General features: G+C 44.7%; 3 protein-coding genes across 3 annotated transcripts; 1 reads left to right on the forward strand and 2 right to left on the reverse strand.

Moving 5' to 3' along the window:
- Positions 1-9609: 9609 nt before the first annotated feature.
- On the reverse strand, positions 9610-66519 carry PFKFB2 (6-phosphofructo-2-kinase/fructose-2,6-biphosphatase 2). The gene is made up of 17 exons (XM_073666894.1): positions 66171-66519; positions 65015-65149; positions 63796-63921; positions 61628-61724; positions 52930-52996; positions 51550-51624; positions 43623-43679; positions 39769-39893; positions 28341-28548; positions 28046-28192; positions 25158-25262; positions 24513-24642; positions 23920-23982; positions 16638-16702; positions 15588-15767; positions 14351-14373; positions 9610-12867 (listed from the first exon to the last, which is right to left on the reverse strand). Exons 1-17 carry the CDS (start codon positions 66310-66312, stop codon positions 12810-12812), a joined length of 1803 nt encoding a protein of 600 aa, XP_073522995.1. The 5' UTR covers positions 66313-66519; the 3' UTR covers positions 9610-12809.
- Positions 66520-70499: 3980 nt separating this feature from the next.
- Positions 70500-111336, reverse strand: LOC141224289 (microtubule-associated serine/threonine-protein kinase 3-like). The gene is made up of 17 exons (XM_073666900.1): positions 111046-111336; positions 101219-101487; positions 85071-85172; positions 76739-76832; positions 76244-76311; positions 75369-75454; positions 74855-75063; positions 74578-74716; positions 74346-74478; positions 74034-74199; positions 72814-72915; positions 72444-72566; positions 72176-72288; positions 72000-72088; positions 71558-71655; positions 70927-71010; positions 70500-70738 (listed from the first exon to the last, which is right to left on the reverse strand). Exons 2-17 carry the CDS (start codon positions 101258-101260, stop codon positions 70590-70592), a joined length of 1797 nt encoding a protein of 598 aa, XP_073523001.1. The 5' UTR covers positions 101261-101487; positions 111046-111336; the 3' UTR covers positions 70500-70589.
- YOD1 (YOD1 deubiquitinase) lies at positions 110751-120144 on the forward strand. The gene is made up of 2 exons (XM_073666904.1): positions 110751-111214; positions 114309-120144. The coding sequence occupies exons 1-2, from the start codon at positions 111007-111009 to the stop codon at positions 115001-115003; spliced, it is 903 nt and encodes a 300-aa protein (XP_073523005.1). The 5' UTR covers positions 110751-111006; the 3' UTR covers positions 115004-120144.
- The last annotated feature ends 19116 nt before the right edge of the window (positions 120145-139260 follow it).

The following is a 139260-nucleotide window of genomic DNA, read 5'->3' on the forward strand; positions in this document are numbered from 1 at the left end:
TACATTGCTTGGATCAATAAGAATTCTGTGAAGTAACACATGGCTTTGAGTCTGGACCCCTGTGGCAACAACAGTAGACAGTGGAGATTGCATCAACAACAGGACATAGAATTGGAGCTGAGAACCAGTAGAGAAGAACAAGATGTGGTTTCCAATGGACAAGGCAGAAGCAGAGTCAGGATCTATATGTAGAACTATACGCTGAAATAAAGAGCATGGTCCGCACCTCCAAAAATCATACACTGATCTAATGCCTCTTGGCCAAAATATATAAAACTGAACATGAGGTTCGTAGTTTAACATTCTGACCAGACTGTATGGTGCCCACTGCCACGTCGCGGTGAACTTCTCAGTGGGTCCCTAACTTTTATTGTGTTAACGGAGCAATGTTGTGTGCTAACCACCGCCGCAGCGACAAGGCACCGGCAGGGCGGGTGGCCTTGTGCCTCACAGTACCCATGCTGCAAGACTGAGTAACCATGACTCCAGACTGCATCGCCCCACAAGCACAATGCTATAGCAAAACAATGGCCGTGATACAAAACCAACACCAAATGAAAGGAGCATAGTGACAATTAAAAATCACCTTTGCCAAATGTGAGGAGTGCACATTCAGAAAAAAAAAGGACAGATCATGCAATACGTGGAAAAGAAAATAGACAGCAACCTTCAAAAATATGCTGGTGCATTGTCGCTGCGACGGTGGTTTTCTTGCACGACGCCGCTCCGTTAAGGCAATAAAAGTTAGGACTCACTGAGAGGTTCGCCGTGACGTGGCAGTGGGCTTCATACAATCTGATCAGAATGTTAAACTAAGAACCTCATGTTCAGTCATATATATTTTTCCCCGAGAGGCATTAGATCAATGTATAATTTTTGGAGGTACTGTCCATTCTCTTTTTTCAGCGTATTTAGAACTATAGTTAGCAGCAGATAATCCAAAGGACTAGACAGAGTTAGAATTATACCCATGCAATCAAACAGGTTTATAGCTGACTAGAGGCACACACAGAACAGGACCAATGTTTCATGACAGCAGTTTCCCTGCAAAATTAAGCAATTGTGTTGAAGAGCAGTGACAAGAGCGCAGCGGCACATGGCTGCTGCAGTTTCCAGTTGCTACTTGAGAAGCAGACTTAGAAGCAGCCAATGGATTTAAACAGCACAAGCAACAAATATCAAAACAGGATGCCATTCAGTAAGGAAGGCTACAGGAGTACATGACATCCTGTCACTGACACCATCGGCACACACATCACTAAAAAAAAAATGGAAGTTCAGTGTTGGATAATGGGGTGATGAGCAACAGCACAATCAAAGCTGTTTGCAACAATAATTTCTATGGAATTGTTTCGGCTACTATACCATCCTATCCAACAAAATTAAGTACACCAATATACACCGGCCAAAGTATAAGGGCTTTTCTAGTAGGGTCTGGCAGCACTGATCCACCCTCTCCTATAAATGTATCTTGAACTCTATACCTCCAGTGATGAAGCTTCTGGCCTTTGCAAAGTTCTGTTATTTCATATATTTTTTTCCAACTGTTTGATGCTTTACACAAAACTGTATTTAATATATTTTCTTGTAAAATGTCAGAAATTGTTTCGTTATATACCTTTATACTGCCCCTCAAGAAACCAACAAGTGAAGTGTGCCTATAATGCAGCCTTGATGCTGTGAAATATTGGGAGACAGAATTCTAGTCACTCCTGCCATAATGTTGAAATATGATATCTGTATGTCTGGATTGACAGATTTTCCTTAAAAAAAAAAAAAAAAGTACACTGCTGCTCCATTTAGAGCTTAAAAGGACTGTTCAGACCAAGTACAAACGCTCAGTGCACCCTTGGCGTGGTTAAACATTCAAGAGCACTTTCTCACCTGCTTGGTTTCCATCCATCAGCGCCCCTTTGAAGCCAGAACTGTCAATCAAAGAAGAGGGGGAGGTGGAGATAGAGGGAAAATAAGCAGGGGGTGTTAGGCTCACTAGGTGAGGTGGATACTCCAAGTCCAAGGTCCGGGTTGGCACAAGGGCCACAAGTGTTGGTGCAGCAGCTACAGTAGTGTTCAAAATAATAGCAGTCCAATATGACTAACCAGATTAATCACAGTTTTTGGTATAAATTTTATAACCACATGTCAAACAATTCACCAGTTAGTACAGTAGATTCTAAGAAAACCAAGAGACTCCACATTCATGATCTGCATGTTTTTGAGTCTGTGTATTTGAATAATTAATTATATGGGGGTGAGTTCAAAATAATAGTGTGGAGTTCAATTAGTGAGGTCAATCATTCTGTTAAGAAACAGGTGTGAATCAGGTAGCCCTTACTTAAGGGTGAAGCCAGCACATGTTGTACATGCATTTCTCCTTGAAAGCCTGAGAAATATGGGTCATTCGAGATACTGTTCAGAAGAACAGCATACTTTGATTTAAAAAGTTGATTGGAGAGGGTAAAAAGAAGTGCATACAATGATAGGATGTTCAGCTAAATGATGTATGTTATGTATCTCCAATACTTTAAAATGAAAAGAAAACCAGAAAGATGTGGAAGAAAACAGAAGACTACCATTCAAATGAATTGAAGAATAGCCAGAATGGCAAAGGCTCAGCAAATGATCAGCTCCAGGATGAGCAAAACATAGTCTCAAGTTACCTGTGAGTACTGTGACAGTTAGAAGACGCCTGTGTGAAGCTAATCTCTCAGCAAGAAGTCCCTGCAAAGTCCCACAGTTAAAAAAAAACCAAAACACATGTACTGAAGCAGACACAATTTGCCAAAGAACACATCAACTGGCCTAAAGGGAAATGGAGAAACATTTTGTGGACTGATGAACGTAAAATTGTTCTTTTTGGGTCCAAGATCCGCAGACAGTTTGTCAGACGACCCCCAAACTCTGCATTCAAGCCACAGTACACTCTGAAGACCGTGAAGCATGGTGGTGCAAGCATCATGATATGGGCATGTTTCTCTTACGGTGCCGGACTTATTTACTACATACCAGGGATCATGGACCAGTTTGCATATTTTAAAATACTTGAAGAGGTCATGTTGCCTAACGCTGCAGAGGATATGCCCTTGAAAGAGATTAGTTACTTACCGGTAACGGAATTTCTCAGAGAGAAAATAACTAATCTCTTTATCGGTCGACCATGACAGCACCACGAGAGAATTGCAGAGATGAAGATTCTAGGGAGGGACCACCGCTTGGAGCACCCTTCTCCCAAATGTGAGGTCAGACGAAGCACCCAGATCTAGTCTCTAGTGCTTATAGAAGGTAGAGGGAGAAGACCAGGTAGCTGCCTTACATATGTCCTCCATCGAGACGCCAGACCTCTCTGCCCATGAGGTTGCCACCGCCCGGGTAGAGTGAGCTTTCAGGCCACGCGGTGCTTCCTTTCCGCCAGATACATAGGCTAGCGTAATGGCCTCCCTAATCCATCTAGCTATGGTGGATCTAGAGACCTTAAGCCCCTTCCTAACCCCCTGATAGGAGATAAATAAGGAACTCTCTCTCCTAAAGGGCTGAGTGACAGCAAGCTACCTAACCACACACCTTCTCACATCTAAAGCATGGAAATCTGCTTCTATCTGATTACTAGGGTTCGGACGAAAAGAGGGTAATATTACTTCCTGAAGTCTATGAAACCGGGAAGCTACCTTAGGCAAGTGTGCTGGATCTGCTCTAAGAATTATTCTGTCGTCCAGAACCTGGGTGAAGGGAGGGCCAGAGGACAGAGCCTGAATATCACCAATCCTCCTAGCAGATGTTAGGGCTACAAGAAGCGCTGTTTTGAGGGTAATAGATCTCAGGGATACAGAATCTATTGGTTCAAATGGTGCCCCAGCTAACGCTTTCAGAACCAGGTTTAGGTCCCATGGAACGACATTAGTTTTGGTAACCGGCCTGGACCTACCTACTACTTTTATAAAGCGGGAAATCCAATAGTTTTCTGCGAGGACACAGTTATAGAGGGCACCTAGTGCCGACACTTGGACCTTCAAGGTGCTCGTTGCTAACCCCAGCTCGAAGCCCCTTTGTAGGAACTCTAAAATCTTCCCAATTGGCGCTCCCTTATCCACTGAAGATTTAGAAAAAGATAAAAACTTGTTCCAAACTTTTGCATAAATTTTGGTAGTGACAGGCTTTCTACTACGTAATAAAGTAGATACTAGACTCTGGGAAAAACCTTTTAGTTCTACCAGGGACCTCTCAAATTCCACGCCGTCAAGTGGAGGCCCGGAGCTCGCGGATGGAGCACTGGACCCTGGCTGAGGAGATCCAGAACTTCGGGCAGGACTCAAGGGTCCGAGATGGACATGTTCCTCAGGCATGAGAACCAGGGTCTTTTGGGCCAAAAGGGGGCGATCAAGAGGACCCTTGCCTTGTCCTCTCTGATCTTTCTTAGCACAATAGGCAGAAGTTTTAATGGTGGAAGACATAGGCCAGACTGAAGTTCCAAGGGATTTGGAGAGCGTCTACTGTCAGGGGCCTTTCTCTCGGATCTAGGGAGCAAAAAACCTTAGTCTTCCGGTTTTGCTTTGTGGCGAAGAGATCCACCACCGGAAGACCCCATTTCCGGACTAATAGGGAAAAAATGTCCTGTTTTAGTTCCCATTCGCCTTGCCTTAAAAAATGACGGCTTAAGAAGTCTGCCTTTGAATTTTCTTTCCCTTTGATGTGGAGGGCTGTTAAAGAGAGGAGATGGTGTTCCGAGATCACTGTAGAGTCAATAGACTGGGGAGATAGGAACATCCGTCTCTCCAAGTGCCCATGTAACGAGACCTCATTCTGTAGGACGTCCCACTGTAAAACTCTGGAGTGGTATTGTGCCCACATTACCCCCGGCAGACAAGAAATCAGGGTACCAAGTAAGGACATTGCAGCCCTAAGGGACATGACCGGGTTCGCAAGAGCTCTTTCCACCAGCCTTTTGACCTTCTGTTTTTTGGCTTCTGGAAGGAAACACATCTGGAGGTCTGAGTCTAGCATGATACTCTCGAAGGGACTACCCTGGATTTCTCCAGATTTAGGATCCAGCCCAGGCCTTCCAGAATAGAGGAGACCAATTTAAGATGGGAGAGACATTGAGAGGCTGAGTCTCCAATGATCAAAAAATCATCTAAGTAAGGGATAATTAACACATTATGTTCCCGTACATGAGCCATCACCTCCGCTATCACCTTCGTAAATATAGGGGCTATAGCGAGACCGAATGGCAAGGCCGCAAATTGGAAATGTCTGATTTCATCCCCTATGACCAAGGCCACTCTAAGGTTTTTTTGGAAGCTTCCGTGTATAGGTATATGGTAATATGCGTCCTTTAGATCCAATACTACCATATAACAGCCTGAGAACAATAGTTTTATAGTAGACTTAATGGACTCCATTTTAAAGGTGGGAATTAACAAAAATTTATTCAGGGCCTTAAGGTTAACAATACACCTAAAGGATCCGTCAGGTTTAGTGACCAAAAACAACGGTGAGTAGAACCCCAGTCCCTTCTCTGCTATCGGGACCTCCACTAAGACGGCCTTATGGACCAGATTCAGGACCTCCACTTGTAGGGCCATCTGCTCCCGTGTTGAGGACCGGTTTGGGGTCAGGACGAACCTCCCACGAGGGACTCGCTGAAAGTCGAGTCTCAGGCCGAAACCTACCAGACCAAGGATCCAATTATTAGAAGAGATATTTGTCCAGGCAGGTAAGAAGCCCAATAACCTCCCCCCTACCTGGGCCGCGAGTCATTGGCTTGGTTTTCGGGGGCCTTGGCTAGCAGAAGAGGATCCGAACAGGAGCCCTCTACCTTTCGGTCTACGGTCTTCCCATTTATCCTGACCCTTCTGGCGCTTATTATGTAGAAGCCTTCTTTTTTGAAAAGGACGTTTGTACGTGGGGGCAGATAGGTTAGGAAAGCCCCTTTTTGTGTCACTTGCTCTATCCAGTAGCTCATCCAGTACCGACCCAAAGAGATGTCCCCCTTCACAAGGGATAGCGCAGAGTCTTGTCCTCGCATGAATGTCCCCCGGCCAACATTTTAGCCACAAGGCTCTCCGGGCCGAGTTAGACATGGCGGCCGACCTTGCTGCTAATCTGACGGAATCTGCTGATGCGTCCGCCAGAAAGGCTGCCGCCCCCTGAAGAAGAGACATGTCCGCCAAGATTTCCTTCGTGGGGGTATTGTTTTTAAGATGGGCTTCCAGCTGGTCCAGCCAGATCATTAGGGACCTGGCGGTACAAGTAGCTGCCACCGCGGGTTTTAGGGCTCCCGCCGAAGTCTCCTAGGTCCCTCTAAGGAAAGAATCAGCCTTTCTATCCAGGGGGTCTTTAAGAGCTCCCATATCATCAAACGGAAGGGAGGAACTCTTAGAGGCTTTGGAAATGGCCACATCAATCTTGGGGGCTTTTTCCCAGGAGGAAGAGGCCGATTCCTCAAAGGGGTACTTCCTTTTGAAGAATGGAGGTAGAGCGCCCATCCTTTCCGTTTTTTTCCATTCGCTAAGGATTAAGCCCTGGATTTTTTCTTTCAACGGAAAACTCCTTCTCTTCCTGTGACCCAGCCCCCCGAACATAACGTCCTGGACCGACTTCTCCTGCCTGGCCTCTGTGATGCCCATGGTGGACCGAACCATTTTAATCAATCTGTCCACTTCACCAAGGGGGAAGCAATTTTGTCCCACACCGCTATCAGAGGAGGAAGCAGAGGAAAAGTCTGCACTATCTGAATCTGACTCATAGGGAGAGGATAGGGGGTCATCCAAGACTAAGGGGATCGCACAGTCCGAGTTCATTTTCTCTTTAACTCTTGGAGAGGACCTTGTGAATCTGTTTTAACTAAGGTTTTTAAACCAGAAGTTAGAGCAGGACCCTCTTCTGCCAGTGTCTGGTTTATGCACAACTGACATAGCTTTTTAGGGTATCCGTCAGGAAGAAGAGACTTGCATAGCGCACACTGTATATGCTTTGCCTTGGCGGTACATTTCTTCTCCTGATAAAATATGGAAGGGGAGAAGGGATACCATATTACTAAGTGAACTTACTCGAAGATCACTTACCCAGGCGGCTCAGGAAGAAAAAACAGCTGGTACCGGATTGGAGGAAGGACCCTTCTCAGCCGGGGGACCTTCCCTAGAGGCTGCAGATTCGTCCGTTCTACCAGAGGTATGGTGACCATACCTAGACCCCGAGCTCCGTTTTCCTGAGGACCGGCTACCAGGACCACGTGCGCAATGCGTTTTTTGGGGCTCCCCAGACAGCCGCTGAGATGGTGAAGATGGCGGCTGCTCAACCTGCTGCAACTGCACACCTTCAGACTCCATAATGAAAGAATGAAGGTTTGGGAAGCACTGAGCCATGTTACCTGATAGGTTAAATAGGTACTGGCTCCTCTCCTCTAGCAGCGCCTCAGCACACTCCATTTTTTTTTTTTTTTGAATTTCGCGCTCTTTTGCACATGATCGCCGAGTCGCGGTGATGTCATCGGGCCGCGACTTACCGAAACCCGGAAGTACGCGCCGCACGAGCTTCGTGCGAGGACGCATGCTGTCAGCGCTTCCACAGGTAAGCCGCGCTTTCACGATGTACCGCGCTGCGTTCACCCAGGGCAGGGTGAGGGGACACAATCACCTTGGCCCTCATCCCCCCTCCCCATACTTACGGAGGGTGATGGTGGGCTGTCACCCCCACTTGGAATGCAGACCCCACCACACTTTTGGGGCTCAGCCAGGGCCTACACTCCCACGGGAGGCGCACCTGGCTGAGGCAGAAAAGGGGATGCCACCCCAGACAGGGGCGCAGCCCCACTGCAAAAAAAAAAAAAGAACCCCCAGTGCCTCAGGATGCTGTGCCTCTCCCATATAAGGGCGCACGAGCATCGGCCAACGCTGGAGCTGCCGTCCCCAGACAGGGGCGCAGGATCACAGCCGTCGCCATCCACGTTTTTCGCCTGCGACCGGCTTCCTCCATCAAGGACAGGAAACCAAACTGAGGCGAGAGGGAGGGCCGCCCCCTTTTAAGCCTGTAGGTTTCCTGTTCTTGGTGGGTGGATTCCCTCTCTCGTGGTGCTGTCATGGTCGACCGATAAATGGATGTTTCAACAAGACAACGACCCTAAACACACCAGTAAACAAGCAAACTCTTGGTTCCCATCCAACAAAATTGAGGTTATGGCGTGGCCAGCCCAATCCCTGGACCTTAATCCGATAGAACACTTGTGGGATGACATCAAAAATGCCATTTCTAAGGCAAAGCCAACAAATGCCGCAAAAAATTCATGGGCTGGAGTAACAGTTGACAGGTGCCAGAAGTTGGTTGACTCTATGCAACATAGATGTGAGGCAGTTCTAAAAAACTGTGGTTACACAACTAAATATTAGGTTAGTGATTCACAGTAATGCCAAATCCTTCTCAAAAAAAAAAAAAGTACACAATGTGAGTTTGTAATGACAAATGCAGACACTGCTATTTTTTTGAGCAGTCCAATGTTCATTTTTTGTTATTTTCTGTGAAGCAGATAAAATTATATACGGTACATTTCTCTTCATGTTTCAAATTAGAAAACTGTGTGCAATGTTCCCAATGCATGGAAATAAAAACTAGTATAAAGATTTTGTGCTTAACTCATGTTTTTGAACATACTGCTATTATTTTGAACACTACTGTAGGTGGGCCACATGGGACACGGACAGCCGACCACATATTGGATGTAGGAAACCACAAGCAGGAAGGAGGACGTCAGGAAACTGCAGGCAGGTAGGTGGAGTGCAGGAAATCACTGGCAAGCAGGTGGAATGCAGTAGAAACAGAGTGGCAAGCCAAGGTCCAGCAACACGGAAGTCTTAAAAGGGTATTCCCATCTCCAAGATCTTATCCCAATATGGAGTAGGTGTAATAATAATACGCTATGTCTCTTTCCTCATGTGCAGGCAATACAGGACCTTAGGTATCCACGGTTACGACCACTAGCAGCTAGCTAACTAACTGTCACTTGATCAGTGGACGTAACCATGGATACCTAAGGTCCTGTATTGCCTGCACATGAGGAAAGAGACAGAGCGAATCAAAAATACTATACTACATTTCTAATTGTAGGTATTTGCTATTATTATTACACCTACTAAATATTGGGATAGGATCTTGGAGATGGGAATACCCCTTTAATGCAATGCCAAGACACAAGGGTGGGTCTCAGTGAGCATTTAGGCCCGGACTGATGCTCACATGCGAGCACACAGGACCATCTGCAAAGCCCGACGTAGAGTACCACAGAGTTTAGCGGACCGCGGTGAGTGAAGCAAAGCACAGATTCAGGACAGGTGCGTAACAAGTGGGAAGGTGTATTTAAATGTTTGGCCACCCCAAGGTTGCAGCAAGCGCCTATACTTATTTTGAACAGTCATTCTGTGCTGACATAGTCCAATTTAAAAGACAAGAGAAAGCCAAGCTTATAGCTATCCTGTGTGAATAGATGATAATTTTTGATTATGTAAAAACCTCTTCATGGGCGTTTTACTGATATGTTTCAAGACATAGGATTTGGGATTCTAATTTTATTTAACCTGCTTAATGTAAAGAAAAGTGTTATAGGTACAGAAGTCGAAACCATTTCAGCTACACATTGTTTATTAAGGGAATTACATTGCAATGAATAGATGAATATATTAAAAAAAAGACTTCAATCTGTTAACTGTTTCAGTAGAGAAAACATTTTTTTTTTTTTAAAACAATTAATAGCAAAATCAGATTTCTGTTCTGTTTAGTATCACATGAGAGGCCAAAAAGCCATCATCTACTTGCTATAAACTGGGAAGGGGCGTTTTCCTTATTTTGATGCGTACAATACATCAAAATTTTCAACCATACTCTCATTAATGAGAGTATGACCCCCACAGATTCTCAGAAATTGTGCGTATGCAGCTATCAAATAAATACATGTTTCATCTCCTTTATCTCCTGCTCCATTACAGTGGAAAAGCAAAAAGCCCAGAGTTCTTATAGACCGGTCATTTTTTTTTTTTTTTTTCTTTTTTGTAGTTTTCATCAACTTTTTAGAGCAAACCTAAATTTTGCTTGTATAAAAAAAAGACCAAAAACACAAAACAAAAACCTGCACTATGTGACCAAGCCCTTCTACGGTTTTACAAATGTTTCCACCTCAATGCAGTCCAGATTAATTTTTTAAATGGTTTTCAACCACATTAACAGTGAAGCTCCATGGGCCCAGCGTATGTGCGTGCCAGTACCCACCTGCCGGACTGGCACAGCTCCACCATGCTCACCGCTGCCAGCCATCATCTGATGCTCCCCACCACATGTTGCTGCCACCAGACTGGCAGGGAACACAACTGTAAGAGCTGAAGAGTGTAGTTCATTCCGGAGGGTTTTATTATTTCGGAGCTCCACTGTTAATGTGGTGGACAACCCCTTTAACCGATATGACAGATGACAGTTTCCATAAGATAATGATTTAATAACTGTATAGTTCGGATGTTTATTGCAGCTTTCTGTCCTCTACATACATCTATACAATAATAGTTGTCAGCAATAACAGGTTACGGTGTTCTACAGCATGCAGGTACACACAGTGGAGGCAACAACGTTGAGGACAATATTTGTATCATTTCAATCATTCCATTATTCAACGAGCATCTGTCAAATATATGATCCCTAAATCTCCACCATAGTGGCATACAGACTAAAAATAGATTTTAATGATGTTGCTCTGTGAAATAGGCTTAGGAACATAAAGTAAAACATAATGTCAAAGTATTGAGCACCATCCTTAAAGAGTCCAGAAGGTGGTTCTATTGAGCGCTACGCTTAAAGAGTCAAGAGGGTGGTTGTGATCTTTTAAGAGTCAGGTAGTCGTGATATTACAGGTTAGATTTAGCAGCATTTGGCAAATGTGCACTGTAGCGGGGTGTACTCACTTCGGGTTTATCTGGGCATGGGACAGATGCCATTGGAACGCACTTGTAATGCCAGGACTGGATGACTTTGAAAGACACCTGAAGTGTTGTCTTGACTTTACAGGTATCTAGCATTATGTTTAAAACTTACAACATTATTACTATGCTATATAAGAGTATGACTGTGATTGAGGGATGTTATATTTGATACCAGGTTCCCTTTAAAGTGGCTTTATCACAGTAATTATAATAGGACTATTCAGTAATGATGGTTAGACACGTTGACCCATTGTCCAGAACGCTGATTTTTCAATTGAGTGCCGCTGGGCGCAACTGGTATAAAATTGGTAGGAAACAAGTGTACCTGGACAGTAAATGCAACAAAAACAGCAATAGACCATCTCACAGTATCTAAAAAGGAAAAAATTGTCGAATTGAAGAAGACAAAAAAAAAAAAAAAAAAAGAGAGAAATAGTCTTAGGACCAGCGGCATGACTTTTAGTACAAATACATAATGAATTACCAAATACACTCAATTCCCTTACACAAGTACTTGAGGTTTCCCAGCACCATATATTCATTCACATATACGCCTTTTTATCATCTTAAATACACAAATCGCATTAGATCACATGCCACTGGTCCATGTGAAATAGGAACATGGAAACTAGAGAGACTTCACCGTTACTGTAAGAACCTGTGTTATAGAGATTAAAGCAACGCTGTTACAATGTGCACAATTCTATTCAACATATATAGCAATTAAGTTACAAACGTTAGACAATATGAGGTTGTACATTTGTGTGGTAATGTTGTATTCTAATAACGCGTTTCTATATTCTAAAACGTATATATACACACACATTCTAAAAAAAAGAATGGCACTTCTTATATCAAGGCCACAAATTAACAAAGATTTAAAGAAAGGTTAACAGATGGAGAAGATCCACAAATCAAGACTGCAGGAATCTGCTACACAAGTATGGCAGAATGGGTAAAAAAAAAAATCTAGCCTGTGTAGCAATACATTTCCAATATAAGATGTGTATAATAAATTAAGAAACAAACAACAAAAAATGGCTTAAAATTGGCAATTTGTGGAATGAAAAGTCAAACGAAAAGGCAAATACACTTGTATCGTGTGCCCAAATTAACTTGACGCAGTAATAGAGAGAAGGAAACATTTAAAGGGGTTTTCCCACAAACAAAAGTTAATTTTAATCAATTGATCTTGGAATGATAATTTCCACAATTGGATGTGTTTAAATAAAATGTTCCTGTGCTGAGATAATCTTATAAATGTGCCCCTGCTGTGTACTGTGTAATGGCTGTGTCTGACTGTGCCGGAACATGGTCTGATCATACCACAGCTCCTGGGCTGGGAGGAAGTATACAGACAGGACAGCAGGGAGATCAGAAGTGATTCTTTCTTTGAAGTAAAACACAGATTAAAAATAGGCAGGGAAATGTTTTACCTCACAGAAGGAATCGGTTTTGACACATGCTGTCCTGTCTGTATACTCTTTTGCTTCCTCCCCTGCCCGGACACTATCAGTATTTATAATGTGATAAGACAACTGTGACTACACAAACCATAGGAGGTTTTCGGTCTAGAATAAAAAAAAAGAAAAAAACAACATGTTACACAATGCCATTCACCAGCTGGCCCCTGCCGATATATTCTAATTCCAGGTCCGAAAACGTCCGTCACAAGTCGTTCTTCAGTCTTCATACACTGCTAGATGACCACAGAGCGACAAGGACAAAACACAAGTAAAACCATTTTAAGCTTCTAAGAGGAAAGACGTGTAGTAGCTCTTCAACGGGAAGGAACATGGACCATGGAAATGACTAAAAGGATGAAACAGACGAATATTCTACAGACACTTCAGCCAATTACACAATAGCAGAGAGAGAATGAAAGGCATCACAACCATTGGCATCAGTTGGTCCCCTGCAATATAAAAAAAAGAAAATTACTACAATAAATATTTACATTACATATCGTTATATTCCCATTCAGACACAATGGAAAACAATTAACATAGGATCTCCTAAAAGTGGTAGTAGCTGTTAAAGAGAACCTTTCAACAGTTAAACTGACCATATCATGGAGTAGGGGTTGCAGCAGGGCTGTGGAGTCGGTAACCAAATCTCCGACTCCTCAGTTTCCATGACACCGACTCCAACTCCCTCATACATGGCTCATGTTTAAGTGATAAATTTACTGTAGCACAGATACATTTCAGCTAAAAGTCTAGACCCTTAGATCAGGAATAGGACAGACATTTACAGGACATTTCATAATTTTCCCAAATTCTTATGAAAAAAAAATATTCCCCACAAACTGCATTGAATTACTGCACCCAATTTATTATATATTTTATGAGTTAGAGTTGGTCCATTTATACCGACTCCACAGCCCTGGGTTGCAGAGCTGAATAAAAAGTATTTTTTATTTTTTAATTCCTCATCTCCGTTGCAGAGATATTAGCTACTAAAATTTGGGTTATAATTTATGTTAAGACTGAAGGGGTGTTAGCTGAAATTTTTCTTTGGGGGTGGATACTTTTTCCCCTGCATGATGTTGACGAATGATAAGCAGGTGGTGTCATGCAGGGGACAAAAAGAACACGTCCCCAGAGAAGGTCAAAACCTGCTGGCTCTGTGGTAAACCTGACACACTGCCCTGCTCTCCTCACTGATCTCCTACTGTGATTATAAGTGTGGAGGGGAGTAGAGAAGAGCTGTGTGTCATTACAAACACCTCTTGCACCTCCCCACAGCCCTGTCAGCTCTGTTCTGTCCCACGCTAAAATGAGAGCTGCAAGGTGTTTGTAGTGACACAGAGCTCTGCTCTACCCCATTCCTCACTTACAATCACAGTAGATACCAGTAGCAAAATCAGTGAGGAGAGCAGGGCAGTGAGTCATTACAAGTCTCACATAGAGACCTATCTCTGGGGACGTGTTCTTTTTTCCCCCGGCATAACGCCTCTTGCTTGTGATTCATCATCACGCCCCCTTGGCCTTTGTAAAAATTAAACCTAAACTTTACAAGCTTATACCTCCAAAAAAGAGAAAAGGAATTAAAAAATAAAAATGTTTTACTTAGCTCTGCAGCCACTGTTCCATGACGTGGCCGGTTTAACATGCTAAAAGTGGTGAAAGGTCCTTTTTAAAAGGTGGTTTCCCAGGTCAGAATATTGGCGGCCTATCCGTAAGGTAGGCCATCAATGTTAGATCACAGGAAAATCGATGTTGACAACCTCGCCAATAAGCTGCTTGAAGAATCTTCAGAGTTCTCAAACTCTATTTATCCGTTTATACATACTTTCTTCTTTTCTTCAGAAAAGAAAAGTTTCCTCACAAGTTTTTGACAATCTAATGAAATCTCTAAATAAAGCAATCATGATCTAATAATTAGATAATACTCACATGTAAGGGGTTTCCAGGGAACGCTGTAAGTTTGGGGAAAAAAATAAAGAAAAATACCCATTAGCCAAGATTGTAGATGACAAAGCTAGCCTAACCTGTAAGGATGTACATTTTGCAGTTTCAGATGAGATTCTCACTTGCCCACTGAAAAGATTTAGCTCTACAGTACATTACTAAATGTGCCTTATGCGATGAGATGAAATAAAACGATGATGATGATGGCTGTAAGTTGGATTCCACATATAGGATTATTGTGTTGCCCTTTGTCAGGCCAAAGCAATACATGCATAAATAATATTGGTATTTGATTAAAATGCCTTACATAGAAATGCCACTGTGGCTTCCAGAAAAGTGGACGTTTCCATTTACTGTCAATATTTTATTGATTTATATTGTCAGGATGAGAATTATTCTCCAGGCTAGAGGACTTTTGGCAAAAGTAAAATCATGAGTTTATGAGACCTCTGGGTTTGAAGGGAATCAGTCAGAAAGATCACCATCCCCCCAAAACGTATGTATGGCCATGCAGGTCTTTGAAATTTAAATCCATCAACTCTTTTATATCTTCTATCTGCTGCTGCATTCCCAATGAATTAGCATTTTAATATATATGCAAATTAGGTGCTAAGTGTGACAGAGCAGTTCATGAGCCTCAGCCTCCTGAGGTTGTTTCCCAGCCCAGCACCAGCCTCTTTAGCTTAGATGACAAGCTCACTGTCTGTATGATGTCAGGTACCATGCAAGTCAGACAGTGAACTATTAAATCAAGAGTCTGGTGCTGGGAGAAGAATCAATTTTTGGAGGTAAAGGCTCAGGAAGTGCTATGTCACGCCCAGAGCCCTTATTGCCTCATTTGCATATGTATGATAATACTAATTATTCAGGAATACAGCAACACATAGAAAATAAAAGAGTTAAAGGATTTACTTTCAAGGATCTGTATGCCCATATATACGATTTGGGGTTAGATTTTGTGGAATTAAAGAAGTTCTTCGAATTTCATTTTGGTGGTTTATCCTTAAGACAGATACCCTGGGTATCCCCACAAACACATTTAGAAGTATTTCCTCAAAAGAAAAAGTATGGGAAAGATGGTAGAAATCAGTTCCTAATTTTAACCAAAAATTGATTGTGCCCTTTTACAGCCCTCAGCTAAAATTATTGGTATGTGAAAATGGTCAGGAGTTTTGAAGCAATTATGATAATCATTTGACAGGCAACGCCAAAAAATACTGACTTGTTTCAGTGGGCGATCAGACCCATCCGGAGCCATTCTGAATCTATCCGCCCCTACTGGTTCAAGCGGGCGGCTCCCAACACTGTAGTTTCGTGGTCGCCTGACTGTGTCTGAACTGGACAGAGGAGTAAAACTGTTTCGCCTCATTCGCATAGGTGCATGGTTCACGTCAAAGGTGCCCTGAAAGAATTTAAAAAAATATATAAAAATACTCATTATAATAAAGAATATTGTAAAAGTACTGGCTAGCAAGTGACGAAAAGAAGCTACACCTTGGTTCCAATGTATATCGAATTCTCTATGATCCGAAAATTAATAACCAAAGCAGCCATTTCAACGGTAATGTAACAGAGTAATGATACGCACAAAGGTGCCATTCATTTAATGTGATAAGTGTGTTCTTTAGAGGTTGGTAATTTTTATTTTTTGACAAAATTGGGATTGGTTTAAAGAGAATCTAATCTGTCAGTAGGATCAACCCACTTAGCCGTGTATATGGGCATAGGAAGCTGAATAAAATTATATCTTGATATCTGAAGTCTTATTCCTGAGAAAGTCATGTTCTTCTTGTATGTAAATGAGCTGTTAAGATCTATGGGCCAGACACAGATCTGCATAAGAACCTGCCCCCAGGGCTTATTTTAAATTAAAGGGGGTGTTACCACTGTGAGACATGTAGATCAGGAAAGAGAACAGCCGTTACACGCCTCACACTGGTAATGCCCCCTTTTTTTATAAAACAAGCTCTGAAGGCAGATTCTCAGGGAGATCTATGTCCAGCCTATGGCTCATAACAGCTAATTTACATATTAAGAAAAACATGGATTTCTCTGGAATAAGACATTAGATAGCAGATATCAAAGTATCATATTATTCAGCTTCCTATGACCTACATGCCCATATAGATGGCTTAGAAGGGTTCATTCAACTGACAGCTGCTCTTTAAGGAAAACCTAAAACAGCATAGAAGCTTGTCTTTGTGTCTCTTTCCTACTAGATTACATGTCTAAAACATGGTCAAATCGTAATCAAACAGCATTTAAAACTTACCTCTGGTTTCTCTCGGTGCGTGTCCACTGCATCCACATTTAGCTTTATCGTTTCAACTTTACAGCCTTGAAAGAAAAACAGAATGGATGTGAAGCAGAGATAAGACTACAGGCAGGAGTTTGGACTAATACATGTTTTGATTTAAAAGGGTGGGAAGCAACATTTTTGCTTAAAGGGGTTGTCCACTACTATTGAAAATAGGCCAATGTATTTTTATGATGAAAAGACATAGTTACTTACCAGTAACAGGATTTCTCAGAGCCCATGACGGCACTACGGAGAGAGGGATCCGCTCTTCAAAAACAGGAAACCTACAGATAAAAGGGCGGCACCTCTCTCCCGTATCAGTTGTTTACAGAGCATGAGAGGACCACCAGGTTAGTAACACAAAATTTACATTTTAAGAACTTACCAGAAACACCACGTGGCTACAACAGGTAACTAATAAGTGTGTGCACCCACATGTGAAGGGAGGGAATGTACGGGTTCCTTTCATGGGCTCTGAGAAATCCAGTTACTGGTAAGTAACTACGTCTTTCTCCTCCCCCCATGACGGCACCATGGAGAGAATTACAGAGAAGTGACTCATCGTGGGGGGGGGACGGGGACCACAGCTTCCAGAACCCTTCTCCCGAAAGTAAGGTCTGAAGAAGAGGTTAACCCCTTAAGGACCAGAGCTTTTTCTGTTTTTGCATTTTCGTTTTTTGCTCCCCTTGTTCCCAGAGCCATAGCGTGGGAAAACGGGAAAAAAAAATTCAAAGTGCGGTAAAATTGCAAAAAAAGTGCAATACCACAGTTATTTTTTTTTTTTACCACATTCACTGAATGCTAAAACTGACCTGCCGTTCTTATTCTCCAGGTCATTACGAGTTCATAGACACCAAACATGTATAGATTCTTTTATATTTAAGTGGTGAAAAAAAATTCCAAAATTTGGTAAAAAAAAAAAATAGCGCCATTTTCCGAGACCTGTAGCGTCTCCATTTTTCGTGATCTGGGGCTGGGTGAGGGCTTATTTTTTGCGCGCCGGGCTGACGTTTTTATTGATAACATTTTGAGGTAGATCCGATATTTTGATCGCCCGTTATTGCATTTTATTGCAATTTTGCGGCGACCAAAAAACGTAATTCTGGCGTTTGGAATTTTTTTCTCGTTACGCCGTTTACCGATCGGATTAATTCTTTTTTTATATTGATAGATCGGGCGATTCTGAATGCGGCGATACCAAATATGTCTATGTAGTGTTTTTTTTTTATATATATTTTATTTTGAATGGGGCGAAAGGGGGGATTTAAACTTATATTTTTTTAATTTTTTTTATATTTTTGAAAACTTTTTTTTTTTCCACTTTTTGCTTGCTTCAATAGTCTCCATAGGAGACTAGAAGCAGCACTTGTTTGATTGGCTCTGCTACATACAGGGGACGAGCAGATCCCCTGCATGCAGCAGAAATGGTCCTGTGCTATGAGCGCCGACCACTAGGTGGCGCTCATAGCGACCAGATCATGACAACCACAGGCATCTGCTGCAGACCCTGGGTTGTCATGCCCACCCATCGGTGACCCGCGATCACATGACAGGGTCGCCGATGGGCGGGGCTTATGACGCGCTACCCGGAAGCGCGCGTTAAATGCCGCTGTCGGAGATTGACAGCGGCATTTAACATATTAACAGCCGCAGGTGGATCGCGATTCCACCCGGGGCACATGTCAGCTGTAAGAATCAGCTGACATGTGCTCGGTTCAGTGCGGGCTCAGTGCAGCAGCCCTCACTGAACGGGGGGATGCCAAATGTGTGTACTAATACGGCATGGGTTGCAAAGGGGTTAAGTCTAGCCGGTAATGATTGAAGAAGGTAAAGGGGGAAGACCACGTTGCCGCTCTACATATCTACTCTATTGTAGCACCGGTCTTCTCCGCCCAGGAGGCTGCCACTGCTCTTGTTGAGTGGGCCTTCAGTTTCTCCGGGGCAGCTTCCCCGCGTGAGGAGTACGATAGGATGATGGCCTCCCGTATCCACCTTGCCAGCGTGCCCTTGGAAGCTTTCTTTCCCTTACGAGGGCCCTGAAAGCAAACAAAGAGAACTATCCTCCCTACACTCTTGTGTCGCCTCTAGGTACCGGATTAGGCACCTTCTGACGTCTAGTGTATGCAAGACTCTCTCTTTCATGTTCCTAGGGTTGGGGCAGAAAGAAGGGAGGGTGATTTCCTGGGACCTGTGAAATCTTGACGCCACTTTTGGCAGGTAGGCAGGGTCAGTTTTTAGAGTAACCCTATCCTCCAAGATTTGTGTCAAGGGGAGCCTGCAGATAGGGCCTGAATATCACTAACCCTACGTGCGGATGTGAGAGCTACTACGAGCGCTGCTTTGAGGGACAGAATTTTTAGGGAAGCTTCCGACAGAGGTTCAAAAGGGGCCTCCGTTAAAACTGAAAGGACCAATTTTAAATCCCAAGGTGTAGTATTTCGAGATGGGATGGGTCGGGATCTGGATGATGCTTTAATGAACCTAGATACCAATTTATCCCTAGCCAGATCAAAATTGTAGAGCACTCCCAGGGCCGCAACTTGGACTTTTAAGGTACTTGTGGCCAGACCCTGTTCCAAACCCCTCTGTAAAAATTCCAGGATAGCTGTCAATGGAACCTCCCCTCCCAGCTTGGAGCCTGAGACTGAAAGGAATTTCTTCCAGGTTTTCCCGTACAGTTTGGTGGTCACTGGTATCCCACTTTGAAGTAGTATGGTGATAAGATTTGGGGAGAAACCTTTGTCCTTCAGAAGAGCCCTCAAATTCCAGGCTGTCAAGTGTAAGTTTGAAGCCCGAGGATGGAGAACCGGACCTTGAGAAAGAAGGTCCGGAAGCTCCAGAAGAACCCATGGGTCGGAGATTGATAACATCCTCAGCCACGAAAACCATGCCCTTTTTGGCCAAAAGGGGGCTATCAAGATTACTCTCACTTTCTCTTCCCTGATTTTCCTCAGAACAGCTGGAATCAAGGCGGTTGGAGGAAAAGCGTAAGCTAGAGGGTAACTCCATGGAATCATGAAGGCATCCACAGCTATGGGGTTTCCTTTGGGGTCTAGGGAGCAGAAAGTGTGTTTTCTTGTTTCGATTGTTGGCGAACAGATCTATGTACAACCTGACGAAAAACTGACTGATTTAACTCCCATTCGCCCTGCTTTAGCTGTGTCCGACTCAGGAAGTCTGCGGTGCGATTTTCTATCCCTCTTATGTGTAGGGCTGATAGGGATTGTAAGTTTTCCTCGGCTAAGCGAAAGATGACCTCTGTCGCCTGCATCAGGGAATGGGACCGAGTACCCCCCTGGTGGTTCAGGTACCCCACTACTACTCGGTTGTCTGAGAAGACCCTCACGTGGTGGCCTTGTAGTATGTGCATGAATTCCCGGAGTGCCCACTCTACTGCTAGAAGCTCCTTCATGTTTGAGGAAACTAGCTTTAGGCATTCTGTCCAGACCCCCTGAGCTACAAGGTTGTTGAGGTGAACCCCCCAGCCCTCGGGACTTGCATCTGTGGTCAGGATTTGAGGTGTAGGGATTGTCCAAGGAATACCCCGGGCTAGATTGTCTATGTCCCCCCACCACTCCAGGGAAAGTGTGGTTTCTGCAGATAACGTTAGACGCCCTTCTAAATGCCCTTTTAGGGATTTTTCAGCCTCTAGGTTTTCTCACAGTAGGATCCTGGTGTGTATCTGAGCCCATTGGACGGCCGGAAAACATGCTGTCAGGGAGCCTAGAAGGGACATGGCTTTCCATAGGGACATAGACGGGTGGGACTTTGCCCACGATATCTGGTCTATGATTTTGTGAATTTTCCCTGTGGGGAGACGACACTCCTGACCTTTTGAATCCAGCACGATACCTAGGTATTCCTGTATCTGGCACGGTTCGGTTTTGGATTTTCCAAGATTCAAAAGCCATTCTAAGTGCGTCAAAGAATCCATGACCTTTCCCAGATGGGTTTTGCAGTTTAGGAAGGAGCAGCCTATTACCAGGAAGTCGTCTAGGTATGGGACGACCAGGGTGTTCTGTTCCCTTAGATGAGCCATTACCTCCGCAATAATTTTGGTGAAAACCCTTGGGGCTATGGCGATGCCGAATGGGAGGGCCATATATTGATAGTGTTTGACCACTCCACCTATAGGAACTGCCGGTAATCTTTGTGTATCGGGACGTGATCATAAGCGTCTTTTAAATTCAGGAAGGCCATGAAACAATCGGGAAACAGCATTTTTACTAATGATTTTATTGTTTCCATTTTAAAGGCTTCCACCTTCAAAAGTTTGTTCAGATTTTTTAGGTTTACAATCGTCCTGTACGTCCCGTCTGTTTTTTTTCTTAGGAATAACGGAGAATAGAAGCCCTTGCCTTCCTCCCCCCACGGGACCTCCTGAAGGACTGCCTTCCCCACCAGTCCCCGGATTTCCTGCTCCAAGGCCAGCTGCTCCTCGTTTGAGGACCTTTTGGGGGTTACGACAAAGTTTGGCTGAGGGAATGTGAGGAACTGGAGTTTCAGGCCCGATTGTATTATACTCAGAATGCATGAGCTGTCCGATATTAATTCCAGGCCGGGAGAAAGCCTGATAGCCCCCCCAACCACCCCGGGGCAAATCCTCATTAGGAGGGCTTTCTGCCATCATTGGAGGTTTTGTTAAATAGGAACCCTTTGGTCTTTCTTCTCCTGTCTTCCCACCTATCCTGCTCTTTAGGAGAAAGGAAGCCCTTCCTCTCTGGTCTTTTCCACTCCTTCTTAATTAAAGAGTGAACTTGCTCATTTAGTGAAAAATATCTCCTCTTTTTTTGCTCTAGACCGCTGAACATTATGTCCTGGATAGACTTCTTGGGCCGGGGATCTGGTAGCCCCATGGTAGACCCGATGGCCTTAATGAGGCTGTTTCCTCGATAGAGGAGGACGGAGCTGTTTCCCTATCTGTAGACGAGGAAGAGGAAGATGAAGAGACGGAAGTGTCCGAATCTCTGCCATTCTCAGAACTGCTAGATCCGGACTCGGGGGGGGATATGTTTTTAGTTTTTTTTTACTTTTTACCCCCCCCCCCCCCCGAAAGGATTTAATGGCATCTTCGACCTCCGATTTAATTAGGTCTCTAAGTTCAGAGGCAAATTTGCTCAATGCAGGAGCTGCAGAGTCTCTTATCCCAAGTAGTGGGTAAGACTTCGGTGCATAGTGCACAGTGCACAGGTCCTATTCTTTGTTTTCCCCGTACTCTTTCTTCCCTAATAAGAGACAAAAAGAGAGAGAGGGGCCCCTAGTTACAAAGTGGACTTTCACAAAGATCACTTACCAACCAGACGGAAGAGGGGGTACAGGTTCAAGAGGCGGAGCCATCTTTGTAGACAGAGTCCTCCTGAAAGATGCTCAGGTGGAGTCTTTGCTGCGACGATCTACCGGAGCGCCCGCTTCCACTGTTACGGTCCTGGTGTCCCGACTCTTCCTGCTTCTTTTTGCTTTGGGTTGGCGGCGGTGGCAACTGAGGATGCAGCTCTTAGTCACTCGTGTATATTATATTATATTATATTATATTATATTATATTATATTATATTTATATATATATATATATATATATATATATATATATATATATATATATATATATATATATATATATATATATATATATATATATATATATATATATATATATATATATATATATATATATATATATATATATATATATATATATTTTTTTTTTTTTTCCCTTACTGACAGTGTGCCAGAGCTTTAAGAAGCAGTTTCCTGGCATCCTCCGCTGTCTCTCAAGGCACTGGGAGTCCCTCCCATAGTGCCTGCGGTCATCCGGCGCCCCCTCCTCCCCCGCACCTGCAGGAGGACGCTCGCGCCTGCACAGACTGGCTACCCAGTCATGCATTGCGGCGCCGTATCCTCAGGAGGCGCCCGGCGCGCTCGCGCATGGGCAGCAGACCCGGAAGTTCATAAGAACACCGCCAGGCAGCGTTGCGCTCCCACCTGCCGCAACCAGTGTGGTCCAGCACAGCACCTCAGCGGGCCCTGTCCTCTTCGTCTGGACCCCCACCCCACATACCCTAAAGGCCACTGACCCCAGCGGTGGAGCATCACGGCACCACACCAGCCGAGGCAGGGAACCCTTGCTGCCTGTATCGAACTGGCCGGGCCTGCATCCCACGAAGAAAGTCTTCAGGCACCCCGCAGTTATGCCTCCTTCCGGTACTGTAGGATCCCGTCAAGGACAGGAAACCAACTGATGCGGGAGAGAGGTACCGCCCTTTTATCTGTAGGTTTCCGGTCCTTGAAGGGCGGATCCCCTCTCTCCGTAGTGCAGTCATGGGGGAAGGAGAAATAAGTGCCTTTGTAAATACCTTGCGCTGGTGTTACTGCCTGTGAGCAGCGCTATTGCTGGCTGCTCACAGGCATCACGTGACCTCCCGGCTGCTGTCACGCCAAGTGAGGCGTGACATCAATGACGTGCTCCCTGTGGTGGATGCTGGGTTGTGGGTGGGGTTACCCCTCGCGTCACACCCAGCTTCCACCAATGAATGAGGAGAGGGAGAGCGCGCTGTGGATGCTGGGTGTGATGCGAGGGGTAACGCTGCCCACAGCCCATCACACACCGTGGAATGCAGAAGTAAGTCACCCCTGGCTGCAGTCGGAACTTGACGTGACATCAGCGGATGGCAGAGCCGTCTGCAGCTGGGGGTCACGTGATGCCTGTATGCGGTCAGCTATAGCACCGCTCACAGGCATTATCTGCAATGGAAGGTATTTACAAAGATACCTATTTTCCACATAAAAATACAGTACATTGGCCTATTTTCAATAGTAGTGGACAACCCCTTTAAAATGTGCCATTTTGTGCTCCTCTAAAAAAGGACAAGAGAAGTGGTAGGCGCTAAGTGAAAGGGGTCAAGTCTTAACTGGCCAACAGATTTACCATAACTCTTGTCAGAAACTGGAGCAAACTATGGCCTGAATCTCGGCCAGTTCATGTGTGAGTGCCTCTTAATAAATCTGGTGCATCTTACCCCAATGAACATTAGGCTAACTCTGGTGTCTTAGTAAATTCTCCCTTTATGAATTATAAAAAAATCTGATTAGAAGCCCCATGACAAGGATTGGCAGGGGCAAAGCCATACTGGGCGGGAAGGAAAGGAAGGAAATCCCTCAGTGTACAAGGTTTACACATTCATGGTTTATATAATGGAGTATTGTGCACAGAAAAACACAACATGCTTCCTGAATGAGATCTAATCAATGACCACTTACCATAAGCCACTGGGGTCAGCTTTAGTACTGTGTGCAGTGGACAACGAAGGTACGGCAGGTCATCTGGAATAAGAAAGGAATGCTTACAAAGTCATTTATGGTTGTTGTAACAATTGTTTGTCTGAGGACATCAACTACTGGTCTCCTCCTGGAGAAGAAACTCCACTCAAACATTGCTTATGTGCTCCACAAAGGAACTGTATGTGTTTGGCTGTTTGCATATTAAAAGGGGTTCTAAAAACATGGGTACTTTGTTCTAAAAACCCTGCCATGCTCATCCATTTGTGTTCTCTCAGGCACTGTAGTTCAGCTCTACTGAAATGAATGGAGTTGACTGCAATATCCTACACAACCTGTGGACAAGTGTGGTGCTGTTTTTTCTTATAATTTTTTATTATTAAGAATTCATGTCTTTGCAGTTGTGGACAACCCCACCTTTCCAACAGCTTGTTCACCGGTGTAGAGGGAGGGAAACAACTATCCTCTATGAAACAATGATAGAAATTTTCTGTTGGATATATCAGGACTGTGTGTCACTCATAGACCATTAACCCTTACGATAAAAGGATGGATACGGATTAATAGCTCGTTACCAGCATTTTTATCCAGGAAATAAGCCAAAAGGCACCTCATGACAGCCTGGTGGCAAATAACCAGAATGTTCCCTTGACGTTCCAGTTCCATGATGACAGGTTCCAGGCGCTGTACAAGATCTTGATAGGACTAGATAAAACATTACAATGTATTAGTAGGCTACCAAATCTAGGGAAGTATCAAGGCCACTGCACTAAAGGAGTTGTCCAGGACTTAGACATTGAGGACAGATTCTTAGTACAGGTCATCAAAATCAAATTGATGGGGGTCAGTCAAATCAATAGCGCCGTACACTATGTAGTGGTGATTCCCAGGTACTGCAGCTCAGCCACATATGAAGTGAATGGGAGCTGATCTGCAATACCTGGGAATAGCCACTACACAGTGTATGAAGCGGTGCTGTCCCAGATCCATACAACAAGCAGCATGAAGCAGGATATTCCGGGATGTCGGCATAGTCCTATAATAGCAGTAAGAATCTGTGATCGGAGATAACTCTGCCGCTAATTAGTTTTATCGTATAGATCGGATTCTCTATTTAGCAGCTACAAATTAAAGGGACACTGATGGAAATGACACACTTCGGATGTGCTTTACACGTCATTCTCTACCATATGCATGGCTTTGCCATGAAGCGCACTCACCTCTCCTCCAGGGTAGCGGTAGAGATATTTATCCTGATCTCTCAGTAAAAACTCTTCTGGAAATTTCTCCTCAATCTCTTGATAAGTCATTTCCTCACAGACTCCCTAAAAGGAGAGAGAAAGGAAAACCGTATTAAGGTTTCACCAGGAGAATAGATCGGCATCATGTCAGCACTTTTCGCCCATATTGGCACAACACACGCACACGATGTGCCACTTGTCAAATCTTGGTCTATGTACCACAACACATGCTCCACGTAGTGTACTCAGACAGGATTTCACCCTGTGCAGTCTACATGTAAAAATAACCATAGAATTCAGGATGCAGCCTTTTTTTTTAAATATTAATTTCACCGTCAATGTAGCCTGCACAATATATCGCTTGCCAAAAGGTTTGCTGCGGCAAAAGAAGCTGACCGCGAGACGCTACTCCCATCCTCCTTCCGTGAATACATTTGAACACCGTGGCACCGGGACTAGGGCAGCGCTCATCAGCCCTCGCCCCGATGTGCAGCATTCCATTCTTCCATAGCGGGACCACCATCACCGCACAATATTCAGCAGACAATGCCAAGACTGCCAATTTGACAGAATGATTTTTTCGTCTATGTATTAGAATAACTGTTACCAATATATTTGTCTATTATACATTTTATACATAATATATTTTGGTTCTTATGTGTATGCACCTAATCCTTGGCATTTTTATCCCGCATTCCAGTGCACAATAGGCACTAGGGGATTGAATGTTGCATATAGGTATTATGGAGGTCACATCTTGTATGTTAAGCATCCTAGAATTTATTTATTCATGGATTTAATTTTTCATGTGCATTTACGGTCAGCGTCACCAACCTTCATTCCAGTGTGCATGCAGCAATGTGATTGTACACTACAGGGATTGCATCTAAGCTATTATGAACATATAGCACATGCAGCCTAATAGACCTCACATGAAATCTAAAACCTGTGGACATACACCTTTGTCTACATACTATATATATATATATATTTTGACACTTGCACTTTAATCAGCCCCTAATTTCACCTTTTCTGGAAGTAATCCATCTGCCGCAGTGCAGTAGTGATTATATACGGTATATCCATTTAGTACTCACAGATCAGCACACACAACAGTTTTCTCTACCAGCAGCCATATATCCCCTAGTGAATTAGATGAAGCGCCAGTGTCTCATTCTACTTGTATACGTTTTTGTTATATATTATTATAGTAATGTAATATTTGTATAGCTTCATTTTAGATTTTTTTTAAACATAAAAGCACCTGACAAGTGGAAAGGGCTTTTTTTTAATTTTTAATATTTTTTGCTATTTTATTAAACTTTTTTACGTTAGCTCCACAAAGTGGCTTAAAGGGAATGTATCATAAAATATTAAATAAATTTAGAACATTTAAAGTATTAACTTTTTTTTATGGTATAAAATGTGGAAAATTTAAAAAGTTTTGAGATCTAAGGGGTAACGTTTCTCCTTGTGGAGAGTGGCACACCGGCTCTAGCATGGAGAATTGCATTGGCGAATAAGCCTCCTTACCTTGTCGTGCCAGAGCCGATGTGTCACTCTCCACAAGGAAAAATGCTACCCCTTAGACCTCAGTCCAGAGCCTCTCATCTAGCCAAATCAGATCTCATACTTTGCACTGACAAGGGCCATCATCCCGAAACACCGTGTCTGCAAATTGGGATTCTGATTTGGCTTTTATCCCAAGTCATATTGCACAACTCGTTAATGGGTAGATTGTGACTTGTAGGATTGCTGCTTCCAATAGGTGGCGCTATAGAGTTCAAGTCCTCTTCTTCTCTGAAGAGGCAATTTGCATATTAAAAAGTTTTGATATTTTCAATTTTTTTAAACACTAGGGGGAGCAGCTGCTGACATTTGCCATGAAAACTTTGTGTACTGCTAGCTCACATTATGACTGCAGTAAATGTTGGATCTGCTCCTCCCCTTCCGTGTTTCTATAAGGAAGGGGGGAGGGCGTGATAAAGTTTAGAATCACAGTATGGAGCCATTTTGTTGGTGACTGCAATGAGATACTGTCATGTGGACAGTATCGCACAGGACCACTGGCAGTGCCGACTCTGACTTTTCTTATAACTGAAAAAAGCAATTCCTCCATTTTTTAGGGGGTTTATTTACAATGTTCATTGTATGATAAAAATGTCCTGTCATCATGATTATTTTTCTGCTTATTGCATTTACTCAAAGAATTAATTAATTTTATATTTTGATAAACTGGAGTTTAATAAATGCGACAATAAAAAAAAAAAAAAAAATAATACACATTTTTGGTATTTGAATTTGTTAATTTTAAAAGGGGGAGAAAGGAGACAATACAAATATTTTATTTATTTTTTTTACTTAATTTTTTACTTTTTCTATTGCAAGCTCTGCACACTGACTCAGCTCTTCTTAATCAGTGTAAAGCCTCATTCAGATGTTCGTGATGCAAAAGAGATGACTTTGACTGGTTATTGCGCCCTGTACAACAAAGTTAAATGTGCAGAGAACTGTAGCCAGTGCCAAAGTCATCTTTTGGGATGCGCTTTTCAGATGCAACAGTAAAGCCTCATTCAGAAGTCCATGCATCACGGACGTCTGAATGAGGCTTTACACTGACTGAGCTCAGAACACTGTGGTGGTGAAAACACATTGGCAGTCTGGTATTGTACTAGTATTACTAAGCTCCTGAGCTGTTATCACTACTGGAATGATTTACCACCCCATCACTGCTTTCACGGCTCAGAGCAGGACTGTAGAGGTAACTTCTTCCAGCGGTGAGAACAAAGATTAAAACCAAGTTAGTAACGTGAAGGCAGTGCCAGTCCAGGTTATCAGACCCACATACTGTATGCCAGGAGACTTACTGCATCGATCTCATTGAGAATCTTCCACTGTTCATAAGCCACTCCAAGAGCCTCTGCTGTCTGAATCGTTCTCTTCAGCTGACTGGTCCAAACCTTGAGGTCCACAATTTCCTGCTCCTCGATAAACTCCTTTAGTTCCTTGGCATACTAAATGAAAACAATATACTTCAGCAATTACATTTCTACATGCAGTAGGCACTTTCATCAAAATGTTAGCCACATCAGCCTACTCTGGGAAGATGATATTGAAATAAAGATTTTCAGATCTCCATTTTACAATCGAAATTGTACATACTTGTTTTCCTCGTGCGGAGAGGCCCGAGTCCCCTCCAATCCTCCCGGCTAGATTACATTCGCTTTCACCGTGTCGGCACAGGTAGATGGTCCGTGGTTGGACGTGAATGTTCATGAGGTAGTAGACAATTTTACTCTGGATGTAGTCCTGTACCTTGTTTACCAAGAATCTCTGGCCAACATTGATAACTTTTATAAGAGAATGTTCCCTATAGAGAAAAAAAAAAGATAAGTAGGTTATACTTATTCATTCGGTCCCAAACAAAAAATAAAATGGTGGACAGCACTCACTAGGGGTTGAAAATATGGAAAAATTCATTAATTAATCCATGCACATAAAGCAACGCTTTGACTGTTCAGGTCTTTCTCAAGCTTATGTATGCAGTGGTGTGAAAAAGTGTTTGCCCCCTTCCTGATTTCTTATTCTTTTGCATATTTGTCACACGTAAATGTTTCAGATCACAAAACAAATGTAAATATTAGATAAAGATAACACAAGTAATCACAAAATGCAGTTTTTTAATTAAGGTCTTTATTATTAACCACTTCGCGCCAGAGCCTGTTTTTGCCTTCGTGACCGGGCCAATTTTTTCAATTCTGACCACTGTCACTTTATGAAGTAATTACTCTGGAACGCTTCAACGTATTCCCCTGATTCTGAGACTGTTTTTTCATGACATATTGTACTTCATGATAGTGGTAAAATTTCTTCCATATAACTTGCATTTATTTGTGAAAAAATCGGAAATTTGGCGAAAATTTAGAAAATTTTGCAATTTTCAAACTTTGAATTTTCATGCCCTTAAATCAGAGAGATATGTCACACAAAATAGTTAATAAATAACATTTCCCACATGTCTACTTTACATCAGCACAATTTTGGAACCAAAATTTTTTTTTGTTAGGGAGCTATAAGGGTTAAAAGTTGACCAGCGATTTCTCATTTTTCCAACAAAATTTACAAAAACATTTTTTTAGGGACCACATCATATTTGAAGTCACTTTGAGGGGTCTTTATGACAGAAAATACCCAAAAGTGACACCATTCTAAAAACTGCACCCCTCAAGGTGCTCAAAACCACATTCAAGAACTTTATTAACCCTTCAGGTGCTTCACAGGAATTTTTGGAATGTGGAAAAAAAAAATGAACATTTAACTTTTTTCACAAAAATGTTACTTTAGACCTAATTTTTTTTATTTTCACAGGGGTAACAGGAAAAAATGGACCCCAAATTTTTTTGTGCAATTTCTCTTGAGCGTGCTGATACCCCATATGTGGTGGAAAAACACTGTTTGGGTGCACTGCAGGGTTCGGAAGGGAAGGAGCGCCATTAGACTTTTTGAATGTAAAATTTGTCTGAATAATTAGCAGACGCCATGTTGCGTTTGGAGAGCTCCTGATGTGCCTAAACAGTGGAAACCCCCCACAAGTGACACCATTTTGGAAACTAGACCCCTTAGGGAACTTATCTAGATGTGTGGTGAGCACCTTGAACCCCAAGGTGCTTCACAGAAGTTTATAATATTGAGCTGTAAAAATAAAATTTTCACATTTTTCCCACAAAACCGTTTTTCATCCCTTAATTTTGCATTATCATAAGGGTAATAGGATAAATTGCACCATGAAATTTGTTGTGCAATTTCTCCTGAACACGCTGATACCCCATATGTGGAGGCAAATTACTGTTTGGGCGCATGGCAGGGTTTGAAAGGGAAGGAGCGCCATTTGACTTTTTGAATGTAAAATTTGTTTGAATAATTAGCAGACGCCATGTCGCATTTGGGGAGCCCCTAATGTGACTAAACAGTGGAAACCCCCCACAAGTGCCACCATTTTGGAAACTAGACCCCTTAGGGAACTTATCTAGATGTGTGGTGAGCACCTCGCACCCCCAGCTGCTTCACAGAAGTTTATAATATTGAGCCGTGAAAATAAAATTTTCACATTTTTCCCATAAAAAATGTTTTTCATCCCCTAATTTTGCATTATCATAAGGATAACCGGAGAAATTGCACCATGAAATTTGTTGTACAATTTCTCCTGAGTACGCCGATACCCCATATGTGGGGGAAAACCACTGCTTTGGTGTACGGCAGGGTTCGGAAGAGAAAGGAGCGCTATGTTGGCTGGGATAGGCAGCAGACACCATGTCACATTTGAAGAGTCGCTGACATGCCAAAACAGCAGAAACCCCCACAAGTGACCCCATTTTGTAAACTACACCTCTCAAGGAATTCATCTAGGGAAGTAGTGAGTATTTTTTAATTTTTAAATTTATACCATTGGGCAGTGAAAAAATCATAATTATATTTTTACCACAAAAAAATGTTTTACCCTCAGATTTTACATTTTCACACAGGGCAATGGGTAAAAATGGTGCCGAAATGTGTCACACAATTTCTTCTAAAAGTGTCAATACCCCATATGTGGCTGTATCGTACCGCTTAGCCATACGGCGAGATCTGGGAGGGACGGAGCGCTATTTGACAATTGGAGAACAAATTATTGTAGAATAGGCATTTGGATTTGGGAGCACAAAATTTTCTGAATTTCTTTTGGGGGGCAAGGGCCATTTCGCTTTTCCAGAGCCTTTCTGCTACCAGTAACTTGAAAGTCCCTTATATTTTTAACAGATGACAGACCTGAGTGGGGACTAGCTTTTTTTGAGGACTGAGTTGAAGCTTTTATTGGGAACATTTTACGTAACATTTATCCGGCGCTCTAGGCTGAGCACTTACATCGGGGTTTCCATCTAAATTTCCAAGTGATGTAATTCAGATGAAACCCCTGCGGGATCCATTCACTGTAATGAGGCAGCAGAGTTACTCTGGACACCGTCTGGCCTCTGTGTAGCGGTGTCCTTTTTTTCAGAAGTGCACAAAACTGTGGCCAACCGCACTTTTATGCACGCCTAAAACAAATGACACCGTGGGATCCCAGGCTAGACGGCGTCCACAGTGGCCTATATCTGTCTCATTACAGGGAATCTTCCGTCATGGGTTCCGGCTGAATCATGTATTTCAGAGATTTACACGGAAACTCTGGTGTAAGTGCTCAGCGCAGAGCACAGGATAAATGTGGGCAGAGCCTTACTGGGATCTTTGGGGACATAATAAACAAATCAGTAGCAGGTGAAGAATTGGTTTTATTTATTTTTTACGCCGTTCCTAGTGTGATATAACTGATTAGATTACTTTATTCTTCGGGTCGGTGCGATTACAGAGATACCAGATTGATATCGGGTTTTTATGACTGACAGCTGTCACACACTAAAAGACGCTTTTTTTGCAAAATCTAGTTTTTGCATCACCATATTTTGAGAGCTATAATTTTTCCATATTTCGGCCGACAGAGTCATGTGATGGCTTGTTTTTTGCGGGACGAGTTGACATTTTTATTGGTACCATTTTTGGGGACGTGACATTTTTTGATCGCTTTCTATTCCGTTTTTTGGGAGGTAAAATTAACAAAAACAAACAATTCAGGAATTGTTTTTTGAGTTTTTTTTTTATGCCGTTCTGCGTGTGGTAAAAGTGATCAGGCAGCGTTATTCTTCGGGTCAGTACATTTACAGCGATACTACACTTACTGTATTTTTTTTATGTTTTGGCGCTTTTACACAATAAAACTATTTTATAGAAAAAAATATTTTTTTTGCATTGCTTTATTCTGAGCGCTATAACTTTTTTATTTTTCGGCTGATGGAGCTGTATGGCGGCTTTTTTTTTGCGTAACAAGATGACGTTTTCAGTGGTACCATTTTTATTTCTATTTTGTTTTTTGATCGCATTTTTTTCCACTTTTTGTTTGGCAATATGATGAAAAAGCATATTTTTTTGCTCCGTTTTTTATTTATTTTTATTACGGTGTGCACAGAAGGAGTTAATTAGTGTGACAGTTTTATAGCTCGGGTTGTTTCGGACGCGGCGATACCAAATATGTGTACTTTTTTTGGTTTTGTAAAAATATACGGATTTATTGGTTTAATATTTTATTTATTTATTTTTATTTATTTTGTGATTTTTTTTATTAATAGTTTAAAAACTTTTTTTTTACTTTTTTTCACATTTTTTCTTAGTCCCTGTATGGGACATTAATTTTTATTTTTCTGATCTCTGATCTCATGTAATGTAATAGACATATATTACATTACATGAGATCTTCCCTGACTGTTTCAGTCAGAGTCTCCTGTCTGGCTACAGCTGCAGCTGAGCCAGACAGGACACCATATATGGCAGAGCTGGAGGCGGTCATGTGACCTCCAGCTGCCATAGCAACCCCAGGTCCTGGAAGGACTCGGAGGTCTTCGGAGAGGTAAGTTGACGACCCCCTCTCCTCCTGCTGTCTCCTATATGCCGCGATCACTATAGATCACAGCATATAGAAGACAGCTAAGGGTTAACATCACTGGGACCTGATCTAATCAGGTCCCGATGATGTTCCCTGTCAGAGCTAACGCTCTGCACCGGAATCGCAGCGCTTGCAGGACCCTGGGGGTCCTGAGCGCTGCGAGACCACCCACCGTTTTTAAACGTCGGCACTGCACAGAGCCCGGCAAGCGCCGACGTTTATCTACAGTGGGCGGTCGGGAACCGGTTCAGGAAAAAATAAATCCAAACCTACAGGGCCCTGTGTGAAAAAGTGGTTTCACCCCCCTTAAAACATAAATTAACTGGTTTATCACATCTTTGGGAAGCAGAGTTCAATTTCCCTAGCCATACACAGGCCTGATTACTGCCACACCTCTCCTCAATCAAGAAATCAATTAAATAGGACCAGCCTGACACAGTGAAGACGACCAAAAGATCCTCAAAAGCTAGACATCATGCTGCGATCCAAAGAAATTCAGGAACAAATGAGAAACAAAGTAATTGAGATCTATCAGTCTGGAAAAGGTTATAAAGCCATTTCTAATGCTTTGAGATTCCAGCAAACCACAGTGAGAGGCATAATCCACAAATGGCGAAAACATGGAACAATGGGGAACCTTCCCAGGAGTGGCCGCCGACCAAAATTACCCTAAGAGCGCCGCGACGACTCATCCAAGAGGTCACAAAAGACCCCACAACAACATCCAAAGAACTGCAGGGCTCACTTACCTCAGTTAAGGTCAGTGTTCATGACTCAACCATAAGAAAGACTGGGCAAAAATGGCATTCATGGCAGAGTTCCAAGAAGAAAACTACTGCTGAGCAAAAACAAAGGCTCGTCTCAGTTTTGCTAGAAAACATCTTGATGATCACCAAAACTTTTGGAAGAATACACAGTGAACTGACAAGACAAAAGTTAAACTTTTTGGAAGGTGTATATGTCTCATTACATCTGGCGTAGAAGTAACTCAGCATTTCAGAAGAGGAACATGATACCAACAGTAAAATATGGTGGTGATGGTCTGGGCCCGTTTTGCTGCTTCAGGACCTGGAAGACTTGATGTGGTAAATGTAACCATGAATTCTGCTGTCTACCAAAAAATCCTGAAGGAGAATGTCCGGCCAGCTGTTCATGACCTCATGCTGAAGCGCACTTGGGTTATGAAGCAGGACACCAGCACAACCTCTAAATGGCTTAAGAAAAAACACAATTAAGACTTTGGAGTGGCCTAGTCAAAGAACTGACCTTAATCCGACTGAGATGCTGTTGCATGATCTTAAAAAGGTGGTTCATGCTCGGAAATCCTCCAATGTGGCAGAATTACAACAGTTTTGAAAAGATGAGTGGGCCAAAATTTCTCCAGAGCGTTGTAAATTGTCAGTTATTGCAAACGCTTGATTGCAGTTGTTGCTGCTAAGGGCGGCCCAATCTGTTATTAGGTTTAGGGGGCAATCACTTTTTCACACAGAGCCCTGCAGGTTTGGATTTCTTTTTCCCTTAATAATAAAGACCTTCATTTAAAAACTGCATTTTGTGTTTACTTGTGTTATCTTTGTCTAATATTTACATTTGTTTTGTGATCTGAAACATAGGAAACCAGGATGGGGCAAAAACTTTTTCACACCACTTTATAAACGGTCGTAACGTTGCTTTATGTGCATGGAGCAATTGAGGAATTTTTCCATATTTTCTACCCCTGGCGAGTGCTGTCCATCAATTTTATTTTGGGAATATATGTGGATCAGAAGATTCTGGTCTTTCTTGTGGACTGTGCAACTTACAATTGAGAGTGTCCTACGGATAGATTTTCTTTTTTATATATATTTATTTAGTCAGAACACTAGTCTAATATATATAATTGTCTTATCCCGTCCGTCTGTCTGTCTGCCTGTCTGTCTAGGAAATCCCACGTCGCTGATTGGTCAGGCCGCGGCCAATCAGCGATGCGGGATTTGAGAACAAGATGTCGGCCGTTAGCGGCTTACCCTCACCCGCTCCGACGCTCGGACTCCGACGCTCGGACGCTCTGATGCTCGGACGCTCTGATGCTCGGACGCTCCCACGCTCACCCTGTGCTAGCCGGTCATCTCCCGGCTGCTTTCAGCAGAAGTACCCAGACCGGCGGCCTCGCTCCCAAAATTCATTAGGGGCCCCAGGGGGATACATTGGGGGGTTAATTTAAAGTAGTGCGCAACCCATTTAAAACACTGCTTTGCTGATTAGTTGCGCCCGGTCGGCCGCATACATATTCTAGAATACCCGATGCGTTAGAATCGGGCCACCATCTAGTAAAATATAATACAGAAGTAAAGGTGTCTGACAGTTAGCTACACACAACTGCAGGCCCATTGATGGAAGTTACCAGATTGATTGGATGCATATCAAATGGACTATATACAATTTACTTGTGGATGTCTTACAGGGCTGGAGTGCGTAGGTAACTACTTGCAGATATCAATTACACAATTGTCCATTTGTCACTGAACTGGTCTGCCACGTTTTTGGGAATGCCATACCGGAAGTAAATGGCTATAAATCCACGCTGCCAATGGTCCAGGATGTATTAGGAGACCAAAAAGGTGTGAATGTGGTTTTTATTCGTCAACGCGTTTCGAAGTACACACACTTCATCAGGACAAACCACAATAATAGTTTAATCGGCATGTCTGAAAGAAATACTTCCAGGACCAAACCAGACCAGAGTGAATCCATCGGCTTCAATTAAGTGAATGGCTGTCGTGGTTCCCGTTGGAATCCTGATTTTTGGGGAATCCGATATAAACCCTGATGTGTTGCTCAGCAGTAACATTTTATGAGTGTGAGCCTAGCCTTGTACAGCCAGAGGCAGACAGCCTGTACAGATCTCACACAGCTCTCAGCCGAGAAGTCATTACAATTGTACCTTCTAAGGTGGCTTCCTCATGCAGCACCACCAGATTCCTTAAGTGCTCTGTCATGCCCACAGCACTTAACGCATTTGCATGTAAATTAAAATGCCAATAACTTGGAAATGCAGTTACTGTTTGTAAAACCATCAACATCATTATATTTTCTTTTACAAGACCTGCATGCTCATATATGCGGTTTGGAGGTTGCTCTTAGGCCTCATTTAGACTTTCGTGTTGCACATACCTGTTCTACATACGTGTTCTGAGTGTTTTTCACGGCTACAACATGTACTTATTATAATCTATGGTGCTATTCACATGTCTGTTTTTTCACAGACCAAGGGCCCGTGCCAAATGCAGAGACGTCCTTTTTTCTCCGGTATCATGAATGAAAAGGGCCAATACAAGTCTATGGGTCCGTGAAAAACACGTACAGCACATGGATGGCATCAGTGTACAGTCAGTTTGCTGTCCGTATTTAATAAGTATAGAAGATTTGTCATTTATTTCTCTATTGATTCATCCATGAAAAACACTGATGACAGCCACACTGATGGTAAAAACGGACACACGGATCACACACTGATCCAAAACACTGACGACACGGGTACCATTGTTTCACGTATGTGCTTTAACACGGACGTGTAAACGAGGCCTTACTGACAGATTTTCTTTGAAATCGAAGGTAAATTACATGTTCACTAGTATAACAAATCCACTCAAAGAAATGAATGGATAATGGACAGACATGATGCAAATCAAACCCCTCCTAGGGGAAATAAACTATTTACATATCTCAGTATGAGGATTAATGTCTTGGTGAGTGGTTATGTTCTGGTTGTAATAACATAGATTTCACTTTAAGACCATAAAATATCCTCTTTAGCAAGAAAAAAAAAACTAAGAGTAAAAAAGTAATCTTGCAATTTTCACACTGGCCATAAAGGCTTTTTTAGACTTCATGTTTAAGGAAATCCACAATACATTAGCAGCAACAGGCAGACTGACCCTATAATTTGTATTGAGTGAGTGCAAAGGTGATTGTGAAGGGAGGGGGAGCAGGGTCAGCTGTGACATCACCTATGATTGGTGGATCCTGTGTTATCAGCTGTGTATAGAGGTGATACCTATCACTGTAACCCTGCCTCTGATGATAAGGAGCCTGCTGAAAACTATTCCTGAAAGGAAAATAAGTATGAGGCTAAAAAAGCCCTAGAAGCCAGTGTGAAAATTGCAAGTTATTTTAATATATCAAAAACCTGAATTAAACAATAGGTTATTTTCTGATAATACACGGTGGGCCATTTATATGGATACACCTAACTTAAATGGGAATGGTTGACGATATCAACTTCCTGTTTGTGGCACATTAGTATATGGGAGGGGGAAAACTTTTCCAGATGGGTGGTGACCTTGTCGGCCATTTTGAAGTTGGCCATTTTGGATCCAACTTAACTTTTTTTCAATGGGAAGAGGGTCATGTGACACATCAAACGTATTGAGAATTTCATAAGAAAAACAATGGTGTGCTTGGTTTTAATGTAAAAAACTCATGAAAGAATAAAGTTACAAGTTTATTACCACTTATAAAATGTGTTCAAAGTGCTGCCCATTGTGTTGGATTGTCAATACAACCCTCTTCTCCCACTCTTGACAAACTGATAGCAACACCAAAGAAGAAATGCTAGCACAGGCTTCCAGTATCCGTTGTTTTATAGCGCCATTTATTCCATGGTGCTTCACATGTGAAAAGGGGTATGCAAACACTCAGGGAGCAGAGATCACGGGGCAGACACCATCAGGTTTACGCTTTTAGTTTGTTTGCTTGGTTTTCAGTTAGGGAGAAATCTGGAAAGCATTTCAGGATCAGCATTTCAGCTTTTACACTAATATTTAACTTGCGATTACCCTTGTACCTGTTCCTAGGTAACATGCAAGTTATTTTACCGGAATACGAGCCTCTCTGTTTTTCACAGCCCAATACCTAGTAGAAGAAATGACCGGTATATGTGCATACCAAGTCTATTTCCCGAGATTCAGTATTTAGGTACAGTGCTTTGAATAAGTATTCATACCCCACAAACGTTTCCACATTTTCTAGTTACACCCACAAACAAATGTATTTTATTGGGCTTTTATGTGATATACCAACATAAAGTAGCAAGTATTTGTGAAGTGTAAAGGAAATGATAAATGGTTTTCAAACTATTTCAAAAATATTAAAACTGAAAATTGTGACGTGCCTTTGTATTCAGGCCGCTGAAGTCTGATAGCCCTAAATAAAATTCTGAGTGACCAATTGCCTCCATATGTCACACAATTAATAAATTAAGCCCACCTATGTGTAATTTATACTCGGTATAACTACAGCTGTTCTGTGAAGACCTCAGAGGTTTATTTGAGAACATTAGGAATCAAACAGCATTATGAAAAGCAAGGAACACACCAGACAGGTCAGGGATAAAGTTGTGGAGAAAAGGAAAGCAGGGTCAGGTTATAAAAATAAAAAAATAAAAAAAAAAAGTTGCTCAAGCTCTGAACATCTCACGGAGCACTGTTCAATCCATCATCCAACAATCGAAGGAGTATGGCACAACTGTAAACATACCAAGACATGGCCGCCCACCTAAACTGACATCCCAAGCAAGGAGACCACTAACTGGAGAAGCAGCCAATAGGCCCATGGTAACTATGGAGGAACTACAGAGATCCACAGCTCAGGTGGGAGAATCTGTCCACAGGATAACTACTAGGGTTCGCTCACACTGGCGTATAGTCTCATGTGAGAGAATCGGGCCGATTATGCTAATGACACTCAGCTTAAACTCTGTCCGTGTTTGAGCCTAGTGTCATCTGAGTGTTATTGGATTCTCTTGCATGAGAGAATTGCACCATAAGTGCAGAGAAGATGGAAAACTCAATTTCTCCATCTTCTCCAGTCTCTATGAACGTACATCAGACTGCACACGGATGACATCCAAGTGCAGTCCGATGTTTCATATGCACCCATAGACTTGATTAAGTGAGCGAGATCCGAATATCAGAGTCACTCTATTGTTTTCTCATACCAAATCGGTATGAGTAAAAAAAAAATAAAATAAAAAATATCGCAGCTCTGCACTGCCCATAGTATAACACTGGACTGAGTGCTATCCGATAAAACATCGCACTCAGCTGTGTTATACGGCAGTGTAAGCGAGTCCTTAGTAATATAATCCACAAATCTGGCCTTTATGGAAGAGTGGCAAGAAGAAAGCCATTTGTGAAAGCAAGCCATAAGAAGTCTCGTTTGCAGTTTGCAAAAAGCCAAGTAGAGGACACGCTAGCATGTGGAAGAATGAGATGAGACCAAAATAGCTTTTTGCATTTAGCCCAAAAAGTTCTATGTAAGGCGGAAAAACTGACACTGCACATCACCCGGAAAACACCATCCCCATCGTCAAACATGGTGATAGCAGCATCATACTGTGGGGATGCTTTTCTTAAGCATTGACCGGGAAGCTGGTCAGAGTTGATGGGAAGATGGATGGAGCAAAATACAAGGCAATCCTGGAGAAAAAACTGTTAGGGGATGAAAAAGAGGAGTCTGGGGTGTAGGTTCTCCTTCCAGCAACAACCCTAAACATACTGCCAGAGCTACAATAGAATGGTTTAGATCAAAGCATGTTCATGTGTGTGAATGGTCCAGTCACAGTCCAGACCTAAATCCCATTGTGAATCTGTGGCAAAACGTGAACATTGCTGTTCACAGACGCCTCCATCCAATCTCACTGAGCTAGAGCTAGTGTGCAAAGAAGAACGGGCAAAAATTTCAGCCTCTAGATGTGCAAAGCTGGTAGAGACAAACCCCAAAAGACTTGCAGCAGTAATTGCCGTGAAACGTGGCTGTACTGACTCAGGGAGGCTGAATACAAATGCATATCACAATTTTCAGATTTATATATACATCATTTCCTTTACACTTCACAAATACTTGCTACTTTGTGTTGGTATATTCTATAAAATCCCAATAAAATACATTTGTGGATGTAATGTGAAAAAATGTGGAGAATTTTATGGGGTATGAATACTTTTTCAAGCACTGTAAATCCTATATGCGATTATCAGTCTTTTATATTAGAGGCAATATAAATAGTGAGATGTACATCATGTATCTTTTCCCCCTTACTTGTCATAAGAATCTGGGTCCAGGGGCTCATAGGTAACTTTATAGCATTCAATCCTCTTCAGAAAGTCATCCATCACATTCTCTCGGTCTCTTTCAGGGTAATCGGGACTAGACACTTTCACCTCCTGTAATTACACCAAGCGTCCTGTTACTACACTCGTCAACAATGAAAATTCAACAATGAGAAGGAAAAGTTGTGGAATTGTGGACATCACAGGCCTGAGAGACATGTTAATGATATGCAAATGATAAAACAAAATTTTCAAAACATCTTGATTTATTTAATATCAAATATAAGCACCGCATGCAATCCTTGCACTTAACCTCATTGATGGAAGTGGTTATACGACAAATGTACTGCCACAGTGAATGCACTTGAGCATGCAGATCATCAAGAGCCACTGCTGGCAGCTCCCTTTACAAATGCCGACCAATGAAATCCTAGATGTGTTCGTCTAGAGACGCTGCAGGCCATGATAGGACTGTCAGCCCAGACACTCTTGCTACTCCGAGCAGCCTAACATGTGGCCTGGCGTTATGCTGAAAAATGGCTCCCGGGAAACTTTGGAGAAATGGCTGTACTACTGGTTCCATGACCAAATCAATTTAACTCCAAACTGTTAGTGTACCTGGAGTTATCCAAATAAAAGAACTGTGGTACCAATCAACCAAAAACACATGCTTAATTTATACCTTTCTGTGAGCTTGAATGGCAACTACAAGGAATCAAGGTGGTGCATTTGCTCAAATATATTGCATAAAGTCCAAATCAGTGTAACTTCAAACTGTTAATTCCAGGTACACTAAGACTAGAGGGGTCCAGCTTCCATACATTACGCCACCCCACATAATAATCCCAGGAGTAAAATCGGTGAGACATTCCCTACTGAAGGCCTCTTCATGACGTTGTCAAAGTGATCTCCATATGGAGACTAGGAGCTCTATCCTATTAAGCAATGGGTCCTGCTTTTTTCTTGAATGCAACGATAGCCAGACACTGTTATGGAGGCCACGTGGGCAACACCATGGAGAGCCCTTCACAAGGGAGTGTCACATTAGTCTTACTTACAAGATTGTGATGTGTGATGGCATAATCACATAGTCTATATTCCATGTACATAAACAGCTCGGCATTACATTTACAACCCCTGGCAAAAATTATGGAATCACCGGGCTCGGGGGATGTTCATTCAGTTGTTTAATGTTGTTGAAAGAAAGCAGATCACAGACATGGCACAAAACTAAAGTCATTTCAAATGGCAACTTTAGGGCTTTAAGAAACACTAAAAGAAATCAAGATAAAAAAATGTGGTACTCAGTAAGGATAATTTTTTCAGACCAAGCAGAGGGAAAAAATTATGGAATCACTCAATTCTGAGGAAAAATTATGGAATCATGAAAAAAAACACAAAAGAACACTCCAATACATCACTAGTATCTTGTTGCACCACCTCTGGCTTTAATAACAGCTTACAGTCTCTAAGACATGGACTTAATGAGTGACAAACAGTACTCTTCATCAATCTGGCTCCAACTTTCTCTGATTGCTGTTGCCAGATCAGCTTTGCAGGTTGGAGCCTTGTCATGGACCATTTTCTTCAACTTCCACCAAAGATTTTCAATTGGATTGAGATCCGGACTATTTGCAGGCCATGACATTGACCTTATGTGTCTTCTTTCAAGGAATGTTTTCACTGTTTTTGCTCTATGGCAGGATGCATTATCATCTTGAAAAATGATGTCATCATCCCCAAACATCCTTTCAATTGATGGGATAAGAAAACTGTCCAAAATATCAATGTAAACTTGGGCATTTATTGAAGATGTAATGACAGCCATCTCCCCAGTGTCTTTACCTGACATGCAGCCCGATATCATCAATGACTGTAGAAATTTGTATGTTCTCTTCATGCAATCATCTTTATAAATCTCATTGGAACGGCACCAAACAAAAGTTCCAGCATCATCACCTTGCCCAATGCAGATTCGCGATTCATCACTGAATATGACTTTCATCCAGTCATCCACAGTCCACGATTGCTTTTCCTTAGCCCATTGTAACCTTGTTTTTTTCTGTTTAGGTGTTATTGATGGCTTATGTTTAGCTTTTTTTGTATGTAAATCCCATTTCCTTTATGCGGTTTCTTACAGTTCGGTCACAGACATTGACTCCAGTTTCCTCCCATTCGTTCCTCATTTGTTTTGTTGTGCATTTCCTGTTTTGGAGACATATTGCTTTAAGTTTCAGGTCTTGACACTTTGATGTCTTCCTTGGTCTACCATTATGTTAGCCTTTAACAACCTTCCCATATTGTTTGTGTTTGGTCCAGATTTTAGACACAGCTGACTGAACAACCAACATCTTTCGCAACATTGCGTGATAATTTACCTTCTTTTAAGAGTTTGATAATCCTCTCCTTTGTTTCAATTGACATCTCTCCTGTTGGAGCCATGACTCCTGTCACTCCACTTGGTGCAACAGCTCTCCAAGGTGTGATCACTCCTTTTTAGATGCAGACTAACGAGCAGATCTAATTTGATGCAGGTGTTAGTTTTGGAAATGAAAATTTTACAGGGTGATTCCATAATTTTTTCCTCAGAATTGAGTGATTCCATAATTTTTTCCCTCTCCTTGGTCTGAAAAAAATTACCCTTACTGAGTACCACATTTTTAATCTTGATTTCTTTTAGTGTTTCTTAAAGCCCTAAAGTTGCCGTTTGAAATGACTTTAGTTTTGTGCCATGTCTGTGATCTGCTTTTTAACAACAACATTAAACAACGGAATGAATATCCTCCGAGCCCGGTGATTCCATAATTTTTGCCAGGGGTTGTATTTGGGCTTGGAACAGGGTTTGGCCATCTCTCCAAAGTGTCCCAGGAGCAGTTTTTCAACATTTTGCTGGTGCTACTGTTAGAAGTCTGCGTGGCCTGAACAGTCTCCGGACTAGTCTCTCATAAAGCAGTTCTGGGATGTCATTGGTCGGCAAATGCAAAGGGAGCCGCCACCAGTGGATCTTGAAGATTTGTGTACGCAACTGTATTCAGCGTGGCAGAGCAGGACTCAGACAACCATGTCCAAATGTGCAATGATGTCTAAAATGACCGATCATTAATTCTCCCCAAATCTGTGGTTGGTAGGAAGAGTCAGGGCATCTCTATACACATAGGACAGTCAACCAGTCCCACCAAAATTATTCAGGTAAGACAAATAAGGCACACTCACTGATATGTGCCCCATAACATGGCAGTAATGAGGGAATGGGACTGGGTAAGAGAGGTTCTCAGTACACAAAAGTTTGTTTCTCTCTAGATATACACAAACTTGCATTAAGTGTATTGATCTATATGTATTTCTAAGGGTTAGCGTGAATATCTGTGCTCATCTATAAATAGGTATATACAGAATAGACAAAGACAGTGTTACCCCTCGCCAGCACACACCAGCATTACAAATGACCCAAGTCATAGATACCTCACTACTAGGTCAACAATCTGCACTATAATCATGATGTCCCCAAAAACATTAATGTTACAGGGAAAGAAGTTTAATAATAATATTAATAATCATAATAAGTATATTATGATTAGTGATAATTATGATTAATAATAATAGCAATATTCACACAGACAGGTAGTCCATAACTACAAGGTTATTTTCAGTACTTTCCATTTACTTCAGTATCTCATTAGCAACTCAGAAAACTAGAAAGTGGCGGTCTCAGCTGCTTTGTTAGTGACGCCGCTCTTCCAGCAAGACTGACCTTCAGTGACAGGTTTGACAACATGCCTAGTGTGCCTGAAAACAATGACTAAACATCAGACAGCTTTCAGACAACCTACATTATTCACTTACCATGATATTAGCAGCAATTACTTCTGGATCATCACATTCAGACTCCACAAAAAACACCTTGTGCACAAAAGAAAAAAAGAATGGGAGAGATTCAGAACAGTCAGCATATACGGATATACAGATCTATATATAACATCGCTGCAGCTGAGGAGTCTCACAATTAGTTATATCAATGACTAGGTGTTTACAGGATTCTCCCAGCAAAATATTATATATGATTAACTGTCCTCAGTTTTCTCTGCAGCTTAAGAGGACCTGTCGTGGATCTAGAAAAAATTTAGAAAAATGCATAGTGCCTACAGTAAAACATGGTGGTAGCAGTGTCCTTATGTGGGGCTGCATGAGTGAGTGCTGCTGGTGTCGAGGAGCTACATTTCGTTGATGGTGTTATGAATTCACAGATGTACTGCTCTATATTGAAAGATAAGATGCTCCCATCACTTCGAGCCCTTGCTAGATGTGCACTTTTCCAATGATCCAAAACACACATTTGTTGCATTTCTGAAGAACAGGGTGAAAGTGATTCCGTGGCCAAGTAGGTCTCCTGATCTGAGCCCAACTGAACACCTATAGGGAATTCTGAAGAGAAAAGTGAAGCATTACTCTCCTTCCAGTTTCAAGGCCGTTCTTGCAGAATGGAAAGAGGTCCTTAAAAATCATGGAGGTCATACAGCATACTAGATGTAGCAGTTTGTGATGTTGGGTATATTCATTATTGCATCAAATAATATGAGTAAACCTGAAGATTTTGTAATAAAAGATATTCTTTAACTTTACTTTCATCCTATAGGTTAAAAAAAAGTCCTATGAAACTCAGTCTTATCAAAAGTTTGGAAATTAGATTTTAATGAATAGCTCACTGAATACAAGTTTTCAAAGGGGGTGTACTCATTTATGCTGAGCAAATGTAATGCAGGTGCCGGGATGCAACGCACAGAGACCCAAGGCGAGAACAGTCAGATGTTTGTAAACAGTTTTATACAACAGGTATACTGAAACAAGGGATTAGCAACAAGGGTAATGAACAATGGTTTGAAATATCAGAAAAATACGAAATTTCTCAAAGTAAGGCGCAGTCTCTTAAAAGTAAGGTGATGCCCTCAAGCATGAGAAGCACCACATAAGTTCTTTAACCGTGAATTTGGCCCTAGCGGGGGTCACCGGTTATTCCCGCTAGGCCGTGAGTCTCTTTCCGGATGAATTTAATTAAATCACGTTGTGCTACTTTAGCCCCAACCGTCCCCCTCCCAACCGGAGTACTTAAACCCAATTGTCCCCAGTACCGTGGGTGAGCAGTGGAAGTGACGGCCCTGCTCACGTATGCAGCTCCTCTCTGCCTGGCTGTTGGGGGCAGTCTCTCGAGCTAGGATAGGGGAGTCCAGGCCTAGTCTGTCGGTAGCCGACGTCGGGTTCCGCGAACTCGCTCAGCACCGCGATCAGGTTCCTAGTATCCTCAGCAGGCACAGCACTGGAGTCACAACTGTGAGGGATCCGGAGCTCTTTTACCGGTGCCGGGCTGGAGCACCTCTCAGGCCTCTGGATTTGGCCTGTCATGCGGGGGCTTTCTCAGGACGCACGTCTGCTCCTCTCTGCTGCTTGGCGCCAAAGACCCCTCAGGTTTGGCGCGCTGGCCTCTTATCTCTCTGAACTCCTTCCTGGAAGTCACCTGATCGGGTCCAGCCTCTGAATCTGCCCTCCCTGCAACTTCCTTTGTATATTTTGGTTCCGCTTGACTGTCTCTGGCCAGTAGATGGCAGTCTCGCTCCATCCTTGAAACGTCATGTTGAAGTTCTTTTATAAGCTTTTTTGCTCGTTCTACATTCCTCCCTCCTTTTTGCTCGCCAGTCCTCGGGCGAGTGGACTCCTCGCAGAATTGATGTCTCCTTCCAGGCAGTGCAAGCTCAGACAGGAGTTGGGCACACTCCTGCGTTTTCTGTTGGATTCGAGACCAGATAAACTCTTCCTGAGCGTACCGGTTAGGAGGAATTCCGGCATTAGCCCGCTCAGTTCTGCGGGGCTCTTTTTGCGGAGGAGACTCCGGGAGATCCAAGGAATCAACTACTGGGGATTGCAAATAATTTCCTGACTCATTCTGACTTCCACTCGGGAGTGGCACCAACGGTTCTGACGGGCCCAACTGCATTGTGGCCCACCCTTCTTCATCCCCCAAGGTTCCTGTATGTGGCACTTCAGCCAACATGTCTGAGGGCCCAGCCCTGTTACAGACTTCTGCTTCAGAGGAGCAAGGTCGCAACATATTACAGTGCAACACCCTGGATGTCGCGGCGTCATCCCCTTCGGGCCTAACCTCGTAGACTGGGTTGTCTGGGTGAACCTTCTTCACCACCCGATATGGTATTGCCTCCCAACGATGGTCCAGCTTACTCCCAAATCGTTTAGCCCTCACCAGCACTCGGTCTCCTGGCTGAAGCGATCCACCTGTGGTCGGGGGCCGAACTGCATGCTCTACTTCCTGAAACTTCTGATCAACCAGTCTTCTCACGGTATGGAGTCGACGCTGGTGTTCTCGAATGCAGGTACTTGGGCTACTGCCCGGACCAGGGTCTTCTGAGTCTAGCTCCAGTTCGGTGATTTCTCGGCCACTTCTTCCAAACAGCAACATGTAGGGGGTGTAGCCGGTGGTTGCATGAACTCAATTATTATACACCCACACCAGCTCGGACACGAATTCGGGCCACTTCATCTTTTTGTCCGCTTCCAGTGTTCGCAACAGGGTTCGGTTAAAGCGCTCGCATGCACCGTTCCCTTGCGGGTGGTAGGGCGTTGTCCGGGAACGGTCGATCCCATAGATGCGGTATAGCTCATCCATCACTCGTCCTTGGAAGCAGGCCCCCTGGTCAGAATGTATTCGCTTCGGGCACCCATAAATCCGGATGAAATCTTGACAGATAGCCTTGGCTGATGCTTCTGCCGTCTGATCTTTAGTGGGCGTCACTACTGCAAACTTGGTGAAGTGATCAGTCATGACTAAACAGTGTCCATAACCGTTGTATGAAGTTCCTACCATCAAGTAGTCAATCATCAAGACTTCCAAGGGGGCAGAAGTTCGGATGGTCTGAATGGGAGCTCTTTGCTCCGGGGGCTTGTTCAACTCACACTGGCGACATGTTCGGCAGACCCCCTCGACTTCTTGTCGCAGTTGAGGCCAATACACCAGCCGTTGCAACCACCGGAAGGTCTTTTCTACTCCGAAGTGAGCACCTCTTCTATGAGCTTCTTGGGCTAGCTGTGTTACGAGCGCTCCTGGAACTACCACTTGCCAGGTAACATCAAACTCTTGAGGCAGCTGGATTCTTCGGCATAGCAAGCCGTCCTTCTGGAGGAGCCTCTCCCACTGGCCTAGGATTTGTAGGGTAGTTGGAAGTGAAGCGGCTCTGGTTTCCTGGTCGGGTCTCTGAATAAGTGCGACCCATTCTCTCAACTTTGCTAGCTCCGGGTCGGATTGCTGCAGATGTATCCATTCGTCTCTTGAACGGCCCAGAATCTGAGTGGGCCTCGGCTCCCCTCTGGTCTCTTGGGCGTCGACCACAGCAGCGGCGAACTGGCTGAAATCCGGGATCTCGTCGCCTTCGAGCTCCTCATCTCTGTCCTTCTTCGGCCCCGCCTGAGTGACCCGGGACAGGGCATCTGCATGCGTGTTCAGGGGCTTGGACCGATAGGCGATTTTATACTGGAATTTGGACATCCTTGCAACCCACCGCTGTTCTAACGCGCCCAGTTTGGCGTTCTCCAAGTGGGCCAAAGGGTTGTTATCTGTCCGCACTTGCACTTCTGACCCTGACAGGTACTCAGCAAACTTCTCGGTCATGGCCCACACCAGTGCCAGTAGCTCCAGCTTAAACGAACTGTAGTTGTCCGGATTCTTCTCCGTATCTCGGAGTGACCTGCTGGCATACGCGATCACTCGCTCTTTCCCTCCTTGTACTTGAGCCAGCACTGCTCCCAGCCCATGCAAGCTTCCATCAGTGTACAACATGAACGGCTGCGAAAAGTCAGCGTAGGCCAGAATCGGGGCATCTGTTAGCGCCATTTTCAATGCTCGGAATGCCTCTTCTTGTCGTGGGCCCCACTGAATGGGCTGCCGCTTGGCTCCCCCGGCTGTTCCTCTCAGCAATTCATTGAGCGGGTTCGCAATCTTAGCGAAGTCTTTAATGAATCTGCGGTAGTATCCAGCGAGCCCCAGGAATGCCCTTAGTTCCCTTAGATTGGCGGGCGTGGGCCACTTCTGCACGGCAGCTACTTTCTCCGCAGTGGGGTGCACCCCTGCACTGGACACAGTGTGCCCCAGATATTCAATTTCTCGTTTGAAGAGACGACACTTACGAGGCTTAAATTTTCAGGCCGTGCCTTTGTAGCCGTTCTAACACTTGTTCCAATCGGCGGAGATGATCCTCAAACATTGCGGAATAGATAATTATATCGTCCAGATATATTAAAGTGGCTTCAAAGTTGAGGTCCCCCAAGCATCTCTCCATCAGCCGTTGGAAGGTTCCTGGCGCATTTGTTAGTCCGAACGGCATTCGATTGAACTCAAACAGGCCCATAGGGAGAACAAAAGCTGTCTTCGGACGATCCTTCTCAGCTACTGGGACCTGCCAATAGCCACTGGCCAGGTCGAGGGAGGAGAAGAATTTGGCGCTCCCTAGTGCAGATAGTGACTCTTCGATTCGGGGGAGTGGATAGGAGTCCCGTACTGTACAGGCATTCAGCTTCCGATAGTCTATGCAGAATCTCAGGGTACCATCCTTCTTCCGGACCAGCACGATCGGAGCCGCCCAGGGGCTCTGGCTTTCACGGATCACACCGTTCCGCAACATGTGGGCCAACAGCTCTTTCACCTCCTGGTACATTTGAGGCGGGATCTGCCGATATCTCTCTCGGATGGGAGCAGTATTTCCGGTGGGTATTTCGTGCTGAATGTCCCGAGTGTACCCGAAATCATCTTCATGCTGTGCAAACACTCCCTGATATCGCTGTAGAAGTTGTTCGATCTGCCTTACTTGTCCAGCAGAAAACTCAGTCAGGTTAGCTTCCATTTCTTCCAGGAGGTGGCGTCCAGCCAACGGTTCTCTTCCATGTTCCTGGCTATTGAGGGACACCTCTAGGGTCCATGGTTTTCCTTACACAGGTGCCAGCCCTATAGCGTCAGCTCTAGTAAGGGCCTCCGGCATTACGCACACTCGCGCCACCTCTTGTCGGGGCAACAACTGTAAACTGGTGCCACTTAAATTGATGCAGCGCACGGGTACTCGACCGTGCCGCACGGTGGCCAGAGTCCGAGCAATCAGGAGTCCAGAGGGCGCTTCTTCTCCCTCCATTGATTCAACTTGAATGCCCACGCCCTCTAACGACACATGTGCCAGCACCGGCAAAGTGAGTACAGTCTGTCCCACCGGCAGTGTCATTGTGGCTTCGGGCGGGATCGATACCTTACCAAGGTACTGGGAGGTAGTGGGCAACTTTTGAATCTGACTGACCCACACGAGGTGCTGGAACACTCTCTTGTTAGCTGGGTCTCGAGTGGCGCGGGTCCAGTTGTTTTTGCTACAGCCCTCAGCCAGGAACTGTCCGGCTTCTTTCAGCACATTCATGCCCAGGGTTACAATGGGCCCATCGCCTCCGGGCCCGGTGGTCAGTACAATCCCTTTTCGACCGAGGTCCTTTCCACATGCCCGCACGGACATCCATACTACTCCCGCTACTGGGATAGGCAGTTGATTAGCCGCCACCAGTTTGACAGTGGGTTCCCGGCAGGAACGAGCGACTTCAGGAAAGTGACTTTGGAAGTACGTCTCAGGCATAGTGGTCACTTGAGACCCGGTGTCCATCAAACAGCGGATCCGCTGCCCATTGAATTCAGCCCAGATAATGGGCCTCTCGGAGACAATGTCTTCAGAGCTCCCTCTTCTACTCTCTGAAGCTCGAGACCCCACGGTATGCTCCACAACCGTGGGGCATTTTAGTTTAACGGCTGTCCCCTCCTTCTAAAGGTGATGCCCTCAAGCATGAGAAGCACCACACAAGTTCTTTAACCGTGAATTTGGCCCTACCGGGGGTCACAGGTTGTTCCCGCTAGGCCGTGAGTCTCTTTCCGGATAAATTTAATTAAATCACGTTGTGCTACTTTAGCCCCAACCGTCCCCCTCCCAACCTGAGTACTTAAACCCAATTGTCCCCAGTACCGTGGGTGAGCAGTGGAAGTGACGGCCCTGCTCACGTATGCAGCTCCTCTCTGCTTGGCTGTTGGGGGCAGTCTCTCGAGCCTTGGATAGGGGTGTCCAGGCCTAGTCTGTCGGTGGCCGACGTCGGGTTCCACGAACTCACTCAGCACCGCGATCAGGTTCCTAGTATCCTCAGCAGGCACAGCACTCGAGTCACAACTGTGAGGGATCCGGAGCTCTTTTACCGGTGCCCGGCTGGAGCACCTCTCAGGCCTCTGGATTTGGCCTGTCACACGGGGGCTTTCTCAGGACGCACATCTGCTCCTCTCTGCTGCTTGGCGCCAAAGACCCCTCAGGTTTGGCGCGCTGGCCTCTTATCTCTCTGAACTCCTTCTTGGAAGTCACCTGATCGGGTCCAGCCTCTGAATCTGCCCTCCCTGCAACTTCCTTTGTATATTTTGGTTCCGCTTGACTGTCTCTGGCTAGTAGATGGCAGTCTCGCTCCATCCTTGAAACGTCATGTTGAAGTTCTTTTACAAGCTTTTTTGCTCGTTCTACACACTCTAGATATGTGGCATCCCAACATAATCAAGTACTAATTTACATGTTTACCTCAATAGAGTGGGATTTCATCATTGTACAGCTACTAGGATATCATTTTGCCATCACATTGTCCTTTTCCTAAACACCTTTGGGGACCACAAAAGTAGGCCGCTGAGCACGTTTTGGGCTGGATTATATAGTGTTTTCCCACATGTCGGTGCGGTTTTATTTTAGTAGTGCTGGTTTTCTGTGCTTATCTGTAATTTTTTTCTCTGAGTACAAATCGCATCAACACTCAGGATTTTTTTTTCACCCAAAAAACGGATCCATGATGAGCATTATTTTAATAGCCAGTGTATCAATTTCTGGTGTAAATTTTCACTGCGGATTTTTCCACTTTCAATATGAAATGGGCAGTAAAATTTTAAACAAATTCTGAATGTTACAGATGTATATATAAAAATCCACAGCACGTGGACACTGGTCTAAAAGTAGGAGATGCCTCTCCTTGCATAATCACAAAGGCCCCGATTTATCAAGATCAGCGATGTTCACACCAGGCTTGACAAGGGGCTATGCGGGATTCAGACATTCCCACATATTCCTCTTAATGAATCAGGCACATTTAACAAGTGGTATGTGCCTCCCCACAAATCTTATTCCAGTCATGGACTGGAGTCAGATTTCCTTCATACGGAAAGCCACAGTTTGCCATGAATGTGAGGAGCTGTGGTGTCAAGCTCCTGTCCCACCCATTTTGGCTGAGCTGGGGGAAACTAATGTGAAAATGGCAAAAGTCGCAAAAAAAATTTTCGCAACTCCGTTTTGTGTAAAAATTTTGCACCTATTCAAAGTGATTTAAGCCAGAATTTTGGCGTAATTGCATGCTACCTACTAATGATAGTTTTTTCAGCTTATCTTTCCAATATAGTGCCAAGATATTTCACAGCATATACAATCCCAATTAAGCAAATATTAGGTATTTCTAAATATTCTTAATGACAGACCTTGGAAACAGATTAGCAAACGTTCTCAAAATTGGGCCTCATTCATACAGCCTATAATGGGCCACGTGTTAGAGTTCTGGCTACGCTCAAGCTCACAATTTTTATATGGACACTTATAAGTGCGAATGAGATATACTGGTGATGACCCAAAGGAAAAAAATTCTCCAACCTTCAAAAACTTAGTAAAAAAATTACCTTGAAAGCATTTTCCTTGGCAAAGTCTAAAATAAGATCTCTTCTTTCCCGAGTTGTATTTGTGGCATCAAACACCTGTGTACAGGTAATTAAAATGTTATTCTATGTTTGCACCATGCTGCGTCAGATGCCATTTTTTTTCATTACTTATTCTCGCTTATTTTCTTTATTTAAAAGGGAATCTGTCAGCAGGTTTTGATATGTAATCTGACAGCAGCATGAGTTCAGGACAGAGACCCTGATTCCAGTGATATATCACTTAATATACTGGGTGCAGCAGTTACAATAGAGTCACAATTTTTTGGCTGCAGCTTGAGCAGAGCTCAGTTGTTGAGTTGTGTATAGCCCTGCCCACAGCACAGCTTTCTGTGTACATTGTATAGTGACAGAAAGCTGCTCATTAGTGCTGGGGCTATGGTTGGACTAGGAGGCACGAGGCCAGTTGTCCTCTTTTCATAATCTCCTGCTGAGAAAACAATGATTGTATTGAAACAGCAAAACACAGCCCAGTAAGTGACACATCGCTGTAATCAGGGTCTCCACTTCCACATTACGGTGGTCTCAGATTACATAGCAAAAAATGTGGCGGCATATTCCTTTTAAAAGGGTTGCCCATTTTGGACAACACTTCAAATATAAAAAGTCCAGAGGATCAGAAGATCATATGTTATAGCTGAACGAAGCATCAAGAAGTTGGCCAAGACGCTCAGATACTTTAAGGCCCCCCATGCACATGAAACTACTGTCGGCCGCACGTGTCAATATAGACGGGTTCAGACGATGATCTAATGGGTAGGGGGGCCCTGGACAACTCATGGTTGGAGGAAATGTTGATTGTGGATGTCTGATTTCAGACTGCTGATAGCTTTGTTCTCCCAGAAGTAAGCAGTACCAAAGTAGATTTTGTATTGATCGACCACAGCACCTTTATGCTACAAATACAACATTATTACATTTTCAGTGCTGATATTTTACATTCTGATGTGCAACCCCCTAGTCACCAAAGTCTACTCCAGAGACTCCTGGGCGCTGCAGTCCTAAACATAGCATGTGACCACCCCTGCCCATCAACCTCCTATGGTGAAAACAGCCAGTTCCCGCGCAGTGTTTTTCACTGGAGGACTCATACAGTATGCGGAAGAGGCTTTACCGACAAGGAAGCAACACGTCACAATGTAAAAGATCAGCTTTGGACTTTAATAGGTTTTATATTAGTAAACTGCATATTTTTTATGTGTTGAGGTTTTCCATCAGATAATGGCAAAAAAAAAAAAAAAGCAGGAACCCGATTATTATATTGTTTATATGTGATCCAATATGTGGCCTTGCATGTTATATAAAAAAAAATAATTGTGTGCAATGAATGTTTTCCGCCCTTACACCAATCTGGCCTCCTTCCTCTGTTAGATAAAACTTTACATCTTCCAAGGCGATCAGGGCACACTGCCTATAAGAAAAGTGAGGAGAGGTTAGTGAACAGCATCATACTTCCCAAAATGATCACAAATCATTCCACACGTATATTCCGCTCAGTTCACGTCCGTGCGGGGGATGCAGCTGTACTCCTCTGATGCTGCAGAGAGAAAGCTGCCTGTGCTTGAAGCATAGGGGAGAGCACAGTTAGGGCCGGTGGCACACCAATGCCGCTGGTCCATACGGTCATTCAAGAAAGAGTTCACTGCTCGATGGAAAGCAGGAAGCAGAGGAGACCCCTTAAATATCACTGCAACAGTTTGCCCTATTCCCAGTGTGTTCTTCATACATATAAATAGCAAACAACTTCTCTAACTACTCATTATAAAAAAAATGTAAAAGGTTGTCTGAGAGACTCCACCCTGCTCAAAAATAAGATGCAAAACCTCTGATGAAGCAATAGTGAACGCGCGTCGGGTGTGTCGTGGGTGAGCCTCTTCCTACTTTGTGCACTTTTTTTTCATGTACCTAATTTAACTTAATGTTTGGGAATTACTCTGTCTGGTACTCCACTCTTAATCTTTGTATGTGTAAACTGATATGATATAGCTATCTAAATATCTGTAGATCTCTATATATAGATATATATGTGAATGCCTCATTATTATATACCTTTTGTGCAGATTAAATTTATTAACGTTATTGGTGCCTTTTTATTATTGGGGTTCACCTATTGGCTCACCCACCAATTTGTTCTTTTGTCTGTTTTGTTGGTCATTTATACATGTCATTTTAATAAGCAATACTCAATAAAACCGATTTAACTAATAATAGTTATGATTTCAGTCCTGGAACATATATTTGTTTGCCTTTCCCTGCTGTGAAATAGCTTAGTAGAGAACGGGGGTTGCCTCAGTCGATCACAGCACACGATACAAAGAGCATATAGCCAATATCCATGAAAAGGGCGGCCTGTAAAAGGATGAGCGGCTGCTGTGGAGGGCGCCAGGTATGTTTAGTGACATTTCTACTGAGAACCATGTTTATATTACCCTGCTAGAATTTGTAGAGCATAAAGGAAATAAACTTGTTTCTGAGCAAAGAATACAGATAGAAGTAGTAAGCACGTTCATACTGCTGGAATACACAATAAGCCATGTGTCTGTGAAATCATTCAGATAAGTCTGCTGTGTTTATACCCACACACCACAACAGATGTATCCGGATCATACAGGACAGTGTCCTTATTAATACGAGGGCAACACTGAAAATTAAAGGAATGATGCACTGTTACTTGACCGCTGCACCAATCAGGTGATCACTTCCATACCGGCCAAGCACCTGATATGTATGGGGGCCTCCCGTCCCTTCCCTGATTGATGTCAGGGGACAGAAGGATCAGGCAGTTACAATTTCATCAGCAGATTCTGGTTTACAGGGATGATAAACCTCTGCTCAAGCTGACTCCTCTACCCCTGTTGAAACCATAAGAGCACTCGGCCAAACCTAGAGCTCATATGTATGGGAAAGTCAGGAGAAATAGCTGTCAAAATTAACATTCAGGAGACGGCTATCTCGAGTTTATGGCCAGCTTGACTGCCAAATGTTTGAAAAGTCACAAAAAAAAAAACCTTTAACCCCTTAATAACATCTGACGTACTAATACGCGTCTGTGCCCTGGGACTTAAGAGCCAGACCCGTATTAGTACGTCATCGCGATCGCGCGCGCACACAGGCTGTGCGGGCGCGATCGCCGCCGGGTGTCAGCTGATTGTCACAGCTGACACCCGGTACTATGTGCAGGGAGCGGTCACGCACCGCTCCCAGCACATTAACCCCCGCGATGCTGCGATCGAAGTCGATCGCGGCATTGCGGGGGCAAGGGGAGGTGATCGGCGATACTCACCTCCTCTTCCGGCTTCCAGCGCAGTCTGCAAAGGCTTCCCGGGTGTTGCCATGACGACCCGATGTCGTCATGACAACATCCGGGTCACCAGAGAGCAGGAAGATTGCTTGGACATGCGCAGTGCATCTCCAAGCAATCTTCACACTGTGCACTTCTGACAGCCTTCATGGCATAGGGATGGTGCTCCATTCCTGTGCCATGCAGGCGATCAGAAAAAAAAAGTGAAAGTCCCAGAGTGGGACAAAGTAATAAAGTGTATAAACTGTGTGAAAGTGGAAAAAAAAAAAAAAATGTGCAAAAATATTATAAAAAAATAAAAAAAATAATACACCAAAAATAAAAATATAATGTACCCATCAATAAATATTATAAAAAAAATAAAAAAAAAACAATAAAAGTACACATATTTGGTATCGCCGCGTCCGGAACAACCTGACCTATAAAACTGTCCCACTAGTTAACCCCTTCAGTGAACACGGTAAAAAAAAAAAAAAAAAAAAAAAAAAACAAGCAAAAAACAATGCTTTATCACCATACCGCCAAACAAAAAGTGGAATAACACGCGATCAAAAAGACGCATATAAATAAAAATGATACCGCTGAAAACGTCATCTCGTCCCGCAAAAAACAAGCCGCCATATAGCTCCATCAGCCGAAAAATAAAAAAGTTATAGCTCTCAGAATAAAGCGATACTAAAAAATATTTTTTTCTATAAAATAGCTTTTATTGTGTATAAGCGCCAAAACATAGAAAAATGATACAAATGTGGTACCGCTGTAAACATACTGACCCGAAGAGTAAAGCTGCCTCATCAATTTTACCACACGCGGAACAGAATAAAAAAAAAAAAAAAAAACAATTCCTGAATTGTTGGTTTTTGTTTATTCTGCCTCCCAAAAATCGGAATAGAAAGCGATCAAAAAATGTCACGTGCCTGAAAATGGCACCAATAACAACGTCAAGTCATCCCGCAAAAAACGAGCCGTCACATGACTGTCTGCCAAAATCTGGAAAAATTATAGCTCTCAAAATATGGCGATGCAAAAACTAGATTTTACAAAAAATGCGTCTTTTAGTGTGTGACAGCTGTCAGTCATAAAAACCCCATATGATTCTGGCATTGCTGTAATCACACCGACCCGAAGAATAAAGTCGTCTAATCACTTATACCGCACAAGGAACGGCGTCAAAAATAAACTCTTGGGTTAGGATTGGGCTAGGGTTAGGGCTGGGTTTGGGGCTAGGGCTGGGTTTGGGGCTAGGGTTGTGCTGGGGCTAGGGTTGTGCTAGGGCTAGGGTTGTGCTGGGGCTAGGGTTGGGATTTTTTTCAAAAGTAAGAAAAAAAGATGACGATATGGCGACTAGTGTTGAGAGCAAGTGCTCGCTACTTGAGTTTGCATCGGGTGCTCTGGTATGCATTGAGTATCGTGGGTATTTGAGTGACATGCTCGAGTCTCTGCCCCATATGCTTCGCGGCCAAAAAACTTTACGGGGATTGCCTGCCATGCACGAGCGATCCCCGCATGTTTTTTTTTGGGTGTCTAATAACCGTGAAACATGCGGAGCAGGGACTCGAGCATGTCACTCGAGCACACGCTGTACATGGTGCATATCTGAGTACCCGATGCAAACTCAAGTAGCGAGCACTTGCGCTCAAGAATAATGACAACTTATTCAATATGATGACCTAATGTAAACAAATAATGTGCCGTACCTCTGGGTTCAAAATGTTCACTATACACCTTAATAAAATCCTTGAGGGGTATAGTTTCCAAAATGGGGACACTTGTGGGGGAGCTCCACTGTTTAGGCACATCACGGGCTCTCCAAACGCGACATGGTGTCCGCTAACAAATTGAATGGAAAATCGGCTCAAATTGTTAGCGGACGCCATGTTGCGTTTGGAGAGCCCCTGTGTGCCCAAACATTGGAGCTCCCCCACAAGTGACCCCATTTTGGAAACTAGACCCCCCAAGGCACCTATCTAGATTCATAGTGAGCACTTGGAACCCCAGGTGCTTCACAAATTGATTCATAAAAATGAAAAAGTGTTTTATTTTCACTTTTTCATTATTACGAATCAATTTGTGAAGCACCTGGGGGTTCCAAGTGCTCACTATGCATCTAGAAAGGTGCCTTGGGGGGTCTAGTTTCCAAAATGGGGTCACTTGTGGGGGAGCTCCAAAGTTTGGGCACAGAGGGGCTCTCCAAACGCAATGTGGCGTCCGCTAACAATTTGAGCCGATTTTCCATTCAATTTGTTAGCGGATACCATGTTGCATTTAGAGAGTCCCTGTGTGCCCAAACATTGGAGCTCCCCCACAAGTGACCCCATTTTGGAAACTAGACCCCCCAAGGCACCTATCTAGATGCATAGTGAGCACTTAGAACCCCCAGGTGCTTCACAAATTGATTCGTAAAAATGAAAAAGTGTTTTTTTTTTTCACTTTTTCATGGTTACGAATCAATTTGTGAAGCACCTGGGGGTTCCAAGTGCTCACTATGCATCTAGAAAGGTGCCTTGGGGGGTCTAGTTTCCAAAATGTGGTCACTTGTGGGGGAGCTCCAAAGTTTGGGCACACATGGGCTCTCCAAACACAACATGGCATCCGCTAATTATTCAAGCAAATTTTACAATCAAAAAGTCAAATGGCGCTCCTTCCCTTCCGAGCCCTGCCGTGCGCCCAAACAGTATTTTTTCCCCAAATATTGGGTATCTGCGTGCCCAGGGGAAATTGCACAACAAATTTTGGGGTCCATTTTTTCTTGTTACCCCTGTGAAAATAAAAAAAATTGGGTCTAAAGTAACATTTTTGTGAAAAAAGTTAAATGTTCATTTTTTTCTTCCACATTCAAAAAATTCCTGTGAAGCACCTGAAGGGTTAATAAAGTTCTTGAATGTGGTTTTGAGCACCATGAGGGGTGCAGTTTTTAGAATGATGTCACTTTTGGGTATTTTCTGTCATAAAGACCTCTCAAAGTGACTTCAAATGTGATGTGGTCCCTAAAAAAATGGTTTTGTAAATTTTGTTGGAAAAATGAGAAATCGCTGGTCAACTTTTAACCCTTATAGCTCCCTAACAAAAAAAAATTTTGGTTCCAAAATTGTGCTGATGTAAAGTAGACATGTGGGAAATGTTATTTATTAACTATTTTGTGTGACATATCACTCTGATTTCAGGGCTTAAAAATTCAAATTTTGAAAATTGCAAAATTTTCTAAATTTTCGCCAAATTTCCATTTTTTTCACAAATAAACGCAAGTGATATCGAAGAAATTTTTCCACAATCATGAAGTACAATATGTCACGAAAAAACAAACTCAGAATCAGGGGGATCCCTTGAAGCGTTCCAGAGTAATTACCTCATAAAGTGACAGTGGTCAGAATTGTAAAAATTGGCCCGGTCATTAACGTGCAAACCACCCGCGGGGCTTAAGGGGTTAAGTTAAAGTGTTTGTCGCACAAACAAAGTTCATTTCAATCAATGGATCTTGGAATAATTATAATTTCCACAATTGGATGTGTTTAAATAAAATGTTCCTGTGCTGAGATAATCTTATTAATGTGCCCCTGCTGTGTACTGTGTAATGGCTGTGTCTGACAGTACAGGAACAAGGTCTGATCATACCACATCTCCTGGGCAGGGGAGGAAGCAAAAGAGTATACAGACATTACAGCAGGGGATCACAGCTGGATCTTTCTTTGAGGTAAAACATTTCTTAAATAAGCAGGGAAATGTTTTACCTCCCAAAAAGAATAATTTTCGATCCCATGCTGTAATGTCTGTACACTCGATACAAAAATGTTCACAGGACACAATTGATCCAGGTGAGGGAAAGAAATGTAAATTCCCCCTCACTACAGACACCTCCCCTTGAGAAAGCATTATGCGAAACGCGCATTGGGATTGCGGTAGTGAGCTCATCTGAATCCTCCCGCACTATGGGTAAGCACTACGATGTATATTGAATCACATATGACACTTTAGATGTTATTTTGTTGCTTCTACTTGTATATATAGCACTGCCTATCTTTTTATATGCTCTGATTGCTACTTGATCTATATGGTGCATCTTTATTATGGTTCATATGTATAGCTTTGGACTCTGTTTTCCCACCCTTTTTTCCTCCTTATTAGACCTCTGTTTGTATACCTCTGTGACAATTTTTAAATGTGATTAATAAAAGGAAAAAGTTTTCATCTATTCCTTTGTCTGGTGGTTTTGGTTGCTCCCATTTCTCACTGTTTTTTGTTTCTAATGTCTGTATACCATTTGGCTCCCTCCCCTGCCCAGGAGCTGTGGTATGATCAGACCATGTTCCTGCACGGTCAGACACAGCCATTACACAGTACACAGCAGGGGCACATTTATAAGATTATCTCAGCACAGGAACATTTTATTTAAACACATCCAATTGTGGAACTTATTTATATTCCAAGATCTATTAGTTAAAATGTCCTTTATTTGTGGGACAACCCCTTTAATTGTCAAATTCCTAGCTGCCACGCCAGCCGCTAATCACACATTTGAGCAGGAGATGCAACAGAGGGGAAAAATCCAGTTCCTGAAATATCCATATGCTTTTCAAAGTCACAATAGAGAGAATATGGTAACTGGACCTCCCTTACTCTGCATCTACTGACGCTGACTGCAGATTTAGGAAAGAGCTGCAGCTAGGAGTTTGTGACACTGCCAATTTATTCCCATTCATTCTGAAAGAAAGCAACCACTTGTCAGCAGTGAAGGCAGTTATCTGTATGCTGGAAAAACAAAAAAAGTAATACTACATTGGTAGGTTCCTTCCAAGAAAATGGTAAAACATTCAACATCTAAACTATGGAAGAGAGAAGTTTCCCTACAGATTTCTGTGTATACAGGTGCTTCTCACTAAATTAGAATATCATCAAAAAGTTAATTTATTTCAGTTCTTCAATACAAAAAGTGAAACTCATATTATATAGAGTCATTACATTCAGAGTGATCTATTTCAAGTGTTTATTTCTGTTAATGTTGATGATTATGGCTTACAGCCAATGAAAACACAAAAGTCATTATCTCAGTAAATTAGAATACTTTATAACAACAGCTTAAAAAATGTTTTTAAAATCCGAAATGTTGGCCTACTGAAATGTATATTCAGTAAATGTCCTCAATACATGGTCGGGGCGCCTTTTGCATCAATTACTGCATCAATGCGGCGTGGCATGGAGGCGATCAGCCTGTGGCACTGCTGAGGTGTTATGGAAGCCCAGGTTGCTTTGATAGCAGCCTTCAGCTCGTCTGCATTGTTGGGTCTGGTGTCTCTCATCTTCCTCTTGACAATACCCCATAGATTCTCTATGGTGTTAAGATCAGGTGAGTTTGCTGCCAATCAAGCACAGTGATACTGTTGTTTGTAAACCAGGTATTGGTACTTTTGGCAGTGTGGACAGGTGTCAAGTCCTGCTGGAGAATGAAATGTCCATCTCCAAAAAGCTTGTCGGCAGAGGGAAGCATGAAGTGCTCTAAAATTTCCTGGTAGACGACTGCGCTGACTTTGGTCTTGATAACACACAGTGGACCTACACCAGCAGATGACATGGCTCCCCAAACCATCACTGATTGTACAAACTTCACACTAGACCTCAAGCAGCTTGGATTGTGTGCCTCTCCACTCTTCCTCCAGACTCTGGGACCTTGATTTCCAAATGAAATGCAAAATTTACTTTAATCTGAAAACAACACCTTGGACCACTGAACAACAATCCAGGTCTTTTTCTCCTTGGCCCAGGTAAGAAGCTTCTGGCGTTGTCTATTGGTCATGAGTGGCTTGACACAAGGAATGCGACACTTGTAGCCCATGTGCTGGATATGTCTGTGTGTGGTGGCTCTTGAAGCAATGACTCCAGCAGCAGTCCACTCCTTGTGAATCTCCCCCAAATATTTGAATGGCCTTTTCTTAACAATCCTTTCAAGGCTGCGGTTATCCTGGTTGCTTGTGCACCTTTTCCTACCACACTTTTTCCTTCCACTCAACTATCCATTAATATAGCACTCTGAACAGCCAGCTTCTTTAGCAATGACCTTTTGTGGCATACCCTCCTTGTGGAGTGTGTCAATGACTGCCTTCTGGACATCTGTCAAGTCAGCAGTCTTCACCATGACTGTGGAGCCTACTGAAACAGGCTAAGGGACCTTTTTAAATGCTTAGGAAGCCTTTCCAGGTGTTTTTTGTTAATTGTTCTAATCTAATGAGATATTGACTCATGTGTTTTCATTGGCTGTAAGCCATAATCATTAACATTAACAAAAATAAACACTTGAACTAGATCACTCTGTTTGTAATGACTCTATATAATATATGAGTTTTACTTTTTGTATTGAAGAACTCAAATAAATTAACTTTTTCATGATATTCTAATTTAGTGAGAAGCACTTGTATATTATCAAATTTGGTAAACATATAAAACATCAGTAGCTAATAGTAAGTGATATTTCAGAATTTATTTATTTTACTTGCTTATATGGCGCCATGATATTCTATCACATCTTGGTGCTATTTTATCTGTGTCCCCATTGGGGCACAAAAATCTAGACTCCTTATCAGTATGTTTTAAGACTGTGGGAGGAAACCCACACAAATATGGGGAGAACATACAAACTCCTTGTAGATGTTGTCCTTCTTGGCATTTTAACCCAGGACTCCAGTGATGATATTATGGAAATGTTAGCGCATCCTGTGCAACTAATGGAAACTGAAGCCTCACATAACTTACTTGCGAATTCTCATGGCCTCTGCATTGTCATGACGAAAAAACTCATAAGACTTGTAGGATCTGACCACTTCACGACGATATGCTCCTAGATTAAATACTGGGAAAAGAAAAAAAAAAACAAAATGCAAGGGGATTATTGTGAATTAAACAATGGTGGAATATTCAGACATCAAAAGGATAAAAAGATACTGAAAGCAATCGAACGAGAATATGGAGAATAAATATTATGGCTGGAATTAAACTATTAGGAAAATAAAAAGAAGGAGTAGAAAACTTTTCTGTCACTAAGTTGTCACTGAAGTATATAATAAGCCCGTGCAAAGGTCACTGTGAATGGAGGAGAGGGGTGGGGGGTTGCAGGGTCCGCTGTGATATTGCCTATTATGATTGGTGGATCCTGTGTTATCAGCGGTGTATAGAGGAGCTACCCCTTAGTGTAATCCTTCCTCTGATGGTAAGGAGCCTGCTGAAAACTCTTCCTGAAAGGACAGGAAGTATGAGGCTAAAATAGCCCCAGTGGCCACTGTAAACATTGCAAGACTTTATTTTTAAATAAAGCTCGTAATATGAAAATAAATATTGCCAATAATTTTTAAACAGTGCAAGCAACACAAAAAGCTAAAAAATAGGTCATATTCTGATACTTTCCCTTTAAGGCTCTGTTCACACCACTATCACTGGCTCTGCTTGAAGACTAGCTTCAGCAGTAGTATTTGACTGGCTTTTTCTATGAAAGCTGTAAAAGTACCTAAATGCCTGACCTTCCTTTCTCCTAACATCTAGTGACAGTGTGGGTGTCAGGAGACCCCCTCCCCCATACACATTAGATAGTCTTCTGGTCCTAATCATATAACATGTATAGTCAGCCAGACATTTCAGTGTTATTTAGGTGCCAGAGGAACAAAATCTCAGACAATATTAGAATACAACATGTCTTTTTTTAACTTGCCTTTGGGGAACTATCACGTTGGCCTCATTACACAACAGTCAGGTCCTACTGAAGTCAGCAAGTTTGGGCAGACTTACCAAAATATAGAATATTAACTCAGAATACAGATCACTAGTGGTTAGAAGCCCTGCTGTAAAGTCAGGCAGACATGTGCTGCAGATTTCTCTATGGCTTATGGTATCAGGTATATAGACGAGATTTGACTTTTTCCCTGTACTGGTCTCAATAGCCACATGCCGTATATATAAGGTCACCCACTGCTTGTTGGCTACAGCGGCCTGGTAAGTGAAGCACCTGAAGTCATCCCTGCAGGGACATCGGGGACCATTGAAGAGGACGTGCTGGACAAGGGGAAGGGCTGAAGAGGAGACTATTGATTATTTTATTATTTTAAACACAACTCCTGTTCTGTTTTAATCCCGGACAGCCCCTTAAGTATTAAAGGGGTTGTTCACTACTTAATCCAATAAGGACCAAAATTAAAATAAAAACAGTGTATACTAACCTCCTGCAGCGATGTCGGCGTTGCTGTGCTCGAGGGCGACATGACATTGTGGCGTCACATGCTGGGTGCAGCCAATGGGTAGTCGCTCGTCAGCTGCAGCTCATCAATATTCCATCAGGGTTGAGGTCCACGTTAATTAAATCATAAAGGCTGCAGCTGATGTATGCTCACTTATTGGCTGCAGTCGGCATGTGACACTATAATGTCACATCACCCCCAGGAACAGTGGCGCGGACATTGTTGAAAGTGTGCCGCTGTGTAAGGAGAGTATATATTATTTTGTATTTTAATTCCAGCCCTGAATTGATTAAACTGGGGTTAGCCAGCAGTGGAAACCCCCTTAAGATCCATTTACATTGTAAGATAATTGTGAACAAGCTGGCTATGGAAAGCAAGCTCACGAAAATCTTTCAGTGTAAACAGGCTGACAATCACCTGACAAACAAGCAAAGAACTTGTTCTTCGGGTGAAAAGATCTTTTGGTTTGCAGAAAGATCATTGTTCTTGGCAGGACATCATTCAGTGTAAACAGGATCTGTGCTGCCGAGAACAATTACTAATTGTTCCATGTGTATTGTTAAGCATGGTCTGCTGTATACACAGGCTTTGAAACGACCCCCATTAGTAAATATTCAGTCGTTTGATGCTGACAGTCAGGTGATGTAAACCCTCCTAAAGTATCATACTGGCAAACTGGATGTTTACCCGACATACCTTTTGTGGGCACACCAATCCAGTTGAGGTATCGGGTCAACTTCTTAGACATGTACGTCTTCCCTCTAGCTGGCAAACCAGTCATAACAATCAAGGTTGGAGAGTTTGTCATATATGAAGCCCAGGCTGTGGAATAAAGGGAGAGCTCAGGTTTTGACAGCAATGTAGTAAATAATGAGACTACTATACATGATGTGTAGATAAATACTTTCAGAATCAGCGAGATCGGTCACGCAATCAGCGGACTCGGCTGACAGTCTAATGTGTATGGGCGCTAACCAACAGGTGATGTCCGGGGAGTTAAGGATCCAGCAAGTCTGATTTTGGACAGCCGAATCATTTGTTCTCTAGAGATAAACTGCCTCCATACATGTCTGACAGCGACTCTCGTAGAGAACAGAGGAGCGTTCTGCAGTACAAGCGCTGCTGTGTGACGGGCAAGATAACTAATCACTCGGCCACTATCTAAATGCCCCCAGACTCATTAGATGGCAGTTGGCCAAACGATGCTTCGGTCGATCAGTTGGTCGACAGCCATCTTATATTGGTGGTTTCTCCCATACATAGGATCACTCACTCTCCAGAAGGATCCTGTGTTCTCTATTAATTAGCTGCTGACAAACATTTCTCCCAGCCACTTATAGCCGGGAGAACAAAGCGATCGCCCGTCTTAAATCAGACGTGTCCAATCCACATCTCCCGCAATATATATTAGAGTGTAGATTAATATACTATGTCATATACAAGTGCAAATCACCTCCAAAGAATATAATAGAAATATCACTTCCAAAAGGACCGCGAGTCCCTGTACAAGAAGGCACGAAGCAATATATTAAAATATTAAAACTTTATTAGGGTCAATCTTAGTGTAATAAATAAAAAATGTTATTAAAAAAGAAGCATAAATGTATCAAATTGCAGCAAGCAGATAGTAAAGGTCCGAGATATTATAAATAAAACTCCCTATAACACATGCGCTGGAGTTACATAGATCTATAAAGTGCACAGACGGTAAATCCCATCGATATTGGCACGCACGTCCAATATTAGTCTCATGTGTATGGGGGGCTTATGGAACAACACAGGTTCCCGTCTCTTCATTGCATAATAAAGGCTAGTGATATAAGAGATAACCACGGCCTCTTGTATCAGCACAGTGGCCAGAGGCAATCATCCCGTGACTTACAGGGCTTCCCAACAGCGGCAGCGCAGCACTTACAGCATTTTTTCTCTGTGTTTCTAGCTGACACTTTGCCTCCAACACCGTTGAACTGTCCGGGGTCCTGATTCTTCTCCTCTGACATGACAGCGACTTGTACTGAGAAAATCACCACCAACCCAGCCGGTCCACACGCTGCAAAAAATCAAAGTAGTGTAACCACAAAGTTGTAGAGTCCTGATCCGGCTGGATTCCTCCAGAGCTGACACATTCCTGTCCGGATAGTCAGAGTATCCTGAATACACACCTGAGATCCCCCGTCCCGGGGGTTAGGACGGCATGTGATTGGGGAGAGGGGAGGGCGAAAACCACCAAGATCCCCCAGATATCAGGAGAGCTCTGCAGGTATAAGGGCAGCCTGCCTGATCACACCGGCCCCCCATACTAGTGCACTGCCCCCCCATACTAGCGCACCATCCCCCCATACTAGCGCACCATCCCCCCATACTAGTGCACCATCCCCCCATACTAGTGCACTGCCCCCCCCCCCCACTGGACCACCAGGACTGCCCCACCCCCATACTAGCGCACCATCCCCCCAGACTAGTGCACTGCCCCCCCATACTAGCGCACCATCCCCCCATACTAGTGCACTGCCCCCCCTCCACTGGACCACCAGGACTGTCCCACCCCCATACAAGTGCACTGCCCCCCCCCACTGGACCACCAGGACCGCCCCCCCATACTAGCGCACCATCCCCCTCATACAAGTGCACTGCCCCCCCCCCACTGGACCACCCCCCCATACAAGTGAACTGTCCCCCCACTGGACCACCCCCCCCCATACAAGTGAACTGTCCCCCCCCCCCCCACCACAGTAGTGCACTGCCCCCTACAAGACCACCAGGACTGGGGGGATACTAGTGGGGGGATACTAGTGCACTGCCCCATAAGAGGACTGCTCACCCCCATACTGGTTCCTACCCTGGCACATTACCACCAGGACTGCCCCCCCCCCCATGCTAGTGCACTGCCCCCCCCATGCTAGTGCACTGCCCCAGGACAGGCCCACCAGGACTGCCCATTACCGTGGGTACCCCCGGATTCCCCCATTACAATTGCACAAGGACTTTATGAATGGACCCCGGAGCTGCCCCAGCCGCCCCACACGGAGCAGCCCCGTACAGCAGGCGGCTGTCACACACCAGGCTCTTACCGGCGCTGTCGTTGTCTCGGTCACACAGGTAGGGATCTGCTGAAGGACGCGGCACCGGCTCTGACGTGACGTCACGGAGGGCGGGAAGCGAATACGCAGCCTCCCCTAGAGCCATGTACGGCCGGCTGCATTGTACGTCCATGGTCCGGGGCTGGCACCTGGGAGTGCACCATGTATTAGCTTCCCTGGTGTGCAGGGGATCTTCACCCCGCCAGTTTACCAGCTGCGGCTTTCTGACTCATTTGTTAGGGAATATTTCATTTTACAAACAGTCGCGGTTTATGGGACAATTGTATTTCCTTCCTCCTGGGTTACAGAGTGAACCCCAGCCATGTGCCCACAGTAAACATGGCGGCCTAGAAATCGTACGCACCGCCCCGGGGCGGCCCCTGATAAGGCTTGCGCTTGTAACCTATGCCTTGCCTCTGCTATTTGATTGGTTCGCTTAGGTGGTGTTGCCAGAGGGGCGTGTTCAGGACAGCCAATCGGCTAAGGAGGAAGGTGTTCTTAATACAATTAGGCTGCGGCACCATGACAACCTGCTGCTGTATCGCCGGGTCCACACGTGATGTATACTGACACGTAAACCTTAGGTAACCGCGTCTGCGGGAAGTCGCTTTGTGTGAGCCAAGGCTGAGGCTACACAGCGATATGTGTCGCACGAAGGCAATTCTTAAAGGCAACCTGTCATCAGAATTGTATAGCTTTATATCCACTATCATCAAAAGTGGGCCTCAAAGTGTAAACTACCTAAAATATCCAACTCAGTATGTAATCACCCTCCCTGGGTCCAAAAACACAGAGACCGGAGCAAGGTCTGGACCCGGGGAGGGGGGAGTATGTGAGAAGTTTTAAAACACGATTAAAAGTTGTCTTCGCTGCTGGAAAGAAGTCTCTTGCTGTAATATTCTTAGTAAGAGATCCTTCTTTCCAGCAGAGCAGCCCAGAACAGCTCGATGACAGAGGTAGATCATTTTAGGATGTGTTCACATCAGTCTTTTTGGAGCAGAATCTCTGCCAAAGTGACAAGTTTTTGATTTAAAAACTGCTTTGAAAACTCAGCATAAAAAAAAAAAAAAAACATCTCAGTGTGAACACACCCTTTGGCTAGCTCCAGAGTTTTCTCTCCAAAACTTGAAAAACTTTTCCTATTCATTTTTATAGGAAATCCTCTTTTTCTGTTTTTATATTTTTCCCTGAAGAGATTTAAAAAAAAAAAAAACACCTGGTGGGAACAAAAAAAAAAGCGCATGTCACGTATTTGAGATGGATTCTGATGGAAATCTCTCCAAACTAGTCAAAAAGTTGGACACTATACTACAGGAAAAAACTCATCCAAAACTCTATTCAGGAAAAGAAAAACTCCTCCAAAAACTTCCATAAAAAGGAGTGTTTCCCGCTTGTAATTTTTGAACGCCTCAAAAAGCTCCAAGTAAACTTCAAAAACATTCACTATTTTTGTCTCGGGTTTAGATCCTCATCAACAGAATAAGTCAAAACTTTTATATTGGCGGGGGTCCGACCACTGGGACCCTCACAATTCGCCAGAACAGGATATTTCAATCCCCCTAGAATGGAGCTGCAATGCACATGCTCATCCACCGCTCCATTCATTCACTATGGATCTGCCTAGCACCGCCGTCGATTTTTTTCTGAGCATGCGCACTGCTGCCCCATTCTAACAGGAGGAAAGTGCCGCATTCTGGTGATCGGTGCAGGTCCTAGCAGTCGGACCCCCACCAATCTAGATGTTATCACCTATCTTTCGGATTGCAATCAGAGCAACAGTTTTAAAAATATATTTATATATTGTAACGTTTTTGTTTTTTTTTCTCCTTCCCCGCACCCACAAAAAAAATTAAATAGTGATTAATATAGTAACTTATCCTATAAAAAGACAGTGCAAAAATATAATAAACAATAAAAATAATACAAGTAAAAGACTAAATTGTGCGGTTCTGCCACCTTAGGTAAGGGATTTTTTTTCCCAAATTTTAAAAATGTGGCTGTGTTATTTATATACTGTATAGCAGCAGTATATATTTCTACAGCATGGCACAGGATTAATGGTGTCCTCAATGCTAAGAAATACTGGCCGATACTTATCCATCATGTAATATCATCAGGGAGGCGTCTGATTGGCTCCAAATTTATTCTGCTGCCGGACAATGATCCCCAGCATCCAGCCAATGTCATTAAGATCTAGGAGTCCTGAAAGTGAGGATATGACGCCACAGAGCTCAGTTTTGTTTATGTGTACTGTATGGTGGTGTAATTTACTTGTACAGTATGTCAGTGTAATTTATGTGCACTGTATGGCGGTATGATTTCCTTCTACAGTATGCCAGTGTAATCTATGTGTACTGTGAACTGCATACTTGCATTATTGATGTGTGATTTATGATGGCATTATTTATATGTACAGTATGGCAGTATTAATTCTGTCAACCATGTTGTGGTATCCTTTATACATATAGTGAGACGGTGGTATTTATTTCTTCTGCGCCTCTGAAGCCGGGAAGAGTTTACCAGATTTCAGAGGTGCAATGACGTGTAGGCAAGAAAGCCGCGCTCATGTGTGAGATGTGCAAAGAGCAGACGATATTGCCGATTCTTTCACGTCATGTTATCGCACCCACAGGGGAGTAATAATACGCTGAGTGGGACGACGAGTCTGGGGAAACTAACCCCCAATCAACTAATCAAAAGGAAATTTGCATATTAAAAACAGACTGTAAAAAGAAAACGTCCTGACAGCCGAGATCACACTGTCACATATATCTGCACTTTTGGTCGCTGCACTGCTGCAGTCCCAGGATAATCACATCTTCCCCTGTCCGGTATCAATACTTCAGGAATGGACGGATGACATTTATAGCAGATTTTATCATTAGTCTATGTATCTGTGGATAGAAAAACTAAATAGAAAAACTGCAGCAAAATTCTTTCTTTTCTGTATTTTGTAATCAAAATGAAAAGAATTATAATTTAGACAATTCTGTGTATGGATCAAAATACGTCACCGACAAAAAGAGTGCAACCGGTCGTCAGCGCTGGACATTTATTTTGTGGAGCAGTAAAGAATTAAAATTCAGGCTGTGGAGTCAGAATCTGTCAGGTGTGACAGACAGTCGTTCTGGATCCAGCTGTAGAAGGTTATTGCGCTTGGCTCTGCAGGCACCTTCTTGATCTTTGCATCTCTGTAGTGTAGTGATATCCTTCTCCTTGTAGGACCTAGCTGTGACCTCTACCTTCTGCTGCTAATTAAAACACCCTTGCTGGATGTTTAAATACCTTCAGTCTCTCCAGAGAGTCGCCGGTGATAGCTCTATTTTCCTCTGTCCATGCCTGAAGTACTAGTAGTCGGCTAGTGTCTTTTTGGAGTTTGGAGTTCCCTTGGAGGATAGTTGGCGTAATCTCTCTGGTGTCTTCTCAAGCTTAGTGTATTCTCTTGTCTGTTTTCCTATTTGTCTTTAGTTGCAGTGGGGGCTGACTAGTGCTCACCCTGTCCCCTCCCTATCTAGGGCCTATCGCTAGGGGCAGTCAGAGATTAGGTTTCCTGCTTGGCAATAGGTGCGGAACCTATTTAGGGGAGTCAGGGTGTCGTCAGATCTGCCTACAGGTCTCCACTCCCCCTTTCCCTAGTGTTTGGGTTTCCTCCCCCTCTTCACGTCTTTGTGCACTTAGTCTTTCCCTCACCTTGCGTGACAGAATCAGAGGAAAGTACCGACCCCAGCTCCAAGTATAAGATAAAGTGTAAAGAGTGACATTACTATTGTGTCATACAAACTCTTTTCCTGAACAGATTGCCGAATATTCACTATTATATGTTATTAGTCATTATTATAGGTGGAGATTCTCTTACTGACTCCATAGCCCTGGTGAGAAGGGTGGTCTCAGAAGTGAATACACATCAGTGGAAAACAGCAGGGCTTTATGTGACAGTGGGGATGTGACCGCTGTGACCCCCAGGATGACCAGCACCGAATCCAACGTTTGCACAGAGCTTAAAATAAAGCCACGTTTAGGTAAAAGGTTCTGAGCTCCAGTAACATCAGTGGATCAGAACATGTTTCTGCCCGGATTGATTGCCCATTCTTAGGTGGAACAGAATTACGGTTCCTTTCTGCCACTCGGCCGGGGTTAGATGATCAATGTTTAGAGCCCACCCATCAGACATGTATTATGTATAGTACTAACGCGCCATAAGTGTCTATTAAATACAAAAGTACATTAATCAATTTGAAATTTGTATTTATTTTTTAATTAAGAATTGCATGGAAGGTTGAGGAGATGTTCTTGGTGGGGTCATCTTCCTCTTCTTCAGCAGATGGTTCTTGCTGGTCTGGTGGCCACAAATAGATGGTAAAAGTCCTTCCATACAAGTACAGCATTGATGGTGGATGTGCTGTAGTTTCTTCAGGGCGCTAGATTACGGAGTTTTTCTCTCTTTTTGATGTTTATGGAGCCACGATGACTGACACCAAAAATGCAGCTTTCTCCGATCGCCCGAGCAGCCCTGGATAATCCACGCCGGCAGGATGAGATCACCCGGCGGAAGAGAGAACCTATGAGAAGACAGATAACACTAATGTAAGTAACGGGACTCCATATCAGAGGACACTGCTGTGCTGTCACTGTGGCCGGATGGCAGAGGAATCATCCATACACATGTATGGGGTGATTGTCCGTCATCATACATGTGACAATCGCACCACTGACAGATCATCAACATGGGGCTTATTGTGACACTCACCTCTTCTACTTTCCCCTTCTTTTACTTCTTCCTCTGGTTTTTGTTGTTTTCTCAGATTTGATGACAAATCGCTTCTCCACTCATCTGGAAATTTTTATCAAAAAGAAATAAAAATTATGTTGATGATAAACTCCTAAAAGATGAACGTTGTATGGTTCTATAGGATTCTGTTATTCTTGTGACCTGTGGTCCTGCTAATGGATTATTGCCCCATAATGGGGAGAATAGGTCACATATACATAACATCAGCAGAATTTTTTTTTCCAAAAATCTGCATTCGCCAAAATGCGGATTTTTTTTATAATTCACTTCTGGCAAGGATATAGCAAAATAGTGGTTACCTTTTTTTTTATGAACTGTAAAAGGACATCAAAATATTAAACCGTCCTGTCATTGTACATTTTATAATCCCTACGCTAACTGCCCTGAGCCTTTCATGTTGGACCATGACTTCCGGCTTTGATTATATACCTGGAAAGGTTTTACGCATGCATATACAGAGTCATGGCGCTCGTTGTGACATCATGGCAGCATGACCATTCACAAGATTACATAAAACCTTACCGGACCTCATGAAAACTGAAAGTCCCAGCTCAGGCAATAATATAATGTCCTATTGACTTGTACACACCTGACCATGAGGACGAGGATGAGGACGATGACTTGCTGCTTAGAGTACCGAAGCTCATATTGTCTCTACCAGTTCTAGAAACGGAAGATTCCTTCTGTCTGTTTGGTAGAAGAAAGATAATAAATTACAAGTAAAAATAACACAAAAGAGAAGAACACCTGTCTATAAGGCAAATTAGGACAACATAGAGGGGACACCCTGCTCAGGACCTCCATTAACCAACAAGAATGGAGAATCACTAGTAATATTGGACTGTAATAAGCTGGAAATGATTGACTGGTCGCAATGATCGGCCGTTATCACCAGCACTATCACAAGCCAGACCGACAGTGATCGACAATCATGGGGTGATGGGTGCTGGATTTAGTCTTGTGTTACACCTGTCTTGTATTTGGTCTTCTCGACATGTCAGAACCAAACCCCATAAAAATAAACTACTCACTTGTCTGAGAATTTGTCTTTTTTCTCTGGGGATAACCCTGATGACTTGGGATCCTCATCATTCATCATCCTGGTATTATTGTTATATTGCTAAAACACACAAAGAAAAATTAAATATATTTTTTAAATATTCTTGTTAATTGCAGATTTTATGGATTTTATCATTCACACACTTACTTTAAGAAGCCTTTGGGAAGATGATACAAAGTTCAGGCTTTCTGGCAAGTCATTGTTCTTCTCACTTGTGACATCCTTGTCTGAATCCATATGTTTGTATTTCTTAGAGCGAGCTGTAAAGTACAAGCGTTATCAAAGATTATTACTATAAAACCCGGTCATGGCCCGTCACCGTGTTATCACTAATAATCATGGGGACTGATTGTCACATAAACTGAAAGACAAGACACACAACAGCTTTCTCCAGATGACGTCTCATTCTACTTACGGTCAAAGTAGCCGGTGTCCTCTTCTGAATCAAGATCAGGAATGAACAGTGGCTTCTGATTTAGAAGGTCGTCAAAGTCTAAGTCACGTAGAAATGGATGCATTTTGATCTCATTTGCTCCTCCTGGAAAAGGAAAACAAGAAAGAAAGTGATACAGACATTGTCAGAGAGACGGCTCCATATCAAAACAGGTTATGTTAAGACGTAACAGAGCCGATTTGAAGGAAATTTACTGAAAGTCATAGTATGAAGAATGGGGAATGGACAAGCAGGTAAAGCAGAGAACTTCAGTGCTGATCTTCAGGGGCGTGATCATTTGTCTGATCAGAGAGGTGTAGTAGGTCTTTATTAATATTAATATATACATTACCTGTCCCAAGTCTATGTGCTGGATCTTTTCTGAGCAGCTCAATGATGATATCCTGAGCATTGGGTAGAGGAGTGCAATTATCAAATGTCCAATTAATGTCATCTGTTATATAAAAAGCAAATATTACAGAAAATAAAACCTCTCTTCATTTATGTTCATAAAAAAACTTGTGTTTTACTACTTCTGGAATTCCCATAGACTATAAACTTCTGGGCAGTCCACACTTAACCCTGCACTGACGTTCTAAAACGTCAGTGCAGAGTAAGCAGCTTGCACAAGATGGTGAAACTGTGGGGGAGGGAAGTGAATGTCACACACAGGCAGATTCCGCAGAGAGAAGATAAACATGGTTTACTATAAGTTTACCTTCTCCATATCTATATACACAGCACTGAACCAGCTCTTGTGTATACAGATTAGGAATACTAACCCTGCTTCCTCCTCTGGACCCAGTAATTGTGTGATTGCTGGTGCAGGGAGAGAACAAGAGTCCTAGGAAACCCAGACAGCTCTGCTATGCAGTCAGAAGGCTGTAATTTTTCTGTAGATAATATAGCAGCCCAAATTCAGGGAAAATTAGCAAAAAAATGTACTGGTATATTAAAATGTCCACCCACACCTTTAGGGGAGAATCATCATCATCAAAAAAAGAAAATGTAAACATATGGTAAAATTCCCCTGCCCCAAGCTCTTTTAAGACCTACTGTATATGCAGGGGTACAGTGTATAAAATAAATGGAAGAAAAACCTAATAATAAATTAGTAAAATAAGCTTGAATTAAACAAATAAAAAACCAAACCTCACAAAAAAGACAGTCTATATCGCTGTTTCTAGCCACCATCGGAAAAAGATGTTCAACATATAAAATAATTTAAACGGAAACGGGACCATGATTTAAAATCTTTCTAGGTCCTCTGTCGTCGTAAAAAAAAAGTGAAATAAAGTGAAAAATAGACACATATTTCCTATTTTTCTTTTCATTTTTTTCCTGATATAAGCCAGAAGAAAGGAATATAAAAATGACATAAAAACTAAGCCCCATGTGTCACAAAAAAAGTGGCTATAAATTATTTTAATACATTGAATGAGAAAAAAATTATAGGGGGCTCTGAGTTAATGACCCGGTGATGAGCTGGTTAACACAACTAGCAACTAAACCAAAGAACCAAGCTAACCGAATCACAAGGAGATCACAAAGAAAGCAGATTCTCTTACTTACCCGTGATAATGCTCTGGTAAGTCTCATGTTTGGTTTTCCCACCAAATGGTACACGGCCTACAAGGAATTTATATAGGGTGATCCCTACTGACCACCAGTCCACAGGTCGTCCATAGCCTTCCAGTAAGATGACTTCTGGGGCGATGTAACTAACGGTGCCAACCACCTGGAAACCAACAGAAGAAGGAGATGAGCATAGAAAATAATCGTGACAAATAACATCAGTGGAAAACGTATTCTAGATGAGAAAATATTAGAGAAGCAGAAATAGATGGGATCTGTAAAGAACAAGATCCTGTAAGTAAAGCTGACCTCATTATCACGGAACTCTCTTGTGATGTCCCCAATTGGAGCCTTGTAGATGTTCAATGTTGGTCTCATGAGTCCAAGTTTGGAAAGCCCAAAATCGGTGAGTTTGATGTGACCGGTTGATGTTATCAGGAGGCTGTGAAAAAAAAGATGTGTCAGCCCCAAGTAATAACTCGTAGACAGTATAACAAACTCTAAGTTTCATCCCCTTAATTCTACTGTAGGGGTCACTTACTTCTCCGGCTTCACATCTCGGTGCACCACACCACAGCTATGCAGGTATTCCACAGCCAGAACTGTTTCGGCAATGTACATACGGGCCATGGTGGTACGTATAGGACCATTGTACTTTATAAGAGTTTCACAGTCTCCTCCTACGGTGGAAAGCAAATATGACAGGAGAGGGTTTGTTACAGTGTAAATTACACATGATGAGTGTAAATGAAGACTAGAGATACATAGAGATATACTGCAGAGCAGAGTGTATACTATATACTGCAGAGTGACCCTACCTGGTACATAGTCCATGATCATACACAGGTGATGAAGAGTCGTAAAAGAGCAGAGCATGGACACCACAAAGGGACATTCAATGAATGACAGGATGTCCCTCTCTACAAAGGTCCGTTCCAGTTTTTTGGGATTTTTCAGCTTCTGCTTGTCTATTTTCTTCATCGCATATAACTGTTTGGAGTCTTTTTGGCGCACTAAGTGGACGGCCCTGGAGAGAAGGAAAGACCATGATTATTAATGAATTCCTACTAACAGTTTTGTCTATAGATCTCATCACATGTCTCCTGTACTAATGGTGAATACTAGCTGTGCTGCCGTCGCTACATAGATGATCACCTCTGGGAGGTTCTCATACTTGTCACCTCCTGACTCACCATAATAGGGACAATTAGATGTGGACAGTGATGTGGACTCATCATTCCTCTATTGTAACATTGTACAGGCAGAGCACAGAGACTGAGGATCATCATAAGGATCCCTGGGAAAAAAAGATCATGCCCAAATAAAACTCACCCAAAAACTCCATTGCTGATCAGTTTAATCGGTTCAAAGTCAGTCTTGCAAGGTTTTCTCCATGGGGTCAATGATCTGATCAAGGCCTAGAAAAGAAGAAGAAATGACATTAAGGCTGCGTTCACACGATGAGTATTTGGTGAGTTCTTGATGTTTAGGTAAATTAGGTTGCTTGCATTTTTTTGTTTTCGTTACATTTTTGACTCTGCGGTTTTTGTCTCATGTTTTATATAAAGCTGTTTTTTTATGCTTCCTGGTATTTGGCTGTGACAAAACTTCATTGATAGTCATTTGTGGATTACATGTGTTTTTACCTGTGGATTTTACACATCTAATGTGATTCTATGATGAAAATCCGCACATAAAACTCAGTGTAGTTGCAAGAGAAATTGTCATGTTGCGGATTTGAGTGAGCATGAGATTCCAGTCAATCCCTTCCACTTTTCTGGAACTGTAAGCCTCTTTATTTTGGACAATGATAACACAAAGAGTCAAAAACTCACCAAAATCTCAAAGTGTGAACTTAGTCTAAGACATAGAAGCTGATGGAAAATAAAATCTCCAGATGCAGGAACTTCTGTATATTATGTACCCGCTGATTATTCTGCAGCAGATGTAGAGGACGTGATACAAGCCGGACCCCCACAGACACCATTATATATAGGGGATATCCCCCATACACGGACATCACTGTACTGCAGGGGAGGAGACGGGAGATCACACAGCGGGGGCAGGAATAATAATGCCGCCATCACACACAATAGATCTGATCTACATGAAGAATAGGGATATCCCATAATCATTTGGGGGATAATATGGGATGTAATTCATACCCCGTTATCTGATGATACACAGACATATTCTCTGATACTTACACTGGCAGATTCCTGGATCTCTGGGGTCTCACATATTCCACCGTCAGTAATTGCCGGCACAGTTATTCCTATAATAATGAGGAGATCTTGTGTATTAGACGATACATAATATATAACAGCCATATAAACAAGGAAATGACACGAGATCTGTACATGGTGTTATTTATACTGGGTTTATGGGATTCTATACACTATATATTTATGGCTCATCCGTTCATGGATATTCTGTACCATAATTGTGCCATTGTTCAGTATCTGATTCATCTTGGACAATTACATGATCAGGGAACCAGGAGCCTCCATGTACATTTTGGAGCTGAGAAGAGCACAGAGAAGAGAAGCAGAATTACCTGCACCCCCTCCATTATAGTCTATAGGGGGCTCAGGAGCCGTCACCGGCCTCATACAGAGGATGGAGAGTAAATCCACATGTTCTCTGCCATTCTTTATAATATCTTGATATGTGAATGTAAGAATATTAGATGATCGGCTTACCTTCAATCAGATCAATGTGTAGCCCCTGCTGACTGATATTAGGGTCCGGGATATTCAGGTTTTCCCCCTCTTTGGAGTCACCTTCTGATGTTTCCTGATGGTCACAATATGTACAATTAATATAACATTTCACAAATACTAAATCACCGTAGACATAAGACAGGAAGGAATAAACCTGGATCTATGAGACAGTCTCAGTATTGTACGGACTATACACGGCTGCTCCCTCTTTAAATCCACATCTATAATATAACCAGGGATGTGTCCTTCAGTCCGAAGCCTCTATAGACTGCGCAGGCGCATTGCGCAGTCTGGCCAGGAAGAGAATAACACATCCCAGACATGGATGAAGAGTATGGCGCCGGAGATCGCGGTTTGTGTAGGCACTGAACGCATACCATGATCTCCGGCGCCATAAGCATATACCTGCCAGGGCGGAGTGTGATGCCACTGTTCGGGCCGGAGGTTGGGGGAGGAGTGTGGAGTCGTAATCTGCGCCTAGCGCGATATCCGGCCCCATTTTAGTGAAGGCACATTTGCAGTGTGTCTTCAAAAAAATGGCGCCGTACAGCACGGTATGCACATGCGCATACTCCTGCGCCATTTTGTTGAAGACACTCAGCAAATGTGTCTGCACTAAAATGGTGCCGGATATCGCGCTATGCAGGTGCTGATTCCAGCACCATTTTAATAGATTAATACAGGCGACGCGCTGCTGGGGAGCGATGGAAAGGTGAGTAGGAGTGTTTTTTTTATTTAATTGATGGATGGATGGTGGAGCACATAACAGGATGGGGGTGCAGGATGGGGAAGCATATACCAGCATGGGGGCGCAAATACCTGGATGGGGGAGCACATAGCAGGATGGAGGAGCATATACCAGATGAGGGAGCACATAACAGGATGGAGGGGCATATACCAGGATGAGGGAGTACATAACAGGATGGGGGACCAGGGTAGGGGTGCAAATACCAGGATAGAGGAGCATGGACCAGGAATGGGGTGCAAATACCAGGATGGGGGAGCGTGAACCAGGATGGGGGTGCATATACCAGGATGGGGGACCAGGATAGGGGCACAAATACCAGGATGAAGGAGCATATATCAGGATAGGGGAGCATATACCAGGATGGGCGAACGTGGACCAGGATGGGGGAGCAAATGCCAGGTTCCGGGACCAGTATGGAGGAGCACATACCAGGATGGGGGCGCAAATAACAGGATGGGGGAGCATATACCAGGATGGGAGAACGTATACCAGGATGGGGCACTAGGATGGGGGGGCACATAACAGGATGGGGGAGCACATAACAGGATGAAGCACCACGATGGGGGAGAACATAACAGGATGGGGGAGCACATAATAGGATGGGGGACCAGGATGTGAGTCCAAATACCTGGATGGGGCAGCACATAACAGGATGGGGGAGCATATACCAGGAGGGAGCATATACCGCTGAGTACAGAAGTACAGACAGTCATCACAGAGGATGGAACCGCAGAGACGGGCGGCCATAGAATATCCTGTGTAGCGCCGGCGTCCCTGCCCTCTGCTAGGCAGCGACGCTGTTCCCCTCACCGCTCTGCTCCGTGCCCGGCGTCCTCCTCCCGCTCTGCTGGCAGCGCGCGCTCCTTCCCGGCCACTGTGCTTAGGGCGCGCGCGCGCGCTCTCCCTTCCTCTTAAAGGGGCCGCGCGCGCCGTCCTAAGGAGTCCCCGGCCAATGGCCGGAGGACTTCACCATATATAAGGCACCTCCTCCAAAATGGAGGTGCCCGAGCAATGTTGTTGCACTGTTCACTACTCTGCTTCAGCCCTCAGGTCCCGTTGCCAGTTACCTGCCAGATACCTGCCAGATTCCTGCCAGCTTGCTGTCTTATTCCTGCCTGATTATCTGCTACCTGCCTGCTAGTCTGAGGTCCGACGGTCTGCCTTACTACTCCTGTCAGTCTGTCTAAGGACCAGCCTGTCCGCTCACCTGGGAGCGCACTTCAGCCACCTGCCTGCTTGCCTGAGGTCCGACGGTCTGCCTTCCAACTCCTGTCAGTCTGTCTATGGACCAGCTTGCCTGCTCACCTGGGAGCACGCATCTGCTACCTGCCTGCTAGCCTACCTGGAGGCTCCGCCGTCACGTGCTGTGACCACCTGCCTGTCCAGTGACTCCTGCCCGCTCACCTGGGAGCGCTCATCTGCTGCCTGTCTGCTAGCCTACCTGGAGGCTCTGCCGTCACGTGCTGTGACCACCCGCCTGTCCAGAGACTTCTGCCCGCTCACCTGGGAGCGCTCATCTGCCGCCTGTCTGTTGGTCTTCCTGGAGGCTCCGCCGTCACATGCTGTGACCACCCGTTCATCCAGAGACTCTCGCCTGCTCACCTGGGAGCTCACGTCTATCATCAGCCGCCACAGGTCGTACCAACCCTTTACCCAGAGACTGCCCCGGTCACTTGCCGTGACCATCTGCCCGTTCATCCAGAGACTGCCCCGGTCACTTGCCGTGACCATCTGCCCGTTCATTCAGAGACTGCCCCGGTCACTTGCCGTGACCATCTGCCCGTTCATTCAGAGACTGCCCCGGTCACTTGCCGTGACCATCTGCCCGTTCATCCAGAGACTGCCCCGGTCACTTGCCGTGACCTCCAGCCCGTTCACTCAGAGACTGTCCCGGTCACCTGCTGTGACTCCCTGCCCGTCTTCCCTGGTCGCCACCCGCTCCCTTACAAGGACAGCCCCCTTGTATAGTAGCTCAGAGGTTCCGCCTCCCAGACCCGTTACAGTTTGCTCGGGCCATGGAACCCGGTGGCACCCAAGCTCTCTCGCTTTCGGACCTACGTCATGAACTGTCCCGTCAGAGGTCCCAACAGGAGTCCATCCTGAGTCATCTGCGGAATGTCAACTCTTTCCTGGACACTCTGACTGCTCCACCAGCAACCACCGCTAGTGTCATGACTCGCAGCCCGGCAGCGCCGCTGCCCACCAATACCATGGCATCCTGCCCCGGACCCCGGCTTTCTACACCTCCACGCTTCGGAGGCGACCCCGCTCAAGCTAGGGGCTTCATAAACCAGTGCACCCTGCACTTTGAACTATTGTCCCACCAGTTTAACTCCGACCGGGCCAAAATTGCCTTCATCATGTCCCATCTCACCGGGGAGGCCCTGGCCTGGCTAAATCCTCTATGGGAGAGAGGAGACCCCCTGGTGTCCGACTTGCCTGCCTTTCTCTCGGCTTTCCGGAAAGTCTTCGACGAACCCGGACGGAAGACCTCATCCGCATCATCTCTGCTGCGCCTCCGTCAGGGAAATCTCACCGTGGGCCAATATGCCATACGGTTCAGTACCCTTGCCTCGGAGCTGGCCCGGGATAACGACGCTCTGGTATCCGTCTTCTGGGAGGGTCTGTCCGGCTGTATTAAAGATGAACTTGCCGGTCGGGACATTCCTACCACTCTCGATGACCTAATAACTCTTGCCACCCGGATTGACCTACGGTTCCAGGAGCGTTCCAAAGAGGTCACCCGTGAGAGGAGGTTTCCACGTCTAGCTCCTACTCTTCAGAAACCCGTCACTCCCTCCGTCTCTCCCCAGGTACACTCTCCTGAGCCTACGCAGGTCGACCAGACCAAGATGGTCAAAACCCGTCAGGACTTACGCCGTACCGAGGGGAGCTGCTTCTACTGTGGCAGTAAGGAGCACCGGATCCGTACCTGTCCGGAGAGGTCGGGAAACGCCTGTGTCTAGGTTCGCTCAGAGAGGTCGACCTAGACAAGAATAAATCCTCTCCATCTCTGCTGCTGTCAGTCTCAATTATCTGCGGGGAGAATCGTTATTTCGAACTAGCCCAACTTGACTCTGGAGCGGCCGGGAATCTTATTTCACAGGCCCTGGTAGAAAAATACCGCATTCCCACCAAACATCTGGCTATACCATTATCTGTCGCTGCTGTGGATGGGGGCCTCTTACCACGTCCCATCCAACTCATCACCGAATCCGTAACTCTGCAGGTGGGAATGCTGCATTCTGAGAGCATCTCTTTTCATGTTCTGCCTGGACTCTCTCACGCCCTCTTACTAGGTCTACCTTGGCTCCAGAGACATGCACCCGTGCTTGACTGGCAGACCGGAGAAGTCCTTCGCTGGGGACAGGACTGTCATAAGACTTGTTTGGTTCCTGTTCATCCCGCCCGTCCTTCTCCTACCCCAGCTAATCTACCTGGACTTCCGATTCCTTATTGGTCTTATGCTGATGTCTTTAATAAAAAGGAAGCAGAGACACTACCCCCTCATAGACCATACGACTGCCCTATCGACCTGTTACCTGGTACTACTCCTCCCCGTGGGCGTATTTATCCATTATCCGCTGCTGAGACCCGGTCGATGTCCGAATATATTGAGGAGAATCTGGCCAGGGGATTCATCCGGAAATCTACCTCCCCGGCGGGAGCAGGCTTCTTTTTCGTCAAAAAGAAGGACGGCTCTCTCCGTCCCTGTATAGACTATAGAGGCCTTAACCAGATCACGGTGAAGAATAAGTACCCCCTTCCGCTCATTCCGGAGTTATTTGATCGTCTGAGGGGGGCTAGAATCTTCACCAAACTGGACCTCCGTGGGGCGTACAACCTGGTTCGTATCCGTCAGGGGGATGAATGGAAGACGGCATTCAACACCCGGGACGGCCACTATGAATATCTGGTAATGCCCTTTGGTCTCTGTAACGCTCCTGCCGTCTTTCAAGAGTTGGTCAATGACATCTTCCGGGACCTTCTCTACTCCTGCGTAGTGGTGTACCTGGACGACATCTTGGTCTTCTCTCCGGATCTCCAGACTCACCGGAGGGACGTTCGTCAGGTCCTGCTCAGGCTCAGGCAGAATCACCTCTTCGCTAAATACGAGAAGTGCCTCTTTGAGCAGACCTCGCTTCCGTTTTTGGGCTACATTATTTCTCAGTCCGGCCTACGAATGGATCCAGAGAAACTGTCTGCCATCGAGAAATGGCCTCGACCGGAGGGGTTGAAGGCCATTCAGCGATTCCTGGGCTTCGCTAACTACTACCGCCTCTTCATACCACACTTCTCTTCCCGGACTGCCCCAATTTCCGCGCTCACCCGTAAGGGCACTAATCCCAAAGAGTGGCCGCCCGAAGCAGAGGAGGCCTTTCTTTCCCTAAAACAGGCCTTCTCTTCCGCCCCGGTGCTGCACCGCCCGGACGGCAACAAGCAGTTCTTCCTGGAAGTTGACGCCTCCTCCTCTGGAGCCGGAGCGGTACTTACTCAAAAATCATCTTCCGGGAGAATGGTAACTTGTGGCTTCTTCTCCAAACTCTTCTCCTCTTCTGAGCGCAACTATTCCATAGGAGACCGAGAGTTATTGGCCATCAAGCTGGCGTTGGAGGAGTGGCGTTACCTACTCGAGGGGGCTCTTCACCCGGTAATAATTTACACTGACCACAAGAACTTGGCTTACCTCCAGCATGCCCAGAGACTTAACCCGCGCCAAGCCCGGTGGTCCTTGTTTTTTGCTCGCTTTGATTTTGTTCTTCATTTTCGCCCGGCTGACAAAAACGTCAAAGCAGATGCCTTGTCCCGATCCTTTCTGGTGTCCGATCTCGAGGAAGAACCTAAACATATCATCGATCCCGCCAGAGTAATGCAGGTGGCTCCCGTGAGTCTAAATCGTCTCCCTCCCGGTAAGACGTTTGTTTCAGTACCTGATCGGAAGAAGATCCTACACTGGGGCCATTCGTCTAAACTAGCTGGCCACGCCGGTCAGAAAAAGACCCTCCAGCTTATTGCCCGGCACTACCGGTGGCCTACCCTGCACAAGGACGTAATAGACTTTGTTTCTGCCTGTGTGTCCTGCGCCCGCAACAAAGTCCCGAGACACCTGCCAGCCGGTCGCCTCCTTCCGCTTCCTGTGCCTGCTGCCCCCTGGCAGCATATTGCTATGGACTTCATAACTGATCTCCCCGTCTCCGCCGGTTGTACAGTCATTTGGGTGGTCGCGGATCGCTTTTCCAAGATGGCTCACTTTATTCCCCTGCCAGCCCTCCCGTCTGCACCCGAGCTGGCTAAAGACTTTATCCGCCACATCTTCCGTCTTCATGGCCTGCCCCTCCACATCGTGTCGGATCGTGGGGTACAGTTCACCTCACGTTTCTGGAGAGCCACTTGTAAACTGCTAGACGTCACCATGGACTTCTCTTCCGCTTACCACCCACAGTCCAATGGTCAAGTGGAGCGGATCAATCAGAACCTGACCAGTTACCTCCGGCACTTCGTTAATGCCCATCATTCTGACTGGGTGGATCTCCTACCATGGGCCGAGTTCTCTTATAACAATCACGAGAGCGAATCCTCCTCCAAATCCCCGTTTTTTGTAGTCTTCGGTCAGCATCCTCGGATTCCTTTTCCTGTCTCCACCTCTGTGGACAACCCGGCTGCGGAATCTCTCGTTAGCAAATTTTCCTCCATTTGGGAGAGTACCCGATCCGCACTCCTTCAGTCGTCCGAACGGATGAGAAGACACGCTGACAAAAAACGCCTGGATCCTCCACAATTTCGTCCTGGAGATAAAGTCTGGCTCTCATCTAAATATGTCCGACTCAAGATACCTTCTTACAAGTTAGGGCCTCGGTTCATCGGTCCTCTGGAGGTCATCAGTCAGATCAACCCGGTGGCCTATAAATTGAAACTCCCGGCCAACTTACGGATCCCTAACTCCTTCCATGTATCTCTCCTCAAACCTGTGGTACTTAACTCTTTTTCCAAGTCTACAGGTACGCCTCCTGCTCCGGTTTCTGCTGAGGACGAGTTTGAGGTAGAGAACATTCTTGCCACCAAAAGGGTAAGAGGAAAGACCTTTTTTCTAGTAGATTGGAAGGGGTTTGGTCCTGAGGAGAGAACGTGGGAGCCCCGGGAGAACATCCATGCCCCTCTTATCCTAGCTAAATTTCTGTCTGGCCTAAAAAAGGGGGGGCCTAAAGGGGGGGGTACTGTAGCGCCGGCATCCCTGCCCTCTGCTAGGCAGGGACGCTGTTCCCCTCACCGCTCTGCTCCGTGCCCGGCGTCCTCCTCCCGCTCTGCTGGCAGCGCGCGCTCCTTCCCGGCCACTGTGCTTAGGGCGCGCGCGCGCGCTCTCCCTTCCTCTTAAAGGGGCCGCGCGCGCCGTCCTAAGGAGTCCCCGGCCAATGGCCGGAGGACTTCACCATATATAAGGCACCTCCTCCAAAATGGAGGTGCCCGAGCAATGTTGTTGCACTGTTCACTACTCTGCTTCAGCCCTCAGGTCCCGTTGCCAGTTACCTGCCAGATACCTGCCAGATTCCTGCCAGCTTGCTGTCTTATTCCTGCCTGATTATCTGCTACCTGCCTGCTAGTCTGAGGTCCGACGGTCTGCCTTACTACTCCTGTCAGTCTGTCTAAGGACCAGCCTGTCCGCTCACCTGGGAGCGCACTTCAGCCACCTGCCTGCTTGCCTGAGGTCCGACGGTCTGCCTTCCAACTCCTGTCAGTCTGTCTATGGACCAGCTTGCCTGCTCACCTGGGAGCACGCATCTGCTACCTGCCTGCTAGCCTACCTGGAGGCTCCGCCGTCACGTGCTGTGACCACCTGCCTGTCCAGTGACTCCTGCCCGCTCACCTGGGAGCGCTCATCTGCTGCCTGTCTGCTAGCCTACCTGGAGGCTCTGCCGTCACGTGCTGTGACCACCCGCCTGTCCAGAGACTTCTGCCCGCTCACCTGGGAGCGCTCATCTGCCGCCTGTCTGTTGGTCTTCCTGGAGGCTCCGCCGTCACATGCTGTGACCACCCGTTCATCCAGAGACTCTCGCCTGCTCACCTGGGAGCTCACGTCTATCATCAGCCGCCACAGGTCGTACCAACCCTTTACCCAGAGACTGCCCCGGTCACTTGCCGTGACCATCTGCCCGTTCATCCAGAGACTGCCCCGGTCACTTGCCGTGACCATCTGCCCGTTCATTCAGAGACTGCCCCGGTCACTTGCCGTGACCATCTGCCCGTTCATTCAGAGACTGCCCCGGTCACTTGCCGTGACCATCTGCCCGTTCATCCAGAGACTGCCCCGGTCACTTGCCGTGACCTCCAGCCCGTTCACTCAGAGACTGTCCCGGTCACCTGCTGTGACTCCCTGCCCGTCTTCCCTGGTCGCCACCCGCTCCCTTACAAGGACAGCCCCCTTGTATAGTAGCTCAGAGGTTCCGCCTCCCAGACCCGTTACATCCTGCACCTCTAACATCATAAATCTGCCCAATCTGCTATATGACTGCTAATCTGGAGAAGATCAGACATGGACATGTGATATAGAAGATGATGGACACTTACCAGGCGCTCCAGTGAGTGGGCTGGATACTCCAGTATAGACAGGACATTTCGGGCCAGTTGTGTAAAAAAGGCCAATTCTCCACTTGTGGATTTTTCTTCAGCCTATAAAGATGAAAATAAATAGAAAAGGAAAATCATGAGAGAACATGCGAAATGGAGGGGGCCAGTTATGTCACCACCACTTTACTCCTGCTATCTGCTCTACAATTACTACATATCTGAGGACTTGGTGCCTGTTATATATTATATTATTGTTGGCCTAAAGAACAATTTTATGTGAATAAACTTATATTCCCCTATTATTACTTTTATATGTTTTGTGCAGATTTCTGCTATTTACCTGTAGAGCTAATGTCCTGATGTTCTTCTGTAACTGCTCAAGATATTCTGAGCTTATATGACCTCGCTGGTATTTGGTCAGGCAGTCTCTCACTAGCTCCATAACCAGCCGGTAAGTGAAGCTGAGGACGCCATCGGGTAGTGGTAGCACAATGTCAGGGGCATAGGTGGTAAGAATCCCCTGGAGCAGTGCCAACATCTGAAAATTGTCTGGAGGAATTCCAGACATTTCAAATAAATCCAATCGCAATCAGTAAATCACTAGCTGTGTAGTTAAACACTGACAACAATGACAACGGATTAACGGATTGTCAAAGTGACACTGCAGCTGACAACACTGGCAGAAGTATTGGTGGTGCATTATGATGTCATAATAGCAGTGATGCCATCACGGAATGTTGAGATGTTACCATACATGGAGCTTCTCACCATAAAGGGAAGTTGCATAGCAACACAGGCAGCAGAACCACAGACTGAGCATCAGTTCCAGATGTAGGCATGGAGGATTATATCTGTTCTACACAATAAAAATTATATCATTTCGTGTCTATAAGAAATCCGGTTTCAGGTACTAAAAGAAGTATCTTTACTTTGTGACTAGGGACTGAAGCTCAGAGGCCCACACCTCACCCCCACACCCGCTTCCTAAGATGGGGTCTGTGCACGGCGCTCTACAACAGCCAGCCGCCAGGCAGCAATATCTGATGCGTATTATAGCGCTGCAGTGCTGAAATCAGCAGGGCCAGGGCAGCACAGCATGGCATAGCGTGCCTGGGACCTATGAGATCTTCAAGAGTTTGTTCAGCGCTGCTTACTTCCATATTAGAAGGTGAACAGCGCTGATGACATCACGTCTTAAGGTACATGATGGAACAATGCAAGTTTGACCACCATCATGCACCTGACTTGGTAGGTATCCTCAGGTCACTTACTTCCCAATATGTAAAGAATTAGGTCGGAGAACCTTTTTAATCTATAAAAAAAAAATCAAGACTCCACCAATCTGTGCAGACTATATTTTTTATTGTTCTCACCGCACAAAAAAAAAAAAAAAATGATGAAAACATCATATGTACTGCACACTGTTAACCATAAATATTGTAGCTCCTTCCATTAAAAAAAGCTTTTGCTCAAATCTAAACAGAAAAATTAAAGTTATGGGTCAATGATTAAAAAAAGAAATAAATATAAAAAATAAATAAATAAATAAACTGGAAATCTCTGTAAGGCTGAGTTCACACGATGCGTTTTTCATGCGTTTCCGCGGCGTTTTTGCAGTTGCGTAAACGCCGCAGAAACGCATGAAAAACGCATGGTAGAAGGGCAGCAATGTTCCCCAATGGAAATCTGCATGTGCTGTGCCCATGATGCGGATTTTTCCGCAGCGTAAACGCTGCGCTCAAAAATCCGCAGCATGTCAATTAATTTTGCGGAAACGCTGCTCTTTTGCCGCCATTGACTTGCATTAGACCGCATGGAATCCGCATCACTGTATATGTTGATGCGCTTTTCATGCGGTCTAATGTGCGGATGGTACCCGGGTGTGGATGAGAGAACTCTCATCCAGACCCAGGTACCATTAAAAAAAAAAGAATAAAATAAAAAATATATATATTCTCACCTTCTGACGGCCCGCGCTGCGTCCTGCCGGCTTCCCGGGCACTTCGCGGTTGAATGAAGAAGGACCTTCGCTGACGTCAGAGTCATGTGACGGGTCACGTGACGCTGACGTCGGAAGGTCCTAAAGTCTTCACTGCCGGCAGCCGGGACCGATGAAGCAGGACACCGGGGGCCATCAGAGGGTAAAGTATAGATTTATTTTTTATTTTTTGACATTCACACACTATATAAATCCATGCCGGTTGCATGGATTTATATAGTGTGAAGTTGACAAGCACTTTCCAAGTGATGCTAAAATCGCTTGGGAAGCGCTTGTCAACCCGCATGCGGAAATGAAAGTGAAGACCGCTTCATTTCCGCATGTCCCTGGCAGGAAACCGCATGTACAATCCGCATGCGTTTTTTCCTGCCAGAGAGATGCAGAAACGCTCAGGAAAAAATCCTGAGCATTTCTGCATCGTGTGCACATACCCTAATTATATCGACCTGCAGAATGAAGTACATTTTTCCACAGTGAGCGCCAAAAAAAATGAAAATAAAAAACTGAGGGAAGATTTATTTATTCTTTTTCATTTTCACTCATATTATACCATTAATCCCTCTACCACCTTGGGTTTTTTGTATTTTTGTTTTTTGCTCCCTTTCCTCCCAGACCCATAACTTTTTTATTTTTCGGTCAATATGGCCGTGTGAAAGATTATTTTTTTGCGGAACGAGTTGGATTTTTGAACAACACCATTGGTTTTACCATATCCTGTAGTACTGGACAATTGGAAAAAAAATCCAAGTGCAGTGAAACTGCAAAAAAAAATGCAATTCCACAATTGTTTTTTTTTTGTTTTTTTTACCATGCTCACTAAATGCTAAAACTGACCTGCCAGCTGACATTTTTATTGATACCATTTTGGGGTAGATGCGATGTTTTGATACCCTGTTATTGCATTTTAATTCAATGTTGTGGAGACCAAATAAACATAATTCTGGGGTTTTGATTTTTTTTCTCGTTAGGATTCATTTTTTTTACATTAATAGAGAGAGATTCTGAACGAGGTGATACCAAATATGTATATTTTTTATTGATTTTTAATTGTTTTATTTTGAATGGGGCGAAACAATATAGAACTTTTATATATTTAACAATTTTTAACTATTTTTAAAAACATTTTTATTTTTACGATCGCCTGTGTTACACATAGCAGGGCTTTAGCTATGTGTAACAAAAGTGTTCATCTGCTATGACAACCACAGGGGTCTCCTGCAGACCCCGGATTGTCATGCCAACCCATTGGCGGCCCACGATCATGTGATGGGTGCGTCGATGGGTGGGTCTTATGATATGCTTCCAGCGCGTGCATGTTAAACACCGCTGTCGGAGTTTGACAGTGAAATTTAACATGTAAACAGCCGGAGGTGGATTGTGATTCCATCCGCGGCTGTTAGGGGCACATGACAGCTGATCAGATCAGCTGTCATGTGCCCAAAAAGATGTGGGCTCATGGCTAGAGCCCGGTCCAAAGAGGAGAATGCAACCTTGAACATACCTATACGAGCAAGGTCGTAAAGGGGTTAAAAAATAAACAAACTGTACCTTGCTCGCCCTCACCAGGTCCAGTATTGAGGGTTGTCGTGTCTGTGTTTGTCTGCAACTCTGACCTCACGTTGACAGTGCTGCACCCAATCAGCGAGCTGCCGAGCTCACTGATTGACTGCAGCTCTGTTGATGTGATATCAGCACTGTGAAATTTATTGTTATACCAAGGTCTATTAAAGGGATGCTGTCAGCAGGTTTTTGCTTTGTAATCTGAGGCCAGCATGTAACCCCCAGTAGGGGCTGAGACAAAGATTTCAGTGATGTGTCACTTATTAGCCTGTATGCCTTTGTTTACATACAATGAATGATTTATCACCAGGAGATTATCACTGCCCAACCTAGCTCCCTCCTGTGAAAAGCAGCTCACGGTCAATAGACTATGTACACAGAAAGCTGTGGTAGATTCAGAGCTCTGCTACCTCTGCTACATCTAAAAATTCTGAGTTTGTCACAACTGCTGAACCCCGTAAACTAATTGATACATTGCTGGAATCAGAGTCTTTTTTTCCTACATTATGCTGCTCTCTGATGAGGTGGCAAAAAACTGGTGACAGATTCCCTTTAATTAAAATGTATTTTGTTCATGGGACAACCCCTTTAAGTATGAGGCTGTGATTACAGCTCACATATTTATGCATATGTTTGAATCAACATCGTCATTCTGAAACTATGTACAAACGAGGGGATTGAATATCTGACAGTTTATCACACTGGGGAATCCAGGAAAATCTGAAAAATGTTTCAATAGATTCTGATGTAGTGAAGAAAACTGCAGATGATAATATTATGGGTGCAAAATCCAAACTACAAACCCCGACTGGTGCGTCTACTCCAGATGAGGCTATGATAGGAGCTGTCAGGGCCAGTAAGACACAAGTACACAACGTCATCTGTGATGAGAACATGTATCCACGTTTTCTCACCAGAGGAACATTCTATACTGACTACTCATGTCTGAACCCCAGAAATGTCCCTGACATCAGAGATAAAGGGCCTCAGACACCAACAGTGGAAAAATTGCATAATGCAGGGGCAGAGAGCCTCATTGTTGGGATGTGTCACTCAGGGCCGGGACAAAATGGCTCCCCCTTACCCCCCCCCCCCCCCACAACCCAAAGCAAAGGAATGGCTCAGATACTAAGGTAACAGGACCCCTTGATGCACCTCCCCCTTCCCTTCCGATGGGTCAGGTAGCAAACTCTGATGACCTTTTTCACTAAAAAATTCATCAAAAGTAAAAAACAAAGTGGTGTACTTTAGGGATGTGACTTAACAGGGAGTGCTTTCAAAGTTAGATACAGAATCAATCATTTTTGAGGAGCATTTCCACAATACAAGGGGAAAAAATAGCGATATTAATCCCTGACGGCTTATATTTTAAATGGAGAACCCAAGGATAGTTATGGAAACTAATTAAGCGTAAATATAATCAGGGCTGTTTCATTTCAATTAAGGTGACCAGCATTGGGCCCACTATAGGTAAAGGGATACGTCTGATGTTTTTTGCATCCATTATGTGACAAATACAGCTTGCACAAAACTGATGGTGGTTCTGCTGATGTATTCCGGTTCTGGTGACATATTCATGTAGTGATGATTGTTCTGGTGCTGTATTCATGCAATGATGATGATTCTGGTGATACATTCATCACCAGAACTATCATCAGTACATAAATATGAAGCTAAAATCATCATCAGTACATAATTAGAGCACCAGTGTCATCAATAGTACATGAACATGGCACCAGAAACATCATCAGTAAATAAATACGTCACCAGAACCTTCAGCAGCATCTCTATGCTTGGCAGGCTGCAGCCCTGTGCACACAAGTTAGGTAGACCGTGTACTGAGAACGATCTACCTAACTTCCTGCTGTCTGGTGACCCGGATGTCGTCTGACATCGGGTCATCTTGACAAACACCGGGACCCGACACAGACAGAGCGGGACACTGGAGAAGAGGTAAGTAAGCAGCGCTTACCTCTCCTTGCTCCCAGAATGCTGCGATCAACTTCGATCGCAGCATTTCGGGGGTTAATGTGGGGGGAGCAGTGCAGGACCAGGTGTCAGCTGTGACAATCAGCTGACACCCGGCGGCGATCGCCCTGCACCGCTTGTGTGCGGGCGCGATCACATTGTGCGTAATAGTACGCACCTGGTCCAATAGGACCAGGGCACATGGACGCACTATTACTGACAATGTCAGAAAGGGGTTAAATAAATATATTAAATATTTTTATATATATTATTTTTATTCAGTTTTGAAGTGACTTTGGAGGTCCTATATATTGGAAACCCCCAAAAGTGATACCATTTTAAAAACAGCACCCCCTCAATGTATTCAAAATTGCTGTCAGATAGTTTATTAACCCTTCATGTGCTTTTCAGGAATTAATGCAAAGTGGCATGACACGAATGAAAAAGTTTATTTTTACCACCTAAATGTTATTTTCTGAACAGGTCTCTACAGCCGGCAGACTCTAAGGCTGTTATTTGGCTGTGAACTGCTATGGCAAACATCAGGACCACACAATCAAGATCACAGGGTGCCAATGGGGTTAAAGAGGGAACCGCCACACTCCGTTAACTATTTAGATTCTGTAGTCACTATAGACAGCATAATTTAAGGGGTTAAATAGCCATTGTCAGTGCCACCAATGATCATGGCTGATGCAGTTAGTTGTCAGGTATAGTGTACAGCTAACAGCTACAGGATTGTCACCCATCAGGGGATGCTAGTCTCTTATATCAAAGGTCAGTAAAAAAAACGTACTGGTGGTCACTAAGGGGTTAAAAATGGGTCCATGGTGGACTTGAAGAGTAAACACAAATACTCACCTACTGTTCCTCTGCACCACCTCTTGTGTCCCCCACTGGTCTCCTCTTTAATTAGGAGGCATCACATGAGGGCTACAACCAATCAGTAGTGAGATACCAGCCAAGCAGGAAGAAAGAGCAAAGTGACGGCAAGGATATAGACAGCAGTGCAGAGGAACAGAGGAAGCCGGTAGGTGAGAACCTGAGTCTTTACTACTTTAAAATCGCCATTTGCCAATTTAAAAGTAAATTAATGGAAAACTCCTTTAGGAAAGCATTATTATGCCACCTTATACTACTTTTCTGTTATATCTGGACAGATGGCAGGTTAATTCTCGATCATTTATGAGATTTCTGAATATTTGTACCACAGACATTTTTCTTAATTACAAAACATGGAGATGCCGGGGGGTGAAGCCGTGCCCTGATACATGCAAAGCACGCGCTATACCACTGAGCTACACCCCCTGAATGTATAATAGGATCACGTTTCAAATTATGAAAGTGTAATGGAGATTGGGGCAGAAGCCGAAGGAGAGGTACTCGTTTTCTGCGCCCCTGCCCTGTACAGAAAAATGGGATCTTGCTTTGGTGTGTGTAGCATCGGCGTCTCTGCCCCGTTCTAGGCAGAGACGCCGTCCCTCTCACCTCCCCGCTCCTGGCGCGACGTCCTCCAGCGCTGCTCTCCCCGCTGCTTCCGGCACGCGCTCCTTCCCCGGCAGTGTCCTTAGGACGGCGCGCACGGTCCCTTTAAGAGAGGGGGAGCGCGCGCGCGCGCCGTCCTAAGGAGTCCCCGGCCAATTGCCGGAGGACCTCCCATATAAAAGGCACCTCCTCCAAAATGGAGGTGCCCGAGCAATGTTGTAGCACTGTTCACTACTCTGCTTCAGCCCTCAGGTCCCGTTGCCAGTTACCTGCCAGTCTGCTGTCTAATTCCTGCCTGATATCCTGCTACCTGCCTGCTAGCCTGAGGTCCGACGGTCTGCCTTACTACTCCTGTCAGTCTGTCTAAGGACCAGCTTGCCCGCTCACCTGGGAGCGCACATCTGCTACCTGCCTGCTAGCCTACCTGGAGGCTCTGCCGTCACGTGCTGTGACCACCCGCCTGTCCAGAGACTTCTGCCCGCTCACCTGGGAGCGCTCATCTGCCGCCTGTCTGTTGGTCTTCCTGGAGGCTCCGCCGTCACATGCTGTGACCACCCGTTTATCCAGAGACTCTCGCCTGCTCACCTGGGAGCTCACGTCTACCATCAGCCGCCACAGGTCGTACCAACCCTTTACCCAGAGACTGCCCCGGTCACTTGCCGTGACCATCTGCCCGTTCACCCAGAGACTGCCCCGGTCACTTGCCGTGACCATCTGCCCGTTCATCCAGAGACTGCCCCGGTCACTTGCCGTGACCATCTGCCCGTTCATCCAGAGACTGCCCCGGTCACTTGCCGTGACCATCTGCCCGTTCATCCAGAGACTGCCCCGGTCACTTGCCGTGACCTCCTGCCCGTTCTTCTAGAGACTGTCCCGGTCACCTGCTGTGACTGCCTGCCTGGTCGCCACCCGCTCCCTTACAAGGACCGCCCCCTTGTATAGTAGCTCAGAGATTCCGCGTCCCAGACCCGTTACAGTTTGCTCGGGCCATGGAACCCGGTGGCCCCCAAGCTCCCTCGCTCTCGGACCTGTGTCATGAACTGTCCCGTCAGAGGTCCCAACAGGAGTCCATCCTGGGTCACCTGCGGAATGTCAATTCTCGCCTGGACACTCTGACTGCTCTGCCTGCAACCACCGCCAGTGCCATGACTCGCAATCCGGCAGCTCCACTGCCCACTAATAACATGGTATCCTACCCCGGACCCCGGCTTTCTGCACCTCCTCGTTTCGGAGGCGACTCCGCCCAGGCTCGGGGCTTCATAAATCAGTGCACCCTGCACTTTGAACTCCTGTCTCACCAGTTTAACTCCGACAGGGCCAAAATTGCCTTCATCATGTCCCATCTCACCGGAGAGGCCCTGGCCTGGCTAAATCCTCTATGGGAGAGAGGAGACCCCCTGGTGTCCGACTTGCCTGCCTTTCTCACGGCTTTCCGGAAAGTCTTCGACGAACCCGGACGGAAGACCTCATCCGCATCATCTCTGCTACGCCTCCGTCAGGGAAGTCTCACCGTGGGCCAATATGCCATACGGTTCCGTACCCTTGCCTCGGAGCTGGCCTGGGATAATGACGCTCTGGTTTCCGTCTTCTGGGAGGGTCTGTCCGGTCATATAAAAGATGAACTTGCCGGTCGGGATATTCCTACCACTCTCGATGACCTAATAACTCTTGCCACCCGGATTGACCTGCGGTTCCAGGAGCGTGCCAAAGAGGTCACCCGTGAGAGGAGGTTTCCACGTCTAGCTCCTACTTTTCAGAAACCCGTCACTCCCTCCGTCTCTCCTCAGCTACACTCTCCTGAGCCTATGCAGGTCGACCAGACCAAGATGGTCGGTTCTCGCCAAGAATCTCGCCGAGCCGAGGGAAGCTGTTTCTATTGTGGCAGTATGAAGCACTTCATCCGTTCCTGCCCGGAAAAGCTGGGAAACGCCAGTGTCTAGGACCACTCGGAGAGGTCATCCTAGACAAAAGTAAGCCCTCTCCGTCTCTGACCTTACCGGTCTCTATTGCTTGGGGAGAAAACCGTCTCTTTGAACTCGCCCATCTGGATTCTGGAGCTGCTGGAAACCTCATCTCCCAGTCTCTGGTAGAGAGATACCATATTCCCACCAAGTCCCTGGCTGAACCATTGTCAGTCGCCTCCGTGGATGGAAGACTTCTCTCGGAGACCATCCTGCTCGTCACCGAACCCATAACCCTGCAGGTGGGAATGCTGCACTCTGAGGAGATCTCATTCCATGTGCTGTCCGGACTTTCTCACTCCCTGTTGCTAGGTCTACCTTGGCTCCAGACACATGAACCCATATTGAACTGGCGGTCCGGTGAAGTACTCCGATGGGGTCCTGACTGCCATAGGACCTGCCTGGTCCCGGTCCGTCCACTTCGCCCTCAGCCTACTCCAGCTAACTTACCTGGTCTCCCGGCTCCCTACTGGCCCTATGCGGACGTCTTCGGTAAGAAGGAAGCTGAGACGTTGCCACCCCATAGGCCATACGATTGCCCGATCGACCTGGTACCTGGCACCACTCCTCCCCGTGGGCGTATCTACCCGTTGTCTGCAGCCGAGACCCGAGCCATGTCTGAGTACATTGAAGAGAATCTGGCTAGGGGATTTATCCGAAAATCTACCTCCCTGGCTGGAGCCGGATTCTTCTTTGTCAAAAAGAAAGACGGCTCGCTACGTCCCTGTATTGACTACAGAGGACTCAATCTCATCACGGTAAAAAACAAATATCCCCTGCCACTCATCTCCGAATTGTTTGACCGTCTCAAGGGCGCCAGGATCTTCTCCAAGCTGGATCTACGAGGAGCGTATAATCTGGTCCGTATCCGTCAAGGAGACGAGTGGAAGACGGCATTCAATACCCAGGACGGTCACTACGAGTACCTAGTGATGCTATTCGGTCTCTGTAATGCTCCCGCGGTCTTTCAGGAACTAGTCAACGACATCTTCCGTGACCTCCTGTACTCCTGCGTAGTGGTATACCTGGACGATATCTTGGTCTTCTCTCCGGATCTCCCCACACACCGGAGGGATGTTCGTCAGGTCCTGCTTAGGCTTCGGCAGAACCACCTTTACGCCAAATACGAGAAGTGCCTCTTCGATCAGACCTCCCTTCCGTTCTTGGGCTATGTCATCTCCCAAACAGGTCTGCAAATGGATCCCGAGAAGCTCTCTTCCGTTCTAAAATGGCCTCGTCCTGAAGGTTTGAAGGCGATACAGCGATTCCTGGGCTTCGCTAATTATTATCGTCTTTTCATCCCACACTTCTCGTCTCGGACTGCTCCCTTATCTGCACTTACCCGTAAGGGGGCTAACCCCAGAACATGGTCGCCTGAAGCCGAGGAGGCCTTCCTTTCCCTAAAGAAAGCCTTCGCCTCTGCTTCCGTCCTGCACCGTCCGGACTGTAATAAACAATTCTACCTGGAGGTTGATGCCTCCTCTTCCGGAGCCGGAGCGGTGCTCACCCAGAAGTCTTCTACTGGGAGAATGGTAACGTGCGGTTTCTTCTCCAAAATCTTCTCCTCGTCGGAGCGCAACTACTCCATTGGAGACCGGGAATTGCTAGCCATCAAATTGGCACTGGGAGAGTGGCGCTATCTGCTTGAAGGGGCTCTCTACCCGGTAATTATCTACACGGATCACAAAAACCTGGCATATCTCCAAAATGCCCAGAGACTCAATCCTCGCCAGGCCCGGTGGTCGTTGTTTTTTGCCCGCTTCGACTTCATTCTTCATTTCCGTCCGGCGGACAAGAACGTCAAAGCTGATGCCTTGTCCCGGTCCTTCCTGTCCTCCGATCAAGAGGAGGAACCTGCGCACATCATCGACTCCTCCAAGGTGATGAATGTGGCCCCCTTGGATCTGACTCGTCTTCCACCCGGTAAGACGTTCGTAGCTGTGCCAGATCGGGAGAGGGTTCTTCGCTGGGGACATTCTTCTAAACTAGCTGGCCATGCTGGCCAAAAGAAGACCTTCCAACTTATTACCCGGCATTACTGGTGGCCTACCCTGCGTAAGGACAAGGTAGACTTCGTCGCGGCCTGTTCATCCTGTGCCCGTAACAAAGTTCCCCGACATCTACCTGCCGGCCATCTCCTGCCCCTTCCCGTACCTGCTGCTCCTTGACAACACATCGCTATGGACTTTATCACCGACCTTCCAGTTTCTGCCGGTTGCACTGTCATTTGGGTTGTCGCTGACCATTTTTCTAAGATGGCCCACTTCATTCCCCTGCCTGGTCTTCCGTCTGCACCCGAGCTGGCTAAAGACTTTATCCGCCACATCTTCCGTCTCCATGGTCTGCCCCTCCACATCGTGTCGGATCGTGGGGTTCAGTTCACCTCTCGCTTCTGGAGAGCCACATGTAAGCTGCTGGACATTACCCTGGATTTCTCCTCCGCTTACCACCCTCAGTCCAATGGTCAAGTGGAGCGGATCAATCAGATCTTGTCCAGCTACCTCCGGCACTTCGTTGATGCTCACCACTCGGACTGGGTGGATCTCCTACCATGGGCCGAGTTCTCTTATAACAACCATGAGAGCGAGTCCTCTTCCAAATCCCCGTTCTTTATAGTCGGTGGCCAACATCCCCGGATTCCACTTCCTGTCTCCGTTTCTGTGGACAACCCTGCTGCGGAGTCTCTTGTCAGCGAATTTTCTACTATTTGGGAGAGCACCAGGTCCGCTCTTCTTCTCTCCTCTGAGCGGATGAAGAGATATGCTGATAAGAGACGTCTGGATCCGCCCCAATTCCGTCCGGGAGACAAGGTTTGGCTCTCATCCAAACATGTGCGGCTCAAAGTACCCTCCTACAAGTTGGGTCCTCGATTCATCGGCCCCTTCGAAGTCCTCAGGCAAATTAACCCTGTGGCCTACAAATTAAAACTCCCGGCCACCCTACGGATCCCCAACTCCTTCCACGTATCTCTCCTCAAACCCGTTGTCTTTAACTTTTTTTCCAAAAATCCAGGTGCCCCTCCTGCTCTGGTTTCCGCTGATGACATCTTTGAGGTAGAGAGTATTCTGGCCTCCAAGAGGGTAAGAGGAAAAACCTTTTTTCTGGTAGATTGGAAGGGGTTTGGTCCTGAGGAGAGAACTTGGGAACCCAGGGAGAACATCAACGCCCCGCTTCTCCTTGAGAAATTTCTTTCTGGCCAAAAAAAGAGGGGGCCTAAAGGGGGGGGTACTGTAGCATCGGCGTCTCTGCCCCGTTCTAGGCAGAGACGCCGTCCCTCTCACCTCCCCGCTCCTGGCGCGGCGTCCTCCAGCGCTGCTCTCCCCGCTGCTTCCGGCACGCGCTCCTTCCCCGGCAGTGTGCTTAGGGCGCGCACGCGCGCGCGCTCCCCCTCTCTTAAAGGGACCGCGCGCGCCGTCCTAAGGAGTCCCCGGCCAATTGCCGGAGGACCTCCCATATAAAAGGCACCTCCTCCAAAATGGAGGTGCCCGAGCAATGTTGTAGCACTGTTCACTACTCTGCTTCAGCCCTCAGGTCCCGTTGCCAGTTACCTGCCAGATACCTGCCAGTCTGCTGTCTAATTCCTGCCTGATATCCTGCTACCTGCCTGCTAGCCTGAGGTCCGACGGTCTGCCTTACTACTCCTGTCAGTCTGTCTAAGGACCAGCTTGCCCGCTCACCTGGGAGCGCACATCTGCTACCTGCCTGCTAGCCTACCTGGAGGCTCTGCCGTCACGTGCTGTGACCACCCGCCTGTCCAGAGACTTCTGCCCGCTCACCTGGGAGCGCTCATCTGCCGCCTGTCTGTTGGTCTTCCTGGAGGCTCCGCCGTCACATGCTGTGACCACCCGTTTATCCAGAGACTCTCGCCTGCTCACCTGGGAGCTCACGTCTACCATCAGCCGCCACAGGTCGTACCAACCCTTTACCCAGAGACTGCCCCGGTCACTTGCCGTGACCATCTGCCCGTTCACCCAGAGACTGCCCCGGTCACTTGCCGTGACCATCTGCCCGTTCATCCAGAGACTGCCCCGGTCACTTGCCGTGACCATCTGCCCGTTCATCCAGAGACTGCCCCGGTCACTTGCCGTGACCATCTGCCCGTTCATCCAGAGACTGCCCCGGTCACTTGCCGTGACCTCCTGCCCGTTCTTCTAGAGACTGTCCCAGTCACCTGCTGTGACTGCCTGCCTGGTCGCCACCCGCTCCCTTACAAGGACCGCCCCCTTGTATAGTAGCTCAGAGGTTCCGCCTCCCAGACCCGTTACAGTGTGTGTGGCCATTTTACTGTAATGGACACCTCCCAGCTCTGGTCGACCATGCAGAGCGTGGCATCGGCTCCCTAAGACCTCACGACAAAGAGACTAGTCCAATACAACAAAGTCCTTTTTATTAGCAATCAGGCTTGAGCCCAGAGAGTAACAGGAAATAACATTGTCATGTTCCTTTACACAAATCAGTGGTACATTTCTAATGGATACGAACAATGTCATCGTTGCTGAAATAGCCTGCAGTACGGAAATAATTCTTAAGTCTGGGTCCTCCATTCTTTTCCTGGTTTGCGCCATTTTAAGCTGCGCTTTTCCCAGTGACCACTTTTTGGGAACCAAGTAACGTTGTGCCTTTGGCTGTCACCTTACTGAGCCTGTCCCAGTCTTGCTGACTCTCTCTTGGACCCGCAACCTCTAAGGCCTTGCATACACTTGTGCATCCCCCAGAGACCCTTAAGGATTCTAACAAAGCTCCTGGCTGTACGTTCCCACCCTTCCAACTCGCCTGCTAAACAGAATTCCGCTGCCATGGGGCTTTCTCTGTACTTTCTACTGTCTTCAGCACACCACTCACCCGGTGATGATCACCTATTTTCTGAGGGTGTCCTTCCTTCTTTCCCTCTCTCAGACTAACTAAAACCAAACTGAAACGAACCCACAGTTTTTCAAAGTGGTGAAACATCATCCTCCACCCCCTCACAAGAGAACACACACAACTGCAGCCAATCACTGAGTGCTGTCTGTGCAGATGGCACGAGCACGAGCAAATGGCATGGATTTATATAGTGTGACCCGAGAGAATGTAAAAAAATAAATCTATACTTACCCTCTGATGGCCCCCGGTGTCTTGCTTCACCATCCCGGCTGCCGGCAGCGGTACACTGAAGGACCTGCCGACGTCAGCGTCGCGTGACCCGTCACATGACTATGACGTCAGTGCAGGTCCTCCAGTCCATCGGAAACTGCCAGCAAGCAAGGAGGAGCGCATCGGGGGCCGCCAGAAGGTAAGTATATATTTATTTTTTATTTTATTCTTTTTTTTTTACAGTTTTCTATGTTACCCAGGTCCGGAGGAGAGTCTCCTCTCCTCCAGACCCGGGTACCATCCGCACATTAGAACGCATGGAATGCGCATCTACATATACAGTGATGCGTAATCCATGCGGTCTAATGCAAGTCAATGGCAGCGAAAACGCAGCACTTCCGCAAAATAATTGGTAGTGCTGCGTTTTTTTCCGCAATGATAATCCGCAGCGGAAATTTCTGCAGCATGTGCACAGCACATGCGGATTATCATTAGGGAACATGGCAGGCCTTCTACCATGCGTTTTTTAAGCGTTTCTGCAGCATTTTTGCCGCTGCGGAAACGCTTAAAAAACGCATCATGGGCACACAGCCTAACATTATCTTCTCTTGATAGTTCTCACCTTGCCCAGAGTATTGGGTATCGCACTGCTGAACCGATATCTATCATCACAGGTCGTCTTCATAACGAAAAGGCATGCTTTTTTATTTTACAAGATCTTCCTACTGCTGTGGTGTTGGGTTTCCCTTGGCTTCGCACTCATAACCCTATTATTGACTCGCAAAGGGGAGATATTGTTAAGAGGTCCTCTAACTGCCAATCCCTTTGTATTATCAAGCTTCCTAAGGTAGTAGGTTTCACCTCCCAGTTCCCATGGTATGTGGCAGAATTCTCACAGATGTTCTCTGAAGAGGTCTACCAGAAATTACCTCCACATAGAGCTTAATACCTCCACACAGAGCTTATGACTGTTCCATCCAGCTCATTGAGGGGGCAAAGTTAGCTAAGGGCAGAATTTTTAACCTGTCAGAAACTATTAGAGGATGTAGCTCAGTGGTAGAGCGCCTGCTTTGCATGTATGAGACCCCGGGTTAAATCCCTGGCATCTCCATGTTTTGTGATAAATTACTAGATAACTCCCAAAATATTCAGAAATCTGATAAATGTGCGGAAATTCACCGATTGTCTGGATGCACGTAACACAGAGACGAGACTCACCACTAAGTATCAGAAAAATTTACTTTTAAAAATTTTATGTAAAGTATCTGTCGGACATTCGGGAGCAGAGTAATCAGCACATATGGGATGAAAAATGTATACAATTTTATAGTACTTATTATGATGAATGTGGCAATACCAAATATGTCTTTTTTTGTGTGTTTTTTTTTAATGAATACATTTTTTTTATTAAAGAACTGATTTTGTGATTCTTTATTTTTACTGCAGTGCACTATCTAACCTGTCAGCATTTAGTAGTAGCCTATACGGGATCTGATAAGCTAATGTATAGGGCAAGAACAGAGGCCTATGTTATGACACTGATTACCATAAGAATCCATCGTCGCAAAGCAGGGGGGCCGATGTGCTGACAGAGAGCGCGATATCTTCCTCTGTCGAACTCCTTAGATACCTCAATCATTATCAGGGCTGCCATCAGGGCATTACTGCTCACCGGGCCCCAGGGGCAGGATCCTGCCGGTTCAGTAACTGAACATGCGTCCTCGAACACAAGTACAGTTAAAATCTATTGCTTGCGGAAAGCCACACGGCAATAGTTTAAAGCCGCCAGCAAATCACAAGCCGGCAGCGGACGCCACCACGCACGTCGCCGGCGTATGACATCACTGTCATGCACCAGCGAGTCAGCACCTCAAATGGATGAGGGAGACAACGACGCTGGACCGTGACCAGGTAAGGAGAAACTTTTTTTTGTACTGAAGGCGTCAAGCCGCAATATGGAGACAGATGATGAAGGATCATGGGATACATGGAGCAGGATGGAGACACATGGGGCAGGCTTTTAGGAATGTCTTTAGAAACTATGTCTCACAGCAGGACTTGGTGATACTTATCACTTTGTTGTCCCAGTCCTCTTTTAGTACCTCATTGAGAGTTAAGGCAAGGGATGCAATTGCTATCAGCATGGCCCAATGGGCAGTGTCATCATCTTTGCTGCTGCCGGGGATCAGGACCTTTTTTTCAGTGGCTGGCGTGGATCCAAGTATCTTTGCCTTAGAGCTTGACAGAAGTGGCACTGGTCGGTTGTACTTGAAAAGGCTCACTGTATCTGGGTTCCAGTGGTCTCCTCATATGTCTCTTGACCACGAGCCAGTCTCCTGGGACCAGTGTGTGCCACTTATGCAGTTGGGGTCTGGGATGGAGGAAAGAAAACGGTTTTGAGTAACAGTCAAATGTTTGTGAAACAACAAGACATATTCAGTGAGAGAACTGTAGGAGGCCTGCAGCTGCTTCGGGAAATACAACCCTGTCTTAGGGACATTATAAAACAGTATTTCATACGAGGACAGCTTCTCTCTGCCCCTTGGGGCGGTCCTCACTGAACACAATGCAATGGGCAAGAAATCTACCCAGGACAAGTGTGTTTCCTCCTGAGTCAACTTCTAGATTTTTAACTTCAGAATAACATTAAAATGTTCCACCTTTCCACTACTTTGTGAGTGATAGGGAACATAGAAAACCTGTTCGATCCCTAGAGTAGCCATGATCTGTTTGATCAGTTCTCCAGTGAAGTGAGTGCCTCTGTCACTCTCTATGGTTTCGGGTACCCCATATCTGCAAACCACCTCACTTATCAATTTTTTTTGTATTTACTTTGGTCATGGCCCAAGGGAAGATATTGATATTGATGCATACCAGGACATATTCATAAATACCCACCTTAGATAGCAGTATGTAGTCCACCTGCAGTCTCTGAAATGGGTAATTTGGTTTTGGTGTGCATTTCTGTGGGACTCGAATAGGTTTACTGGGGTTATGTTTCGCACAAAAGAGACATACCTTGTAGCCACATTTGGGAACCCTGGGGCACACCAGTTTTGTAGCACCACTGCACACATAACACCCTTTGAGTCGTGAACTGGAGAAATGTGCTAGGGAAGCCATCATGGGGAACAGGCAGTGTGGGAGGCAAATCCTGGTGTTTACCTGCCATACCCCTGACTCTGGCCGTACAGTACCCGCTTTGGCCCATGGGTTCTGTTCATGTAAGGGAGCCTGGGTCTGGAAGACCTGCAGTAGTTCACTATCAACGGCCACTGGGGCCAGTGCGGTGAAGGTCTCCTCTGTCAAAATGTGGCTTCCTGCACTTTCAGTCACTGAGCTCCCTATAAGGGCCGTGTCTGCTATGGAAAGTATTCCAGTCAGAGGTAGTCGTGCTGCTTAATTAGCCACCTGATCGGCAAAGGCATCCCCTACTGCAAGGGAAGTTTGTTCCCGTGTGTGTGTAGATAGCTGGCCTTCGGGGAAGGGTGAGTGCTGTGAGTAGCTGCTCTACAGCCTCATAGGTCTGCCAGCAGAGGCCATAAAATTACAGCCAAAGTTATGTGCGATCCTTTAAAACATAACTCGAGTCCGAAAATACATTAATCTCTTTACTTTTTCCCACATTGCACGCTGCATCAAGCGCCTTCAGCTCAGCCTCTGGCACAGAGCAGCTGGAGGAGAGTGGTTCATGTATTACTGCCTTACCATTGTGGACTACTGCATACCCGGTGATGAACGCCCTTGATCGTTGTCCCAAGCTCTGGATCAATCTACAAAATACTCAGCAGAGGGGTTAGTGAGGGGACATCACTGAAATCTAACAAGCCCTATGTTTCTGCCTCCATCAATAACTGACAGTCATGTTCATGTGTCAATGTCAAACTGAGCTTCCTCATCTGCTAGTTTGAAAAACGGGGGAAGGTTTTGGCTCATAGTCCCTCCCTCTTCCCCATCCTGATATTCTCCTCCCTTTTCTAAATCCACTGGGTATCGTGTAGCTGAATTTAGAACATTAGAGCATTTGATAGATATATGGGGGGAGGTGTTAAAAGGGGAGGTTATACAGACAAAAAGACCTCCTGTGTGGAGCTCTCGGACGTTATCATGTATCACCGCATTGTCGATAGTACTTATAGGGTACTACTTTATACAGTGGGTTGGATACCTGGTTTAAGTTTTACTGTCACCGGAGAATGGGTAGTTCTCCCAAATCAAGCTTGTGATGTGCCCACAGCTGGCTGGGTATGTTCTTGAACCAAGTAGTTAGGAAATGGGGATCGAAGCGTGTACTGTCCAGGGCTGTGGGAAGTGTCAGGGAGAAGAGACTACACAGCATGCCTTCATCTAAGGGGGGTAGTCATCTAGGGTCCATTTGGAGCGAATTCTATACAGGCTCCAATTTTCTGCAACACGTCTGTCCCTAACAAATTAAAAGATACAGCAGAGGAAACTAAAACCTGGATCACAATTGAAACTGAATCATGCAAATTCAGTCGGAGGGGCTGAGTCATTTGTAATTTAGTAGCTCATCCCTCTACCACTTCACAAGTTACATATTTGGGAACAGTATGTCTTCTGATTTGTGTTCTTGCATTAATGCTGTACAGGCTACTCCAGTGTCTATCATGAATGTAACAGATTGTCCCCAGAGAAATGGAGACAGTGAGTGTGGTCTCTGAGGGGTTGAAAACGGTGCACAGGGAGACATCTGGATTGCTGGAGTTTCCAATGGGGGGGGGAGTTCAGGATAGTAGCTGTTGATTTTGTAGGACATTTAAAATGTCCTCTTTGTCCACACCACCAATCTACTTTTGCTGCAGTCTCTATTTGCCCCTTGATTACTTCTCCTCTCCCCCTCCCTCTTACCTTTCTTGCTGCAGGATCCTAATTAACTCTTTCTTTGACATGCTTTCTACTTCAGCACCCTGGGCTATTTCCCTCAGATCAACCCATTTCATATTGCGCCACTCCGAGCGACCAGTGCGTACTACGGTCTGGACTATAGATTTAAGGCCGTTAATGAAACACTGCAGCAATAGTAAGGATTCACTGTAAAATGATTGAGACTAGATCATCCCATGTGGCCCGATATGCCTCCTCAACACCATGGAGATGCATTCTAAATGTTAGGGAGTCTGAGAGCAGGGTAACAAGAGCATTGAGCTCACTGGGGGGGGACCACGGACATTGTTATGCTATTAGTGATCGATACCTGTGGTGGATCATGTACTAGCAGGTTATTTTCTATCCTAGGAGGTAGAAAGTGTACATGACTCGTGGTCCTCATGGGGGCAGAGGCACCTTGGGCATGGAGACCCACAGGACACAGTAATTAACCCCACGGGATTCTGTTGGCCACAGTACCTGCAGTTCTTGCATAAGGCATGGGTGCCAAAAAGGATGCAAGTTTAACATCAAGTACTGATACTACAGGGGTCTCTGCATTTTTATACTACCATAGATTACATTTACAGTTCTATGTCTATTTTCTCTGATATATTTTCACTCATTGAGAGACGCTTGGGCTACTTCTAACCACATCCTAGCCAGCTCAAGTCTGCTCTTATCTATCTTCGAGTAATCCTTCACAATTGCAAATACATTTCTCCCATTTCTTCTTAGTCTTTTCACTTTATCACATGCAGGGACAAGGGTAGTACCTCTGAGTTTGCTTACTTCCTTTCAGTTGACAGTACTCATGACAGCAACTTAAATTCCTGCAGTTATCCGAAGAACTGAATGGGCCCATAGAGTCTTGACCGCAGAAGCCTCTACTCTTTTCCCAGCACCAATTTGCTCACAAGTGAAGAATTTCAACTCCCAGAACCAGTGTTCTCGGAAGAGATGAATTTCTAGGAAATATCAACATCAGGTAACCAACCCTTTGTACCCGTGCAAATTGGATACACAACCAACCAAATAACAATCCAAAAACTATACTATCAATAGCTATTGCAATTACTTCCACTAGTCAAAATAACATGTCATGGAAGAAGAAGTTCTTTTTCTACAAAACTTGTATCCACCTCCTCTGATTTATCTAGCATAAAAGGGGAGCCATGTGTGTGCTGCATGCATCTGATATGTGAGCGGTGTGTGTGCAGCATGCATCTGATATGTGAGCGGTGTGTGTGCTGCATGTGTCTGATATGTGAGCGGTGTGTGTGCTGCATGTGTCTGATATGTGAGCGGTGTGTGTGATGCATGTATCTGATATATGAGCGGTGTGTGCTGAAACCATCTTATATGTGAGCAATGTAAGTGCTGCATGCATCTGATATGTGAGCTGTGTGTGTGCTGCATGTGTCTGATATGTGAGCGGTGTGTGTGCTGCATGTGTCTGATATGTGAGCGGTGTGTGTGCTGCATGTGTCTGATATGTGAGCGGTGTGTGTGCTGCATGTGTCTGATATGTGAGCGGTGTGTGTGCTGCATGTGTCTGATATGTGAGCGGTGTGTGTGCTGCATGTGTCTGATATGTGAGCAGTGCCTGTGCTGCATGTGTCTAATATGTGAGCAATGTCGGTGCTGCATGTGTCTGATATGTGAGCTGTGTGTGCTGCATGTATCTGATATATGAGCGGTGTGTGTGCTGCATGCAGGGCTGTGGAGTCGGTAAGCCAAACCTCCGACTCCTCAATTTCCATGACACCGACTCCAACTCCGACTCCCTCATACATGGCTAATGTTTAAGTGATAAATTTACTGTAGCACAGATTAATCTCAGCTAAAAGTCTAGACCCTTAGATCAGGAATAGGACAGACATTTATAGGACATTTCATAACTTTCCCAAATTCTTATGAAAAAAATATTCCCCACAAATTGCATTGAATTACTGTACCCAATTTATTATATATTTTAGAAGTTGGAGTCAGTCAATTTTATACCGACTCATATTCCAACTCCACAGCCCTGGCTGCCTGTGTCTGATATGTGAGCGGTGTGTGTGCTGCCTGTGTCTGATATGTGAGCGATGTGTGTGCTGCATGTGCCTGATATGTGAGCGATGTGTGTGCTGCATGTGTCTGATATGTGAGCAGTGCCTGTGCTGCATGTGTCTAATATGTGAGCAATGTCGGTGCTGCATGTGTCTGATATGTGAGCTGTGTGTGCTGCATGTATCTGATATATGAGCGGTGTGTGTGCTGCATGCAGGGCTGTGGAGTCGGTAAGCCAAACCTCCGACTCCTCAATTTCCATGACACCGACTCCAACTCCGACTCCCTCATACATGGCTAATGTTTAAGTGATAAATTTACTGTAGCACAGATTAATCTCAGCTAAAAGTCTAGACCCTTAGATCAGGAATAGGACAGACATTTATAGGACATTTCATAACTTTCCCAAATTCTTATGAAAAAAATATTCCCCACAAATTGCATTGAATTACTGTACCCAATTTATTATATATTTTAGAAGTTGGAGTCAGTCAATTTTATACCGACTCATATTCCAACTCCACAGCCCTGGCTGCCTGTGTCTGATATGTGAGCGGTGTGTGTGCTGCCTGTGTCTGATATGTGAGCGATGTGTGTGCTGCATGTGTCTGATATGTGAGCGATGTGTGTGCTGCATGTGCCTGATATGTGAGCGATGTGTGTGCTGCATGTGTCTGATATGTGAGTGATGTGTGTGCTGCATGAGTCTGATATGTGAGCGATGTGTGTGCTGTATGTATCTGATATGTGAGCGGTGTGTGTGCTGTATGTGTCTGACATATGAGCGATGTGTGTGCTGCATGTGTCTATGTGAGCAGTGTGTGTGCTGCATGTGTCTGATATGTGAGCAGTGTGTGTGCTGTGTCTAAGATGTGAGCAATGTCGGTGCTGCATGTGTCTGATATGTGAGCGGTGTGTGTGCTGCATGCAGGGCTGTGGAGTCGGTAAGCCAAACCTCCGACTCCGACTGCTCAATTTCCATGACACCGACTCCAACTCCGACTCCCTCATACATGAATCATGTGTAAGTGATAAATTTACTGTAGCACAGATTAATCTCAGCTAAAAGTCTAGACCTTTAGATCAGGATTTGGACAGATATTTAAAGGACATTTCATAACTTTCCCAAATTCTTATGAAAAAAATATTCCCCACAAACTACATTGAATTACTGTACCCAATTTATTATATATTTTAGGAGTTGGAGTCAGTCTATTTTATAGCGACTCAGATTCCGACTCCACGACTCTGACTCCACAGCCATGGCTGCCTGTGTCTGATATGTGAGCGATGTGTGTGCTACCTGTGTCTGATATGTGAGCGATGTGTGTGCTGCATGTGTCCGATATGTGAGCGATGTGTGTGCTGCATGTGTCCGATATGTGAGCGATGTGTGTGCTGCATGTGTCCGATATGTGAGCGATGTGTGTGCTCTGCATGTGTCTGATATGTGAGTGATGTGTGTGCTGCATGTGTCCGATATGTGAGTGATGTGTGTGCAGCATGAGTCTGATATGTGAGCGATGTGTGTGCTGTATGTATCTGATATGTGAGAGGTGTGTGTGCTGTATGTGTCTGATATGTGAGCGATGCATGTGCTGCATGTGTCTGATATGTGAGCGGTGTGTGTGCTGTTTGTGTCTGATATGTGAGCGATGTGTGTGCTCTGTATGTGTCTGTTATGTGAGTGATGTGTGTGCTGCAAGAGTCTGATATGTGAGCGATGTGTGTGCTGTATGTATCTGATATGTGAGCGGTGTGTGTGCTGCATGTGTCTGATATGTGAGCGATGCGTGTGCTGCATGTGTCTGATATGTGAGCGGTGTGTGTGCTGTATGCGTCTGATATGTTAGCGTGTGTGTGCTGCATGTGTCCGATATGTGAGCGGTGTGTGTGCTGCATGTGTCCGATATGGGGCCCATACGGCATGGGGCCCATACAGCATGGAGCATTATATGGGGCCCATGCAGCATTATATGGGGCCCAGCCTGCATGGAGCATTATATGGAGCCCATACAGCATGGAGCATTATATGGGGCCCATACAGAATAGAGCATTATATGGGGCCCAGCCTGCATGGAGCATTATATGGAGCCCATCCTGCATGGAGCATTATATGGAGGCCAGTATTCTGTATAGAGAATTATATGGGGGCCAGTATCCTGTATGGAGCATTACATGAGGTCCATTATTCTGTATGGAGCATTATATGAGGTCCATTATTCTATGTGGAGCATTATATGGGGGCCAGTATCCTGTATGGAGCATTATATGAGGTCCATTATTCTGTATGGAGCGTTATATGAGGTCCATTATTCTGTATGGAGCATTATATGAGGTCCATTATTCTGTATGGAGAATTATACAACCCCTGGCAAAAATTATGGAATCACCGAGCTCGGAGGATGTTCATTCAGTTGTTTAATGTTGTTGAAAAAAAGCAGATCACAGACATGGCACAAAACTAAAGTCATTTCAAATGGCAACTTTAGGGCTTTAAGAAACACTAAAAGAAATCAAGATAAAAAATGTGGTACTCAGTAAGGGTAATTTTTTTCAGACCAAGCATAGGGAAAAAATTATGGAATCACTCAATTCTGAGGAAAAAATTATGGAATCATGAAAAAAACACACAAAAGAACACTCCAATACATCACTAGTATTTTGTTGCATCACCTCTGGCTTTAATAACAGCTTACAGTCTCTGAGGCATGGACTTAATGAGTGACAAACAGTACTCTTCATCAATCTGGCTCCAACTTTCTCTGATTGCTGTTGCCAGATCAGCTTCGCAGGTTGGAGCCTTGTCATGGACCATTTTCTTCAACTTCCACCAAAGATTTTCAATTGGATTGAGATCCGGACTATTTGCAGGTCATGACATTGACCTTATGTGTCTTCTTTCAAGGAATGTTTTCACAGTTTTTGCTCTATGGCAGGATGCATTATCATCTTGAAAAATGATGTCATCATCCCCAAACATCCTTTCAATTGATGGGATAAGAAAACTGCCCAAAATATCAATGTAAACTTGGGAATTTATTGAAGATGTAATGACAGTCATCTCCCCAGTGCCTTTACCTGACATGCAGCCCCATATCATCAATGACTGTAGAAATTTGCATGTTCTCTTCATGCAATCATCTTTATAAATCTCATTGGAACGGCACCAAACAAAAGTTCCAGCATCATCACCTTGCCCAATGCAGATTCGCGATTCATCACTGAATATGACTTTCATCCACTGTCCACGATTGCTTTTCCTTAGCCCATTGTAACCTTGTTTTTTTCTGCTTAGGTGTTAATGATGGCTTATGTTTAGCTTTTCTGAATGTAAATCCCATTTCCTTTAGGCGGTTTCTTACAGTTCGGTCACAGACATTGACTCCAGTTTCTTCCCATTCGTTCCTCATTTGTTTTATTGTGCATTTCCTGTTTTGGAGACATATTGCTTTAAGTTTCCGGTCTTGAAGCTTTGATGTCTTCCTTGGTCTACCAGTATGTTTGACTTTAACAACCTTCCCATGTTGTTTGTATTTGGTCCAGATTTTAGACACAGCTGAATGTGAACAACCAACATCTTTTGCAACATTGCGTGATGATTTACCTTCTTTTAAGAGTTTGATAATCCTCTCCTTTGTTTCAATTGACATCTCTCGTGTTGGAGCCATGATTCATGTCAGTCCACTTGGTGCAACAACTCTCCAAGGTGTGATCACTCCTTTTTAGATGCAGACTAACGAGCAGATCTAATTTGATGCAGGTGTTAGTTTTGGAAATGAAAATTTACAAGGTGATTCCATAATTTTTTCCCTCTGCTTGGTCTGAAAAAAATTACCCTTACTGAGTACCACATTTTTTATCTTGATTTCTTTTAGTGTTTCTTAAAGTCCTAAAGTTGCCATTTAAAATCACTTTAGTTTTGTGCCATGTCTGTGATCTGCTTTTTTTCAACAACATTAAACAACTGAATGAACATCCTCCGAGCCCGGTGATTCCATAATTTTTGCCAGGGGTTGTATGAGGTCGATTTTTCTGTATGGAGCGTTATATGGAACCCATTATTCTATGTGGAGCATTATGTGGGGACCAGTATTCTGTATGCGTTATATGAGGTCCATTTTTCTGTATGGCGTAATATATGGGGCCCATAATACTGTATGGAGGACTATACTGTTCGGTCTGCACTGTGCGTTGAGAGAATTCACTGTAGAATTTACAATAGATATCGCTCATGTAATGTAAGAAGTGAAATCTTCGGCATTGTACTATATATATATTTCTCTGCGGTATCTGTCCATATGAATCGTGGTATGTGTTAAAGGGGCCACTGAGACTCTTTCGCCCAGGGCCCACGAAAACCTGGAGCCGGCCCTGAGCAGGGCGTCTGCTGCATGTATCTGATAGGTGATGTGGGTGCCACTATCTAGAATAAGACCCGAGGAGCAGGCAGCAGTTCTAATAGTATACGAGAATCTCATTAGTTCATCTGGAGCAGCAATGCCATATTAAGTTATTGCGGCCCCTTTAAATAGAAAAAGATGGCAAAGCCCCCTCAGTAATAAACGCTGTGCACCCCTGGTCTACACATGCCCCTGCCCCATAGAGATCAGTGGGTACGTCAGTGTTTATTGCACTTCCATGCTCCTATGGGGGATAGCGCACATGTTGAGGGTTATACTCTCTTTCCATAGAGTAGTCCGTGGGCTCCGTCCTGGTAATGACGAGTCGCCGCTATATACAGAGACGCCTCAGTCAGGCGGCCACTATGGCGCCACATGAAGGTATCAGGAGCCGGACTGCGCTGCTCACACAGCCGTAACTAGAAGCTGACGGCCTCCCGTCACCAGGCACCGCTGCGAAGTCTCGCGAGACTCCATGAGTCAGCGGGCCCGGCCGGCTTCCCTACCACCATTGTTGTAGCGCTATTCTGTGGAGAGGTCTGGCCATGCTGCGGCTCCGCTGTAAGACCCGGGAGGGCACCCACCTGCTGCAGGGGCTGTCCGACGTCTCCAGTGTCCGCGAGCTGCAGGCCCAGATAACGGGGGTGACGGGCATCTCGGGGCCAACCCAGCGAGTAATGGTGGGGTACCCCCCTGCCAGCCTGAACCTCAGTGATGGGGACGCAACACTAGGAGATCTGCCGATCAAATCGGGTGAGAGATTGTGCATCCTTCCCTTCTAGTCTCCCCCAGTGTGTCAGCAGCGCAGTCTGCCCTGTGCTCGGGGATTCCGGGGACCATCATGGAGTGTGGCTCAGATTATTCTCTGGAATCCGCGGACTGGGGAGTAATCCGCCCGCGGACTGGGGAGTAATCCGCTCCGCCCGCGGACTGGGGAGTAATCCGCTCCGCCCGCGGACTGGGGAGTAATCCGCTCCGCCCGCGGACTGGGGAGTAATCCGCTCCGCCCGCGGACTGGGGAGTAATCCGCTCCGCCCGCGGACTGGGGAGTAATCTGCACAGCCAGCGGACTGGGGAGTAATCTGCACAGCCAGCGGACTGGGGAGTAATCCCCGGACTAGGGAATAATCCGCTCCGACCGGGGAGTGATCCTCTCCGCCCGCGGACCGGGGAATAATCCGCTCCGCCCGCGGACCGGGGAGTAATTCGCTCCGCCTGCGGACCGGGGAGTAATCCGCTCCGCCCGCGGACCGGGGAGTAATCCGCCCGCGGACCGGGGAGTAATCCGCTCCGCCCGCGGACCGGGGAGTAATCCGCTCCGCCCGCGGACCGGGGAGTAATCCGCTCCGCCCGCGGACCGGGGAGTAATCCGCTCCGCCCGCGGACCGGGGAGTAATCCGCTCCGCCCGCGGACTGGGGAGTAATCCCCGGACTAGGGAATAATCCGCTCCGACCGGGGAGTGATCCTCTCCGCCCGCGGACCGGGGAGTAATCCGCTCCGCCCGCGGACCGGGGAGTAATCTGCACAGCCAGCAGACTGGGGAGTAATCCGCTCCGCCCGCGGACTGGGGAGTAATCCCCGGACTAGGGAATAATCCGCTCCGACCGGGGAGTGATCCTCTCCGCCCGCGGACCGGGGAATGATCCGCTCCGCCCGCGGACCGAGGAGTGATCCTCGTGGACCGGGGAGTGATCCTCTCCGCCCGCGGACTGGGGAGTGATCCGCACAGCCAGCACACTGAATCTACAGAATGTACGTGTAGATTCATCAGCATCACGGGTGATCAGGGCAAATTGGGGGATATGTTCTCTTCATTAAAGGGTTTCTCTAGCTTTATAATAATTGGTGACCTATCCTTAGGGATGGGCCAACAATATAAGGTGAGTGGTGGGTGCCAGACGTATGCAGTGGTGGTCGTTCTCAGGGGGTGCAGGCCTGTCATTATTGAATACCAGCGGAGCTGCATTACCCTGCAATGGCCACTACACTGTGCACGGAGCTGTGCTATTTTGGCACCATTCACAGTTTACATCTGATCCCCCTCCAGAACCTAAACCAGCTGATCGGTGGGATGCAGGGTGCTGGATCTTCTCCAATCTGATAACCATTGTAAGCTGTTAAAAAGATTGACCACTACCTCAATATCAGATCTAGGGGTCCAGTACCTGGCATCACTAACAAGCAGTGCACGGATGTAAACTGGCTACTAGTGATGTGACCAGGCCGGCACCTCAGTGAGAGTCCCTTGCTGTGTCTAACTGGCACTTACCGGAGGTAAAATTATGGTGTTCGTCAGCTGAAACCGACACTCCGGCCTGAAAATTGCTCCGTCATTGTCGGCGGCCGAAATTTTATCTTAAATTTGTGTTTAGCCGCAGGTAAAGCGCAGTTTCCCCCAGCATACTCTGATATCCTGGAGTAGACGTAACAATGTCATGATAGGCTAATTCAAGGTGCATTTTCTCTGCCTAAAAGTGTGTGGCATTTATAAAAATAGTTTACCTCTCTATAACATTGGGGTACATAGTTTACATGTGTTGGAACCAAAATACTAAAAAGCTTGTTCTCTGGCTGTCTGGATCATTTGTCAGTTTGAAAATCATCATTGCTGATGTCGTATTGCTGCTTGATGTTTCGGACAGAGCAATATCCTCATAGTTATTATTCTCCCATAAGTGATAAATGATTGATATGTATATAATAAATTAGCGCTCCCTTTTGGGCAGAAATCTGATTGTCTAAATACAGCTTAAAAGGATCTCAACCTGTAAATGAAGCTGAAGTGCTTTTGAGTGTTCCAAAGCACTTCCCAAGTGTCTGCCTCCCCAGCTCTATTCCCCACCTACTTCGCCTCGGCTGACAGCGAGCAGCAAGGGAACTGTCAGTTATACAGAAGAAGATGGCGCTAGGCAAGACATGGAGCTTGGGAGACAGAGGCTCTGGAAGTGCTTCGGCCCCATTAACTAAATCTCCAAATTCATCCTCGAAAACTCTTGGAAAATTCTTCAAATTAATTTCTATGAAAAATGTACTTTTCCTGAGTTTTTAGAGCTTTTTTTTTTGTCCTGCAGAGGTTTTGGAAAATTTGTGGTGGAAAATTAGAAAGTTCATGTCACTTCATTGAAATGTATCCTGAAGGAAAACTTTAAAAATCTGGGCACCGTCCAATCAAATGGCTGCAAAAACCTCCTTGAGGAAAAAAAAAGAACTCTTCCAAACCGCATTAGGGCTCGTTCAGACGAGTGTATTATACGGAAGTGTGCTGAGTAAAAATCGGACCGCATACTGCCCAGTGTAATTCAGTAGCGCTGTTCAGATGATGGGTTTGACACACGGTCCGCGTATCCATGTGAGAAAAAAAAAATCGCAGCATGTATTATTTTATCTTGGGTGTGTAAAAATAAAAAAAAAATCATTCTACTTGGACCCCATACAGATCATCTGTGTAGCGTCCGATTTTTACAGATACATTGCAGTTATGTACATTTAATGTTAATGTACAAAATCAGATGACAGTAAGGATGAAGTACTTCCGAATTTTCTGGATGAAACATGGACGATTTTTCATTTTCTCATCTGACACCGGCCTTAGGAAAAGAAAAACTCATATCAGGCCTCCTCAAAAAAGGAGAGTTTCCTGAAGTTGTCTCTGCTATTTGTTTTTGAACTCCTGAAAAAAACTCGGTGAACTTGGCCTCCGAGAGCAACATAACCATATAAAAAGTTTAGGAGTGGAGATGTGAATCATTCATCACTGATTCCCTTTCAGTGTAGTTATATAAAGTAAAGCTTCTGCATTTATCATGTGTACTAGGTTTAATGTTTCCTTTCTATCTTTTTTATTAGGCGACACTCTTATTGTAGAAGAAGATAAAAGTAAGCCTACATCTGCCTCAATACATAGTATCAATGATCGAACCATATCAAAAAGTCCCCAGATTATCCGGAGGGTGGTGCCGGCTGACAATTCCTGTCTCTTCACCAGTGTGTACTACGTGGTGGAAGGAGGCGTATATGACCCCGCGTGTGCACCGGAAATGCGCAGTTTAATTGCTGAGATTGTGGCCAGTGACCCGACAAGTTATAGTGAAGTCGTGCTGGGTAAAAGCAACGAGGAGTATTGTGCCTGGATCCGCAGAGAGGACACCTGGGGCGGTGCCATAGAAGTATCAATACTTTCCAAATTCTACCAGTGTGAGATCTGCGTCGTGGATACCCAGACGGTGAGGATTGACCGGTTTGGAGAAGACGCTGGCTACAGTAGAAGAGTTCTGCTGATTTATGATGGCATTCACTACGACCCCTTGCAGCGGCAGTTTCCAGATTGTGACATGCCACCTATGACCATTTTTCCTACATCTGATGATGAGGCATTGGTGCAGGCATTGGAGCTCGCTGACGATGCCAGGCAAAAGCGACAGTTTACAGATGTCAACAGATTTGCCCTGCGCTGTATGGTTTGTCAAAAAGGATTAACGGGGCAGTCGGCAGCAAGGGATCATGCCAAGGAAACCGGCCATACCAACTTTGGGGAGGTGTAACAACGCCTCTTTTGTTAGTACAAATGGTGGAAGCTACCTCATATGTCTGATCCCAGGTTACCAAGAAGTATTCTTGGGTCAGAAAGCAGTAAAAATGTTCAATCTTCACAGGTTACCTTATTGTGCCGTTGCGAGGAGCATCATATCCTCCCGTAGTGTTCCCCAGAGTGGCAGCTTGGTGTGAAAGGGTCCACAGAAACACCCATGACCAACATCGGTGTTTCATGGCCAAGTCCTTGAGCTTTTTGCCTAGCTGTGATGATTTCCAAGCAGAGCAGATGTTACGTATTTATTATTTTGGAATGTTGCATGTATAAATTATAATACTCTATTATAACCGTAGCACCCCTTATGTGATGCACAGAATTACACCTTTTTGCTGCATTTTTTGTAAACTTGAAGTAGTCCTTGGCATATCGCGGCTGCATGCAAGTGTTTGAGTAGTATAATACCAGCCATTTTCCGGATCGGGAATTTCTTCTTTCCATTTCTCACGCTGGGCTCCCGTCCATTTAGGAAAAGAGTTTATTTCACTTTTTGCATTTTCACGGCCCGGCCAGCTGCTGTCCGACTACACACTTGCACTAGATGAGCCTTTATATCACCATATTTCAGCTAAGCGTAATAACAAAGAACTTGCTGGAATTAAGTGCCGAAGAACTGGAGTCCCCTTATGTTTCTTTTTTTAGCTCCTGATAATTAATGAACTTTTTTTTTTTTTCATTAGTTTGGCTGAAACTAGGTACAATTATGTTACCTTTTGTTAATTTTATTAAACTGTGACAATCTGTATAGCATGGGACATGTAGAAGGGAAGTGCAGAATCGCCGAAGATAAGAGATCTGGCATCTCCTTACTCATTGTTGCCTCCATAGGGTTAGGGCCAAGCCTGGTGAAATGGGGTAGCCCCATGGAGGTTACCCGATGGGTGAGACAAACTTTACAAATGTGTCCTTCCTTACCTTGGCCCTTAGTTTTGACATCCTGAGATTTGCATCATCGGATTTCCTGTTACTCTGTCAGGAGTTGCTTATGCTACATGTGTCTGTGCGGCCATCCAGTGGTTGTGATGTAAACTGCAGCCTGTCAGGGGTTTTACGTCATGATTTGAGAATGTGTTACATTTGTCTTTTGAGTAATGCATGTTCTTTAAAGAAGTATTCCCAAGAACTATTTATTTTCGCCTTGTCTGTCTAAATAGGTGAGTAGTGTAAGTGCAATAAAATAGTCACCGGTTTTCCTTGGTTTCCTGCGCTGCTCCGGTCTTCTCACGTGACTTCTTCACCGATGTCCTGGATCACAGTGGGATTTATGGACAGGCCAGAAGTCGCTTATACGTTAGACGTCTATAAAAGCAACTTCCAGTTTACGCATAAATCCCATGTCACATGAGTGAGAAAAGGAAACCAGGGAAGACCGCAATCGGTGAGTGCTTTATTACACTACATACGTATTTAGATAGGTTTAGCGAATAAAAAATATCTTGGGTGTGCTTCCTTAATGAAATTCACAGAAAAGTAAGGATTGACATATCTCTATTTGCCTTTTTTTTTTTTTACAGCTGTTTGCATTTTTTTAATATATTTAGCGTATTCTCTGACGATTACCTCTGTGTAGACATACAAGGTCATATCAAGTAGTCATTGACTATTATTGTAGAAAAAAAAAAAAAGTGTTCCCCTGCATGTAAAATCATGGTAGATGTCACTTTTCTGTACTGTACGGTATGTATTTTATTAGTTTGCAAGGTCACTGCTTGCAGTGAGTGAATGAGATCGTGGCTGTTTCAATGCTGTACTATAAAATGTACTCCAGACAATCCTCTGCCAGCTAAATACATCAGCGGCACAAATCTCAATACTGTCCTGAGCTTTGCTTCAATGTATCAGTCTAGGCTCCAGACTGCCTCGTTACCTGGACTAAGTTCCACCTTCTACAGCATTTGGGTGTCATCATGTTTTTATTCACTGACAGCGAACCAGTCCTAAAAATGGTGGGAAGCTGAAATGCAAAATATATTAGATACATACATTGCATAACTTGGACATTATACAATTCTAAAACTCGTCCATTGAGGCATCTTCATTCCATGTGTACGTGCTCCTTAAGGGATGAATACTAACCTGCAAAGATAGGCATTTGCTAAATCTGTCATACAGCATTTATTAGCCTTCCATAGAAGAAAAGCTGCTTCAGATATCCATTGGCTCCACGATTACCGACTGTTCACCGAGCATGTGAGTGTGCAAAAGTGATCACAATGTGACATTAAAGCCTCTCATACACATTAGACTGTCGGTTGCACTTGCCGATATCGACGGGTTTGGTTGACTATCTGTGTATGGGTGCCCAGACCACATATCGTTAGGGGAGATGTCAAGCCTCGATTTCGGACTAGGGATTACTTTGTTCTCCCGGAGAAAAACCTCCATCGGCGATGTCTGTTGTTAGCTTTCGCATAGAGAACACGGGAGTGCTCATCAGAGCAATTGCTCGTATGTATGGGGAGACATAGCCACAGGACAAAGCATTGTTTTAAGCCTTGTTCATCTAATGTGTATGGCCGCTGAGCCCAGATTCATTACAACTTCATGCCTATATTAACATGTAGCCCTAAGCTCCAATCATGCTGGTGGTTGAGCAACTCTTCAGGACCATGGTTGGACTTGCCACCTATATGCTGGAATGTTTTGCTGTAGCAGAACAACGTAGCACAAAGTTTCAACCTTTACAAAATCTGTTCTGTGGGTGCTGTGTGTGAACCCAGCACGCTGTTTGTATTCTGGAGAATGCTGCTTTGATGGCGTCGTTCTCAATCTCCGCAATCCTTTTAACGTAACTGAACCGGAGTGACCGGCTAGGCCTTGTATCCTATACTAAATATCCTCTTTTAGATGCAATCTGTACTGACCCAGTTCTTACATCTAGGTTATGACTAAGACATTCTTCACATTGTAGCTGCCTGGAGGCGCCTGAGGTTCTCAGCTTCCAGTTTTCTACACCGGTACTGTCAGTTTATAGAGTTGCCTGTTAGAGTTCAGATATAAGCTATAAAACCCTCAACCTCATTGCCAAGTGGTGGAAAGCTATACTGTACAAGTGGCAATACTTATGGTAGCGCGCACTGTTTTCCTGCTGCCTTGCTGTCATTCATGGCATTTTATATCAAAAGGTGGGCATAGATGGGTGGGGGAATGATAGTATGCCTGTGGCGTTTATCATGTAACCTTGCCACGGAGTATTGCCTGTATGCCACCATGATTATGTTCATGTTATAAGCTATATTTATGTGTACTGTATTGTATATTATGTCGAGAGATAAGGCTGAGCAGCTTCAGTTCTCTTTATTATGTGGCTGTGATTTTTTTTCTCATTATTAAATCCATTCTCCTACACAATAAGCATCAAAATCAGACAGCTAATGGGTTTCGTTAACGTCTTTTGATGCCAGAGCAGCAAAAACAACTAATCTTGATCTCGTCTGAATGTACCCGGTGAAGCCTTTGTATTCTGCACTCATGAGTGCTCTACTTGGATTAGAAGTCCTATTGACTTGAATAAGATTGTCATATAAGTTCTCTCAAACACTTCATGGTGACAAACCAACTTGCCAGGATTTCCTTGACCATTGGTTTCCAATCCCATGATGAAATCATTCGTCCAATACTTTACTATAAAAGCGTATAATTTTTTAATTTTTACAAAATGGGAGAAAATGTATCTAAACGCAGTCTTTTGACAATTTATAGATTGATATTTGGACGATAAAATAAATTCAGTCCATGAGTTTGGATCACCTCCACCGGTCTCCTGAATGATGGAGATGTGGATCTTCTCAGAACCCTCAAACACATTCAATAGGGGATGGTGCTGCATAACTCAGGCACGCTGTACCTTCCAGATCATTCGTTCCACATAATTAATGTCCTGCATATTTTATGCTGGAACAGTCTGTTTATATAGGGTAGTGGTTTAAGGGTTCAAAATGTAATGGTGACCTCCTTTTAAAGGAGTTGTCTGCTTCTTGGACACCCCTTTTATAGATAAAGTATTCCTTGTAAAAAAAACAAAACAACATATAGCATACTCGCCGACGAAGTTCCAGCAATGCCGAGGCTCATGTGACATAGTTATGCCGTGTGAGCCCTGCAACCAGTCAGCAGCCACTATTAGGCTTCTGCGCTCTTGCTTCTCTTATTCAGAAGTAGTGAGGGTGCAGCATCTCTACACCACTGATTGGCTGCAGGGCTCGCGTGACATAATGTCATAGGAGACCTGGTGCTGGCAACGCTGGAATGGCTCTGGTGTGGAAAATGAGACTTTATTTTACAAGGAAAAGTACTATATTTAAAAAGGGGCTGTCCAGGTAGTGAACAACCCCTTAAAGGACAAACTGTATCGAACACTAAAGTTAGTTGTTTTTTTTCCCATGCTTTCTGCATGTGACTTACAACATATCAGCAGTCGATGAATGCAAAAGGTGATGGATGACCACAGCTCTCTGTCATCTTATTTCCATGTGGTCTTACATGCTTATCACAGAGAGGATGTATAGGGTTATGCTTTCTGCTACCATAGCTCCCGTGTCCTCTTCATTCTTTACAGAACCTGAATCTACATTGTTATGGAAAATGAAATGAATTTCTATGCTGTTCCACATCCAGACATTCATCCATCAACCATATTCTTGGCAAGACTTGACTCTATGCTTAATTTCTTGACCAATGCTTGAATTGTATGCCATCAGATGGAGCACGATCCCTATACTATATTGTGAATGTCATCAATGTACCCGTGTATACGGCATTGCCTTAAACATCCATAAACGCAACTTTTCTGATCTTGTATTACATGTATCAACACCTGTGAACAAGCTGTATCCATTTTCCGTCACAAGTTTTTATACTTTTATTTATTTTTTTTTTACATCGTTAAAGCAGTGGTGTTATATTTGGAGTTTTTTTGGCACCAAAATTTACCATTTTCAGTTGGATGTGACCATTATTATGTAATACTATGCTGATTTTCTGAGGTGCTGCTTTAACTGATAACTGCTTGACAATGAATCCTACCTTGAACACATTTTGATAAGTACTGAAGACAGTGACTGCTTTGTGTGTTGGTTTTGCCCTTATATAAATAAAGTCACTATTTAACCTAATGTGTGTTATGTGTTAAAGTTTAACTTCTATCCAGATACTAATAAAATGCAACATTTTTTGGGACGGAAACTACTCAGGCTATGTGCCCACGTTGCATTTATGAAGCAGAAAATTTCTGCTGCATAAATGCAAGTCCTCTCCCGGAAAAACGCATGCGGAATTCCGCACGCGTTTATCGCGCATTTATCACGCGTTTTCCACATGCGGAATTGCCTTGCGTTTTTTATGCATTGGACAAAGGCAATTCCGCTTGCGGAAACGCAAAATTAAATGACATGCTGCGGATTTTTGAACGCAGCATAAACGCTGCGGAAAAATCCGCAGCATGTGCATAGAACTTGCGGAATCCCATTGGGGATCATGGGGTGCGGGTTACCAAGCGTTTTACAAGCGTTTCCGCTGCGGAAATTCCGCATCAAAAACGCTTGTAAAACGCTACGTGGGCACACAGCCTAAAGGCTGTTTCCAATTACTAAAACATTTTTGCCTTAAATAAAAAAAATAAAAAAAAAAGCCAAAAATGTCACCTTTTCATCATACTGACTCACATTTCTGCGACAGAAATGCATTAAATCTGCATCATGGGCACACAGCCTAATAGGTTAAGAGTTCAATGATCATGCCAGTGTCAGGCTAAGTGCCCATGAAGCAGAAATGTTCCGGATTTTTTCTGCATCGCGCTGGCAGGAAAAATGCATGCGGATTATGCATGCGGATTTTACATGCGTTTTTCCTGCCAGGTAGAAGTATGCGGGATGTCAAGCGCTTTTCCAAACGATTTTAGCATCACTTGGAAAAGTGCTTGACAACTTGGTCACACTATATAAATCCATGCAACTGGCATGGATTTATATAGTGTGACCAAGTTAGTTAAAAAAAAGAATAAAAATGGTAAAAAATAAAAAAACATTATACTCACCTTCCGATGGTGCCCTGGCTCCGCGGCGGTTCGCGATGGTGTAAAAGGACCTTCCATGATGTCATTTAGTCATGTGACAGGTCACACGACTGCTGACGTCGACGATCGCGTGACCTGTCACATGACTAAATGAGGAGACCGGGGGCCATCGTAAGGTAAGTATAATGTTATTTTAAAATTTTAATTCTTTTTTTTACAGGTTCTATGGTACCCTGGTCTGGATGAGAGTCTTCTCTTCTCCAGACCTGGGTACCATCCGCACATTGAATCGCTTAATATCCGTATGTGCACATGTAGTCATGCGGATATTATGCGATTCAATGCAAGTCAATGGCGGCGATTTCGCCACGTTTCCGCAAAATGAAAGGACATGCTGCGGATTTTTCCGCAGTGGAAATTTCCGCAGCATGTGCACCGCACATGCGGATCATCTTTGGGGACCATGGGGCACGTATTACCAAGAGTTTTTTAAGTGTTTTCGCTGCGGAAATTCCACAGCAAAAACGCTTGAAAAATGCCTAGTGGGCACACAGCCTCAATGGCACAAGATTGCTGAGCACAATGACTGCCTTCAGTGATCTCGTGCTCTGTAATTATGATATCACCACTGCAGCATGTCAGCAAAGACTGGTGGTGGCGGGAAGGCATTGCGGGATATGCTTTGAGATTTTGTAATTTTTCACAGAGAAAGCTGATACAGTAAAGAAAATTAATCTCTGAGAACGTATTTTAATCACGTTATGTTTTACTGAGTGAGCAATGCATGAAGTCAGTGAGGTGTAACCTGAGCTAATCTTACTACAGTGCCAATGGGCATCCTTTTTGCCGATTGCTGCTGTACTGCTCAGGAATGAGCCGCAGTAGTTATTGCCTTGGCCATGTGAAAACTCACATTTTGGGTCTGAAGTGAAAATAGTAATGACCTTTTTACTTGATTTACTTAATTAGAAGTCAATTTACTAATTTATTAAAAATTTACTTGGGAATTTGTTACCAGGTTTTTGTTGCCCTAGCCGAGAGCAGCTTAATATAGGGGCATAGACCTTGATGCACTGAGCTTACCTGTAGTTTTGGAAAAATCACAGTTTTATCTGCTGGACTTCCCAATCATGAGCTCGCTATAATCCCACCCACAACATTATCAACCCCTTTCTGTCTACACTATGCATAGGCAGAAAGCTGCCAATCGGTGGTGGGTGGCAAGGATCTGCTAGTCATGAATATGGAGAACTACATGGCAGCAGGCCTCCTAGTTCCCTGTTGAAATCTGCTGATAAAACTATGATTTTATCAAAACTATAACAAACAGCCCAGTAAGTGGCATATCACTGGAATCTGTCTCTACATTATGCTGCTGAGGTAGCAAAAATCTATTGCATAATATTGACTTATTTCGTTTCTGAAAGATGAAAGGTTGTCCTATCAAACTTTACCACTAAGGGAAAACTTTGGTTTGGGCTACACTGACTTTGGCTACAATTATCACACAACCAAAGTTCTCAAAGTGTCACTGCTACATCACAGCACAATACAAGTTGATGGTGTTGCATAACCATCCTGAGGGTAGTGCGACAAGCAAGTTGTAAAAAAAATCTGATGCAGTTAGACGACTTGCGATTGGCTTGTCTGAGTCGTAACAATGTTACAGTGTCACCTAGAGAACTCTTGTGTCAGGTGTCGCAGCCAAAGTCGCCATGCAACCACAGGCTTATTCAGATACCGGTTCTTGATGAACCAAATAAGATGATACTGATATAAATTGTGTAATTCATTCAAAACAAAATTAAAGGGGTTGTCCGGGCTTTCTGCATAATTTGTGTGTGTTCCTAGGCTGCAGAATGCTGACAGTTTGTAATATACTCCCTGCCAGTATTCTGCATGGTGTCCTAGGTATCACACTTAGCCATGGGACAGCTCTCTCCTGATTCTGGGAAAGCTGCTCTCTCCCCAACTAGTGTTTTACTGTCTGGCAGAGACTGGTCAGTGACGCCACAGCAGACATCACGCCCCCAGTCTCTACCAGACCCTCCACCAGCCTCCCCAAGCGGCACACAGTGCCAGGCAGCAGGGAAATGACTCCGCTTATTGGACTAACCAGGAAGGAAAAGGCTTCTACATAGGTGAGTATAATGTGCTGTGTGCATTCATCCCTTGCTCACCCCTCCCTCAACCATCCGCAAGGAGAAATATTAGCCCTAGATACCGGTCAGACGCCTCTCATCCAGCCAAACCAGAACTCGCACTTTGCACTGACGAGGGGCAGTATTCCGAAACACAGTGTCTGCAAATTGAGTTTGTGGTTCTGGCTTTTTATCCTAAGTCATGTGATATGACTCGTTAAAGGGTCACTATTGACTTTTATGATTGCTACTTCCTGTAGGTGACACTAGAGTTCTAGTCCTCTTTCTCTCTGAAGAGACAATTCCCTCATCCATCCACACACACATCCCTGCAGCACCTGAGGTGTATCATGTGGTATATATGTAGATACATCACTGTAGACTAAGGTTCTGCAGCAGCTGAGGTGTATTATGAGGTATATACAGTGAAGGAAATAATTATTTGATCCATTGCTGTTTTTGTAAGTTTCTCACTGACAAAGACATGAACAGTTTATAATTTTAAGGGTCGGTTAATTTTAACATTGAGAGAGATAATATCTCCCCCAAAAAATCAAGAAAATCACTTCTATAAATGTATTTGCGTTTTGCAGTACAATTGAAATAAGTATTTCTGGCAAACAACACTTAATACTTAGTGGAAAAACCCTTGTTGGCAAGCCCAGCAGTCAGATGTTTTTTGTAGTTGATGATGAGGGTTGTGCACATGTCAGGAGGAATTTTGGTCCACTCCTCTTTGCACATCATCTCTAAATCATAAAGATTTTGAGGCTGTCGCTTGGCAACTCGGAGCTTCAACTGCCTCCATAGGTTTTCTATGGGATTAAGGTCTGGAGACTGGCTAGGCCACTCCATGACCTTAATGTACTTCTTTTTGAAGCCATTCCTTTGTTGCCTTGGCTCTATGTTTTGGGTCATTGTCTTGCTGGAAGACCCACCCACGACCAATTTTTAATGTCCTGGCGGAGGGAAGAAGGTTTTCACTCAGGATTTTACGGTACATGGCTCCATCCATTCTCCCATTGATGCGGTGAAGTAGTCCTGTGCCCTTAGCAGAGAAACACCCCCAAAACATAATGTTTCCACCTCCATGCTTGACATTGGGGATGGTGTTCTGTGGGTCATAGGCAGCATTTCTCTTCCTCCAAACACGGCGACTTGAGTTAATGCCAAAGAGCTCAATTTTTGTCTCATCCGACCACAGCACCTTCTCCCATTAATTCACAGAATCATCCAGGTGTTCATTGGCAAACTTCAGACGGGCCTGCACATGTGCCTTCTTGAGCAGGGGGACCTTGTGGGCACAGCAGGATTTTAAACCTTTAAGGCGTAATGTGTTACCAATGGTTTTCTTGGTGACTGTGGTCCCAGCTGCCTTAAAATCATTAACAAGTTCCCTCCGTGTAGTTTTAGGCTGATCTCTCACCTTCCTCATGATCAAGGATACCCCACGAGGTGAAATTCTGTATCTTGCCCCAGATCGATTTTCGATTGACAGTCATTTTTATTTCTTCCATTTTCTTACTATTGCACCAACAGTTGTCTCCTTCTCACCCAGCGTCTTACTTATGGTTTTGTAGCCCATTCCAGCTTCATGCAGGTCTATGATTTTGTCCCTGACATCCTTAGAAAGCTCTTTGGTCTTGCCCATGTTGTAGAGGTTCGAGTCTGGCTGATTAATTGAGTCTGTGGACAGGAGTCTTTTATACAGGTGACTATGTAAGACAGCTGTCTTTAATTCAGGTAACGAGTTGATTAGGAGCGTCTATCTGGTCTGTACGAGCCAGAACTCATAATGGTTTGTAGGGGATTAAATACTTATTTCTCACTGCAAAATGCAAATAAATTTATTTAATTTATACAATGTGATTTTCTTGATTTTTTTTTTTGGATATTCAATCTCTCAATGTTAAAATTAACCTACCCTTAAAATTATAGACTGTTCATGTCTTTGCCAGTGGGCAAACTTACAAAAACTGCAAGGGATCAAATAATTATTTCCTTCACTGTATGTAGATTTACGCACATATATACTTACACTCCTGCACACACACACACACCACTATAGACTTCACTTCACAGTATTCATATTTCTGTGGTGATGTCTGGACATGTGAAGCTCTATCACCACTGTGGATATGATGTAGAGATGTGACGGCTCTATCACCCCTGTGGGTGTGAATTGGAGTGATTGTGCTGCTTTCCACAAACCAGTTCATTGCTCTATTATTTCCAATACTGGAGTGATGACAGAGATCAGAATAGGGCAAGTACTGACAGCCAATGAGTTTGCAGTGGGTGGCAAAGGGTGGTGCTGGACACTGAGGCCAGAGCTGGCACCAGTTAGATATTAAAGTACAGAGAGCTGTCAAGTTTGGTAGACTTGCAGGTAAACAAACTGGTTGCTGGGAATGAAGTGAAATTCAGGAGAAACGAGAGGCAGAAACAAAAAACAAAATTTAAAGGTTTAAAGGGGTGTTGTATATTACAGATTAGCTTAAAAAAACAATTTGGATTTCGGGGTCGGACAGCCTCTTTAAGTTTCAATCATCAGTGAAAGCCAAAATCGCAACCGACTCAGGAATGGATTTCAAATCAGCCCAAAAAATAAAAGTAAGAAATGTAACCCAAAGGCAGATCCAATAGAATGAATTTAATCTCTGCAACACATAATGTGACTCAGGAGTTTGCGTGGCCTCTGGGGCTGCTGCTCACTTGATGTTCTTCTGGACTACAGGTGCATCCTGAATGGGCTGCAGGTACCACCTCATGCTACCAGAAGTGACAAGGACACGCTAAACTAGAGAACAATCTGGAAGAGTAAGGAGATTAATTGTCACCACCTGCCAAACAATTCTTGCTGTTGTCTCTCCAGTGCACCTGTCCTCACTTTTTATTTTACAAAACCAGCTGAAATAGATTCGCGGTTGCAGGATAGATGATAATCTGCTAATCAGTGGGTGTCCCTGAGACCCGGACCGATCGGCAGATTGAGGAATTTTTACCTCCAACACAAGATGGCTGTTCTATTCATTTTCTATTGTGCCAGAAAAAGCCAAGCTCAGCACTTAACCGCCCCATAGAGAATAAATGGAGCCGCAGCCGACCATGCCACTTCATCCTAATGGGGGTAAAAGTTTCCTAATGTTGGTCAGCGTGGGCCCCAGCGGTCGGATCCCCGCCGACCAACAAGTTATTCCCTGTCCAGTGGTTAGGTAGTACAGGGGTTCTCCTGTGAAAACAAGTATTTTATTAAAACATTCTTGCATACAGGAAACAAATATTTATATTATTTAAATTACTAGAAATGAAGAACTCCAGTTTTATGAAAATTCAGTTTCCTGTAGGGAATTGATGGGAAGTGTCGAGCAGGCAAAAATGTTTCACCATTAAAATATTTTTCAGAATAAGAGTATGCAACAAACAAATCTAATTATAATAAGATGTAACAGACTAATGAATACAGTGAGAAACACCAGAAAGAACATGCAGAAAAAAAAGCCCCTCTAAAACATTTTATGCATTAAAAGTTTGAAAAAGGAGATGGTGCGCAATGGCTAATAAAAATATAGTAAACCAACACGGCCACATATAAATTCAAGGGTCACAAAAACATCATAAGAAAACAAATCCTTTACAGATGTGAGTTTGATTTGAGGAGGAACACTCTTATTCCTGTTCCTTTAAGCACATTATGGCTAATTATTTTTTTTTCTTTTTCATGGTGCACCATACAGAGTTGTTATAGCTTATTGCTTAGCATTAAACATCAATCATTCAGCTGCATTTCTACCTTGAGTTACATTGTTATACCATTGTCAGGATCATTTCTCTGCATCACTCCGTTACCCCGTCCCAAATTTTTATGCATGTTTTTAGGACTGATATATATTAAAGTTTTAAGTGATTTATTATTTTTTGTTGAGGGTTACTTTTTTTTTCCGTATTTCTAATAAAAATATATTTATACATGCCAGGGTATATACCTATGATGCATCATGTATAGGGTGCAGGTTGGGCAACCAGACACAAATACCAATGAAGTGGTTAATATGTGCTTTTTCACTCACTACCCCAATATCTGTAAGATAATAGCATGTGTGAAGCCCCCAGCTAAACGAGCCCTCTTGTGTATGAGAGAGATGGCTGAGATGTTTGCCGACCAAACCATTGTTCAGTCGACAGCCATCTAGTTTGTATGGTGGGCTTAGGTATAAGTGAGAAAGTCAAGCACTATTGCAAAAGAAAGCAAATATGCAAATAGTTGTAAAACCACTAGCAAGATGATTGTCTTTAGCAAAGAGAATATGGTAAGATAGTATGGCCTAGGGGTGGTCACACAGGACAAATAATCTGTCCCTGTTTAGGGGGTACCCCAGCATGATATACAGGGAGAGACCCTGATTCCAGTGCTGGATCACTTACTAGGCTGCTTGCTGAAGTTTTGAATACTCAGAATTCTGAATGCTGAGCTCTGTATAACACCACCCACACCACAGATTAACGGTTTTCTGTGTACACTGTGCATAGGCCGAAAGCGTGGGGTTATACAGCGCTCATGGATATGGAGATATACATGGCAGCAGGTTTTCTAGTCTTCTAATGATTATCTGCTGATAAAACAGTGATGTGATCAAAATTACATTAAGCCGTTCAGTATGTGACACTGGAATCAGAATCTCTGCCCCTATATCATGCTGCTCTCAGATCAGATGACAAAAACCGGTGACAGATTTCCTTTAAGCCCTACCAAAGAACACTGTCTGAGTTTTATACCCTAAGATAGACATACGATATAGTGCCCCCGCTCAAGTGTCGACTGACCCTATATTAATACAATGGTATGCTGCAGATAATTGATCTATTGCTAAATATGTGCAAATAGCGGCATCCCATGGATATCTACATGATGCAAAAAGAAACCAAGGCTAAATTGGCAGGTAAAAGATAATAATAATCTCTCAGTTAGAAAAGAACTTTTATATATGGCTTGCATCTCTGCCTGATTTGTTTCCTCTCACAATCTAGAAGTTCATCAGGGGACCATCCTGGGAAGAAAGAGGAGGAGGACGCTAACAATGAGGGCTGTATGTTTCCTACAACTACAAAGATAGTGTGTGAAGCTTGGTGTTCCCTACACTGGCACATGTCATAAAGAAAGGGGAATTCTTGGCCTTCCCTACACTGGCACATGTCATAAATAAAGGGGGAATGACATCCCTTCCTTAGTAACTGTGGTGGAGGTCGAGGCGCTTCACAATAGGCGCTAGATGATGCGTATTAGGAGTCAATGTCTTGTTTCCACTTGAATGTCCTATAAATCCTAATTTCCTTGCCTTATAGATGGTGGAATCAGTGGTGGATTAAGGCCAGCCAGGACCCTTTGCAGTTTAGACTGGGTGCCCTGTGGTCACCTGATATGTCATGTGACAAATTACATGACAGATGCGGAGGCTGTGACACTGGGTTATGTGATAGGTCATGTGATGAAGCATAACAAGGGAAAATATTTTAAACGACCTAGAAAAGGACACATCAACTAGAATATCATGATACTAAATAACAAATTTTATTAAGCCATAAAAATATAAATATGGGGTGGGGGAAAGGGGGTATCCAAAGAAAGGGGCGCACTTGGGGGTACATAGATGAATGTAATCAGTAATAACACATATCAAACAGCTCAACGTCACCACATGACAAATGTAGGTATGGAGTAAGAGATAATACTATAGATGAATAGCCATAAATATATTATAGGGAACAAATAAAGTGCATAGTGCTATAGTAGTAAATTCCCTTATATAAATCACCAGTAAACTTCAGGGCAAAGATCCATATGATACGAAAAATTGCATGAGATGAGAGCAGAAGTGGAGCAGACTAAGGTAAAAAAAAGGTAAGTAGGAATGATACTGAGACACCCAGGGGGATGACCAAACCCAAATTCTGTTTTTTATTAGATTAAGGTTACGCCCACATACCTCTCCTTGGTGAGCTCATGTGGGGGCTGGTTGTGGGATGTGCTAGGTCTTTTAGAATTTTATGAGAGCCCCAAATTACAGGATATGTTTACCATTGGAGGTCCCAAGTGGTAAATATTGTCATTGTGGAGACACGAGAGTCAGTGGGTGCTCTCGTGCGCCGGCCTACCCGTCTATTCCAGGGGCTCATCCCAATGAATGCCTGTCCTTCCCCATGGGCAGAACACTACTCAGACAACACAGGGTGAGGGGACCACACTTCGGTAAGACTTTATTGGATCCGCGACTTCAGAGAATCCAAGGCCAACTACCCCAGCCAGCAGCACCCCGCTTTTGGCGGGCACCCACTAAGAGGAGATATCGGCAAGCTTAGGAAGCTGACTGAGCACAGCAAGGTATGTGGCCAGGTGACTGGATTGTTCCAACATGAGCTCTCCAAATGAATTTCATGGGCTCAGTGTTGGTCAGTAGAGCAGTTCAGTAATCCACCAGCTGGAACCATGGTACCTATGCTAAAGTCCTGTAGAATCACACCAGTGAGAGGAGCAGGCCCCTTTTATATCCCATAATTCCCGTATCAGGGCATTTTTCCCCATAGGATTGGGGGGGGGGGATAATCATGGCTGTTCCCTCATTGTTCGCTAGCTCAATTAGACTGTATAATTGTCCTCCAAATGATGCAGACTAGTACACCACAGGGAGCTGATGCAATCCATAATCAGCAGGCATTCCACAAATTAGTATACAACAAGGGGCACCGGACGGTCTAACATGAAACAATGGCTCATGTCCCTTGACTTAATGAACAAAAGGAATAATACGTCTGGCATAATTAAGAATAGTTCACCCCGCACAAGTGGCCAGATTGAGCCGAGTCATCAGTCATGTTTCCTATTGCTATTTTACCTATATATTGAAATGAAACATGGCCTGGATAGCATCATCCATCAGACCAATATTAGGTTGGAGGGGTTCTGGTGGCCTTACGGTGATGTGGGTAAATGCATTATTTTCGTCTCTTCACCAGGATGCCGAGATATTAAGTCTTGATGTCTATTTCCCAGAACAAATCTCCTGTTGTCAATACAAGTTCACTGTAGGGGGTCCCTACTTCAATGGAGATTGAAATGTTAGTTCTTTCTCTTCCCCAGTTATTATTAGTTTTTCTCTTCCCCAGCTATAATTAATCTCATATGTTCAATGTGGAGTCCTACTTCAATGGGGGTTTAAGTGTTAGCTCTTTCTCTCTTCCCCAGCTATAATTAATCCCATAAGTTGAATGTGAGGGTGATATGTCCCCTCTCCAGAGAGATCTTATGGATTTAAATTTTTGTCGGTGGAATTGTTCGTTATTATGACATATTGGACTGCAAAGTTACCATATACTGTTCATGCACAGGGATCCACTTCTGTCTATGTCCAACACAGTTTGTATGCATAAGAGTCCAGTATGCGTTCTTTTTCAGTGATTGACAGCCATCTCTGCATGCACAGTCATACAGGGAAGACTGTCAATCACTGAATAGGACCAATAATTGGACTCATATGCCTACAAACACAAGGGATTTCAATGACTAAAATACAAGTTTTACTGAAACTTTTCCCACAAAGATATCCATAATCTCTTCATATAGCCCCACATATTTTACATATCTTTAATTCAGTAGGTACACACAACTGTATATTATACGGAGCTCAGCTCAGTACAGCAGTGACCACTAATGGTATAGATCAGGCTCAGTACAAATAACACTTTTCTTATGCCCTGATTTAAAAAAACACTTCTGTTTTTAACCATCACGTATAGATTTTGCACAAAACGCACGTGAAATTACATACAAGTGTGATGAACAAGAAAAATTTTATTGAAGCCAAAAATTTACATAATATTGTATATAAAAATTTATTGAACATTCATTCTGTAACTTTATTGGAAATTAATTCTTACACCTTTTCCTTTTTTCTTCAAAGCTTCTCTTGATACCTTTTCTCTTATAGAAGGCCTGCGGATCCTCTCTGTGAAGCATCCAGCAGTAGTCCTCCATCTTATCGTAGTTCCATTTCCTTGATATCCTGATGAAATCTTTCTCTTTGTTCTTCTCTAACAGCAACAACGTTTTCAGAAAAGTAGTCCAAATGGGAATGTAAAAAATGTAACTTCAATTTCATCAGACAACCCAAGGCTTTTAAACGTTTCAGGATGTTCTCCACGATGGACTTAAATGTTGGATCTTTGTTGTTACCTAGAAATTTCTTCACAATTTCATTAAAAGAATCCCAAGTCCTTTTCTCAACAGCTTTCATTTTTGTTTCGAACACTTCATTCTTCATGAGTATCCGAATATCTGGACTCACAAAAATGCCTTCCTTCAGTTTTGCTTCGGACATTCCCTGAAACTTGGTACCCAGGTACTTAAAAGTCTCTTCTTCTCTCGGCAGATCTTGCACAAACTTCTTCATCAGTCCAAGCTTAATGTGGAGTGATGGCTGGAGAACTTTATTGGGATCAACCAAACTTTTTGCAACTATGTTCTTGAGTCCAGATTGCAAAGATGTTCTTGTTGGCCAACTTTTTTGGCTCCAGTGATGAGTCCCATCCTGGCTTTCCCACTCACACAAAAACATGGGTACTTTGTGTATCGTCCATGCTGCCCAAGTAACAAAGAGAGAATTTTCAGATCTCCACATATTGATCATCCTTGACCCTTGTAGTTAAGTTTCTTGAGACTAAAGTCTAAATTCTCATAGCTTTCCTTCAAGTGCACAGAATGCCCCACATGCACTGAAGCATACTTGTTGCCATTGTGCAGTAGCACAGCTTTCAGACCTTTTTTTGGATGAATAATAAAGAGTCTCCACTTGCTCATGTTGTACTCAATGTTACATTTTTTCATCACCCCAGGAATGTCAGTGCAATACACTAGAGCATCGTCTTGAGAAAAGTATGGAAGGAATTCCTTTTCTCCGCTTCTGTGCCTGTATCAGAAGCTAGAAGGGTCTTTTCCTTTAGACTAGAGCCTAAACGTTCTGCAAAATGTTTATGAAGGTCCAAGCCCATGACTAAATCATTTCATTTGAGCCGTGAAAAAATCTGTGACTCGTTGGGACTAGCATGAAAGTCTTCACCAGAATCCTGCTCTTCATGTTCTGAATCTTCTGCATCAGGTGTACCTTTCTCTGGAGGTAAAGGGACAGGTTTTCCTGGACCATGAGGCACAGGGTGAATCGCTGACGGCAGGTCAGAGTATATAATTTCCTTCTTATTTTTAAGATTGAAGCCCTCCATGTTGCATGTACAAAAGTAGCAGTCATAACTATGATTTTGCAGTTCCCTCCAGATCATAAGCACGCCAAGACGAAATCTCTCTTTCTTCCCTTTAGACCAATGTTGTTGATCTTCTACCCAGAGTACTCTACATGTGGAGCCCATGACTTGTCCTGATCTTCTAGTTTTACACCACATGCAGTATGCATAATACACTTTTCCAACTAAGTCCATAATGTACCCAGGGCCGCATTTGGAGTTTCTGCTGCCCTAGGCACTGTCAGTGGTCGCCCCCCCCCGGTCACGCCTACCCTCACCCCCCATCACCTCCCCCCCCATGTCGTGTCCCCCTCGCATCCAATATCTTCCCCCCCGTCGCGGCCGTTTCCCCAAGTTTCATGTAGCTCCCCCCCCCATTCCATGTAGCACATATAAAAGGTTGGGGTGGGGGGGATGGGAGTGGCCCACACAGACCACAGGGCTGCAGCACTGCATATGGGGGTGGGGGGGATGGGAGCGGCCCACACAGACCACAGGGCTGCAGCATTGTATATGGGGGTCGGGGGGGGGGGAGCGGCCCACACAGACCACAGGGCTGCAGCATTGCATATGGGGGTGGGGGGGATGGGAGCGGCCCACACAGACCACAGGGCTGCAGCATTGTATATGGGGGTGGGGGGCGGAGATGGGAGCGGCGCACACAGAACTGGGCTGCAGCTGGCACTGCAGCATTGCATATGGCCCATATGCAATGCTGCAGTGCCTGATGCAGCCCATGTCTGGGATTCAGACCCCACTGTGTCCCTCCCTGCTGCTGCCTGCCATCATGTCTGACCAGTGACAACAGTCACAGACTAGTCAGACTCCTCAGAGTCTGAGACTAGTCAGAGACTCAGGCAGTCTGGGCTCTGTCAGGCTGGCACTGCTGCCCGCTGGCTGTACTGTCTGTGCACAGCACAGAACACAGTACCGGCGGCAGCTGCTGACTGCGCGTCTGCGCCTAAACTATGATCCCGCCGCCCGCCTCGCCGCCTGCCGCCCGCCATCATCAATTATGCTGCAGAGCAGACTGTCTGCAGAAGCGGAAGCTCCTCAGCCAGCATCATGCACCGGCACCACGGCCCGGGTGGCTGTGTCGGCGCAATGGCACATCACAACAGGACACAATTACCGGCGCTGCCTGCTGAGATGAGCCGCCGCCAGCGATGTGCTGCCCGGGCCTCCACGGGAACTTCAAGTGCCCGGGCTCCTCCTCTTCTTTCCAGATCGCAGCAGCAGAGCAGACTAGAGAGGTGAGGTGGGTGGGCGTGACCGGAGGGCGAGAGGGCGCGATCAGGGGTGGATTAAGAGTAGCAAGGACCCCGGGTAGTTTAGAACAGGGTTCCCCAACTCCAGTCCTCAAGGCCCACCAACAGGTCATGTTTTCAGGATTTCCTTAGTATTGCACAGGTGATGGAATTATTGCCTGTGCAGGTGATGCAATTATCACCTGTGTAATACTAAGGAAATCCTGAAAACATGACCTGTTGGTTGGCCTTGAGGACTGGAGTTGGGGAACCCTGGTTTAGAAGACGTGGGCCCCCCCCACACACACACACACACACACACACCTGATGTATCACATGATCCCCTGTGATAGATCATATGATAGTTCACGTGAAATTAATTTGGCACAATATTAATTATAATAATTTTTTTTAGGCTGTGTGCCCATTATGCGTTTTTTAAGCAATTCCGCTGCAGAAACGCTTAAAAAACGCTTGGTAGAAGGTCTGCCATGTTCCCCAATGATAATCCGCATGTGCTATGCACATGCTGTGGAAATTTCCGCTGCGGATTATCATTGTGGAAAAATCCACAGCACTACCAATTATTTTGTGGAAGCTCGGCGTTTTCGCCGCCATTGACTTGCATTGGAACGCATGTAATCCGCATCACTGCATCTGTACATGCAGAATCCATGCGTTTCAATGTGCGGATGGTACCCGGGTTTTGGAGAAGAGGAGACCATAGTACCTGTAAAAAAAAAAAGAATAAAATAAAAAATAAATATCATACTTACCTTCTGATAGCCCCCGGTGTCTTTATCCGATGCGTCCTGGCTTGCCGGCAGCTCACGATGGTCTCAAAAGGATCTGCCGTGACTTCATTTAGTCATGTGACGGGTCACGCGACCGCTGACATTGGCAGGCCATCAGAAGGTAATTATATATTTATTTTTTATTTTTTACCATTCTTTTACAATCCCACAAATATAAATCCATGCCTGTTGCATGGATTTATATAGTGTGACCAAGTTGTCAAGCACTTTCCAAGTGATGCTAAAATCGCTTGGAAAGCGCTTGTCAACCCACATGCGGAATTGAAAGTGAAGAACGCTTCACATCTGCATGTCCCTGGCAGGAAAAACGCATGTAAAATCTGCATGCGTTTTTTCTGCCAGGGAGATGCAGAAACGCTCAAAAAAAATCCGAAGCATTTCTGCATCGTGGGCACATAGCCTTACATTAATTGTATGACTCAATATTGAGCACACGTAGCCATCTATACACAGTGGGAGGCCGCACGGCGCCATCTATACACAGCAGGAGGCCGCACGTAGCCATCTATACACGGCGGGAGGCCGCACGTAGCCATCTATACACAGCGGGAGGCTGCACGCAGCCATCTATACACATCAGGAGGCCGCACATAGACATCTATACACAGGGGGAGGCCGCACGTAGCCATCTATATACAGCGGGAGGCCGCACGTAGCCATCTATACACAGCGGGAGGCCTCACGTAGCCATCTATACACAGCGGGAGGCCGCACATAGCCATCTATACACAGCGGGAGGCCGCGCGTAGCCATCTATACACAGCAGGAGGCCGCACGTAGCCATCTATACACAGCGGGAGGCCGCACAGCGCCATCTATACACAGCAGGAGGCCACACAGCGCCATCTATACACAGCAGGAGGCCGCACGTAGCCATCTATACACAGCAGGAGGCCGCACGGCGCCATCTATACACAGCAGGAGGCCGCAAGTAGCCATCTATACACAGCAGGAGGCCGCATAGCGCCATCTATACACAGCGGGAGGCCGCATGCCGCCCCCCCAGAGACAGCGGGAGACCGCACGCAGTCACGCACACACAAACATATACAGACATATACAGTACAGACCAAAAGTTTGGACACACCTTCTCTTTTAAAAATTTTTCTGTATTTTCATGACTATGAAAATTGTACATTCACACTGAAGACATCAAAACTATGAATTAACACATGTGGAATTATATACTTAACAAAAAAGTGTGAAACAACTGAAAATATGTCCTATATTCTAGGTTCTTCAAAGTAGCCAACTTTTGCTATGATGACTGCTTTGCACACTCTTGGCATTCTCTTGATGAGCTTCAAGAGGTAGTCACCGGAAATGGTCTTCCAACAATCTTGAAGGAGTTCCCAGAGATGCTTAGCACTTGTTGGCCCTTTTGCCTTCACTCTGCGGTCCAGCTCACCCCAAACCATCTCGATTGGCTTCAGGTCTGGTGACTGTGGAGGCCAGGTCATCTGGCGTAGCACCCCATCACTCTCCTACTTGGTCAAATAGCCCTTACACAGGCTGGATGTGTGTTTGGGGTCATTGTTCTGTTGAAAAATAAATTATGGTCCAACTAAACGCAAACCAGAGGGAATAGCATGCCACTGCAAGATGCTGTGGTAGCCATGCTGGTTCAGTATGCCTTCAATTTTGAATAAATCCCCAACATTGTCACCAGCAAAGCACCCCCACACCAACATATCTCCTCCTCCATGCTTCACGGTGGGAACCAGGCATGTAGAGTCCATCCGTTCACCTTTTCTGCGCCGCACAAAGACATGGTGGTTGGAACCAAAGATCTCAAATTTGGACTCATCAGACCAAAGCACAGATTTCCACTGGTCTAATGTCCATTCCTTGTGTTCTTTAGCCCAAACAAGTCTCTTCTGCTTGTTGTCTGTCCTTAGCAGTGGTTTCCTAGCAGCTATTTTACCATGAAGGCCTGCTGCACAAAGTCTCCTCTTAACAGTTGTTGTGGAGATGTGTCTGCTGCTAGAACTCTGTGTGGCATTGACCTGGTCTCTAATCTGAGCTGCTGTTAACCTGCGATTTCTGAGGCTGGTGACTCGGATAAACTTATCCTCTGAAGCAGAGGTGACTCTTGGTCTTCCTATCCTGGGGCGGTCCTCATGTGAGCCAGTTTCTTTGTAGCTCTTGATGGTTTTTGCAACTGCACTTGGGGATACTTTCCAAGTTTGCCCAATTTTTCGGACTGACTGACCTTCATTTCTTAAAGTAATGATGGCCACTCGTTTTTCTTTTCTTAGCTGCTTTTTTCTTGCCATAATACAAATTCTAACAGTCTATTCAGTAGGACTATCAGCTGTGCATCCACCAGACTTCTGCACAGCACAACTGATGGTCCAAACCCCATTTATAAGGCAAGAAATCCCACTTATTAAACCTGACAGGGCACACCTGTGAAGTGAAAACCATTTCCGGTGACTACCTCTTGAAGCTCATCAAGTGAATGCCAAGAGTGTGCAAAGCAGTCATCAAAGCAAAAGGTGGCTACTTTGAAGAACCTAGAATATAAGACATATTTTCAGTTGTTTCACACTTTTTTGTTAAGTATATAATTCCACATGTGTTAATTCATAGTCTTGATGCCTTCAGTGTGAATGTACAATTTTCATAGTCATGAAAATACAGAAAAATCTTTAAATGAGAAGGTGTGTCCAAACTTTTGGTCTGTACTGTACATACACGCATAAACACATTTGAAACACAAAAATACATATAAACAGACATCACACAATGATATCTGCACACACACACACTCAATCACACATACACACTCTCTCATATACACACACACACAGACTCACCATCTCCTGGCTCGGCTCCAGTACTCTCTGGTGGTAAGTAGCAGTACAGGCCGGGCGCGCACTGCGTGACGTCACAGCTAGGAGACACGGCCGCGCACAGGGCCGTGTCTCCTAGCAGTGACGCGGCCGGGCCAGCACACAGGGAAGTTAACTGCTGCAGTGCTGGCCCGGCCGGAGAAGAAGCAGCGTCCGTGCGCCGCTGCTGGGGGAGGGGGGGCGGAGCCACCCGGCCGGCTCGGGGCACAAACCCCCCAAAAAAACACACACAAAAAAAAGAAAAACATGCTCAGGCGCCGCCCTCCCCGAATTCCGGCGCCCTAGGCACGTGCCTACAAGTGCCTAAGGGCAAATACGGCCCTGAATGTACCTTAGTTGGTTCTTCACTACAAAATAACAGCAAATGTAGAAAAAGTTCTCGTTTGAATTACGACACCCCTTGTAGCCATTTTGATCATGTAGTTAGAAAAAGAAGCTTAATGCATCACAACCGCTAAATACTGACTGGAATCGTTGTAAGCGCACCACCACACTCTTATGGACTCTGTCTAAAAGTAAATCTGCCTTTGCTCCCCATAGCAGCCAATCACAATGCAGCTTTCAGTTCTTATACTGCTGAGGTAAAATGAAAGATATGCTTTGATTGGATGCTAGGTACACCACCCACCACTCTCTTTGGAAGCTGGGTTAAGAAAATCTTCTCTTTTTTTTATCTCCTGTAGATATTTTGCAAAGTACAGTATATGCCTGAAGGATTTCACTTTTATGGGATAAAATAAATGCCATAGCTTATATCAAGCACTGCAACATGAGGCTTGGTGACATGATTTTGAAGCTGTGTTTCCTGCGTTCTGTCAGCAGGTGGTGCTGTATACAAGACTGATATTAGTTAGTAGATTAGATATGGGTACAGTTTATCAATTTCACCATTAAATTCATTATTCAATTTGGCATTATAAAAAGAAAATATGTGAAGTCTTATGAGGACTATGGACGTTAGGGGAACTGATTTTAGTTCCTCGGTTGCAGCCTGTTTTTGAGTTTTGATGGTGGATCTCTGACATCATCTCCCCAGGCCTCTCAAAAAAAAGTTATCATCCAAAAAATATCTATTGTTTAAATCAGGTTTTCGTGTTACATGTATATTAAAGAAGAAAAATTGCAATATTATTTTTATTTCATATTTTAATCTTTAATAATAATAAAAAATAGTAATATTGCAATTTTCACACTGGCCACCGGGACCACCAATCACAATAGATGCTTTTCACAGCTGACCCTGCTCCCTCCCTCCACAATGACCTTTGCACAGGTTCATTAAATGCTTCAATACAAAAGATAAAGTCAGGATCTGACCATTGTTTCTATGTACATGTATTATTTCCTGAAACAAAAGGAAGTTAGAGTCTAACAATGCCCCAATGGCCAGTTTGAAAATTGCAAGATTCCTATTTTTACGTTTAGTGGTGACAATTTTTTCTTTTAGAGATGTGTTACCCGTAACATTTTATTTTTCGATCGATGGAGCTTTGTGACTGTTTTTGCGGGATAAGACAAAGTTTTTATTGATACCATTGTGGGATAGATGTGACATTTTTATCGCTTGTTACAGAGTTTTGCAGTGACCAAAAATTTTTTACTTCGGCGTTCTTGATTTCTTTTCGTTTACGATGTTGACTGATTGGGTTAATTATTTTTATATCTTGATAGATCGGACATTTCTGAAAGCGACGATACCACATAAGTGTACTTTTTTTAATATCTATTTTTAATGGGAAGGGAGGGTGATTTGAATTTATTATTTTTTTATTTTTTTCGTATTTTTGGAAACATCTTTTTTTTACTTTTCACTGTTTTTGTTAGTCTCCGTAGAGGACTTATAACTGTGAT

Source organism: Phyllobates terribilis, unplaced genomic scaffold, assembly GCF_046119375.1.
Source record: "Phyllobates terribilis strain yellow unplaced genomic scaffold, ASM4611937v1 Scaffold_2__4_contigs__length_985480577, whole genome shotgun sequence".
In the NCBI taxonomy this organism is placed as follows: Eukaryota; Metazoa; Chordata; class Amphibia; order Anura; family Dendrobatidae; genus Phyllobates; species Phyllobates terribilis.

Bases quoted from the DNA above. Each gene is read 5' to 3' on its own strand.
- PFKFB2 (XM_073666894.1), bottom strand. From the start codon at position 66,312: ATGGACGTACAATGCAGCCGGCCGTACATGGCTCTAGGGGAGGCTGCG. The intron at 65,150-66,170 runs GTAAGAGCCTGG...GATTTTTTGCAG, and splicing joins CCGAGACAACGACAGCGCCG to CGTGTGGACCGGCTGGGTTG. The intron at 28,193-28,340 runs GTATGTACAATT...GTTTTCATTTAG, and splicing joins TCTCCGCACGAGGAAAACAA to TATGCCAAGGAACTAAAGGA.
- LOC141224289 (XM_073666900.1), bottom strand. From the start codon at position 101,260: ATGCTGATAGCAATTGCATCCCTTGCCTTAACTCTCAATGAG. The intron at 75,064-75,368 runs GTGAGTTTTATT...CCTTCTCTCCAG, and splicing joins ATCAGCAATGGAGTTTTTGG to GGCCGTCCACTTAGTGCGCC. The intron at 72,089-72,175 runs GTAAGTGTGTGA...TGTGTGTTTTAG, and splicing joins CTTCCCAAAGGCTTCTTAAA to CAATATAACAATAATACCAG.
- YOD1 (XM_073666904.1), top strand. From the start codon at position 111,007: ATGCTGCGGCTCCGCTGTAAGACCCGGGAGGGCACCCACCTGCTGCAG. The intron at 111,215-114,308 runs GTGAGAGATTGT...CTTTTTTATTAG, and splicing joins AGATCTGCCGATCAAATCGG to GCGACACTCTTATTGTAGAA.